This window comes from Leptodactylus fuscus, chromosome 8 (assembly GCF_031893055.1).
Source record: "Leptodactylus fuscus isolate aLepFus1 chromosome 8, aLepFus1.hap2, whole genome shotgun sequence".
NCBI classification, from domain to species: Eukaryota; Metazoa; Chordata; class Amphibia; order Anura; family Leptodactylidae; genus Leptodactylus; species Leptodactylus fuscus.
The window spans coordinates 74,519,106-74,661,862 of record NC_134272.1 but is presented as its reverse complement, the minus strand read 5'-3'; the positions used below and the strand labels follow the sequence as shown (position 1 = coordinate 74,661,862).

The 142,757-nt window shown below is 44.1% G+C and overlaps 2 protein-coding genes and 1 pseudogene across 2 annotated transcripts; all 3 read right to left on the bottom strand.

Annotated features, from left to right (window-relative positions):
* Positions 1 to 22,851: 22,851 nt before the first annotated feature.
* On the bottom strand, positions 22,852 to 51,594 carry LOC142217275 (polypeptide N-acetylgalactosaminyltransferase 3-like). Its single transcript, XM_075285468.1, has 9 exons — positions 51,155 to 51,594; positions 50,218 to 50,390; positions 49,984 to 50,133; positions 48,236 to 48,461; positions 45,334 to 45,451; positions 40,304 to 40,504; positions 34,391 to 34,522; positions 23,389 to 23,541; positions 22,852 to 22,968 (listed from the first exon to the last, which is right to left on the bottom strand). The coding sequence occupies exons 1-9, from the start codon at positions 51,592 to 51,594 to the stop codon at positions 22,852 to 22,854; spliced, it is 1,710 nt and encodes a 569-aa protein (XP_075141569.1).
* An 11,605-nt stretch (positions 51,595 to 63,199) lies between these two features.
* On the bottom strand, positions 63,200 to 109,203 carry LOC142217274 (polypeptide N-acetylgalactosaminyltransferase 3-like; annotated as a pseudogene).
* A 13,362-nt stretch (positions 109,204 to 122,565) lies between these two features.
* On the bottom strand, positions 122,566 to 140,824 carry LOC142217273 (polypeptide N-acetylgalactosaminyltransferase 3-like). The gene is made up of 9 exons (XM_075285466.1): positions 140,376 to 140,824; positions 137,880 to 138,052; positions 137,649 to 137,798; positions 134,782 to 135,007; positions 130,167 to 130,284; positions 128,590 to 128,790; positions 127,338 to 127,469; positions 123,121 to 123,273; positions 122,566 to 122,688 (listed from the first exon to the last, which is right to left on the bottom strand). The coding sequence occupies exons 1-9, from the start codon at positions 140,822 to 140,824 to the stop codon at positions 122,566 to 122,568; spliced, it is 1,725 nt and encodes a 574-aa protein (XP_075141567.1).
* Between the last annotated feature and the right edge of the window lie 1,933 nt (positions 140,825 to 142,757).

The window sequence follows — 142,757 nt, the reverse complement described above, 5'->3', positions numbered from 1 at the left end:
ATACACGGGGCCCAATTTAATTTCAAAAGTAGTTGCCTGGAATTTTTAGAATTTTTATTTTAGATCTATACCACATCCAGCCTGTTCCCAGTTTTCTTAAAGGAATTGTCCTATGACAGATATTTATGTCATATCCACAGCACCACCCCTAGGCCCCCACCTATCTCTGACGTTACCTGATATCTTTTCCATCGTAAAGTAAAGACATCACTACAAAATGATTAAATCCAAATGCTTTTTTTTTTTATTCATCCGATCTACAGCGATGTTTCAATACAATACAATATTGCAGCATCCTAGCAAAACCCTTCAAGAGGCTGCAGTTTGCAAGTCAGCCACTGGGTGGCCCCAAAGACAAATATGGTGTATGTATCTTGTGACAGAGTATATCGAAATTGTGTTTTATTTAAAGCTGGTCATCATAGGTATGTACAGAAAATGGTCAACTGGTTGGGAGCAGTTTTAGACATAAAATGGCCATAGGCAACCAGTAAAATATATCGGGATAGCCTAACCTTACATGAGTGCAATGCTGCGACTGTACAACATTCCAAGAGTGTATACAAATGATATCCCCCTCCTCCTACTTACTAGTGTGTTGAGCAGGTTTGTGCTATGATCTCGCACACATGATCATATCTACAGTGCATGCAATATGCCCCATATATCACTAGGGGGGGACACTCCGACTCACCTAATGCTATATGCCCATCAGTAATAAAGTAAACTGCAGCACATCTGTCCAGGCAGTACTTTTACCAAATAGGGTCTGAGGCAGCTACAGACTATTCCCTGTCATTGTGTGGAAACTGTGATGTCATCTGGATGCCATCCAGAACCAGACTGATTTCCGCAGCTTTAGTAGTGACCACAGGTTATCCTTGTTGTTATCACAAGCCAATGAGTGATGTGGCAGAATAGATCATCGCAGATACTGCACTTACAGAAACTCTGCATGTTCACACTGGAAAAACTCAGAGCAGATTAACTCTTGCCTGTCTTGGAATCGATTTTCCTTATTTATAATGCTTTTCTGCAAATTTGCAGACATATATATATATATGGTAGGTCAGTCATTATAAGGCGCTCACCATGCAGCCCTGGAAATATAAGGGAAAAGCCAACATGAATGTCTAGCGCCGTGATCAGAAGGTTACATTAGATGAACCCCAATGATAAGACATTGCTGATTTATCCGAGCAAACAACTTATACAGGGGTTTTTTGGTCCGGAACCTGAGGCAGAGGCCGCCTTATGTTCCGGACCAAAAAACGAGTAGCCGCGACTGCACCGGCATCCAGTCGGGCACTCCACTCCAGATTAGGCCCAATGAATGAGCCTAGTCGGGAGGAGAGAGTGTCTTCAGGCGAATTCACCTGAAGAATGAGCATGTCACTTCCTGGAATAAAGAACTGACTGGCTCCCATTGATTTCAATGGAAGCCGTCTTTTTGGTCAGGATTTTGAGGCGGATACAGCTTCAAAATCCTGACCAAAAAACCCCGTGTGAACTTACCCTAAGGCTCTATTCACACGGAGGAAAATGGTGAGGAATTTGGTGTGGCATTTCAGCGCTGAAAAAAAAGCTTCCCATTGACTTCAATGGGTTCCTTTTTGTGCTAGCAGAAATTCCACACCAAATTCCTCAACATTTTCCTCTGTGTGCATGGACCCTAAAAAGTACCTGAGTGTTCATTAGAGTCTACAACCAAATAATCCCATATATGTGGGCCATTGATAGCAAACAAGAGTTATTAATTTGCTCACACAAAGAAATTATTTTCCTAATAAATTTATTTAAAGCCATGTTGCAAAAATGAACACAGCCCAATGAAAGTCTAAGGAGCAAAGCTAAAGTTTAGACTACAACATTCTAATGACCAAGTTGTGTTTAATTGGTTATTAAAGGGGTTGTCCGGGATAGCTGGAAATCCCAACACTAATCTTAAACACCCTCCGACATTCTAAATAACATTAGTAATCAAAAATGTATATTTATTTTCTGATTATCTGATGACGATCCGTTTCCCCATTTCTGGAAAGGGATCGTCACTACTACTATTCTTCCCCTCTCCCATCCACTCCATTATACTTAAAATCCAGGTTTCTTTCCTCTGTATTGAATCAGCAGAGTGCGCGTTCTTCTCCAAGCACTGTGCGCACTGCTGTCGATAATTCACTTCTACTATGCATCCACGCATGCGCAGTAGAAGTGGATGATTGTTGGAAGAGAAGACTGAATCAGTACAGGAAGAGGAGGGTCTGTCTCACAGGAAGAAGCGTGGAGGGTAAGTATATTGGGGTTAAGCTGACTATTTAGAGAGGGACAGCATAGCTAGAGAGACAGGGAAAAGGTTATGGGAGGGAGGGGGGGAGTAAGGTGTGGGGTTAGAGAAGAAGTTACATAGCAGGAAGCAGAAGCCTGTAAACAAAAGCAAGAGATCCCAGGGCCCCCCAGAGACACCCAGAAATCACTCAAAACATAACTAAATGTATATGGGTGCATTTATTAACCTATTAATAGCGCTATCAGACATTTTTCAAAACACATTTTTTGCCCTGAAAACCCCTTTAAGGCCGGGGCCCCATGGGACAGAAACACTGACAGAATTGTGTTGTTTCACAGTAACTGCAAAGTGGATGGGATTCCAGTGAATCCCATGCCCACTTTGTGTTTAAAACCGCAGCGCAGACATGCTGCCATACCCTGAGCACATGATGTCACCAGGGAGGCAGAGAAGGAGTACCGAACACCATGAGGAGGTCCAAAAGAGGTGACGGAAGGTGAATATGAATATTTTTTATATTTTTGTCACCTCCTCTGGGCCTCCCCCTATTATACTGTGGGGTCTGAAGAGATTAGGGGGGTATAGATTATAAGTCCTTGCGGGCAGGGCCCTCTACCCCACTGTGCCAGTCGGTCACTGTTAATATTATATTTGTTTTGTATATTTTGTGTACTGTATGTAAACCCAAAAAATGTAAAGCACCATGGAATTAATATAATAATGTACAGCACCATGGAGGCCGCATCAGAATTGGACCAAAATGCATCTGCCACGACTCTCACAGCTTCCGACAGTCGCAGCTTCCCGCTCCAGAGTAGGCTCAAATGAATGGACCTAGCCCGGAGGGTGCTGTCATGAGCCGGACGCCGGGGCTGACTCAGCCGCGGAATCTGCCTGAAGAAAGGACAGCTTGTTTCTTTTTTCCGTGTGCCAGAAAAAAGAAAGCTAGCGGTCTGCATAGACCTCTATTGTGAGGGGACGGATTCTGAGGTGGATTCGGTGTCAGAATCCGCCCCCTCTTGCCCCGTGTGAACAAGCCCTTATTACATTTTTAATTGATTTTAAATGTTTGTCTTTTCTTTTATAATTAAATAAAACTTTTTGGATTTTTTTGTAAAATTGTGTGTATGTATTCATTGGTTATTTATACGTGGATACCAGGTAGGTTATGGATATAATCCTAGGCGTGATCTACAGTGGGTGCAGCCATTTGCTAAAATCAAAAAAGTTCATTTTATTTCTCATTGATGTACACTGTGTCACTATAGATATCAGTGGGATTGTGTCATGACTATGGTCAGAGGGTTCTGGCTCATCCCGTCACTGAGTAGGATGACTCCCAAGAATGAGTCAACTCCGAGCAGTCCTGAAATACCGCACAAACCTCCAGCACAAAACAGCCGGCAACGCTGAGCGGGCGAATAATTATAATCTCTTCTGTTCTCTGCCTCTTACTCATGTTTCCCAGCATCTGTGTGCTAGTCAGTGTTTTTACACAGTTACACACACGTCTCTCTCACTCTCTCTCCCGGTACACAAATATATATTGTATATATAAAGTTCTGAGGTTAATTAAAATCACAGCAAAATTAATATCCACCTATAACTCACAAGTCATAGGAGGCCTATATACCATATCTGACTTATACTAGGGTAACAGAACACCATGTATCATTGGCAATGAAGTAGTGCCCAAAATGGGGTGACTAGGAGTTAAGTGTAGGGCTATGGAGTTGGTAGGCCAAACCGCTGTTTCTGACTCCTCTATTATTTCACCGCCCTACTCCGAATCCATCATAAGTGGCCAAAAGTCATGGTCACACAGATGCAGTAAAACTCCCCTAATTCATGAAACAGCTAGTGACTGACTCCTATGACAGTAAATATGTAAAAAACTATACATTACTACTATAATTACTATACTATAATATCTTTAATAATCCAATGTAACAAATTATACATCTAATTATATAATAATAATTCTATAATATCATTAAAGGGGTATTACCAACTGGCTTGTTCAGCAGCCTGCATGCTGTGTGCTCTGTTCACTTCCTGGTTTTCTCAGTACATTGGTGGGCGGGGTTTCACTTGCTCTGCTATCTCTCTTCATAGCAGTAAATTTGCAGTCAGTAATGAGGGGTTGGCTGTACATAAATTAGCACAGTATCACTGGAATATGCACAATATGAAGCTGATGTAGCAAAGTTGGATTTGATTGCAATAAACTCGTTTTAGGTCTGTGTTTACATACAGAGGTAACGGACTCCCTATCTCAGCCCTTAACAGCCAAATTCAATTAAACCGACCGATGACTGGAAGAGGGAGATAAACAGCTCAGAAATACAAGCACGTAACACTCACCTCCCCCTCCCCTATCTTAGAGCAGGAGCTCCGTTACTTGTCTGTGGCAGGGAGATAAACAGCTCAGAAATACAAGCTCCCAAGCACTCAGCTACCCCGAGAGCAGGGAGCTATGTCACTTGTCTGCCGAGGAGATAAGTTCATCACCAGGCCCGTGGTTATGGAAACGCAGTGTAAACAATGAAGTGAATAAATTAAGATAGCGGCCAAACAAGGCAGTTTTGATAAAGCATTGTATTTAGGAAAAGTCTTAAATCCACATAAGTTAGCAGGATAGATAGGATCCATGAGATGGGACAACCCCTTTAAAGGGATTTTATCTTTAGAATCCCTTTTTCAGGTAATATCACGTCTGAATAGGTTTAAGAAAGGTTATTCGTCCCACCTACCTTTATATTTCTGCTCTGCGCCACCGTTCCGTTGATATACTGGCACCGCTTACAAGCACAGTACGCTCGTGTGAGCGGCCACAGTAAAATGGCCGAACAGACATGCACATTTGACTTTGCACGATTGCAGAGCCGACTGCACATGCATGGAATTTAGATTTCAAACGCAAGCTCAATGGAAAAAGGACGCGGTGTAGAGGTGTGGCTGTAGAAAATGGAGAGTCTTCAGGCAGCACAAGGGGCATCCCCTGTACTGTCTGGAGACTCATTTGCATACCGAGAAAAAACAGTATATCAACGGAACGGCAGCACGGAGCAGAAATATAAAGGTAGGGAATGAATAGCTTTTCTTAAGGATATTCCAACATGATATTACCTGAAAAAGGGATTCTAATGATAGAAACTCTTTCATAATCCAGTGATTGATTCCTTTGACAGTAAATATGTAACAAATTATACATCTAATTAATTATACTATATCAATAACTACAAGTGATGCAAGATCAATCAAACAATCTTATTTTGACACCCAAGTCAGAGTCAGGCTGGGTTCACATCTCTGTTCTCCGTAACAGAAACTGCTAAGAATCGACAGACATAAAAGTCCTGCACGGAGGCCGCTTTCAGTTTTGGAACGGATAACCTCTTGTGTAACAATTGTTGTAGTGGCCTGGAAATAGTGGGAGCCTAGTCAGTAACTTTTTCTCAACTGTTTTTAACTACTGGCTTTAGACCCCCCAATTAGTTTACCTTAATGTGGTAGCGCCAAGTTTACAACTAATCTTATCTACTGGGCCTCTACCACTGGGACCTTCACTAGTCTATTGTATTGCCCATGGCATACAAGGGTTATATGATCAGGAATAAAATATCTCAATTTTCTCCATAGAGCGAGATGTTACATGTATGACACCGGGTGGGAACTGGCTCCTGCATGTATGGGAAGGGGTTAACAATCACACTAATTTTGGTGAAATTTGTCCGCCTTTTTGCAACATTTCAGAGCAACATAGTGATGTTTTACTAGCAGGAGCTGAATTAACATGAAGGTTGTGCATTGTAGTCTTCCTGCAGAAATTTTGCGCTTGTCTCATTAGGATGCAGTCCATCATCGGAGTTTGCTGTAAAAACCTTTGAGCCTTAATTGGTTTGTGCATCTCGGCATGTATCAGGGCTTCTTGGATGGCATATAAATCAGTTTCCTGAGAGTCAAGACTAAACAAAAAAAAAACAAAAAAACATGAAGGCTTCAGAGAAGAGAAATCCTACATGGAGTTTTAATCCAAACTATTGGGCTAGCGGCATGAAAAAGGTGATAATATACCATGAAATATTTCCCAATATACAGAACATTTTTAGAGGGTGTGGGATTTTTCTATTTAAAGGGGTTATCTAGCTTTTAAAATTGATCCTATCCATAAACTGATGTCCACGATATGCTGAGTTCTGGTGACTGTAACCTACATATATGGGGCTGGGATAATATGATGTGTTCTGATGACCCCCAATGTATCTATCTGCAGGGCTGGGGTGATATGCTGGTTCTGGTGACACTAACCTATCTATCTGCAGGGCTGGGGTGATATACTGGTTCTGGTGACACTAACCTATCTATCTGCAGGGCTGGGGTGATATACTGGTTCTGATGACCCCCAATGTATCTATCTGCAGGGCTGGGGTGATATGCTGGTTCTGGTGACACTAACCTATCTATCTGCAGGGCTGGGGTGATATGCTGGCTCTGGTGACACTAACCTATCTATCTGCAGGGCTGGGGTGATATGCTGGTTCTGGTGACACTAACCTATCTATCTGCAGGGCTGGGGTGATATACTGGTTCTGGTGACAGTAACCTATATCTGCAGGGCTGGGGTGATATGCTGGTTCTGGTGACACCGACCTATCTATCTGCAGGGCTGGGGTGATATGCTGGTTCTGGTGACACCGACCTATCTATCTGCAGGGCTGGGGTGATATGCTGGTTCTGGTGACACTAATCTATCTATCTGTGGGGTTGAAGAGATATCCTGAGTTCTGGTGACCCTATCCTACCTATCTGTACGTATGGGATGATATCCTGGGTTCTACTTTCCCTAATCTATCTATCTGTAGGGCTGGGGTGATGTGTTGGGTTTTGGTGACCCTAACCTATCTATCTGTAGAGCTGGAGCAATATGCTTAGTGCTGGTGACCCTAACTTACCTATCTATGTGTATGGGATTCTGGTTATGCTAGTATATCTTTAGGGCTGGGGTGATATGATGGATTCTGGTGAACTTAATCTGTCTATCTAAAGGCATAGGATGATATACTGGGTTCTAATGAAACCACTTTTAATGCATTGTGTGTGCCATTAGTTGACACATACAGGTTGATATTTGCTCTCTTACTTATCTCCTACTATATATATACATCAAGTACAAAGGCTTGGTGGAGCTGAAACATGTTTACATGGAATAAATTTTACTATATTTTTTAAAAATTTATTTTGACGTTCTGCCCCTTTCTTTGCATATATAGAATATAGATATATAAATACTGTATAAATCAGTGATGGCGAACCTTTTAGAGACAGAGTGCCCAAACTGCAACCCAAAGTGCCAACACAGCAATTTAATCTTACCGTATATACTCGAGTATAAGCCCAATTTTTCAGCCCAGTTTTTGTGCTGGAAAAACATCCCTTGACTTATACTTGAGTAAGCAAAAAAAAATAAATAATTTTTTTTTTTAGGAGGGGTGGGGGAAGTCCGGCCACAATATCAATGTATAGAATCTCCCATAAAATAGTGCAAAAAAAATTAAAAATAAAAAAATAAAAAAATAAAAAAATAAAAGTTATAGTGACTAGAGATGAGCGAACAGTGTTCTATCGAACTCATGTTCGATCGGATATTAGGCTGTTCGGCATGTTCGAATCGAATCGAACACCGCGTGGTAAAGTGCGCCATTACTCGATTCCCCTCCCACCTTCCCTGGCGCCTTTTTTGCTCCAATAACAGCGCTGGGTAGGTGGGACAGGAACTACGACACCGGTGACGTTGAAAAAAGTAGGCAAAACCCATTGGCTGCCGAAAACATGTGACCTCTAATTTAAAAGAACAGCGACGCCCAGCTTCGCGTCATTCTGAGCTTGCAATTCACCGAGGACAGAGGTTTCCGTCCAGCTAGCTAGGGCTTAGATTCTGGGTAGGCAGGGACAGGCTAGGATAGGAAGGAGAAGACAACCAACAGCTCTTGTAAGAGCTAAATTCCAGGGAGAAGCTTGTCAGTGTAACGTGGCACTGACGGGCTCAATCGCCGCAACCCAGCTTTCCCAGGATCCTGAATGGAATACACTGTCAGTGTATTCCCGTATACCCGATATATACCCCGATACCCGTTCCAACGGTGTGCCCCCCCACCTTCACCCCAGAAATACCCTGCAAGTCCCCTAGCAATAGAATTGGGGCTATATACACCCACAATTTTTACTACTGGTATACAGTGCCATTGTCTGACTGGGAATTCAAAGAATATATTGGGAATACAAATACCCTCATTTCTTGCTACTGCCATATAGTGCCAGTTTCTGACTGGTAATTCAAAGAATATATTGGGGTTACGTGCACCCACAATTTTTACTACTGGTATACAGTGCCATTGTCTGACTGGGAATTCAAAGAATATATTGGGAATACAAATACCCTCATTTCTTGCTACTGCCATATAGTGCCAGTGTCTGACTGGGAATTCAAAGAATATATTGGGGTTACGTGCACCCACAATTTTTACTACTGGTATACAGTGCCATTGTCTGACTGGGAATTCAAAGAGTATATTGGGAATACAAATACCCTCATTTCTTGCTACTGCCATATAGTGCCAGTTTCTGACTGGGAATTCAAAGAATATATTGGGGTTACGTGCACCCACAATTTTTACTACTGGTATACAGTGCCATTGTCTGACTGGGAATTCAAAGAATATATTGGGGTTATAAATACCCTCATTTCTTGCTACTGCCATATAGTGCCAGTTTCTGACTGGTAATTCAAAGAATATATTGGGGTTACGTGCACCCACAATTTTTACTACTGGTATACAGTGCCATTGTCTGACTGGGAATTCAAAGAGTATATTGGGAATACAAATACCCTCATTTCTTGCTACTGCCATATAGTGCCAGTGTCTGACTGGGAATTCAAAGAATATATTGGGGTTACGTGCACCCACAATTTTTACTACTGGTATACAGTGCCATTGTCTGACTGGGAATTCAAAGAGTATATTGGGAATACAAATACCCTCATTTCTTGCTACTGCCATATAGTGCCAGTTTCTGACTGGGAATTCAAAGAATATATTGGGGTTACGTGCACCCACAATTTTTACTACTGGTATACAGTGCCATTGTCTGACTGGGAATTCAAAGAGTATATTGGGAATACAAATACCCTCATTTCTTGCTACTGCCATATAGTGCCAGTTTCTGACTGGGAATTCAAAGAATATATTGGGGTTACGTGCACCCACAATTTTTACTACTGGTATACAGTGCCATTGTCTGACTGGGAATTCAAAGAATATATTGGGGTTATAAATACCCTCATTTCTTGCTACTGCCATATAGTGCCAGTTTCTGACTGGGAATTCAAAGAATATATTGGGGTTACGTGCACCCACAATTTTTACTACTGGTATACAGTGCCATTGTCTGACTGGGAATTCAAAGAATATATTGGGGTTATAAATACCCTCATTTCTTGCTACTGCCATATAGTGCCAGTTTCTGACTGGTAATTCAAAGAATATATTGGGGTTACGTGCACCCACAATTTTTACTACTGGTATACAGTGCCATTGTCTGACTGGGAATTCAAAGAATATATTGGGAATACAAATACCCTCATTTCTTGCTACTGCCATATAGTGCCAGTTTCTGACTGGTAATTCAAAGAATATATTGGGGTTACGTGCACCCACAATTTTTACTACTGGTATACAGTGCCATTGTCTGACTGGGAATTCAAAGAATATATTGGGAATACAAATACCCTCATTTCTTGCTACTGCCATATAGTGCCAGTGTCTGACTGGGAATTCAAAGAATATATTGGGGTTACGTGCACCCACAATTTTTACTACTGGTATACAGTGCCATTGTCTGACTGGGAATTCAAAGAGTATATTGGGAATACAAATACCCTCATTTCTTGCTACTGCCATATAGTGCCAGTTTCTGACTGGGAATTCAAAGAATATATTGGGGTTACGTGCACCCACAATTTTTACTACTGGTATACAGTGCCATTGTCTGACTGGGAATTCAAAGAATATATTGGGGTTATAAATACCCTCATTTCTTGCTACTGCCATATAGTGCCAGTTTCTGACTGGTAATTCAAAGAATATATTGGGGTTACGTGCACCCACAATTTTTACTACTGGTATACAGTGCCATTGTCTGACTGGGAATTCAAAGAGTATATTGGGAATACAAATACCCTCATTTCTTGCTACTGCCATATAGTGCCAGTGTCTGACTGGGAATTCAAAGAATATATTGGGGTTACGTGCACCCACAATTTTTACTACTGGTATACAGTGCCATTGTCTGACTGGGAATTCAAAGAGTATATTGGGAATACAAATACCCTCATTTCTTGCTACTGCCATATAGTGCCAGTTTCTGACTGGGAATTCAAAGAATATATTGGGGTTACGTGCACCCACAATTTTTACTACTGGTATACAGTGCCATTGTCTGACTGGGAATTCAAAGAGTATATTGGGAATACAAATACCCTCATTTCTTGCTACTGCCATATAGTGCCAGTTTCTGACTGGGAATTCAAAGAATATATTGGGGTTACGTGCACCCACAATTTTTACTACTGGTATACAGTGCCATTGTCTGACTGGGAATTCAAAGAATATATTGGGGTTATAAATACCCTCATTTCTTGCTACTGCCATATAGTGCCAGTTTCTGACTGGGAATTCAAAGAATATATTGGGGTTACGTGCACCCACAATTTTTACTACTGGTATACAGTGCCATTGTCTGACTGGGAATTCAAAGAATATATTGGGGTTATAAATACCCTCATTTCTTGCTACTGCCATATAGTGCCAGTTTCTGACTGGTAATTCAAAGAATATATTGGGGTTACGTGCACCCACAATTTTTACTACTGGTATACAGTGCCATTGTCTGACTGGGAATTCAAAGAGTATATTGGGAATACAAATACCCTCATTTCTTGCTACTGCCATATAGTGCCAGTTTCTGACTGGGAATTCAAAGAATATATTGGGGTTACGTGCACCCACAATTTTTACTACTGGTATACAGTGCCATTGTCTGACTGGGAATTCAAAGAATATATTGGGGTTATAAATACCCTCATTTCTTGCTACTGCCATATAGTGCCAGTTTCTGACTGGTAATTCAAAGAATATATTGGGGTTACGTGCACCCACAATTTTTACTACTGGTATACAGTGCCATTGTCTGACTGGGAATTCAAAGAGTATATTGGGAATACAAATACCCTCATTTCTTGCTACTGCCATATAGTGCCAGTGTCTGACTGGGAATTCAAAGAATATATTGGGGTTACGTGCACCCACAATTTTTACTACTGGTATACAGTGCCATTGTCTGACTGGGAATTCAAAGAGTATATTGGGAATACAAATACCCTCATTTCTTGCTACTGCCATATAGTGCCAGTTTCTGACTGGGAATTCAAAGAATATATTGGGGTTACGTGCACCCACAATTTTTACTACTGGTATACAGTGCCATTGTCTGACTGGGAATTCAAAGAGTATATTGGGAATACAAATACCCTCATTTCTTGCTACTGCCATATAGTGCCAGTTTCTGACTGGGAATTCAAAGAATATATTGGGGTTACGTGCACCCACAATTTTTACTACTGGTATACAGTGCCATTGTCTGACTGGGAATTCAAAGAATATATTGGGGTTATAAATACCCTCATTTCTTGCTACTGCCATATAGTGCCAGTTTCTGACTGGGAATTCAAAGAATATATTGGGGTTACGTGCACCCACAATTTTTACTACTGGTATACAGTGCCATTGTCTGACTGGGAATTCAAAGAATATATTGGGGTTATAAATACCCTCATTTCTTGCTACTGCCATATAGTGCCAGTTTCTGACTGGTAATTCAAAGAATATATTGGGGTTACGTGCACCCACAATTTTTACTACTGGTATACAGTGCCATTGTCTGACTGGGAATTCAAAGAATATATTGGGAATACAAATACCCTCATTTCTTGCTACTGCCATATAGTGCCAGTGTCTGACTGGGAATTCAAAGAATATATTGGGGTTACGTGCACCTACAATTTTTACTACTGGTATACAGTGCCATTGTCTGACTGGGAATTCAAAGAGTATATTGGGAATACAAATACCCTCATTTCTTGCTACTGCCATATAGTGCCAGTTTCTGACTGGGAATTCAAAGAATATATTGGGGTTACGTGCACCCACAATTTTTACTACTGGTATACAGTGCCATTGTCTGACTGGGAATTCAAAGAATATATTGGGGTTATAAATACCCTCATTTCTTGCTACTGCCATATAGTGCCAGTTTCTGACTGGTAATTCAAAGAATATATTGGGGTTACGTGCACCCACAATTTTTACTACTGGTATACAGTGCCATTGTCTGACTGGGAATTCAAAGAGTATATTGGGAATACAAATACCCTCATTTCTTGCTACTGCCATATAGTGCCAGTTTCTGACTGGGAATTCAAAGAATATATTGGGGTTACGTGCACCCACAATTTTTACTACTGGTATACAGTGCCAATTTCTAACTAGGAATTCAAAATGCGCAAGGCTCCCGGAAAGGGACGTGGACGAGGCCGTGGGCGAGGTCGGGGGAATGGTTCTGGGGAGCAAGGTAGCAGTGAAGCCACAGGGCGTCCCGTGCCTACTCCTGTGGGGCAGCAAGCATTGCGCCACTCCACAGTGCCAGGGTTGCTTGCCACATTAACTAAACTGCAGGGTACAAACCTTAGTAGGCCCGAGAACCAGGAACAGGTCTTGCAATGGCTGTCAGAGAACGCTTACAGCACATTGTCCAGCAGCCAGTCAGACTCTGCCTCCTCTCCTCCTATTACCCAACAGTCTTGTCTTCCTTCCTCCCAAAATTCCGAAGCTTTACAGAACAATAACCCAAACTGTCCCTGCTCCCCAGAGCTGTTCTCCGCTCCTTTCATTGTCCCTCAACCTGCCTCTCCACGTCACGATTCCACGAACCTAACAGAGGAGCATCTGTATCCAGATGCTCAAACACTAGAGTCTCCTCCATCTCCGTTCGATTTGGTGGTGGATGACCAGCAACCCACCCTCATCGACGATGATGTGACGCAGTTGCCGTCAGGGCATCCAGTTGACCGGCGCATTGTGCGGGAGGAGGAGATGAGACAGGAGTTGGAAGAGGAAGTGGTGGATGAGGACACTGACCCGACCTGGACAGGGGGGATGTCAAGCGGGGAAAGTAGTGTGGATGTTGAGGCAGGTGCAGCACCAAAAAGGGTAGCTAGAGGCAGAGGCAGAGGTCAGCAGCTTAGGCGAAGCCAGGCCACACCCGGAATCTCCCAAGATGTTCCAGTTCGTACCCAGCCCCGAAAAACTCCCACCTCGAGGGCACGTTTCTCGAAGGTGTGGAGTTTTTTCAAGGAATGCGCCGAGGACAGATATAGTGTTGTCTGCACAATTTGCCTCTCGAAATTGATTAGGGGCTCTGAGAAGAGCAACCTGTCCACCACTTCAATGCGCCGTCATTTGGAATCCAAGCACTGGAATCAGTGGCAGGCAGCAACGGCAGGACAAAGGCCGACTGCCGTTCACGCCACTGCCACTGCCTCTGCCTCTGCCTCTGCCACTGCCACTGCTGACTGTGCTGGCGATGCACTCCAGAGGACGAGCCAGGACACCACTTCATCTGCCTCCGCCACTTTGTTGACTTCTACCTCATCCTCCCCTGGTCCTGTCTTATCTCCTTCTCCTGCACCATCAAAGGCACCATCAGGCGTTTCTTTACAACAACCCACCATCTCTCAGACATTGGAGCGGCGGCAGAAATACACTGCTAACCACCCACACGCGCAAGCCTTGAACGCCAACATCGCTAAACTGCTGGCCCAGGAGATGTTGGCGTTCCGGCTTGTTGAAACTCCCGCCTTCCTGGACCTGATGGCAACTGCGGCACCTCGCTATGCCGTCCCTAGCCGTCACTACTTCTCCCGGTGTGCCGTCCCCGCCTTGCACCAGCACGTGTCACTCAACATCAGGCGGGCCCTTAGTTCCGCGCTTTGCACAAAGGTCCACTTGACCACCGACGCGTGGACAAGTGCATGCGGACAGGGACGCTACATTTCACTGACGGCACACTGGGTGAATGTAGTTGAGGCTGGGACTGCTTCCCAAACTGGCCCGGTGTACCTCGTCTCCCCGCCTAACATTCCTGGCAGGGACACGAGAAGAACACCCCCCTCCTCCTCCTCTTCTACCGCCTCCTCCTCCGCCACCGCCTCCTCCTCCGCCACCGCCTCCTCCTCCGCTGTTAGATTGACCCCAGCTACGAGTTGGAAACGTTGCAGCACTGGCGTTGGTAGACGTCAGCAGGCTGTGCTGAAGCTGATCAGCTTGGGGGACAGACAGCACACTGCCTCCGAGGTGAGGGATGCCCTCCTCGATGAGACGGCAATATGGTTTGAGCCGCTGCACCTGGGCCCAGGCATGGTCGTTTGTGATAACGGCCGGAACCTGGTAGCAGCTCTGGAGCTTGCCGGACTCCAACATGTTCCATGCCTGGCCCACGTCTTCAACCTAGTGGTGCAACGTTTCCTAAAGAGCTACCCCAATGTTCCAGAGCTACTGGTGAAAGTGCGGCGCATGTGCGCCCACTTTCGCAAGTCGACAGTAGCCGCTGCTAGCTTAAAATCTCTCCAGCAACGCCTGCATGTGCCACAACACCGGCTTTTGTGCGACGTCCCCACACGCTGGAACTCAACGTTTCAGATGTTGAATAGAGTGGTTGAGCAGCAGAGACCTTTGATGGAATACCAGCTACAAAACCCTAGGGTGCCACAAAGTCAGCTGCCTCAGTTTCACATCCATGAGTGGCCATGGATGAGAGACCTTTGTGACATCCTACGGGTCTTTGAGGAGTCCACAAGGAGGGTGAGCTCTGAGGATGCGATGGTGAGCCTTACAATCCCGCTCTTGTGTGTTCTGAGAGAATCCCTGATTGACATCAGGGATAACTCAGATCACACAGAGGAGTTAGGGATAGCATCCGATCCGTCACAGCTGGAGAGTAGGTCCACACATCTGTCCGCTTCACTGCGTTTAATGGAGGAGGAGGAGGAGGAAGAAGAGTTGTCCGATGATGTGATGGTGATACAGGAGGCTTCCGGGCAACTTCGAATCGTCCCATTGTTGCAGCGCGGATGGGTAGACATGGAGGATGAGGAGGAAATGGAGATTGAACTTTCCGGTGGGGCCAGAGGAGTCATGCCAACTAACACTGTGGCAGACATGGCTGAGTTCATGTTGGGGTGCTTTACAACCGACAAGCGTATTGTCAAAATCATGGAGGACAACCAGTACTGGATCTTTGCTATCCTTGACCCCCGGTATAAAAACAACATCTCGTCTTTTATTCCGGTAGAGGGGAGGGCCAATCGCATCAATGCTTGCCACAGGCAATTGGTGCAGAATATGATGGAGATGTTTCCAGCATGTGACGTTGGCGGCAGGGAGGGCAGTTCCTCCAGTAGGCAACCAAGTTCTCACCGGTCCACACAAACGAGGGGCACACTGTCTAAGGTCTGGGACACCTTGATGGCACCCCCTCGCCAAAGTGCCGCCACGGAGGGTCCTAGTGTCACCAGGCGTGAGAAGTATAGGCGCATGTTGCGGGAATACCTTTCCGACCACAGCCCTGTCCTCTCCGACCCCTCTGCGCCCTACACGTATTGGGTGTCGAAGTTGGACCTGTGGCTTGAACTTGCCCTATATGCCTTGGAGGTGCTGTCCTGTCCTGCCGCCAGCGTCCTATCTGAGAGGGTGTTCAGTGCAGCCGGTGGCATCATCACTGACAAGCGCACCCGTCTGTCAGCTGAGAGTGCCGACCGGCTCACTTTGATAAAAATGAACCACCACTGGGTAGAGCCGTCATTTTTGTGCCCACCTGTGTAAAGCACCCCAACATGAAACTCCATGTCTGTACTCAACCTCTCCAATTCCTCCGCATCCTCATACTCATCCACCATAAGCGTTGCACAATTCTGCTAATACTAGGCTCCCTCCACCCTGATTTCCCCCAACTCTGCTGGTTAGAGGCTCCCTCCACCATGAATTTGCCCAAACTGGGCTGTTTAGAGGCTCCCTCCACCATGAATTGGTCCAAACTGGGGTGGTTAGAGGCTCCCTCCACCATGAATTGGTCCAAACTGGGGTGGTTAGAGGCTCCCTCCACCATTAATTGGTCCAAACTGGGCTGGTTAGAGGCTCCCTCCACAATTAATTGGTCCAAACTGGGCTAATTAGAGGCTCCCTCCACCATGAATTGGTCCAAACTGGGTTTTTTAGAGGCTCCCTCCACCATTAATTGGTCCAAACTGGGCTGGTTAGAGGCTCCCTCCACAATTAATTGGTCCAAACTGGGCTAATTAGAGGCTCCCTCCACCATGAATTGGTCCAAACTGGGTTTTTTAGAGGCTCCCTCCACCATGAATTTGCCCAAACTGGGCTGTTTAGAGGCTCCCTCCACCATGAATTGGTCCAAACTGGGCTGGTTAGAGGCTCCCTCCACCATGAATTTCCCAAAACTTGGCTGTTTAGAGGCTCCCTCCACCATTAATTGGTCCAAACTGGGCTGGTTAGAGGCTCCCTCCACCATTAATTGGTCCAAACTGGGCTGGTTAGAGGCTCCCTCCACCATTAATTGGTCCAAACTGGGCTGGTTAGAGGCTCCCTCCACCATGAATTTCCCAAAACTTGGCTGTTTAGAGGCTCCCTCCACCATTAATTGGTCCAAACTGGGCTGGTTAGAGGCTCCCTCCACCATGAATTTGCCCAAACTGGGCTGTTTAGAGGCTCCCTCCACCATGAATTTGCCCAAACTGGGCTGTTTAGAGGCTCCCTCCACCATGAATTGGTCCAAACTGGGCTGGTTAGAGGCTCCCTCCACCATGAATTTCCCAAAACTTGGCTGTTTAGAGGCTCCCTCCACCATTAATTGGTCCAAACTGGGCTGGTTAGAGGCTCCCTCCACCATGAATTTGCCCAAACTGGGGTGGTTAGAGGCTCCCTCCACCATTAATTGGTCCAAACTGGGCTGGTTAGAGGCTCCCTCCACAATTAATTGGTCCAAACTGGGCTAATTAGAGGCTCCCTCCACCATGAATTGGTCCAAACTGGGTTTTTTAGAGGCTCCCTCCACCATGAATTTCCCAAAACTTGGCTGTTTAGAGGCTCCCTCCACCATGAATTGGTCCAAACTGGGCTGGTTAGAGGCTCCCTCCACCATGAATTTCCCAAAACTTGGCTGTTTAGAGGCTCCCTCCACCATTAATTGGTCCAAACTGGGCTGGTTAGAGGCTCCCTCCACCATGAATTTGCCCAAACTGGGCTGTTTAGAGGCTCCCTCCACCATGAATTGGTCCAAACTGGGCTGGTTAGAGGCTCCCTCCACCATGAATTTCCCAAAACTTGGCTGTTTAGAGGCTCCCTCCACCATTAATTGGTCCAAACTGGGCTGGTTAGAGGCTCCCTCCACCATGAATTGGTCCAAACTGGGGTGGTTAGAGGCTCCCTCCACCATTAATTGGTCCAAACTGGGCTGGTTAGAGGCTCCCTCCACCATTAATTGGTCCAAACTGGGCTGGTTAGAGGCTCCCTCCACCATTAATTGGTCCAAACTGGGCTGGTTAGAGGCTCCCTCCACCATGAATTTCCCAAAACTTGGCTGTTTAGAGGCTCCCTCCACCATTAATTGGTCCAAACTGGGCTGGTTAGAGGCTCCCTCCACCATGAATTTGCCCAAACTGGGCTGTTTAGAGGCTCCCTCCACCATGAATTTGCCCAAACTGGGCTGTTTAGAGGCTCCCTCCACCATGAATTGGTCCAAACTGGGCTGGTTAGAGGCTCCCTCCACCATGAATTTCCCAAAACTTGGCTGTTTAGAGGCTCCCTCCACCATTAATTGGTCCAAACTGGGCTGGTTAGAGGCTCCCTCCACCATGAATTTGCCCAAACTGGGGTGGTTAGAGGCTCCCTCCACCATTAATTGGTCCAAACTGGGCTGGTTAGAGGCTCCCTCCACAATTAATTGGTCCAAACTGGGCTAATTAGAGGCTCCCTCCACCATGAATTGGTCCAAACTGGGTTTTTTAGAGGCTCCCTCCACCATGAATTTCCCAAAACTTGGCTGTTTAGAGGCTCCCTCCACCATGAATTGGTCCAAACTGGGCTGGTTAGAGGCTCCCTCCACCATGAATTTCCCAAAACTTGGCTGTTTAGAGGCTCCCTCCACCATTAATTGGTCCAAACTGGGCTGGTTAGAGGCTCCCTCCACCATGAATTTGCCCAAACTGGGCTGTTTAGAGGCTCCCTCCACCATGAATTGGTCCAAACTGGGCTGGTTAGAGGCTCCCTCCACCATGAATTTCCCAAAACTTGGCTGTTTAGAGGCTCCCTCCACCATGAATTGGTCCAAACTGGGCTGGTTAGAGGCTCCCTCCACCATGAATTGGTCCAAACTGGGGTGGTTAGAGGCTCCCTCCACCATTAATTGGTCCAAACTGGGCTGGTTAGAGGCTCCCTCCACCATTAATTGGTCCAAACTGGGCTGGTTAGAGGCTCCCTCCACCATGAATTTGCCCAAACTGGGGTGGTTAGAGGCTCCCTCCACCATTAATTGGTCCAAACTGGGCTGGTTAGAGGCTCCCTCCACAATTAATTGGTCCAAACTGGGCTAATTAGAGGCTCCCTCCACCATGAATTGGTCCAAACTGGGTTTTTTAGAGGCTCCCTCCACCATGAATTTGCCCAAACTGGGCTGTTTAGAGGCTCCCTCCACCATGAATTGGTCCAAACTGGGCTGGTTAGAGGCTCCCTCCACCATGAATTTCCCAAAACTTGGCCGTTTAGAGGCTCCCTCCACCATTAATTGGTCCAAACTGGGCTGGTTAGAGGCTCCCTCCACCATTAATTGGTCCAAACTGGGCTGGTTAGAGGCTCCCTCCACCATTAATTGGTCCAAACTGGGCTGGTTAGAGGCTCCCTCCACCATTAATTGGTCCAAACTGGGCTGTTTAGAGGCTCCCTCCACCATTAATTGGTCCAAACTGGGCTGGTTAGAGGCTCCCTCCACCATGAATTTGCCCAAACTGGGCTGTTTAGAGGCTCCCTCCACCATGAATTGGTCCAAACTGGGCTGGTTAGAGGCTCCCTCCACCATGAATTTCCCAAAACTTGGCTGTTTAGAGGCTCCCTCCACCATTAATTGGTCCAAACTGGGCTGGTTAGAGGCTCCCTCCACCATGAATTGGTCCAAACTGGGGTTTTTAGAGGCTCCCTCCACCATGAATTGGTCCAAACTGGGGTTTTTAGAGTCTCCCTCCACCATGAATTGGTCCAAACTGGGGTTTTTAGAGTCTCCCTCCACCATGAATTGGTCCAAACTGGGGTTTTTAGAGGCTCCCTCCACCATGAATTTGCCCAAACTCTGCTGGTTAGAGGCTCAATCCACCCTGATTTTCAAAACAAATGTTGGTGCCAACCTCAACTTACTACAAGGGCCAAATTCACTGCTGGTGACAAGCTCTCCTCACTGCAAGTGCCAAATACACATGTTTCAAGGTGTTTTCCTACTGTCAGAGAGGTGGTATTGAGTGTGTAAAGTGTGTAGTTGTTAGGCTGTGATGTTGGGGTAATAGAGGGTCTTTGGTGTGTTAGATGCCCCCAGACATGCTTCCCCTGCTGTCCCAGTGTCATTCCAGAGGTGTTGGCATCATTTCCTGGGGTGTCATAGTGGACTTGGTGACCCTCCAGACACGGATTTGGGTTTCCCCCTTAACGAGTATCTGTTCCCCATAGACTATAATGGGGTTCGAAACCCGTTCGAACACACGAACATTGAGCGGCTGTTCGAATCGAATTTCGAACCTCGAACATTTTAGTGTTCGCTCATCTCTAATAGTGACTCCAGATTAATAGAGAGCTTACTGATCAAAAGCCCTACATTTCTAACAATGGAAAATATTGCAGCCCAGTCACAGGTGGGAGATTAAAGGACATAAGTTGGGGTGAGGGGTCCATAAAAAGTCGTGAGGCACAGGACATCCTTGTCAGTTATTTTGGAACTACATGTAGTGTGTCATCTGTCCTTCCTTTGGTGGCAAGGCTTCCAGCTCAACCTAAAAACGGGTATGGACAATATTCTGTTTTGCTTTACATTGTTTGTATGTATGTGTCTTTTTGTTGTTCTATCTTTTCCTAGAAGCACTGTACCTTTTCATGTATATTAGATCTAAAATTTTGTAAGATTGTCCCTTGGCTCTAAACGTCCCCACAAGTCTAAAGAGAGTAAACTTTACTTAGCCATGTTACCCTTTTGTGTGCTAGTTGTGCTTGGTTTGGGTGTATTGATGTATCGTCTACCAATAAGTGGCGAGTGGTGGCAGCTCTATGTATAGATGTGCGATTGTAGAAAGTCAGTTCACTCCTGTGTAGCCTAATGTGACAAGTGATCTAAAAGGGAGCAAAGTACCCCCTTTATGATTGCATGTGTGTGTGGTGACTAAGGTGTATGGATACCCCAGCATATTGGTATACATATTAAGTGTGAGCCGTGATCCATGACCTACATCTAAATATTTCTCCTGAGAAGTATCATTACATTATCTGCTTCCCTAAGAATGAAAATATTTTCTCATCAGGCATGAGACTAGTTATTCTAATATTAAATGGATGGCAGAGTCTAGCTGCTGTAATATGAAATGGCCAGCAGAGGCTGCTCTAATGTTAAATCAATGGCAGATTTAACCCTAATAAAGAGAGAAGCTACTTTAGGCAATGGCAGGCGGCAGGGTAGACTGTATATTGTATGAGCAACACAAGAGAAAAATGCGGAAATAACAGAGATTGCTCTTTTAGATTAACGGTAGTTGCACTACTATGTACAGTTGCACATTAAAAAAAATTGCTTGAGCAGTGACTATTTCATCGGATTAACAAAGCTCCATCACACTGCGTATATGGTTAATAGAGCAGAAAAATAAATCCATTAAATTGAAAGATTTTTTTTCAGGTTATATATTGGACCAACAATAGAATTGTAAGGGAATTGCTTACAATTACCCAGTAGCTTCTGGTGAATCCTGGGGGAGGAGGGGCACGACAAGACAGTGAGCCCTAAACGGAACCCCCCCTCCCCCGACCTCTGCCTACTGCCTAGGTTGCAGAGGACAACCGGTCCACAAAGCCCTTCCTAGATATAGGTGATGACAAGGGTTTGGTAACAGTTGAGCAACGTAGTACAGAAACAAGATCAAGGGAATAGTCAAAGGTAGGTCAGAGGTCAGTAATACAATAGGATCAGAAAGAGGCGCTAAGCAAAGACAAAGTCACAGGACACAGTCACAATAACCAGCAACCCTATGTGGGCTGAGAACCGGTATATAGGAATTTCAGGACATGCCCCAGACTTGATTGGTAGAAAGGCTGTCAATCACACAGACAAGGCTAAGATGAACAAACTATTTGATGGGCACAGGGAAACAAGGACAGGAGATGGGTGTGGTGGAAATTCAGTTACAGCGGATAGGTAATAGAGCAGTGTTCACACAGAGCAACAAAAAACTCTAAGCAAAGAATGAAATTGAACACACCTCCTGTACCGCAGTGTGCGAGGAGAGGTTAGCGCAGAGACCCTAACGGGCAGAGAAGTTACAAAAGTTTTATATATAGCATAGTTAATAGAGATGAGCGAGTAGTATTCGATCAAGTAGGTATTCGATAGAATACTACGGTATTCGAAATATTCGTACTCGTTCGAATACTACTAACTATTCGCAGTAAATATTCGATTCAGAACCAGCGTTGATTGGCCAAATGCAATACAGTGTATAGCATTTGGTGAATCAATGCTGGTTCTGCAGCAGGCTCGTCCTTGCTCGTCGGGAGAGCTGGCAGCTTGCTGTTATGAGGGAGCTGAATTTTTCTCATAGGAATGAGTTGACCAGCTTTTTGAAAAGCTTTTATAGTCAAGCTGACCTCAGCACTTTAAGGTCAACCTACCGCTGACTATTGGCTGAGAGGCTACAATGTCATAGACAGTATCTGAGTCATATACATGTGTCTCCTCTGTTTTTCCTGGTCATTCATGTAGCGGCAGCCATTTTCTCGTGGTTGCGGCTGTTTTTATCCGTCTGAGGTGAATCACCATTTTTTTTGTTTTGTTAAAACCTAACTATTTGGATAATTTGGGATGAACTTGGCTCGTTACGAAGTAATTCGCCCTTTCTTTTAATGTATCCATTTCTCAGAGCTCCTCACAGGTTCATTTTAGGTTCAACTTTTATAAAAACCACCGGAAAAACATAAACTGCACAAGTATTCTGATTCATTTATTATTTACACATTATTATTTATAGTTTTTCATATTGGTGTTAGTAGTTTCTTTTTTATTCCAGTACAGTCATTTACACGTGAATAATCTGTTACATTATATTTATTAGAAGATTTTTTTATCTCTTACATTTATTGTCGAAATGTCCATTTCTGGAAAGGATCGGTTCGGTTGCAGGGTGCGAGGTGGAGATGCAATTTATTCTCTGCCATACACATATTATATGCCGCACTGAACACAACTCCATCCTACAAAAATGCATAAAGATAAAGGAACGTGACATATATATACTGATATACAGTACTGGGCAAACATTTTACAAAGGAGTAGAAAAAATGCTGCATAGTAAATAGGAATTGAAGTGTTAAAAGTTTATTTTTGTCAGTTTACAAAATTAAGTAAATGAATTAAAGAGAAATGTAAATGCTGTTAATATTTGGTGTGACCTTTTCCCTTTGCAGGAGGAGCCCTGGAAATGATGATCTGGTCCCTATGATATAGCCCTGATATCAATATCATTCAGTCTGTCTAGGATGACGTGAAGGATTGGAGCAAGCCTACATCCACAGCAGGACCCCACAGACCCCATTGTATAATGCACCTTCAATTGTAAAGCTTCTGACACATTTCTTGAACTCATAAGTTGAGACTGTGAATAACATACATACCTTCTGAAAGTCCCACTTCTCCTCAGGTAGTACATGTGAGCCTTCCAATCTCTTATTGCATACTGACAATTTTAGTGGTCCAGAGCTCGCCCGCAGACACAGTTCTTTATATAGATGATGTACAATTTCTTGCTGTTTGGAAAGCTCAAAATACTATAATTGTAAAGAAGACATGGACTATTACTAGACAGTGACTGATAAAAAATAACTAGTAAGGAATTACATTATATGGTCAAAAGTTTGTACCCCCTCTCATTATTAGATTATGTTTTTCATTTCAGCTACACCCAGTGTTAACAGGTGCATACTCAAGATCTGCAAACCTCTAAAGACTCATTTTGTTTTGGGTTTGGGTGGATCAGTCCTAAGATTGGTTTTAGATCCCTGACAGTGCCATGTTTCATAGATATAGAGTCCAAGGTGTCCTGACGGTGTCATACACTATGTTTTATAGATATATAGTCCTAGGAGCCCTGACAGTGTCATACACTATGTTTTATAGATATATAGTCCTAGGATCCCTGACAGTGTCATACACTATGTTTTATAGATATATAGTCCTAGGAGCCCTGACAGTGTCATACACTATGTCTCATAGATATATAGTCCTAGGAGCCCTGACAGTGTCATACATTATGTTTTAAGCCATTTAAGGTGTGATTAATACTAAACTTGTCCGACCCAAAATGAATCTTGGAGCCGAGCCGCTAAACCTGAAGCAAAACAAATCTTGAGCGGTTTGCCCATCTCTAGTCATGATAAATGAGTCCCTCAGTGTATGTGTCCAGAGCCCTGTTTTCATAAGAGGAATGTTTCGCTCATCTCTCTCAACTGTTCTTAGCTGTGATGTCACATAGGGGAAGAATAGCCTTTCTTAAGGTTATTCCGACATGGGCTTAGTTAAAGACAGGATTCTGTTCTCCCTGATGTCCCTGCGCTCCTCCATGGTATCTATAGTGTATAGAGCCTTGCACCAGCAGTGTTTTTGGCCCTTGGAGTGAGTAGAGCCTAGCAACATCAGTGTTTTTGGCCTTTGAAGTGAGTAGAGCCTTTAAACAGCAGTGGTTTTGGCCCTTGGAGTGAGTAGAGCCTTTAAAAAGCAGTGCTTTTGGCCCTTGGAGTGAGTAGATCCTTTAAAAGCAGTGCTTTTGGCACTTGGAGCGAGTAGAGCCTTGCACCAGCAGTGTTTTTGGCCCTTGGAGTGAGTAGAGCCTTGCACTAGCAGTGCTTTTGGCCCTTGGCGTGAGTAGAGCCTTTAAAAAGCAGTGTTTATGGCCCTTAGCGTGAGCAGACCCTTGCACCAGCAGTGCTTTTGGCCCTTGGTGTGAGTAGAGCCTTTAAAAAGCAGTGTTTTTGGCCCTTGGAGTGAGTAGAGTCTTTAAAAAGAAGTGCTTTTAGCCCTTGGAGTGAGTAGATCCTTTAAAAGCAGTGCTTTTGGCCCTTGGAGCGAGTAGAGCCTTGCACCAGCAGTGTTTTTGGCCCTTGGAGTGAGTAGAGCCTTGCACCGGCAGTGTTTTTGGCCCTTGGAGTGAGTACAGCCTTTAAAAAGCAGTGTTTTTGGCCCTTGGAGTGAGTAAAGCCTTGCACCAGCAGTGTTTTTGGCCCTTGGAGTGAGTAGAGCCTTGCACCGGCAGTGTTTTTGGCCCTTGGAGTGAGTAGAGCTTTGCACCAGCAGTGTTTTTGGTCCTTGGAGTGAGTAGAGCCTTGCACCAGCAGTGTTTTTGGCCCTTGGAGTGAGTAGAGCCTTGCAACATCAGTGTTTTTGGCCCTTGGAGTGAGTAGAGCCTTTAAAAAGCAGTGGTTTTTGCCCTTGGAGTGAGTAGAGCCTTGCACCAGCAGTGTTTTTGGCCCTTGGAGTGAGTAGAGCCTTGCACTAGCAATGTTTTTGGCCCTTGGAGTGAGTAGAGCCTTGCAACATCAGTGTTTTTGGCCCTTGGAGTGAGTAGAGCTAAAAGCAGTGTTTTTGGCCCTTGGAGTGAGTAGAGCCTTTAAAAGGCAGTGGTTTAGGCCCTTGGATTGAGTAGAGCCTTGCACCAGCAGTGTTTTTGGCCCTTGGAATGAGTAGAGCCTTTAAAAAGTAATGTTTTTGGCCCTTGGAGTGAGTAGAGCCTTTAAAAAGCAGTGCTTTTGACCCTTGGAGTGAGTAGAGCCTTGTGTCATGACCTGATTGCGTGTGTGTGTTGGTGTATGTTTCTGTCGGGGGTTCGATCCGGGCTGCTGTGATCTGCTGGTGGGTTCCCTACCATTGAGCCATCAGTGTGTACATAGTGTTCTGGCCTTCTGAACACACTTGAGGTTATAAGAGTAAACCTCAGGTGTTATGTATTGCCATCATCCTATGGAAGGAGTCTGGGGCCTTTATTAGGAAGAGGGCTGTCTCCACCAGTTGCCGGTTTTTGTGGTCCCAACCTAGAATTCTTGGCCTTAGGAGGAGTGGTTTGCTTGTGCTTACTGACTAGAAAGGAGTTTGAGTGTTGTTTGTGTGTGAGTTTGGTTTTTCCCTCCACACTTCTACTCTGCCCTGCCCTTCACGTCTGTTTGTTTGGCACTATCTGGTTGTTTGAGGTGGGTTCCAGTTTATTTTACCCCAGTCTCATGTTTACCCTTTCCTCACCTCTCCACTGTCCCTCTCCTCATTTCTCTGGTTTTGTTTTGTGTTGTGCTGCGTGTCCGTTGTCCAGCACACCCCGTCCAGTTTGTTTGTCTGCAGCTGCACCTTTATTTCTGTAGGGGTCACCACCTTAGAAACCCCAGTCCCTAGCTCTCTTGCAGCTCTTGTCCTATCTATCTGTAAGGTCTTCGTGCTAGAGAGCCAGGAGTTGTCGGGGCCAAGGCTAGCTTGGGGACAGCTGACCACTACCCGTAGGCAGGGCCTAGCTAGCCACCGTAGTGCCAGGGATAGTCTCCTTCCCCTGTTTCCTTAGCGGTGCAATCTGCAGCCCGGAATCTGTGTCTGGACTCTGACACGAACGTGACACCTTGCACCAGCAGTGTTTTTGGCCCTTGGAGTGAGTAGAGCCTCTAACCAGCAGAGTTTGGGGGAATCAGGATGGATTGAGACTCTAACCAGCAGAGTTTGGGGGAATCAGGATGGATTGAGCCTAGGAGGAGCACAATTGTGCAATGCTGACGGTGGAGGAGTATGAGGAGGAATTGTAGAGGGTGAGCACACACATGAAACTTCATGTCGGGGTGCTTGACACCAGTGGACATGAAAATGTTGGGTCTATCCAGTGGCTGTTCATTTTTATCAGCATCAGCCGGTCAGCACTGTCAGCTGACAGCCGGCTGCACTTACCAATAATTATGCCACCGTCAGTGCTCAAGACCATTTCCAAAAGCACGCTGATGGCAGGGCAGGAAAGGACCTCCAATGTGTACAGCGCCAGTTCCAGTCACAAATCCAACTTGGAGACCCAATAAGTATAGGCTGCAGAGGGATTGGAGAGGACAGGGCTGGTGTCAGCCAGGTACTCCCACAACATGCGCCTATACTTATCCTTACTGGTGACACTAGGCCCCTCAGTGGCGGCAGTTTGGCCAGGGGGTGCCATTAACGTGTCCCAGACCTTGGAGAGTGTGCCCCTGCTGGGTGTGGATCGGATGACAGTTTGTTGCCTGTTGGAGGAATTAGTCTGGCAACATGGGCAAGTTTTGCATGTGCGGCTAGTACACGGAAAATCTTTGGCTTTGCTGCTTCTGGACATGTCTTTGCCTGTAGCCACCTTTTTTCCTGCTTAGCTTGCCTCCACATCTACACTGCTTTCCCCGCTATACATCACCCCTGTCCATGTCGGGTCGGTGGCCTCGTAGTCCACCAACTCCTCTTCCAATTGCTCACTTTTCTCTTACTGCAAACCGCACATGACAACAGCATGCCCTGATGGCAACTGTGTCTCCTCATCATCATCACTGAGGACGGAAAATGCTGGTTGCGGGTCCACAACCACAAAATTGCCAGGTGATGGCGGATGCTCCAGTGTTTGGGCATCAGTACACACAAAGTTGTCTCGTAGCTCCTGGGATTCGGGAAGTGGTTCAACAGCGGGAGAGACAGTAAAAGGACCCGAAAAGAGATCCTGGGAGGGGGCAAGGGTAGGATGACTCTGTTGGGAAGATTGGGCATGTTGGGAGGAAGGAGGGGCAGACTCTTGGGTATGAACACGACTGCAGGTAGTGGCTGACCGGCTGCTGGAAAAGCAGCTGGAAGCATTATCCGCTAGCCATTGTAAGACCTGTTCCTGGTGCTCGGGCCTCGTCTGCGTTGTACCCTGCTTAACGCAGCTGTCATATCAGCAATAGTAATTAGTGCATGCTAATGTTTCTTGTCCAGTGGAAAGGATGGGATAGGATTTCACATAAGTCTGCCACCCATGGAAACTCATGGTGCAGAAACTGAGGGAGCTGACTTTGATGAACTCTTGGGTTCTGTAGATGGAACTCCATCAAAGGTCTCTGCTGCTCACACACCCTGCTCAACATACGGTATCTAGGGTTTCAGCGTGTGGTGACCTCACACAACAGCCGGTGCTTCAGGCAGATGTAGGCGTTGCTGGAGTGTATTGAGGCTAGCACCAGGTACTGTAGACTTGCCAAAGTGGGAGCAAGAGTGTCGCACTTTAACCAGTAGCTTGGGTAAATTGGGGTAAGTTGTTAGAAACCGTTGCAAAAATAATTTGAAAACGTGGGCCATGTGTGGACTGTGTTTGGGTCTGGCAAGCTCCAGATCTGCTACCAGGTTCCGGCCATTATCACATACGCCAACCTGCACCTGGGCCAAGGTGCAGTGGGGCAAAACACATTGCCATCTCATCCAAGATGGCATCCCTGAACTCAGAGGCACTGTGCTGTCTGTCCCCCAACTTGATGAGCTTCAGCACGGCCCGCTGATGTCTCCCCACGCCAGTAGCTGGGGTCGATTCAACAGCGGAGGAGGAGGAGGAGGGTGGTGTTTCAGCACTCTTGCCTGGAATATTGGGCGGGGAGACAAGGCAGACCGCCACAGTTTGCGACCCGGTCCCAGCCTCAACTACATTCAGCCAGTGTGCCGCTATTGAGATGCAGCGTCCCTGGCCGCATGCACTGTCCACGCGTCGGTGGTCAAGTGAAACTTTGTGCAACTTAGTGCAGAACTTACGGCCCGCCTGATGTTACGGGACACGTGCTGGTGCAAGGCTCAACTCACCCAAAGGGCCAAAAACACTGCTGGTGAATTCTGTTGAGTTCCAAAGGACTCTGTGTTTAGATTTGGCTCAGTCGCAGCTCCAGAACATGCCTTTGAAGGCAAGGTTTCCTTTAGTGGCTCCATCTCAGCAGGATGATGATGGTGAAGCTTGGTTAAATCTGGTGTCGGAAGGGAAAGGGGTTTCTGATCTACATCTAAAGTACTGGAGCATGTTGTTTGGACTATTAACATCTGATCAGAACCCTGTAGAGGTAATTTAGAGACCGATATTAGAGGACCATTACCAGGACACAGCAACTCATCTGTTACCTCTGGTGATTCAGGACGTGGTGGGGCAGAGAGAGGGACAGTGAATGGAGCCGAAAACAGCTCCTGGGAGGTGGGAAAGGTGGGATTAGGTTGCTGGGAAGATTGGGCATGTTGTGAGGAAGGAGGACCAGACTGTTGGGTAGGGGGAGGAGTTGAGGTAGAGGCTGACTGGCTGGTGGAGAATGTGCTGGAAGCATTGTCCGCCAGCCATTGTAACACCTCTTCCTGGTGCTCGGGCCTAGTTAGGTTTGTACCCTGCACCCCATTTAATGTGGCCATCAAGCTGGGGACTGTGGGGAAGCGCAATGCTTTTTGCCGCAGAGCTGTAGGCCGTAGACGCTGTTGGTTGAGCACAACCTTGCTCCACATCTGCATTTCCACGTCCCCGTCCTCGTCCCCTTGCACTAGCCTTGCGCATTTTAAATGTATACTAGTGCCCTTTTTATGGTCTATACACCCCTAATAAAAGCTGTTTGACAGGTATACAGCAAGAAGTCAATGCTTTGTATTCCTGCTAATTTGTGGGTGAGGGACACCCAAAATAAAAGCTATTTGACAGGTGTATAGCAAGAAGTAACTGCTTTGTATTCCTGCTAATTTGTGGGTGGGGGACACTCCAAAAAATAGATGTTTGACAGGTATATAGCAAGAAGTCAATGATTTGTGTTCCTGCTAATTTGTGGGTGGGGGACACCCAAAATAAAAGCTGTTTGACAGGTGTATAGCAAGAAGTAACTGCTGTGGATTCCTGCTATTTTGTGTGCGGACACCACTAATAAAAGCTGGTTTGCACGTATATAGCAACAAGTAACTGCTCTGGATTCCTGTTTTCCACCGTCCGTGGAAAGCTGGACTCCTGTCCCTGCAGTGTATAGCTCTGAGAAGAGCTGTTGTTGTTCTTCGGTTTTTCCCTGCCTACTACAAGCTAATGCCTATCTAGCCCTCAGCAGATGTCTTTCTCTCCCTATCTCTCACCGCGAAATGACACGAATATGGCGGCGGCCGTTCTTATGAATGGGAGGTCACATGCTTTGGGCAGTCAATGGGTTTTTTCAATTTTTTTTCACTGCCTCCGTTGTCGTAGTTCCTGTCCCACCTCCCCTGCGCAGATATTGGTGCAAAGAACGTGCCAGGGAAGGTAGGAGGGGATACGAATTTTTACTGTGTTTGCCTCGTGGTATTCAATCGGAATTGAATACCTCGAATGGCCTGATATTCGATCGAACGGTGTTCGCTCATCTCTAATCTTCAATAAAAATTACAGTTAAAAAAAAATAAATCTAATAATAGAATCCCTTTAATAGCTCCTTATTACCCAGCTTTCCTCATACGATGTTGTCCTTACATAGGGCACCATGTTATAGTCTGAGAGCAGATCCTCTTTAAACACATGAATTCACAAAGATGAGAAGATGATATATTGGTCATAGTGCTTACTTACCTGTTCTGCATTGTATTTATTACAATCAGCCAGTTCCAATGCTCGGCCCCCTAATCTATAGCGACGGTCATCGACCAAACACTTTTTGACACCCGAATTATATATCTGTAGAAAGGTCATGAAACATCATAACATTACAAAACAGATTCACAGTAGTCAGCATTATTTACAATCTGAAACCTTAGAAGTCTTAGAAGTGAACTTGTATTGACAAAATACATTACACCTATAGAAGCTTTTCTGATCTCCCATTCTACATCCACAGACATTACTATGGAGTTGTTCCCCATTTCAAATATTCTTCTGAGGCCAAAAGATATTTTTTATTCTTCTAGATGAGCCTTTGTGAAGTCAGGCTAGCAAAAAAGGAACCCATTGAAGTCAATGGGAGGCTTTTTTTTCAGCGCTGAAATTCCACACCATTTTCCTCCGTGTGAATGGACCCTAAGAGTATTCTACACTATGTTTTATATGCTAAGGCTCCCCATTGTGGAAAAGCTTTTTTTGTTACAGATTGTGCTGTAATTTTTTGAGTCAAAGCCAAGAGTGTATTTAACAGAAGGCGAATGTATAAGAGCTTCCTTTATATTTCCCATTCTTTTATAAGCCAATCCTGATATTGGCTCTAGAAAAAGCAGTAACATCTGCACAAAAAAAAGTGTTTCCACAATGTGGGGCCTCAGCCATTGATAGGTTCCTAAGGGCCCTGACAGTGTCATACACTATGTATTATAGATATACAGTCCTAGGAGCCCTGACAGTGTCATACACTATGTATTATAGATATACAGTCCTAGGAGCCCTGACAGTGTCATACACTATGTTTTATATATATATATATATATATATAGTCCTAAGGGCCCTGACAGTGTCATACACTATGTTTTATAGATATATAGTCCTAGGAGACCTGACAGTGTCATACACTATGTTTTACAGATATACAGTCCTAGGAGCCCTGACAGTGTCATACACTATGTTTTATAGATAGGTTCCTAGGAGCCCTGGCAGTGTCATACACTATGTTTTATAGATATATAGTCCTAGGAGCCCTGACAGTGTCATATACTATGTTTTATAGATAGGTTTTGAGCCCTAACTGTGTTCTACACTGTTTTTTAAAAAAATTTTTATTAATTCTTTATTTATATAAAAAATAGAAATAAACACAACAAACCATACAAAACGTCCTCCATACAAATAAGAGCTATTAAACAAAACTGTATCAAATACAGGGACAATCAGCTTAACAAGATGTAAGACAAAACAAGTGCCGGCTCATGGGGAAGTATATACATGAACAGAGGGAGCGGATGGACAAGGGGGAAAAGACTGGAAAAGAGAGAGGAGAGAGGGAAAAAAAGAGTGGTTAAGGGAAAGGAAAGACCAGCAGACCCACCACAGGAAGTGGCTGTCACTATTTCTAATTATTATTATCATTCTTCTTCTTCTTCTTCTTCTTCTTCTTATTGTTTATTTATATAGCACCATTAATTCCATGCTTCTTTACATTTAAGGGTTTACATATGGTACACAAAATAAATATAATACTAACAGTGACCGACTGGCACAGTGGGATAGAGGGCCCTGCCCGCGAGGGCTTACAATCTATGAGGGAAGAGGGATAGAGACAGAAGGAGAGGGGGAGGCTGTACAGATGGCAGTGCGGTGATAGTGTTATTGGAGGTTGTAGGCCTTCCTGAATAGCTGAGTCTTCAGGGCCTTCTTGATGCTTGTGATTGTGGGGGTCAGTCTTATGTGTCTTGATAAGGCGTTCCAGAGTATGGGGGATGCACGGGAGAAATCTTGGAGGTGGTTGTGTGAAGAGCGGATAAGAGCAGAGCGGAGTAGAAAGTCTTTGGAGAATCGGAGGTTATGTGTGGGCAGGTAGCGGGAGATTAGGACAGAGATGTATGGAGGAACCAGGTTATGTGTAGCTATGTATGTCAGCATTAGTAACCTGAACTCTATTCTCTGGGCAATGGGTAGCCAATAAAGGGATTGACAGAGGGGAGCCGCCAATGAAGAACAGGGGAAGAGGTGTATTAAGTGATCAGCACAGTTTAAGGTGGACTGGAGAGGGGGGGGGTGAGAGTTTTTGCAGGAAGGCCATGGAGAAGGGTGTTACAGTAATCTAAGCAGGAGATAATGAGGGCCTGGACGAGCTTCTTTGTGGTTTCAGGGGTGAGGAAGGAGCAGATTCAATGGATATTCTTGAGTTGAAAGCGGCAGGAGGTGTTGAGGGTTTTTATGTGCGATTTGAAGGATAGGTCAGAGTCCAGGGTTATCTCAAGGCAGCCGCCATGTGGGACAGGTGTAAGCTTGGTTCCATTAACTTTGACAGATGGCTCAGGGAAAAGGGTCGTATGAGGTGGGGTGAAGATCATGAACTCTGTTTTCTCCATGTTGAGTTTGAGAAAGCAGGAGGAGAGAAAGGAGGCTATGGCTGTTAGACACTTCTGAACTCTGGCCAACAGAGAGGTAATGTCTGGTCCAGATAGATATATTTCAGTGTCCTCAGCATAGCAATGGTATTGAAAAAGAGATTCTATGAGTTGGCCCAGGCCAAGGGTGTAGATGGAGAACAGGAGGGATCCTACGACGGAGCCTTGGGGGACACCTACAGAGAGAGGGTGTGGTGAGGAGGTGGTGTGTGAGAGGGAGACGCTTAATCTGTGGTCGGTGAGGTATGAGGAGACCAGGAAGGTGCCAGGTCTGAGATGCCAAGGGATGAGAGCGTTTTTAACAAGAGGGAGTGGTTGACTGTGTCAAAGGCAGAGGAGAGGTCAAGGAGGAAGAGGATAGAGTAGTGATGTTAGGCTTTGCAGTTAGAAGGTTATTAGTGACTTTGGTTAGGGCAGTTTCAGTGGAGTGATGGGGTCTGAAGCCTGACTGTAGTCTGTCAAAGAGTAAGTTGGAAGAGAGATAGGAGGAGAGTTCTGAGTGGAGGTAATGCTCAAGCAGTTTTGAGGCATATGGGAGCAGTGAGATGGGACAATAGTTGGCCAGAGAGGACTGGTCAAGGGACGGTTTCTCAATTATAGGTGTGATGGTAGAATGCTTGAAGGCCGAGGAAAAGGATCCATTTGTTAGGGATAGGTTGAAGAGATGGGTTAGGGCCGGAGGAATGACAGTGAGTTTGGGGATGAGATGTGACTGCCCAAAAGACTTGCAGTAGTGTCCGCTCCTCCATGCAGCAATGACCTCGGGGAACATGGTACCACCTGATATCTACAATTGAACTCTTGTAGGCAAATTCAAAAATTCTGGAGCACTGTGAGTCTGTGAATTCCATGTACAGGTTACCTTCCCACTTCATCAGAAAGTCAGGCTTCTGACCTGGAGGAGGGGAGACCAGTGCTACACTATGTTTTAAGACATTTTCTTGAGAGATTTGCCCACCTCTAGTCAATATCTTTTCAAATAAGGTAGTTTCATCTAATAGATTGTGTGATTCTGCATCAAAATGTAACAAGATGTTTTTTGTTTTGTTTTTTAAACTGCTGTTTTTTGCCTCTCTAAATTTCCTGCCACAAGGGGTCTCCCTTATAGCTAATTTGCTGTTTACTCCTTGGTACTAGGGAGGTCCCATCTAAATATATCATTTAAATGCAAGACAGATTGGTAGTGAGTGAAGAGAGGAGGGACACAGTGACTGCAGAGGGGGAAGGGCTGGTATCTCCTCACAGCCTGGATGATGATGGATCTGTCCCCATCAGGATTTCAGTTTTTCTGTTCCAATTATGGAAGCATTAATCCAAGGGAGATGTGAACATAGCCTGCAGATGACATTAGCTAGATATATGACCATAACTAGATGCATGATATAGGGTGTTTTCACATACAGCATTTTTGGAAAAAAAAAAAATGATTGTAGTTTTTTTTTAAGTCAAGCCAAAAGTAAATTCAATGGAAAGTAGAAAGAAAAAAGCTGGATCTATTTCTGGATCTGCCTACAAAAACTGGATAAAAATTGCATTTTTTTAAATTTAATGCCCAGTGTGTGAAGCCACTCATGATGAAAATTTTAGCAACCTTTAAGTAAATACATGTGAAATTCCACTTACGTTTCCATATAAAGCTGGCTGTGTATCTGGTACATGTGCTTCAGGAAATACATTTTTAAGATACCAGGAAAAGTTCTGGCACTGAAGGCTTTGACGGACATTGAATCTCTTAGATAAATCTCCGTAAGACTTCTGCAAAAATTTGAAAATATCATTATGATAATGTTAATGAAAATGAAAACATAAAACTATATATTAGTACTAGCTGGTACCCGCGACTTCGTCTGCGGTGATTGTAGAAGTGGGTATATACAGGTGCGGGTAAGGTTTTCGTACTGTGTATAAGGGATGGGATATGAAATGTAACTTTGTATCTTGTTGATGCTGTAATTCTGAGAGCACATGAGACTTTTGTATTGAATGTAATTTGTATTTCAGCCGCTATACGGTGTTGTTATAAACTGTACATAGTGTCTTTGGGACAGAGGTATTTCAAGTGAATATACTTCGATATACGACATTGTATGATTTGTTATTTTCCGCCAGAGCATGTAAGTTTTGGGCACAGGATACTCTTGAGCAAGCCACATAAAGTTGTCCATATGAGAAGCCTGGTGTGCTTTCAGCGTTTGTCCTTGGGATTTATTAATGGTCATTGTAAAAGCCAACTTAAGGGGAAATTGTGGTCGTTTGAATTGAATGGGAAATGATTTGGTATAATTGGAATGCGTGGGGTTAACACACTGTCACCTGTAGCTGCTCCTGTAAGAATAGTGGCTTCAATGATATTTGTTCCTAGTTGTTTGACACGTAGCCTTGTGCCATTACACAATCGGGGTGCATCCAGATTACGCATGAGTAGAACAGGGACGCCAATCTTGAGTTCTAGTTTATGTGAAGGGACGTCGGGTAATTCTAAGGTGGGCAGTAAGGCAGATTGGTGACTTTATTATTGACCGTTACGTGTTCGTGGTGTGTTGAAACGGTACATCGGTGACTTTGGCTCATAAAACCGCAGCAAAATTTGCAACCAAAATGCTGTGTTAACGCAACGTGGTGCTTCAGCCTTAGGCCTCCTGCACACAAATGGCACGGGTATGGTTTTCACTGACCTATAGATTAAAAATAAATTGACAGGAATGCAAATACGGACAGGTGTAGGAAAGGTATAGGACAAATATAGGACAGGTGTAGGAAAGGTATAGGACATATATAGGACCTGCTCTATATTTTACAGCTCAATTTGTCCCAGACACACAGCCGCAAAAACAGGATCTATGTGTATGGGCCCATTGAAATGTACAGGACCAATTGTAGATAAAAGTCTGGCCCTGTGCATGACAGTTCAGTAACTCCATGTGCCTATTATTAATAGTAATTAACCCCATCATGTCCCTCACATTAACCCTTGTGTAAGAGTTACTGATATGGGAGAAACTTGGAGGTAATAATTAAGTATCTTCATTATTGAGGTCTTTTATTAGTACCCCCATATGTCTCACATATTAGTAACCTTTATATGAGGCACACAGGGGTTAATATGAGGGACATGATGGGGTTTATTCCTATTAATGTGAGGCACATGGAGTTACTAACACTAAACTAATAACCCCAAATGCCTGACATTAATGAGAATAGGAATCCTATGTACCTGTGTGCTTGTTACTTTCACTTTGCTAGCAGCTTCCTCTCCTCCTCGGGCAGCCTTTGCAGGATGCAGACGGCAGGAGCTATCACTATAGCAGGCAGAGACCTGAGCGATTAAGCTCCACCCCCTGGGTTTCCTGCACCCCTCTCATTGGAGAGCAGTGAGAGAAGGGGAGTGTCCTTATGCCTCAGCTCTAGCAGAGCACTGAAGAGACGCTCGGACTTCATTTAACTCTTGCAGGTCCTGTGCTGCTGGCATGCCAGTGAAATATGGCAGGAGTGCCACTCTTGGCATGTGTTCCAGGGGTTGCTGACCTCTGCTGTAGAGGGTAATATGAATTTTGTGGCTTGCTATGGTCCAAAGTGTGTGAGATTGCAGAGATAGTGATGTGAGTTTGGGTTTTGTGGGGGTCCTGGGAAAAAACGTATGTGTGCTATTGTGACGAAAAGTAGCCTATTGCACAATCGAGTGTAGTGACTATGTTTGTGAAAAATTTCAGCCAAATCGGTGGCGCGGGTTTTGCGTGATTGAGGTACAAACATCCAAACACACAAACCCTCAAACATCCAAACTCACAAACAGGATTGTGGATAAAACTATGGTCCTGTACATTTCAATGGGCCCATACACATAGATCCTGTTTTTGCGGCTGTGTATCCGGGACAAATTGAGCTGTAAAATATACAGCAGGTCCTATATATGTCCTATACCTTTCCTACACCTCTCCGTATTTGCAGCCCTGTCAATTTATTTTTAATCTATAGGTCAGTGAAAACCATACCCGTGCCATTTGTGTGCAGGAGGCCTAAGGCTGAAGCACCACGTTGCTTTAACACAGCGTTTTGGTTGCAAATTTTGCTGCGGTTTTATGAGCCAAAGTCACCGATGTACCGTTTCAACACACCACGAACATGTAACGGTCAATAATAAAGTCACCAATCTGCCTTACTGCCCACCTTAGAATTACCCGGCGTCCCTTCACATAAACTAGAACTTAAGATTGGCGTCCCTGTTCTACTCATACGCAATCTCAATGCACCCCGATTGTGTAATGGCACGAGGCTACGTGTCACACAACTAGGAACAAATATCATTGAAGCCACTATTCTTACAGGAGCAGCTACAGGTGACAGTGTGTTAACCCCACGCATTCCAATTATACCAAATCATTTCCCATTTCAATTCAAACGACTACAATTTCCCCTTAAGTTGGCTTTTACAATGACCATTAATAAATCCCGAGGACAAACGCTGACAGTAGCAGGAATACATTTGGCCACACCAGGCTTCTCACGTGGACAACTTTATGTGGCTTGCTCAAGAGTATCCTGTGCCCAAAACTTACATGTACTGGTGGAAAATAACAAATCATACAATGTCGTATATCGAAGTATATTCACTTGAAATACCTCTGTCCCAAAGACAGTATGTACAGTTTATAACAACACCGTATAGCAGCTGAAATACAAATTACATTCAACACAAAAGTCTCATGTATTCTCTGAATTATAGCAAAAACAAGATACACAGTTACATTTCATATCCCATACCTTATACACAGTACGAAAACCTTACCCGCGCCTGTATATACCCACTTCTACAATCACCACAGACGAAGTCGCGGGTACCAGCTAGTATTAATATATACAGTTAGGGGGATATTGTCACTCCTTAGGGAGAGACCACCATATAGGTGTGTGGAGACTTGTTAAGCCTTTAGCACTCCACTTTGCAAGGAACTATGGGAAGAATATGCAAATCCACCTTCCATGATGTAATTAGGAAGACAGTTGCTGCCTCATTGTTGCAAACCAATAGAGGGCACTCACTGGAATGTGCAAGCCTGTCTTAAGACAGGATTCCAGTGAAATAACCCAATAATGGCTGCTCCCTTTAGCCTCATGCCCGACCTTCCAAGAGGCCTTTGTTTAGCAATGACGCTGGGATTATTACCAGGTTATAGTCTCTCAATCGAGGACAGCTGTTTCGATCTGGTTGGATCTCATCAGCCCGATGTAGAGAGGACTATAACCTGGTAGAGGTGAGAGGCTTAGACAGGGTTCGGGGGATATTGTCACTCCTTAGGGAGAGACCACCATATAGGTGTGTGGAGACTTGTTAAGCCTTTAGCACTCCACTTTGCAAGGAACTATGGGAAGAATATGCAAATCCACCTTCCATGATGTAATTAGGAAGACAGTTGCTGCCTCATTGTTGCAAACCAATAGAGAGGCAGCAACTGTCTTCCTAATTACATCATGGAAGGTGGATTTGCATATTCTTCCCATATATACAGTTAGAGCAGAGCTGGTTATACGTCTCTATATTAGTATACTAGCTGGTACCCGCGACTTCATCTGCGGTGATTGTAGAAGTGGGTATATACAGGCGCGGGTAAGGTTTTCGTACTGTGTATAAGGTATGGGATATGAAATGTAACTTTGTATCTTGTTTTTGCTATAATTCTGAGAGCACATGAGACTTTTGTGTTGAATGTAATTTGTATTTCAGCTGCTATACGGTGTTGTTATAAACTGTACATAGTGTCTTTGGGACAGAGGTATTTCAAGTTAATATACCTCGATATACGACATTGTATGATTTGTTATTTTCTGCCAGTAGTGTGTTGACATTTTTTTGTTTTTAAAAGTTGCCATATTCTGAGAGCAGTCACTTTTTTATTTGTCTGTGTCGGGGGATGTCTTTTTTTGCGGGGCCGGGTGTAGTTTTTAGTTGTTGCATTTTCGAGAAATGCTATTGGTTTGATCACTTTTGATTGATATTTGTATGATAATGAAAATAGTGAAAAAACGGCGTTTTTGGACTTTTCAGTATGTTTGCCGCTACGGCGTTAAGTGTCCAGGCAAAATATTTTTCTAGCTTTGTAGAGCGGACGATTTCGGACACAGGGATACCTAACATGTATGTGTTTCACAGTATTTAACTACTTTTATATGTGTTCTAGGGAAAGGGGGGTGATTTGAATTTGTAATAGTTTTTATTTTGTATTTTATTTTTTTTTCCCTTTTTTTGTTTTTGTCTTTGCATTTATTAGACCGCCTAGGGGTATTGACATGGGTGGGCGGTGTCGCGGATTGTCAGAGCAGTGGGGGTTGGCAAACATGGCTGCTCCGGAGCGTTAAAGAGAGCCTCCTGGAGTATCGTTAAGGTGAGGGGCAAAGTGGTAAAGTATATGTATATGTGATTGTGTGGGGTTAGGGGCTAAGCTGTAGAGGGCAATATGAATTTTGTGGCTTGCTATGGTCCAAAGTGTGTGAGATTGCAGAGATGGCGATGTGAGTTTGGGTTTTGTGGGGGTCCTGGGAAAAACGTATGTGCGCTATTGTGACGAAAAGTAGCCTATTGCGCAATCGAGTGTAGTGACTATGTTTGTGGAAACTTTCAGCCAAATCGGTGGAGCGGGTTTTGCGTGATTGAGGAACAAACATCCGAACATCCAAACATCCAAACACACAAACTCACAAACCCAATAATATTAATAGGATACAGTTAGATCAGAGCTGGTTATACTTCCATATATTAGTATATACAGTTAGAGCAGAGCTGGTTATACTTCCATATATTAGTATATACAGTTAGAGCAGAGCTGGTTATACTTCCATATATTAGTATATACAGTTAGAGCAGAGCTGGTTAAACTTCCATATATTAGTATATACAGTTAGAGCAGAGCTGGTTATACTTCTATGTATCTTGCTTGAGATTTTCCTCTACTCTGATAATATTATTTACTGATATGATTTACAACATTCTCGCAAGTATAGGCAGCAATAGACAAGAGGTGACTAATTGAGGTCTATGGGAGAGTTTTTTAGGCTATTTCTGTGCAGGGAGGAGATGAGATAATCTGTGACATCATCTGTTTCCAGTAATGGATGAAATGATGGCTTAGGCTGGGTTCACACTAGCGCTAGCGCACACTAGAGCCCCTTTAAGTGTCTGTTTACAAAGATGTCCGATTTTTCAAGCGGAAAGCTAAATCCTACATGTATCGGACAATAGCTGTCGGGCACTGACGCTAGTGTGACCCCAGCTTTAGTGTTATATACAGCGGTGTTATCTTATATTGTAATCATGTCTGTGCTGTTTGGGATATAAATTAGGTGACTGCTGAAATGTAAACACTCCGCTGTCCATCTAGTATTAGGCTAATCATGAAACTGTATGTTTTAGATAAAAACACTTGGTTTTAATACTTGGCCATTTTTAGTGACACATTACCTTTAAAGTGATAACAAGCTGTGGACCCTTTGCCCCCTTTCCCCCATCTCCTTCCCATGGGAATTGCTTCTTTTATATGGTACCTGTCTAGCAAGAGCTGCTGCCTCCGGGCTCCTCCTGTAAAATAGCTCTTTATAGTCATCCATCCACACTTCAGCTAGGCGGACCAGGTTATGGATGATTTCCAGTTTTGATTTAGGAAATGTATGTGGACTCCTGTCACGAAATATATGACCAACAACAGAACAGGGCAAGATCTCCAGTTGCCCACCGCACTGCCACACCTATCGATTAAAATATTGTTTAGAATGAAATATATAGAAGAAATAATATTGAGAAAAAATTCCATAAAAGGATTCAAACAAAGTTTGAAGGATCTGCAGCTCAGAGGAGGTTAAAACTCAAAAAAACTTTATTTCATACTTTTAAAAGGACTCACCCCAAATGGGTGAATACATTCAGAGGTTTAACAACAAGACATAGTGAGAAAAAGATAGAAAAATGTGAAAATAAAACCAAAAACCGCTGACGCGTTTCGGGACAGATTTTTGAGGCTGTATTCCGCTATGATTAAGGGACACTAAAAAATCTGTCCCGAAACGCGTCAGCGGTTTTTGGTTTTATTTTCACATTTTTCTATCTTTTTCTCACTATGTCTTGTTGTTAAACCTCTGAATGTATTCACCCATTTGGGGTGAGTCCTTTTAAAAGTATGAAATAAAGTTTTTTTGAGTTTTAACCTCCTCTGAGCTGCAGATCCTTCAAACTTTGTTTGAATCCTTTTATGGAATTTTTTCTCATCGTTTTGCTCCAAGAGGTCAAGGAGAACAGGGTCGTGCACCACAGGAGGACAAGTGAACGGAAGATAGGTGAGCTACTTCTCTATTTTTTCTAAAAGTGTTGTTTTAAGAAATAATATTATTAATATTAATAATAATTCATCAGTGACTATATAGAGTGTCTTTCTCCACATGATTAGGCACATACAGTTAGGGCCAGAAATATTTGGACAGTGACACAATTTTCGCAAGTTGGGCTCTGCATGCCACCACATTGGATTTGAAATGAAACCTCTACAACAGAATTCAAGTGCAGATTGTAACGTTTAATTTGAAGGGTTGAACAAAAATATCTGATAGAAAATGTAGGAATTGTACACATTTCTTTACAAACACTCCACATTTTAGGAGCTCAAAAGTAATTGGACAAATAAACATAACCCAAACAAAATATTTTTATTTTCAATATTTTGTTGCGAATCCTTTGGAGGCAATCACTGCCTTAAGTCTGGAACCCATGGACATCACCAAACGCTGGTTTCCTCCTTCTTAATGCTTTGCCAGGCCTTTACAGCCGCAGCCTTCAGGTCTTGCTTGTTTGTGGGTCTTTCCGTCTTAAGTCTGGATTTGAGCAAGTGAAATGCATGCTCAATTGGGTTAAGATCTGGTGATTGACTTGGCCATTGCAGAATGTTCCACTTTTTTGCACTCATGAACTCCTGGGTAGCTTTGGCTGTATGCTTGGGGTCATTGTCCATCTGTACTATGAAGCGCCGTCCGATCAACTTGGCAGCATTTGGCTGAATCTGGGCTGAAAGTGTATCTCGGTACACTTCAGAATTCATCCGGCTACTCTTGTCTGCTGTTATGTCATCAATAAACACAAGTGACCCAGTGCCATTGAAAGCCATGCATGCCCATGCCATCACATTGCCTCCACCATGTTTTACAGAGGATGTGGTGTGCCTTGGATCATGTGCCGTTCCCTTTCTTCTCCAAACTTTTTTCTTCCCATCATTCTGGTACAGGTTGATCTTTGTCTCATCTGTCCATAGAATACTTTTCCAGAACTGAGCTGGCTTCTTGAGGTGTTTTTCAGCAAATTTAACTCTGGCCTGTCTATTTTTGGAATTGATGAATGGTTTGCATCTAGATGTGAACCCTTTGTATTTACTTTCATGGAGTCTTCTCTTTACTGTTGACTTAGAGACAGATACACCTACTTCACTGAGAGTGTTCTGGACTTCAGTTGATGTTGTGAACGGGTTCTTCTTGACCAAAGAAAGTATGCGGCGATCATCCACCACTGTTGTCATCCGTGGACGCCCAGGCCTTTTTGAGTTCCCAAGCTCACCAGTCAATTCCTTTTTTCTTAGAATGTACCCGACTGTTGATTTTGCTACTCCAAGCATGTCTGCTATCTCTCTGATGGATTTTTTCTTTTTTTTCAGCCTCAGGATTTTCTGCTTCACCTCAATTGAGAGTTCCTTTGACCGCATGTTGTCTGGTCACAGCAACAGCTTCCAAATGCAAAACCACACACCTGGAATCAACCCCAGACCTTTTAACTACTTCATTGATTACAGGTTTACGAGGGAGACGCCTTCAGAGTTAATTGCAGCCCTTAGAGTCCATTGTCCAATTACTTTTCGTCCCTTGAAAAAGAGGAGGCTATGAATTGCAGAGCTATGATTCCTAAACCCTTTCTCAGATTTGGATGTGGAAACTCTCATATTGCAGCTGGGAGTGTTCACTTTCAGCCCATATTATATATATAATTGTATTTCTGAACATGTTTTCGTAAACAGCTAAAATAACAAAACTTGTGTCACTTTCCAAATATTTCTGGCCCTAACTGTATATATGTATAGAGACGCCCTGCTTAAAGGGGCTGCACATGCTTAGAAATTAGCTTCTTCCAAAAACAGTGCTACACTTAATTCCATTGGAGACAAACCTCAATATCAGACACAACCAATAGACAGACGTGACACTCTCTAGAATTATACGGCCATGTTTTTCTAATCCCTGACAATTCCATTAATTTCTCCTGTAGTGGGGCAGCAGGAGAAGTGACTACTTGTTGCCAGACTGACCTCACATTTATCAGGATATTGTTCTACCAGGCAGAGAAGGGATTGCACAAAGTGGGCAATGGTTTAACCTCTTCTCGCCGAAGGAATTTTTTCGCTGTTTGCTTTTCATTTTCCACCATCCAAAAGCCATAACTTTTTTATTTTTCTGTTCACTGATCTGTATGAGGACTTCATTTTTGTAGGTTCACTATTTGGGAAAAATATTTTCATAAGTTTGTAGACTGGGCATTTTCATACACAGGGATAGATAATGTGTTATGCTGGGTTCACATGGAGTTCTTTGATCCGGAATTTGACGCGGGCAGCCTCAGATTAGGGACCAAAAAACGGGTAGCACTCCTCTCCAGATTAGGCCCAAATGAATGGGCCTAGTCGGGAGGGAGTGTCTTCAGGCAGACGTCTGGCCACGGAATCTGCCTGAAGAAGAGCATGTCGCTTCTCTGTTCCACGAGCAGGAATAAACCGCTCGCGGAAAAAAGAAATGACCGGCTCCCATTTATTTCAATGGGAGGTGTTTTTTTTGGTCAGGATTCCAGGTCAAAATCCTGACCAAAAAACCCCATCTGAACTCAGCCTAAGTGTTTCACGTCCTTTGTGTTCTTTTATATGTATTCTAGAGAAAGGGGGATGAGTTTGTAATTTTTTTTAAAGTCATTCTTAGGACCCCCCCCCCCCACACACACACACACACACTTAGAGGTATTGATCCCTGGGAGTCTGGTCAATAAAACAATGCTTTGCCAAACTAGGGCAATTCTATTACAGGCTGCATGGAACAAACAGTAATAGATATGTATTCCAGACAATTCTGTCAACGGCAATGAGTCGCTGGTCCTGAATTTCATTTCAGGGGCTAGCAATCCACCCCAAAATTGCAGCACACATGCACCTCTGGGAAAATGGGGCCACAATCAGCAATGACCAATACGCTATAGCGGTTACTGCCTGCAATCAGTGTGGGTACTGATTATGGGCATTGCGACGGATGTTGCAAATGGTTAAGCAATACGCAGGTCTATTCCTTGCTGACAACTAGTGCTGATCCAGAATTCAAACACCCCCTCCCCCCATACACATTAGAATGATGACATCCAAAATCACTACAAAATTTTGGCAGGGCAGCAAAACTATCTAATGTACAATGCTGTGCAAAGACTTCAAGCATTTGTGAAAGAAATGCTGCGCAGTAAGAATTATATCAGAAATACAAGGGTTAATAGTTTATTTTTGTCAATCAAGAAAAGTTATATGTCAATGTCATCAATATTTGGTGTGACCTTTGCCCTTTGGAGAAGTCCTGGAAGTGATGATATGGTCCCCACATATATAGCCCTGATCTCAGCATCATCCAGTCTGTCTGGGATGACATGAAGAGAAAGAAGGATTGGAGCAAGCCTACAACCACAGAAGATCTGTGCTTAGTTCTCCAAGATGGCGGCAGGAACAACCTCCCTGCCGAGTTCTGCCAAAAAGTGTTTGCACCGAAAAGAAGTCAAAGGTCATATCAAATATTGAGGGCATTTACATTTCTCTTGCTTCATTCGCAAAAATAACCTATTAACTCTTCTATTTCTGAAACCATTCTTACTGGGCAGTGTTTTTTTTCAGCCTGCCTAAAACTTGTACAAAATACTGTACTGTTTTAGGCCGAGGCCACATGTTGCAGTAACGCAGTTTTTGTTGTTGCAGATTTTGCAGCAGTTTTTTGATCCAAAGCCTGAAGTGGATTGAACAGAAGGGAGAAGTATAGGAACTTCCTTATAGATTTCTTATTCCTTTTGTAGCCATTCTTGGCTTCGGCTCAAAAATAAAGCACAGCAAAATCTTCAACAAAAAAGAAGCCTAAGAGACACAAACTGGACCAAAATATAAAGGCCCCATACACAGCAGAATAATATTCTTCAAAATAGTAATTTTGGCAAGGAAGACCAACTACCTGATGTATGTCCCAAGTATATCCCACATCTAGGAGGAAAAAAGGATCAGTCATGTTGAATTTTGGCATGTCCAATCCTTTTATTCTCAGCACATGCTCGGCTGAACTGAGTGTGCATGTGTATGAGGGAATGTGATGTTGTATAGCCATTATATATGATCTTCTCACATGTATTGATGACATTGTAGATCAGATTATGTGACTGGATTTTCCCCATTCTAAGGACACTGCTCTACTCTTTTTATACTGTAGATACACAATTCACCATCACCAGCATTATAACACTATATGTATTTACTTACCCTAAAGGACATTTCTAGATTCTCACCTCCCCATATTTCCATTTCATCATCATAACTTCCAATATACTCAAAGAACTGCTTGGAAACTGAGAAGAGACCTCCAGCTATGGTCGGTGTCCTGTTTGAGAGAGAAGAGTCTTATGATCCCTGATGTAGATGATAGTAGAAAAAAATGCAGAAGCAGCACAGCATACAAACCAGAAGATGGCTAATCTTCAACTTTACATAAGAAGTGGAAAAAATGGCAGCACTCCAACATTTAGAAAAAGTGTGGGTTGGAATAAACCCCCACTTTTTCTAAATGTTGGAGTGCTGCCATTTTTTCCACTCATGATGTAGATGATATCTATATAATGCTATATACTATTGTAATCTACACCATGTATAGTGCTGGGAATAGCAAGGTATCGTATTATACAGAGGGAACTTGATGGAGTATATGTGGGAATGTGGCAGTGCCAGGTTTACTTCTCAGGAGCCTGTAGGTACAAATCCATTTTTTTCAATGAAGTGAAATCTTAAGACTTCAGCAGACCAAAACATTTTAGACAACTGTAACTTCCAACTGTGTGGTAGAAATTTGGGGAAGCCTTCTTTTCTGTTCCAGCATGACTGTGCCCCAGTGTACGAAGCAAGGTCTATAGAGACATGGTTGGGGGGAGGGGGTTGGTGTGGAAGAACTTTACTGGCTGCACAAAAGCCTCACCTCAGCCCTATCATTTTTGGGATAAAGCAGAGCATAGATTGTGAGTAGAGATGATCGAGTAGGTGTTCGATCAAATACTACGGTATTCGAAATACTCGTACTTGATCAAACACTACTAGCTGTTCGAAGTTTAAGGTTCGATGCAGAACCAGCTTTGATTGGCAGAATGCTATACATTCTGCCAATCAACGCTGGTTCTTCTCTTACCTTTAGAAGTCTTCTCCGTGCAGCGTCCCCGTGGCGTCTTTCGGCTGGAAAGCTCTGCCTAGGCCCCGATGCCCAGGCAGAGTGAATTTCAGCCGGAAGACGCCGCGGGGGCGCTGCACCGGAAGAAGACTTCAAGGGGAATCCAGCCCGACCGTCACTTGTGGACTTGGTAAGTATAATTTTATCGAATGTTGCATACCCCTGAAATGAGCATTTCCCCCCATAGACTATAATGGGGTTCGAAATCCGTTCGAACAGCCGAACAGTGTGCGGCTGTTCGAATCGGATTTTGAACCTCGGACATTTTAGTGTTCGCTCATCTCTAATTGTGAGCCCTCCTGTTCAACATCAATGTCAGACCTCTCAAAGGCTCTGCTGGCCAAAAATTTCCACAATCAAATCTCCAAAATCTTGTAGAAAACCTCATATTTAATGCTACATCTCCTGGTGATGGTAACAGAGCTTGTGCCACTCAAACTGGGGGTGTCATGATGAAAGAACAAACAAACTACTGGGAGGCCAAAGGCAGCACTAATCATAGAGGAGGTGTGATGACCCTTAATTCATTCCTGGAGCAGCACGGTGATCCTCTACATCTTATACATGGTCCAATTTAGAATAAAAAGTATTTTCTTTCAAAACCAGCTAGTTCTTTTTGATGAAAAAAACCTGATATGTTGGTCATCTAATGCGATTATAATACGCAAATAAAAACGGATAGAAACATCCTTTTCGAAGGGTCAACCAGGATTACAAAATCATGGCCGCCTTCTTTCAGAAAGAGCGCCACTTCTTCTTCTCAGGAAGTGACATCACATCTGTTGATCACATTCAAATGAAAGAGATTGAGCTGCAGCGTGGTCATGTGACCAGAGGATGTGATGTCACATCCTGTAAAACGGAAGGAAGTTTTTCTGAAAGAAGTCAGCCATGATTTCTAATTTTGGATACCCTCTCCAAGGAATCTGGAAAAATATATCCATTAAAAAGGATACTGATCTCAATGGACCTTTAACGCTGCATGATTGACACTGGCACTCCAGCTCATCTCTGGTGGCATTGCCCTGTATTTGCAGACTATAGGGCAGAGATACAGGCTATAATATCAGAAGTCATGAGTCAACAGATACAGTTGTCACCTGCCTTGATTTGTCTCTCAGCTCCATCTGCGGAACTAAAACCATCGAAATCGAATTTAACGACACATCTCGTAGAGATAGCCAAATCCCTAGTACCCCTTTATTGGCTGCAGACTTCATCACCCCCAATATCACAGTTCCTGGAGAAAGTAGATCTAGAGACAAGGTACGAGGAACTCTCTGGGCCAATTTCTCTCACCACAAATTTTTGAAGACATGGTCACCATGGCTGAAGTACAGGAAGACGAAAATCTCCACAGATCGATCCAGCTTGTAATTGGATTCACCTGACGGGTCTAGTACCTCTACTGCTCCCCCCCTCGTGAAATACACAGATCTGCCTGATATCCTTGTAAAAGTCACCCATCGACACATGATCGAATGCCACAGTACCAGATACCCCATCTGACCGTTTTTACCTTCCCACCTATTTCACTTGCTCTCCCATTTCTTCCCCCCCCCTTCCTATTTTCTTCTTAGCTCTTTTATTTTACGTTGGTAATCGTTCAGGATATGTTACCACAACACACTATACGTATTTGTAATGCTCGCTTTGAAGTCACCAGTGGTGTGACCTGAGACAATTCAATAGAGACGTACTCAACATGGTTACCAGTCTCTGTAAATGTAAACCAAGTTACTTGTGGATATATTTGATTATATACTTTATGTCTCGTATTGTTTCAAGAAATTGTAAAATAATAAAGATTTTGATTTACAAAAAAAAAAAAAAATGGACACCAGGGAAAGTTTCTGTATTTTTGCTTTTTACATTGATGTCTATCCAAGGCAGATACGTATGGAAAGTCTTATATTGTATCCTATGAAGGTAATTTATCCGATTTCTTACCGTATCGGGGAGGTCCCATATGGCCTTTCCTTTGCTGATTTAGGAACATTGTCCCACATAAATGCTAGGGTCCAATCAAACACCCCACGTAACTTATCAAGCCCAGATAGCTCTTTTAATGCAAAAGTGTTTCGATCAATGACACTAATGGCGGGGCAAACGATTACATTGGGCTTCTCAGCGACTCTTGCAAGCAGTGGTTCCAGCCATCCATTGTAACATTCACCTACAAACAAACAGAACAATTTATACATCATGTATGGCCTAATAAGAGCCTGCACCATCTCCCTGTAGCCCTACCCTAGAAACCTTAGGGTAATGTAACACAACCTGTTTCCTAATATGCTATTATCTACCTCCAACTGGGCTGTCTTAGGAGCATACTGTCTAGTAATGTCTACTAAGTACTTATGAGGCCTCTTGTTTCAGGGCACCTGTGAAGCATGGGATTTTCCCAAAAAAATTAAAAATTAAACCTTGATTGATGAAAAGAAATCCAAAGGAGATTATTTTTAGAAGTCCAAAAAAAATAATTCATCAGAAAATATCCATACTGTGTACAACAAAATCCTTGCACTTCAGGCTGCTGTAGTCCCACAGATTTTCCACTAAGTCAACCTCACCAACAACCCAGCTTGATGTCTAATGGATTCCTTTTATACCATACACATTTCCCATAATCCTTTGCAGTTTTCTCTATAAAACACTGGAGTTGCTGCAGACTTGCTTCTTATAAGACCAACACATTGACCATCAGGGTGTCCCTAAATGATAGGGGTAGGCCCAAAGTAGACACTGCGCTAGAGCCAACTGGTGTAAGTTCAGAATCTTTATTGAAGACTACCTACCCCTATCACTTAGGGACGCCCTGTTGGTCAATTTGTTGACCATAAACCCTACTAAACATAAGGCCAGTCTTCCCAATCAGAGACTCCCCTAAGGAATTGGACTAATACTACATTGATCTGCTCGGTGCAGATCATTTTCCTTCACTATTGCCTCTTAGGGCTTGTTCACACGGTGCTAACGCGACCGCAAACAGGCACCATCAAAATCGCGGCGCAAACGTCCCGTACACGCGGCACATTGCGTGCCACGTTTACTCCGTATGAACAAGCCCTTAGGGTGAGTTCACACGGAGTAACGTGCCACGTGATGTGGCACGTATACGCCGCGTGAGATTTTGTGGGCCGTACACGCTCCCATTGATTTCAATAGGAGCCGGGATCGTATACGCGACGCTATTTTGCTATGGGAGCTGGTCAGGTCTTTTTTCCGGGAGCGGGATGCTCATCTTGAGGCCGATTCACCTCGCAATTCCGCCTGAAGATACTCCCGACTAGGCCTAATCCGGAGTGGAGTGTGTGACTGGATGCTTGTGCAGTGCACCGGCATTCAGTCGTGGCTACCTGTTTTTTTTGGTCCGGAACCTGAGGCGGCCTATTGGAGTTCTATTGGAAGGCTTTGTTTGGAGGCTGATTTTTTTTAATTTTTTTCTATGTAGATTGTGAGCAAACATGGGGAGAACATACAAACTCCTTGCAGATGTTTTTTTTGCCCTTGGAGGGATTTGAACACCAGGACTCCAGCGCCGCAGGGCTGCAGTGCTAACCACTGAGCCACTGTGTGGCCCTCCCCTTCCCCCCTGGAGACTGATTTTGAGACGGATTCCTGAACAAATTCCTGACCAAAAAAATCTGTGTGAGCTCAGCCTTAGTTATTGTGGGCCATGTTAGTCGTATACTCACAATGTGCGTCCAGGAAGGTCAGGATTTCTCCTTTTGCTACAGAAACTCCTAATAATCGAGCAGATACGAGACCTTTCCTTTCTTTCTGCCTGACCAATTTTACAATAGGAAACTGGCCCATGTATTTATCCAGCTCACCCTTCAAATTCTCTGCAAGTGAAAAAAATAAAGAAAATACTTTTGAGTAAAACCTTGTGCAATCTTTGTCACATGATGTTAGTGTTAGCTTCTTACCTTCTGTACTGGCATCGTCCACCAAAATAATCTCTGTCAGTAGAATGGCTGGAGAAGTGTGCATGACGCTGTATACCGTGCGGAGCAACGTGGACCAGGCTTCATTGTGGAATATGATTATGACGCTGGTTGTGGGCAGTGGTGGACAACGCTTGAACTTTTGTTCCATACACCTATAGCAACAAATGAGAAACTAGAGAATCACAAGGCAGACCGCCATATAATTCTTACAGAATAGGGTGACTGAACTTGTTCTCAATCAGATAGTTCCACAGATTTCCCCCCGAAAATTGCGGAGAGGAAAGTCCAACTTTCAGAACTTTTATCTCCGCATTTTTGAAGCAGACTCAGGGACGGAAACCCCAAACGGAGAGCAAGGCGCATGATTGAACCTAGCCTACAACTGCAACATAATAAATCACAACAGTGGAAGAAAATGCATCGAAAACACATTATATGTATTAAGGCTGAGGCCACACGTTGCTGCTTTCTTTTATTGCAGATTTTGCTACTTTTTTTTGTTTTTGAGCCAAACCTAGTAGTGACTTCAAAGGATAAATGAAGCTTCTTATACTTGTCCCTTCTACTCTACCCACTCCTGGCTTTGGATAAAAAAAACACAGCAAAATCTGCAACAAACTGCTTTTCCACAACGTGTGGCCTCAGCCTTGATCATTTTTTATTGAGTTTTTGCCTTGTTTTTTTTTCTGTTTTTTAACTTCCCTTATTAAATCTATAGGAAAAGAGCTTACGATTCTGCAGCTAAAATTGACATGTTACGTTTTTCAAAAAGGGGTCCATGAAAATGGGCGCCCCTCGAATGCATAACAGCCATTAAAAATGTACATTTTGCACAGGGTTTGCGTGACTGTAACCTTAACCTTTGGGCACCAGTGATATCTTAGAGGCAGGAAATGATAAGGAGATGAATACATACTCACGAGCCCTCCTATCAGGCCCCACTTCTCTGTGTAGTGAGATTCTGTCACTGGCAAATAGGTTGAACCCATGTTTCTTCTGTCCTTCCTCTTTTTCCCTTTTCTCTTCCGGGCTGAGTTTGCCCTCTATATAAGGTTTACCAAATGCTCCTGGATCATTAGGGTCCTCCGCAGGCCGGACAAGGTAGGGCTTGAGTTCTTCTTTGGTGTAATAACCACACTGGACATCTTCTCCTTTGTCCATCTGGTCAGTGAGTTGCACATTTTGAGTTGCAGCTTTAAAAGAAATTACATCTTCCTTTTTGATGGCCAACTTTCTCTGTGACTCCCCAGTATATAGGTGTCTATTAGGTTTTATTCCATGATACAATACAAATCCTATGAGTATTGCTATGAAATATTTCCAGTATCTGACTATTAGCTTTTGAAGACGAGGCATGATGGTTTTCTCACTTTGTAGATAGAACCACTTGTCTATGGTGTAAAGTCATCTAAACATCTGCTGTTATAGCTGAAGATCTGTAAAAAGGGATAAAATATTCCTGAATTACATTCATTGACATTACAAGTAGAGCTGTCATTGCATGTGGCTAATATCTGGTTATTTTAGGCTCTGTTCACATATGTCTCACAGTCTCTGTATATCACAGAAGTCACAACACAGTGACCAATCCATCATTCTTCTGTAAGCACCAGAGCTTGATAGACCACATTGACTATTGTCCAAACAGAGGTTAAGCTGGAGACCTTTAAAACAACATTGAGCAAGTATATAGAAAAATGTATACCCATAGGAAAAAAGAATACATGTCTTTAATTATACATAGTGTACCCATTACTCCCAACTTTCAAAGAATAGAAAGAGGGACAATATGTGCAATTTTAGTGACACCCTCTTCTATGTTGACTCTGCCCATTCTCATCCATTTTTCTTTGTGCCCCCACACAGTATAATGGTCCTTACATTATATGCCCCCATATTATAATGCTCCTCTTCAATTGCCCCACAGTATGAAGTCCCTCTTCTGGTGCCCCAGTTTAAACTGAGGGAGACTGGAGGAGGACATTAAACTAAGGGCAACTAGAGGCAGACGCGCCCTCCTTCAACTACCCCCATGGTTTAATGTCCCCTTTCAACTTGTGTTCAGTTTAATGTCCCCATCCAGCAACCCTCACTGTGTAATGCCCCCAGCTGTCCCCAGTTTAATTTCCCTCTTCAGCTGCCCCAGTTTAATGTCAGCATCCATATGCCCCCTCAGTTCAATGCTTCTCTTCATCTCCCTCCAGTTTAATGTCCTCCATCTGTCTAGTTTAATGCCCCCCTCCATCTTCTGGCAGTTTAATGTCCTCCTTCATCTTGCCACAGTTAAATGTCCGCCCTTCATCTTCCCCAGTTTAATGCACCCTCTCTCTGCCCCCCAGATTAATGCCCCCCTTCATCTTCCTTCAGTTTAATTTCACCCCTTTACAGTGTTGGCCAAAAGTATTGGCACCCCTGCAATTCTGTCAGATAATACTCATTTTCTTCCAGAAAATGATTGCAATCACAAATTCTTTGGTATTATTATCTTCATTTAATTTGTCTTCAATGGAAAACCACAAAAAGAATTGTCAAAAAAACAAATTGGATATAATTCAACACCAAACATAAAAAGGGGGTAGACAAAAGTATTGGCACTGTTTGAAAGATCATGTGATGCTTCTCTAATTTGTGTAATTAACAGCACCTGTTACTTACCTGAGGCACCTAACAGGTGGTGGCAATAACTAAATCACACTTGCAGCCAGTTGAAATGGATTAAAGTTGACTCAACCTCTGTCCTGTGTCCTTGTGTGTACCACGTTGAGCATGGAGAAAAGAAAGAAGACCAAAGGACTGTCTGAGGACTTGAGAAGAAAAATTATGAGGAAACATGAGCAATCTCAAGGCTACAAGTCCATCTCCAAAGACCTGAATGTTCCTGTGTCTACCGTGCGCAGTGTCATCAAGAAGTTTAAAGCCCATGGCACTGTGGCTAACCTCCCTAGATGTGGACGGAAAAGAAAAATTGACGAGAGATTTCAACGCAAGATTGTGCAGATGGTGGATAAAGAACCTCGGCTAACATCCAAACAAGTTCAAGCTGCCCTGCAGTCCGAGGGTACAACAGTGTCAACCCATACTATCCGTCGGCGTCTATATGAAAAGGGACTGTATGGTAGGATACCCAGGAAGACCCCACTTCTTACCCAGAGACATAAAAAAGCCAGGCTGGAGTTTGCCAAAACTTACCTGAGAAAGCCAAAAACAATTTGGAAGAATGTTCTCTGGTCAGATGAGACAAAAGTAGGAAAAGGTCTCAACATAGCGTTTACAGGGAAAAAAAAGATGTCTTCAAAGAAAAGAACACGGTTCCTACAGTCAAACATGGTGGAGGTTCCCTGATGTTTTGGGGTTGCTTTACTGCCTCTGGCACTGGACTGCTTGACCGTGTGCATTGTATTATGAAGTCTGAACCAACAAATTTTGCAGCATAATGTAGGTCCCAGTGTGAGGAAGCTGGGTCTCCCTCAGAGGTCATGGGTCTTCCAGCAGGACAATGACCCAAAACACACTTCAAAAAGCACTAGAAAATGGTTTGAGAGAAAGCACTGGAGACTTCTAAAGTGGCAGCAATGAGTCCAGACCTGAATCCCATAGAACACCTGGGAAGAATATGCAAATCTGTCTCCCAAAATGTAAACAGGGAGACAGTGCCTCTGATATGCCGCCCTCTATGGGAAGCACCCTGAACATCATGCCCGACTTTCCCAGAAGTCTTTACTGCATAATGCAGGGTTATAACCAAATCAATTTCTCAGCTATGGACGGCACCGTTTCTGTCTGGTTGGACTTCATGAGTATTATCTGACAGAATTGCAGGGGTGCCAATACTTTTGGCCAACACTGTATCTGCCCTCAGTTTAATGTTCCCCTTCCATTTGTTCCCAAAGTTTAACATAATAGAAACACTGATACTCTCCTCTCCTCGCTCCCCTGCTGCTCTATCTACCTGTACAGTCTCTTCTCTCAGAGTGTTCAGGGAGCTGCAGGTGCGATGTGAGTGACATCATCACATCATACTTACAGCTCCTGGGGCTGGAGCACACATTGATGTGCGTCATACAGAGTGGCGAAGCAGGAGCTGTCCGCAGACTAAGGGTGCATTCACACTACGGAACGCCAGCGTGTATCACAGCCGTACACGCCGGCGTTACAGCAGGGCTGCCGGACACTTCCCATTCATTTCTATGGGAGCCGGCATGCGAGCGCTCCCCATAGAAATGAATGGAAAAAAGCAGTCCATTCATTTCTATGGGGAGCGCTCGCATGCAGGCTCCCCTAGAAATGAATGGGAAGTGTCCGGCAGCCCTGCTGTAACGCCGGCGTGTACGGCTGTGATACACGCTTGCGTTCCGTAGTGTGAATGCACCCTAAGAACGTGGCCCCATGTCTCAGGTAACAGCATGCGTCATGCTCAAAGTAAGCAGATATTGGATCACTGAGCAATAGAAAATCCTTGGCCGTCTGGGGAATTTAATTAAAAAGAATTCTATCATTTGCACTTGTAATTAAAAAAAAATTCCCAATGTAAAGAATCTCAGTAAATAAACCGCACCTTATAATAAATGAGGTATTAAACCAGAAAGACAAAAAAATTGTGTCCTGTTCTCTAACTACAGAGTCCAAGAAGACGTTTGTTTGTTATTAATCTTCCATTCACAGAGACATCACTTCTGGGCCCCAGTGCAAATCGGTTGCGGGGGCCCCCAACTACCATGTGTCGTTTAACCTCTGTCTGACATTTCACGTACATGTTGTCATAATTTTAGGCAGTGGGGTAAGGAGTGGTCTCAGTTGCACTTAAGTGAAAGCAAAGGATCTAGCCCAGGGGTAGGGAACGTACGGCTCTCCAGCTGTTGCAAAACTACGACTCCCAGCATGCATACTTGCTCTGCTGTTCTTGGAACTGACATGGAAGTGAGCGTAGCATGTTGGGAGTTGTAGTTTCACAGCAGCTGGAGAGCCAAAGGTTCCCTACCCCTGATCTAGCCAGACTCCCCAGTAATGAGGCTATCAAGAAGAAGCGAGAAAGCCCTCCAGTAGTTTGGTAAACAGATCCAAGGATACAAAGCTGCTCAATATATACTGTATACTTATATATTCAGCCTTCACTGTCTGATATAGCACAACTGTTCAGGCAACAAACATATAGCCAGTCAATTTCTGGTATTCACCAAAGATCCAGCCCCTTGTTTCTTCCATTATACAACTATTGCACACCTCTTATGCCTGAAGAAGGGCTTCCGATCTGAAAGATTGCACTATATTAAACAATGAAGGCTGACTATGTAGGTATATAGTGAGTGGCTTTGTATCCTTGGATCTGTGTATTTATACATTTATTCAATAAAGTAAAAGCAAGTTCAAGTCACAGCTACCCCCAATAAGCAGTATCACTGATCCTCACATAAATATCCACTTGAGAACCACTAGCTAATAAGAAGATAAAAATCATCAAACAAAGCAATTTTTCCATTGGAATCTAAAAACTGTTTCTGTGCCTAAGTTTTAAAAAGCAAGTAAAATATCCATAAGGGTCGAGTCCTTGCTGGGTGACATGTGAAGAGGAGGCATAGCCACATGTAAAACACAACCTGGATATGGTACACAAAGAGTTAATAACTGGTTTACAAATATGTAGGTGCAAAATTTAAACAAAGACGTGTCAGGGACTTGTCTCCAGATGGAGATGTTGTGAGGTATAAGGACAGAAGCCCAAGACCAGGTTATTGCAGTGGTCAGCAACGTCTGGATCTCCAGTGGTCGGGAAATCTTAGAATGTTGGGAGCTGTAATTTATATTTAAATTACAACTTCTTCTAAGACAAAGTGTTTCAATTACTATATACTATATAAATGGTACAGTCTATGTGAGCAGAAGTCACAAACATTATAGGAAAACGTGTACTTACAGTGATGGAGGAGCAGCCAGGTGGCCCCACCAATGGACTGGTTCTGTAGTTACAACAGTCAGCTGCACCTACTGTAATAATCCAAGTGAGGAAAGGATGGAGGAGGATCTGGGTGTATAAGGAGGTTGGTACTGAGGTTGAACTTTGGCAGGAGATTCACCTGCTCCTCTGGATCCAGGTCACATAGGAGGAGGTGGCTACTGAATCTGCACTTGCTTATATGGACATCCGGCATCAACAACACAATCTCCATTTATAAGGGTGTTTTCTAAGTTCAGGGGGCTACTAAGTGAGTGTCACTGCACCCACTGAAAGGGTTGTCCACCCTGGACTATTGTCTATACTTGTTAGATGGGTACCTTGATAAGCGAATCAGAAAGTGTCCCCTCCCCCTAGTACCTCCCATGATCAACTCTGATCACTGGAGAAACCTGCCAATAAGTGGTAAATTAAATTAAAGGGGTCTTCCATAAATTTACACAGAGGAGATACTGATCCTTTAACTCACACTGCAATGAGAAGCAGCAGCAGCATGGAGGACATTATACAGTAGTAGTAACTAGTGTAGCTGTATATGGTCCAGTACAGCACTCTGTCTCTGCTTCTGCCTCCCTCCAGCAGCTTCTCCCTCCTGCTCCCCTCTCCATAGACTTCTATATAACATGTCCCGCACTTAAAGTGCATCTTGTCAGTGGATTTATAGGGAGCAACCAGTTTAAGAAACTTGGAAGGGGGTGAGTGCAAAGAAGCCAGTTTCTTTTCACTTTGCTATTTATTTTTGCAAAAGTTGTTGAAAGTACAAGTGACCATTTACGTAATAGGAGTCCATGATGAAAAACATATGTACACTGTGTGTAAATTGTCTGCTATTGCACCTCTGCTTACCTATTGCTCTGCAATACCACACACAACCTGTAGGCAGGTATGGGAAGGTGCGGCATTGTTTGTCAGTGTACATGCTCCAATCCTCTGGCCGTGAAGACACCCCCGGAGCCATCGGCAAAGGGGGACATGACTTTGGGATGGGGGAACCAATAACTCCTGCAGTTTCTTCTTTGTGCGGTAGTTGTGTAGATTTATACAGAATGGTTCAGCTTTAAGGGTATATCTGTGTATATTCAGCTTTAGGAGTATGTAGTGCTTAGTGTGTTACTGTAGGGAGGGAGGAGTTTAGGAATAGATGTCACTTCCTGTCTCATCCACCTTCATCCTCTTTCTCATCACAAGACCTGGATGAAGCATTTCCCTCCCGCCCACCCTCTATTAATCACTATTTTACAATTGCTTTTTTTTTTCTTTTTTTTTTTTTACATTTTCCTGTATAATGTATTATTGTATCATTTCTTTGTTACTGTCATTGTGTATCTGGCTCTATATATACAATTCTGAGATGAGTTTTGCGAATTATTGTTGGCATTATCCTTCTAAGCCCAAGGGAAGGGCAGTCCTCCAGCCATGGTTCCCTAGAGGTTTCCTCCACAGGGGTTTTTTCCTCTCCTGAGTGCTGTAGGATGACTCTTCGTGAGTCGGGGGATTGTCGTGTTTGGTCCATATTTTTGTCATTTGCCTGAACGTTTAGCTTTGGAGTTAATTGTTCATGGCATTGGCAATGAGTGTGGAAGTAAATTAATTCAATAAGTATAAAAAATAAATAAATAAATAAAAATAAAAAATGAAATAAAGATAGTCAAGTAGAATGTGATAAAGTGTTACATGTCACATGGTCTACTGGTAAACTGTCACAGCTTTACTTTTGCGGTTGAGGAGTCAGGTGGAAGTTGCAGGCAAGTTATTGTGGACTTATTTTAACTAATAGAGGAGGTTAAACCTCATGGTGGTGAACAGGCTGAGCTTTGGAAATGGCCAGCCTGAAGGATGTCGGAATAGGAACGTCATCCAGGGGCGGGCACAGTGGTTAAGCACAGGGTCGTTGGTGCCCTTAAAGTGTACTGGCTCTGCTAGAATTGCAAGCCGGAGCGTGCCGCCCCCTTTATTTATTTATTGCTGTCTGGCCGGGTGCTGTATGTCAGACAGCTGGGGATCTCACAGTATTCGTGAATCCCAATGGTATAGCACTTCACCTGACTCCTTCTGTCATTATTTTACTTCTGTGAGTTTAATAAAGCTGTGGCCATTTTGACACCCAAAAGCTCAACTTCTTTTCTCTATCATATAACCTATATATCACAGAGTTCAGCTTCTCTCCTCTATCCTATAAACCTATATATCACAGAGCTCAGCTTCTTTCCCTCTATTATATAACCCTATATATCACAGAGCTCAGCTTCTTTCCCTCTATTATATAACCCTATATATCACAGAGCTCAGCTTCTCTCCTCTATCATATAACCTATATATTACAGAGCTCAGCTTCTCTCCTCTATTATATAATCCTATATATAACAGAGCTCAGACTCTCTCCTCTATCATATATCCCTATATATCACAGAGCTCAGCTTCTCTCCTCTATCATATACAGTCCTATGAAAAAGTTTGGGCACCCCTATTAATCTTAATCATTTTTAGTTCTAAATATTTTGGTGTTTGCAGCAGCCATTTCAGTTTGATATATCTAATAACTGATGGACACAGTAATATTTCAGGATTGAAATGAGGTTTATTGTACTAACAGAAAATGTGCAATATGCATTAAACCAAAATTTGACCGGTGCAAAAGTATGGGCACCTCAACAGAAAAGTGACATTAATATTTAGTAGATCCTCCTTTTGCAGAGATAACAGCCTCTAGTCGCTTCCTGTAGCTTTTAATCAGTTCCTGGATCCTGGATGAAGGTATTTTGGACCATTTCTTTCTACAAAACAATTCAAGTTCAGTTAAGTTTAATGGTCGCCGAACATGGACAGCCCGCTCTCAAATGATCTGAAAACAAAGATTGTTCAACATAGTTGTTCAGGGGAAGGATACAAAACGTTGTCTCAGAGATTTAACCTGTCAGTTTCCACTGTGAGGAACATAGTAAGGAAATGGAAGACCACAGGGACAGTTCTTGTTAAGCCCAGAAGTGGCAGGCCAAGAAAAATATCAGAAAGGCAGAGAAGAAGAATGGTGAGAAGAGTCAAGGACAATCCACAGACCACCTCCAAAGAGCTGCAGCATCATCTTGCTGCAGATGGTGTCACTGAGCATCGGTCAGTGACACCATCTGCAGCAAGGATGTACTAAATATTAATGTCACTTTTCTGTTGAGGTGCCCATACTTTTGCACCGGTCAAATTTTGGTTTAATGCATATTGCGCATTTTCTGTTAGTACAATAAACCTCATTTCAATCCTGAAATATTACTGTGTCCATCAGTTATTAGATATATCAAACTGAAATGGCTGTTGCAAACACCAAAATATTTAGAACTAAAAATGATTAAGATTAATAGGGGTGCCCAAACTTTTTCATAGGACTGTAACCCTGTATATTACAGATCTCAGCTTTGCTCCTCTATCATATAACCCCAGGGCCGCCGATAGGCCAGTATTACCACTACTGGCGTCAGGGGCCCGGCCAAATTGAAAAATGGGGGGAGCCCGGTTTTGGCCGGCCCCCTGGCACCCGCAGCAGCAATTGTGCCCTGGGCCGGCGTCACTGTAGCATAGTCGGGCACAGAGCCTCTTGGGGCCCCCCGGCACTTGCCTGTCCTGATTTCAGCTCATCGGCGTCCGTCAGGCGACTAAAGCAGGAGCTCAGCTCAGCTCCTGCTTTAATGCTGCGCCCGGCTTCGGCGTGTGTAGACGCGATGTGATGTGACGTCACATCGCGCTTACACCTGTCAGTGGAGTGAGAGGAGCGTCAGAGAGAGGAGCGGCGAGGGAGCGATGGAAGAAAAGGTGAGTGTAAATAAGTGTTTGTTTTGTGTTTAACATAATGAAGGGGGCCCATGAAACTGGGGGGCAAATGAAGGGGAGGGAGGGGAACGGCATGACACTGTGGAAGATGAAGGGGGTGGGGAGAGAATGGCATGACACTGGGGCAGATGAAGGGGGGAGAATGGCATTACACTGGGGCAGATGAAGTGGGAGAATGACATGACACTGGGGCAGATGAAGGGGGAATGACATGACACTGGGGCAGATGAGGGGGGGAACGGCATGACACTGGGGCAGAGATGGGGGGACATGAAACTATGGGCAGTTGAAAGGGGGAGAACAGCATGAAACTGGGGACAGAGATGGAGGGGGGGCATGAAACTGGGAGCAGAGGAAGGGTGTATATGAAACTGGGGGAGAGATGGAGGGGAGGCATATAATTTACAGGTGACTGTAGGAGGATTATACTGTGTGGGAGCACATGAAAATGAATGAGAATGGGTGGAGTCAACAGAAAAGTGGGCGGATCTAAATCTCTGTGCGCTGCACATTTTCTACCTCTTTCTACTCTTCAAAAGTTGGAAGGTAATACATAATTGGTATGTCACAAAATAAAGTAGTGTTAAAATGGCGGAAGGGGGGGGGAGGGGGAGGCGGGCAGACACTTAGGGTGTATGGAGCCCCAAAATTCCTGGTGGCGGCCCTGTATAACCCTATATATCACAGAGCTCAGCTTCTTTCCCTCTATTATATAACACTACTAGTAGAATACCTGCGGCATCGCAGAAAATATGTTAAATTATTGGTTATGCTAAAGTAAAATTTTCAGTGTCACAGTGACTGTCACAGGGGGGCGCTAATAAGATAGTTAAAAAAAAAGCTTTAAAAATATATAATAAAAAAATGAAATAAATAAAAGTTCTAAATAACCTCCTTTCCCTAGAATACATATAAAAGTAGAAAATCATATATCAAACACATACACATTAGGTACCCTGTGTCCGAAAATGCCCGGTCTACTAATAGTTTTCCTGTACGGTGAACGTCAAATCAAAAGTGCCAAACCACCGGGTTTTTTTCACCGTTTTGCCTCTGATTTAAATAAAAGGTGATCTAAGCAATAGACATTCCCCAAAATGGTATAACTAAAAAGTACATCTGGCCCCGCAAAAACAGCTGCAGGGTCACCTGTCAATGTGGCCTTGCAGCTGTTGCAAAACTACAACTCCCGTATATTAAATATTTTACCATTTTTTGCTTCAAATTTTTTTCCCACTATTTTCCTCCTCTAAAACCTAGGTGCGTCTTATAGTCCAGTGAAAATACGGTAATTTTGGAATTTTACTAATTTGTCCTAACATTGATGTGAACAACTTTTTTTTTTTAAATTTCAACATTTTTATTTTACATATTCAATGCATATTATGTAGTATAAACTATTATAACTATTTTGTGAACAATTTTTTTTATCAAAAATTAAAATTTAGACACCTTACACAAACCCATAAAACATTTCAAGCTGCGAGTCACGTTGTTCGCTTGTCTCAGCTCTTTGACACAATTTTATGTTTTTAGCTTTTGGATGAACTTGCCCAATAGATGGTCGTTTTTTGGACGCCATTTTAAAAACAGGCCGTAGTATTGTGACCCTTTAGTATTCACGTGACACTGATAGGAGATGTAGTAGGATGAATCGTAATGGTTTACTAAATGGCACCTCAATGCTTCTGCTGCTTTCATTCCATGTTATCCTGGAGACCGGTCAGGGATTGTTGCACACTACAGGTTTTTTCACGAGCCGTTGATTCTACAGCTCCATAGACTTCAATGGAGCCTGCAAAATTTACAGCTTTGTACACAAAGAAGTCTATAGAACCGCCAAATACATGACCCGAAAGCCCGTGAACAATACTGTATTGTGCAAACAGCCACTAAGTATACCAGACGCGTTTTGTCAGTGCGTGCATGTATGTGTGCACGCGTGTGATCGATGTGTATGTATGCGTGTGTGCATGCACATGTGTGGTCCATGTATATGTATGCATGTGTATGTGTGCACGCGTGTGATCCATGTGTATGTATGCGTGTGTGTGCACGCGTGTGATCCATGTGTATGTATGTGTGTCCATGCGTATGGTAAATGTGTGTGAGTACGCATGTGCTCTGTTCGTCCGTGTGCGTAGTGTTCATGTGGCATTTGTAGGGTGGTGTTTGTGTTGTGTGTGTCTAGTGTGGTCTGGCATTTGTGTGGTGTTGTACTTGTGGGTTGGTGTATGTGTGTTGTCTGTGTGATGTTTATATGGTGTTTGTGAAATGGTTGTGTGTGGTGGTGCGGCCCCTTTAGCAGCGACTCTTTGGCGCTGTTGCTATAATCCATCTCTGTCAGTCACAACTGTTGTTTTCCCCTCAGCACTTTCACCTTCACCTTTCCTCATTATATGTATAGGGCCTAACTTCGGGGGCCCCAATCTCATGACAGGAGGACGCTGGCGAGATGTAACGTACGCAGTATTCTCCACATGTTTTGTGTAGAAAACACACAGATTCCATTTCAGTCTCATGGCAACTCCTTTAGACGAAGGCCCCACAATTCTCTAAGCTCTCCTGGTCCTCTATTACTGAAATTCCTATTTCTCTTTCTGAACTTTGCTAGGAGACGGATCATAGATCTATCTGCATGTCCATCATTGTAACAACTAAAGGCTGATAGTGAGAGCATAAGCTTTTATAGTCAATATGACCTCAGCACTGTAAGGTCAACCTACCACTGAGTATTGGCTGAGAGGCTACAATGTCACAGAGAGTGTCTGAGTCATACACACGTGTCTCTTCTGTACTTCCTGGTCAATTATGGGGCAGCGGCCATTTTCTCGTACCGGCGGCTGTTTTTGCTCGTCTGAGATGCATTTTTGGGGGGGTTTGTTAAAAGCTGAACGGTTTAGAATCTTCGAGATGAACTTGGCTCGTTACGAAGCAGTTCGCCCTTTCTTTTATCATATCCATTTCTCAGAGCACCTGACAGGTTTGTTTTAGGTTCAAGTTTTATATAAACCACCGGAAAAACATAAACTGCACAAGTATTCTGATTCATTTATTATTTACACGTATAATGATTATAGTTTGCAGAATTTTCACATTGCTCTTTGTAGTTTTTTTTTATTTTATTACAGTCATTTACACGTGAATAATCTGTTACATTATATTCATGAGAAGATTTTTTATCTCTTACATTTATTGTCGAAATGTCCATTTCTGGAAAGGATCGGTTCGGTTGCAGGGTGCAAGGTGGAGATGCAATTTATTCACTGTCATACACATATTATATGCCGCACTGAACACAACTCCATCCTACAAAAATGCATAAAGATAAAGGAACGTGACATATATATACTAGCTGGTACCCGCGACTTCGTCTGCGGTGATTGTAGAAGTGGGTATATACAGGCGCGGGTAAGGTTTTCGTACTGTGTATAAGGTATGGGATATAAAATGTAACTTTGTATCTTGTTTTTGCTATAATTCTGAGAATACGTGAGACTTTTGTGTTGAATGTAATTTGTATTTCAGCCGCTATACGGTGTTCTGAGAAACTGTACATAGTGTCTTTGGGACAGAGGTATTTCAGGTTAATATACTTTGATATACGACATTGTAGGATTTGTTATTTTGCGCCAGTACATGTAAGTTTTGGGCACAGAATACTCTTGAGCAAGCAACATAAAGTCTGGCCCTGTGCATGGCAGTTTAGTAACTCCATGCGCCTCTTATTAATAGCAATTAACCCCATCATGTCCCTCACATTAACCCCTGTGTAAGAGTTACTGATAGAGATGAGCAAGTACTGTTCGGATCAGCCGATCCGAACAGCACGCTCGCATAGAAATGAATGGACGTAGCCGGCATGTGGGGGGGTTAAGCGCGCCGGCTACATCCAAGCAGAAGTACCAGGTGCATCCATTCATTTCTATGGAGCGTGCTGTTCGGATCGGCTGATCCGAACAGTACTCGCTCATCTCTAGTTACTGATATGTGAGAGACTTGGAGGTAATAATTAAGTATCTTCATTATTGAGCTCTTTTATTATCACCTCCATATGTCTCACATATTAGTAACCTTTATATGGGGCACACAGGGGTTAATATGAGGGACATGATGGTGTTTATTCCTATTAATATGAGGCACATGGAGTTACTAACACTAAACTAATAACTCCAAATGCCTGACATTAATGAGAATAGGAAGTAAAGGAAGTTAGCTGTGTGTTTCTTACTTTCAGTTTGCTAGCAGCTTCCTGTCCTCCTCGGGGAACGTTTGCAGGGTGCAGATGGCAGGAGCTATCACTATAGCAGGCAGGCAGAGACTTGAGCGATTAAGCTCCACCCCGTGGGTTTCCTGCACCCCTCTCAAAGGGGAGTGTCCTTATGCCTCAGCTCTAGCAGAGCACTGAAGAGACTTGGACTTCATTTAACTCTTGCAGGTCCTGTGCTGCTGGCAGCCAGTGAAATATGGCAGGAGGGCCACTCTTGGCACGTGTGCCAGGGATTGCTGACCTCTGCTGTAGAGGGTAATATGAATTTTGTGGCTTGCTATGGTCCAAAGTGTGTGAGATTGCAGAGATAGTGATGTGAGTTTGGGTTTTGTGGGGGTCGTGGGAAAAACGTATGTGCGCTATTGTGACGAAAAGTAGCCTATTGCGCAATCGACTGTAGTGACTATGCTTGTGGAAAATTTCAGCCAAATCGGTGGAGCGGTTTTTGCGTGATTGACCGCCAAACATCCGAACATCCAAAGTCACAAACTCACAAACATTTCACATTTATAATATTAATAGGATATATATATATACTGATATACAATACTGGGCAAACTTTTTATGCAGGTGCTGCACAGTAAGGGCTCGTTCACATCTGCACCCGGCACTCCGTACTTCAGGTTTCCGTTTCCTGCATAAAACGGAGACGGAAACCTGCAGGAGTCTTTCTCACCCATTCATTTGAATGGGTGAGAAAGATGTCCGGCCGTGAGCGGCGGTGAGCGCTTTATGCTCTCCGCCGCAAAACTGGGTTTTATAATCCGGACACAGAGTCGGACATGCAGTACTCTGTGTCCGGATTAAAAAAAACGGTTTTGCAGCGGAGCGCATAAAACGTGCACCGCCGCTCACGGCCGGACCCGGTCTGTGGTTTCCGTCTTCTGGCATGCAGAAGACGGAAACCACAGAACGGACAGCTGAACGCAGGTGTGAACCTAGCATAAGTAGAAATTGAAGTGTTAATAGTTATTTTTTGTCAATTACATAAATTAAGTGAATGAAATAAAGAGAAATTCCATTAATATTTGGAGTGACCCTTGCCCTTTGGAGAATGAGTCCTGGAAGTGATGATCTGGTCCCTATGATATAGCCCTGATATCAATATCATTCAGTCTGTCTAGGATGACGTGAAGGATTGGAGCAAGCCTACATCCACAGCAGGACCCCACAGACCCCATTGTATAATGCACCTTCAATTGTAAAGCTTCTGACACATTTCTTGAACTCATAAGTTGAGACTGTGAATAACATACATACCTTCTGAAAGTCCCACTTCTCCTCAGGTAGTACATGTGAGCCTTCCAATCTCTTATTGCATAGTAACAATTTTAGTGGTCCAGAGCTCGCCCGCAGACACAGTTCTTTATATAGATGATGTACAATTTCTTGCCTTTTGGAAAACTCAAAATACTATAATTGTAAAGAAGACATGAACTATTATTAGACAGTGACTGATAAATATGACTAGTAATGAATTACATTATATGGTCAAAAGTTTGTACCCCCTCTCATTATTAGATTATGTTTTTCATTTCAGCTACACCCAGAGTTAACAGGTGGATACTCGAGATGGGTGGGTTTGGGTGGCTAAGTCTTAAGATTGTTTGATCTGAAACCAATCTGTTTCGAACAAAAGCTTAAATTGGCTTGAAATATAGGACTCCTAGGACTATATATCTATAAAACAATGTCTGACATTGTCAGGGCACCAATGACTATCTCTATAGAACTGGAAATAGGATAGAAAGGTTCCTAGGATCCCTAAGAATGTTCCAAACTATGTTTTATAGATATATAGTCCTAGGAGCCCTGACAGTGTCATACACTATGTTTTATAGATATATAGTCCTAGGAGCTCTGACAGTGTCATACATTATGTTTTATAGATATATAGTCCTAGGAGTCCTGACAGTGTCATACACTATGATATATATATATATATATATATATATATATATATATATATATATATATATATATAGTCCTAGGAGCCCTGGCAGTGTCATACACTATGTTTTATAGATATATAGTCCTAGGAGCCCTGACAGTGTCATACATTATGTTTTAAGCCATTTAAGATGTGATTAGTACTGAATTTGTCCGATGTGAAATGAATCTTGGACCCGAGCCACCAAACCTGAAACCTTACAAATCTTGAGAGTTTTGTCCATCTCTAGTCACGATAAATGAGTTCCTCAGTGTATGTGTCCTGTGTCCTGGAGGAATGTTTCCTCCACCTCTCTCGACTTTTCCTAGCTGTGATGTCTACACAACCCCTCAACCACTCTGAGAAGATCAATGGACAGTAGGAAGAGACAGGTGAATTGCTCATGAATGCACCAGACGCATAACTATTAGAGATGAGCGAACGGCGTTTGATTGAATTGGTATTCGATCGAATATCAGGCTGTTAGAGGTATTCGATTCCATTCGAATACCACGCGGCAAACGCACTATAAATTCGTATCCCTTCCCACCTTCCCTGGCGCTTTTTTTGCACCAATAACTGCAGGGGAGGTGGGATAGGAAGTAGGAAAACGTAGGCATCTAAAAAAATAATCGGAAAAAGTAATTGACTGCTGAATTCAGGTGACTTCCACTTTATATGAATAGTGTTTTTCAGATTCAGTTTATATGAGACTGTGCACTAGACAGGGATAGATGTACTGGCAGGGTTAGCTAGGAATTAGCTTTATTTAGGTACGAATCTTACTGAAACAGCTCTTTGGGGCTCTATATACCTTCCTTCTCAGCCCAAGATACATGCAAGAGTACGGTCAATGCATTCCTATGGGAAAAAGTCAGCTCCCGCATACTGCAAGCTGCCAGCGATCCCGACTAGCATAAGGTACGCTGCCACGATGTGTTTGCATTGAACTTACTCTCACATTTAGCTTGGGCTGGCAAGGTCTCATCACTTTCAAACTTCACCTGCAAGCACATCTCGTGGCAGCCCATTATATGCTAGTCGGGATCCCTGGCAGCTTGCATTATGTGGGAGCTGCCTTTTTCTCATAGGAATGCATTGACCAGCGTTGATTGGCCGAATGCCATACAGTGTACAGCGTTGGCCAATAAACACTTGATGCCAGAGGCTCGTCTGTGAGGAGGCAGAGTCTAAGATCGGTCCACAGCAGTCTCCATTGTGGTCCGATCTCAGATGTAGCAGAGTTCAGCGCACAGCTCTGCTACATCTCAGATGTAGGAGGGTTCAGCGCACAGCCAGCTCTGCTACATCTCAGATGTAGCAGGGTTCAGCGCACAGCCAGCTCTGCTATATCTCAGATGTAGCAGGGTTCAGCGCACAGCCAGCTCTGCTACATCTCAGATGTAGCAGGGTTCAGCGCACAGCCAGCTCTGCTACATCTCAGATGTAGCAGGGTTCAGCGCACAGCCAGCTCTGCTACATCTCAGATGTAGCAGGGTTCAGCGCACAGCCAGCTCTGCTACATCTCAGATGTGGCAGGGTTCAGCACACAGCCAGCTCTGCTACATCTCAGATGTGGCAGGGTTCAGCGTACAGCCAGCTCTGCTACATCTCAGATATAGCAGGGTTCAGCGCACAGCCAGCTCTGCTACATCTCAGATGTAGCAGAGTTCAGTGCTGAACTCTGCTGCATCTGAGATCGGACCACAATGGAGACTGCTGTGGACCAATCTTAGACTCCGCCTCCTCCGGCAGAACCAGCGTTGATTGGCCGAATGCTGTACACTGTATGGCATTCGGCCAATCAACGCTGGTCAATGCATTCCTATGGGAAAAAGTCAGCTCCCACATTATTAGTGGCGTAATACAGTGACTTGGGCGTGTTAGATGCCCCCAGACATGCTTCCCCTGCTGTCCCAGTTGCATCCCAGAGGTGTTGTCATCATTTGCTGAGGTGTCATAGTGGACTTGGTTACTCTCCTGAGTCGAATAGTGGTTTCCCCTGAAACAAAGCTTTTTTCCCCATAGACTATAATGGGGTTCGATATTCATTCGAATAGTCGAATATTGAGGGGCTATTTGAAACGAATATCGAATATTTCACTGTTCGCTCATCTCTAATAACTATGTATTCAGTCTTTTCTTTAATAGCTCCTTATTACCCAGCTTTCCTCATACGATGTTGTCCTTACATAGGGCACCATGTTATAGTCTGATAGCAGATCCTCTTTAAACAGATGAATTCACAAAAGCAGATGAGAAGATGATATATTGGTCATAGTGCTTACTTACCTGCTCTGATTTGTATTTATTACAATCAGCCAGTTCCAATGCTCGGCCCCCTAATCTATAGCGACTGTCTTCGATCAAACACTTTTTAACACCCGAATTATATATCTGTAGAAAGGTCATGAAACATCATAACATTACAAAATAGATTCACAGTAGTCAGCATCATTTACAATCTGAAATTGTAAGTCCTAGAAGTGAACTTTTATTGACAAAACTAATGAGGCGCATATATATTACACCTACAGAAGCTTTTCTGACCTCCCATTCTAAATCTACAGACATTACTATGGAGTTGTTCCCCATTTCAACCACTATTCTGAGACCGAAAGATATGGTTTACTAGCAGTACCCGCGACTTCGTCCGCGGAACCCTGACCCCCTGTGCGACCCACCTGAAGTGACATGCAGGCTTCTTCCTTTGCCTTGTGTCCACAGCGGCTCCCTTTTCCTCATCTCCCCCCTGGCGCCCGCCAACCCCCTTTTTTCCTACCCACTCCCTCATGTGCTCACTTCTTTCTCCTACCCCATGCCCCCTTCCCCCGTGTTACCTACACCGTGCCCCCTTTTTCCCACCACCCGATGCCCCCTTCACTGTCTTACCTACCCAGTGACCCCTTCCACCCCCCCCCCAGACCCTGTGTCACTTTTCCCCCCACCAACCTGTGCCCACGGCCTCACCAAACCCCGGGCTCCCCGTGCACCGATGTTATAGGGGTGCCTATGAGGGCCCCCCTCCCGAGGCAAGCTATGTGCCCCCATTCCATCTGTGGGTGCTGTGGCGGCCCTGTCCCCGTCCCCCTTCCAGGGGCCCCCTGGGTTTACCTGCCCAGGTTCCCCATTCCCGCGTCCCCCACTGGAGCGACAACCTCCTCACTCCCAACACCCCACCCCCCTCCCTTCGCAAAGTCCCCTAACTCACCTGTCGTCACAACCCTTCTCCTGCGGCCGAATGACACTGTAGATAGCCCTGAACAGACATCGGCGACATCCCTGACGGACATGCAGAGTCCAGACGCCGCAGCCGCCATGGGACAGCAGGCCGAATCGGCGTTCCAGACTGCGGCGCAGGCGACCCCCTGTCCGGCCGCGGCAGAGCACTGCGGTCCTGTGGTAAGCCCACACAGGTGGGGCAGTGTACGCACTTCTCACTGCCCCAGAGTACGGGCGCTGGTTCAGGACGCTCTGGACCTGCCATGTTCTTGTGGACGCCGGCCGATAGCTCCGCCCACATAGAAAAGCGGCACCCATTCAGGTAAGCTGCTGATGGGGCTGGGATGACTTCATCCCAGGTCCTATAGCATCCCAGGTCCTGCAGCAAATTCAAAAGTGAAAAGCACCGGTCACGGGAGTGAATTTCAGTGGTGTACAGGAATTCCATGTAGCCTATCGTTCAATCCGGGATCCAAGGTATGTATGTGCGAAATTTCAGCCAAATCCGTTTGCCTGTCTAGGTGTCATTGCGTCCACTTTCCAACCCCCCTTCCCCTCCCCCCCGACCCCTTTGCACCCACCCCCGCAGGAGCTAGACCCAAGAGGGCAATAAGGAGTGTGTGGCTTCTGCTATGCTAAAAAGTGTGTGGGATTGCAGAGCTGGTGGTATGACTTGTGGTTTTGTGGGGGTCCTGGCAAAAACGTATGTCTGCGATTGTGACGAAAAGTAGCCTATCGTTCAATCCTGCCTAGGAACTATGTTTGTTGAAAATTTGAGCCAAATCGGTTGAGCGTTTTTTTCGTGATTGAGGAACAAACATCCAAACATCTAAACATCCAAACACACATATATTAGTAGGATTAGTAGGATTCTTCTAGTGCTGTGCTTCGCAGAGGCTCACAGCCCGCTCTGTGTCCTGAACCGGAATGGCGCAGCTGGTCCCGACGCAGGGTAGGCCGGCGGCCTCCGCTCGAGTTTGCGGAGGTTCCGGTTTCCCTCTAGTGCCTGGACCAGCATTTCCGGGGTCAGCTGGTTATTCGTTTTACCGCAGCATCAGCTCCTTGCCTGTCCCTGCTATTCCTGAACACTCTGCCTGTGTATGACCCAGCTTGCTTTACAGACCTCTCCTTCATGATCTCCTGACTTGGAATCTTCCTAACCTCCTGTGCATGACCTTTGGCTTTCTCCTGACCTCCCTTATCTGGATCCTGATTTGGTTACTCCACAAACCTCCTGTGTATGACCAGGCGCTCCTGACTACGCTTCTGCCTCTTCCTTCTGCTACCACGTGACCTCCTCTGAACTTGGCTTGATTGACTACGCTTTGGTTTCCTCTGGAAACTGCTTTGACCCCTCTGGATTGCAAACCTGCCCTGTTCCTCTGCTTCTCTATGCTGACCTGCTTTCCTGAACTTCATCCACTGAGGTTAGTGTCTGGGTTTTTCTGGGTCCTCCTTACTTGGGGTTCGCTGGGTGTGCGGCACTCTCTGGGTGGCTGCGGTTCTGGGCCCCGGATTTTACCAAGTTCAACTCCACCATCAGGAGCTCTTACGAAGAACTCCAGGGCCTGCTTCCACTCTGGTTAGGAGAGCGTAGTACACTCAGGACTGTTTTTGCCTCAGTGCCCGGGGATTCTAGTTGCCCTAGACTTACAGTTATTATTGTTTTGTCAGTTTTCTAACATGTAGATAAGTGATCTCAGACTCTGATGTTGGATGAGTTGATCTAGAATTTTAACTAGTGATTTCTCCATTTATATTATAGTTAGAGCTGTAATCTCAGCTTTCATGTGACTCCAGAAGCTATACTGGTGCTAAACCAGAGATATAGCTATTTAAAGGGACACCTCCCTTTGGATGATACCGTTATACATTTTAGACTTGGTCCATAGTCACTGCTTTGAAATTAGATGAGATTTGAACTCAACTGTACCCTTTAGTAAATATATGCGCAAGCTCAGACTGGCACCGTGCCTTTAGGCGAGGGCCAAAGGTACCTCCAAAATCCAAAGCCTGATAAGCCCAGAGGAGGTCTGTGAAAATAAATTTTTTTACTCACCTCTCCTGGGCGTCTGGTAATCCGGCATCATCTTCTGGCTATTTCTAGCCTGTAGCTGACAAATGCAATCCGGACATCACACAATGTGACTGCTGAGGCCTCAATCACAGGCCTCAGAATATATTAATAGCCCTGAACTGCACAGGTGAGTCCCTCAAATGTTCATAAAAATTAATTTCGAGGTGAACGCCTTGAGCGGCTTGAGGCTGTAGGGCACTGTGGAGCATTATACTGGGGAACTCTCTGGAGAGCATATTATGTGTGGGATCACTGTATAGCGTTATACTGAGAGAAACTCTCGGGAGCATAGTTTATGGTGTGGGGCCATTGTGGAGCATATTATACTGAGGGGCCTCTTGGTAGCATATTATATTGTTTGGGGCCACTGTGGAACAGTATACTGAGGGGTGCCTCTGGGGAGCAAATTATATTGTGTGAGGTCTCTGTTGTGCATTATACTGAGGGGGCACTGTGGGACATTATACTGTGTAGAGCGACTGTGGATATCATATTATATTAAGTGGGGCTACTGTGGAGTATTATACTGGGGGGCCTCTGGGGAGTATATTATATTGTGTGAGGTCACTTTTGAGCTTTATACTGGCAGGTGGCAGTGTGAGTAGCCTATTATATTGTGTCAGGCCACTGTGGAGCATTATATCGGGGTGTGCTGTGGGGAGCCTTTACATACTGTGTGAGCATATTATATTGTGTGTGGCTGCTGGGGAGCATATTATACCCCACTAAGGGTATTATACTGTGTGGGAGCTGTAGGGAGCGTATAATACTGGGTGGGGCCACTAAGGGATATTATACTGTTTTGGGACTCTGAGGAGCATTTTATACTGTGGATGGCACTGTGGAGCATTATAGAACATGTGGAACATTATGCTGTATGGGGAGGAGGGCTCATAATTCCTGCTGGCAGCCCTATGTCCTCTGCCTGTATCACAGCTCTCTCACTATAATCTTGCACATACGTGTAGCGCTCCATGGCAGTATCACTCCCCATACAGTACAGTCATGGCCAAAAGTTTTGAGAATGATACAAATATTTTTACAAAGTCAACTGCTTCAGTTGTTCTAATGGCAGTTTGCATATACTCCAGAATGTTATGAAGAGTGATCAGCTTAACAGCAATTACTTGCAAAGTCAATATTTGCCTAGAAAATGAACTTTATACCCCCAAACACATTTCAACATCATTGCAGCCCTGCCTTAAAAGGACCAGCTAACATCGTTTCAGTGATTGCTCCATTAACACAGGTGTGGGTGTTGATGAGGACAGGGCTGGAGATCAATCTGTCATGATTAAGTAAGAATGACACCACTGGACACGTTAAAAGGAGGCTGGTGCTTGGCATCATTGTTTCTCTTCTGTTAACCATGGTTATCTCTAAAGAAACATGTGCAGTCATCATTGCACTGCACAAAAATGGCCTAACAGGGAAGAGTATCGCAGCTAGAAAGATTGCACCTCAGTCAACAATCTATCGCATCATCAAGAACTTCAAGGAGAGAGGTTCCATTGTTGGCAAAACTTTTGACCATGACTGTACTGTGCATGAACAGGCCATGAAGCTATTGGGGTATGCACAATACTATTGGGGATGTCTATACTGGGAATACTCTGTAATGCTGAATAGTTAGCACATATGTAAGATTTCAGTGAAGGAAAGCTGTTGGATGGGCCCTCGGACCTTCAGTGTGACACTGGGTCCTGGTGGTGAGCCACCAGAAGCAATTCCACTGGTGGGCCCTAGACATCCCAGTCTGACCCTGTTTAAGGGTCAGTGCACCTGAGTGGGCTAGATTTTGTGCTGCTTTTGGAGTAAGCAGATCATTGGCTGCTTGGTGATCCTGCTGTATATTTTTACATGGTCTGCCACTTTGTAGCCGTATTTCAGAGATGCCATATATGGTATTTAAGCTGTAAACAGTAATTTATGCTGTAAGAGTCATCACAAGCTAGTTGCAGTAATGGTGGAGATCAGTGGTGTAACTAGGAATGGCGGGTCCCCGAGGCGAACTTTCAACATGGGCCCCCTCAACTGACACCGAAGACCTCAACCGACCTCCTCCTACGCATTCCTGCGTGCTCTATCATAATAGAGCCCCCATAGTAGCCCCTGCACACAGTATTATCCCCCATAGTGGCCCCTCCACACAGTATTATCCCCCATAGTGGTCCCTGCACACAGTATTATGCCCCATAGTGGCCCCTCCACACAGTATTATCCCCCATAGTGGTCCCTGCACACAGTATTATGCCCCATAGTGGCCCCTGCACACAGTATTATGTCCCTTAGTGGCCCCTGCACACAGTATTATGTCCCACTGTCGACACCCATAAACAATTATTATACTCTGGGGCAGGGGTGCCCAATACGTCGATCGCAATCTACCGGTCGATCGCGATGGACGTATGGGTCGATCGCGGGATGCGGCCAGGCATCCCCGCTGTCTGCTTCTTCACAGCGCAGGCTGAGAGTTATCTCTGGACACTGGCAGGCTGGGGCTGCGGCAGCCCCGCCTGCCAGTGTCCGTAGATGACTCTCAGCCTGCGGTGTGAACAAGCACTTGCAGGCCGCTCTTAGGGATGGAGGGGGCCGGGGTGCTGCTTGTTCACAGCGCAGGCTGAGAGTCATCTACGGACACTGGCAGGCGGGGCTGCCGCAGCCCCAGCCTGCCAGCATCCAGAGATAACTGTCTGTGCTGTGAAGAAGCGGACAGCGGGGATGCCTGGGCGGCCGCCTCTCGCGATCTACCCAGCCACGCCCACATGCCCAGCCCAGCCCACATACACGCCCCACCATGGACCAGCCCCGCCCACAGGCCCGCCTCGGCCCTGTCCACAAGAAGTGGGTAGTAGATCTTAGGGTTTGGTTATTCTAAGAAGTAGCTCACATGCTGACAAAGTGTGAGCACCTCTGCTCTGGGGTCTTTTCAGACCCCAGAGTATAATAATCGGAGACCCAGGGGGAGAAAAACATAAAAAAACTCTGTTACTATCGCCTGTCTCCTACGCTGTCGGCCTCCGAAGTAGTCGATCTTCAATGACATCAGACGTCACATGACCCGGGACGCAGGCCGGGGTCATGAGACATCAGATGACTAGGCCGAAGTCTGCATGGATCGTGGAGAGGTAAGTAACAGTGTTTTTTATGTTTCTTACCTCTCCCGGTCCACCAATCATTATACTCGGGGGTCCGAAAAGACTCCAAAAATGATAGAAGCGGTAGCGGCTGTCGCTGGGCCCCTAATGTCCCGGGCCCTGTGGCTGCTGCCTCTGCTGCTATGGCGGTAGTTATGCCACTGGTGGAGATAGTGAAGGATCTGTGATTCATCTCACTGCATCATACAGAGCACAGTTCTGAGAATCTTGCAAGCTATAGTTGAAATAAGAAAATTTAGTCAGAGTCAAGCACTTGCATAGGCAGATTTGTGATAGAAATCAATAGATAGGAATGAGGACATAGCTGTGCTGCTGTTTGAGCTTGAGACTGCTGCATTTCTGCTCTAATACTAAATTACATACACTATGTTTTATAGATATATAGTCCTAGGAGTCCTGACAGTATCACACACTATGTTTTATTGATATACAGTCCTAGGAGCCCTGACAGTGTCATACACTATGTTTTATAGATATATAGTCCTAGGAGTCCTGACAGTATCACACACTATGTTTTGTCAATATATAGTCCTAGGAGTCCTGACAGTGTCATACACTATGTTTTATAGAAATACAGTCCTGGGAGTCCTGACAGTGCCATACACTGTTTTATAGATATATAGTCCTAAGAGTCCTGACAGTGTCATACACTATGTTTTATAGAAATACAGTCCTGGGAGTCCTGACAGTATCATACACTGTTTTATAGATATATAGTCCTAGGAGTCCTGACAGTGTCATACACTGTTTTATAGATATATAGTCCTAGGAGTCCTGACAGTGTCATACACTATGTTTTATAGATATATAGTCCTAAGAGCCCTGACAGTGTCATACACTATGTATTATAGATTTATAGTCCTAGGAGTCCTGACAGTGTCATATGCTATGTTTTATAGATAAGTTCCTAAGAGCCGTATGAGTATTCTACACTGTTTTTTTTTTTTATTTATTTATGTCAAAAATAGAAATATACACAACAAACCATACAAAACGTCCTCCATACAAATATGAGTTATTAAAAAAAACTGTATCAAATACAGGGCCAATCAGCTTAACAAGGTGGAAGACAACACAAGCGAGTGCTCATGGGGAAGTATATACATGAACAGAGGGAGGGGATGGACAAGGGGGAAAAGACTGGAAAAGAGAGAGGAGAGAGGGAAAAAAAGAGGGGTTAAGGGAAAGGAAAGATCAGAGGTTCCAGCAGATCCATCACTGGAAGTGGCTGTCACGAATTCTAATTAAACTCACAAGGTCTCTGTCATCATGCGAACCCTGAAATAGGCTTTATGGCGCACCCCATCCCAGAAGTGCCACAGCCCAGTACATGTCTAAAAGCCTTGCGGTAGTATCCGCTCCTCCATACAGCACAGTCACCTCGAGGAAGGAAATGGGAAAATCTTGTGCAATTTAGATGGAACATGGTACCACCTGGTCAAGAGTTTGTAGCCTGCTTCTTGATATCTACTCACATTGGAACTCTTATGAGCAAATTCAAGAACCTGTCAGTCTGAGAATACCATGTGCAGGTCAACTTCCCACTTCATCAGAAAGGCAGGCTTGTGATCCGGAGGGGAGACCAGTGGTACACTATGTTTTAAACCATTTTCATGAGAGGTTTGTCCACCTCTAGTCAGTAACTTTTCGGATAACTTAGTCTCATCTAATAGACTGTGCAATTCCGTGCCAAAATGTAGCAAAGTCAAGCCAAAAGTAAATTCAATGGAAAGTAGAAAAAAGCTGGATCTACTTCTGGATCCGCCTACAAAAACTGGATAAAAATTGCATTTTTTTTTTTTAAATTTAAAGCCCAATATGTGAAGCCACTCATGATGAAAATTTTAGCAACCTTTAAGTAAATACATGTGAAATTCCACTTACGTTTCCATATAAAGCTGGCTGTGTATCTGGTACATGTGCTTCAGGAAATACATTTTTAAGATACCAGGAAAAGTTCTGGCACTGAAGGCTTTGACGGACATTGAATCTCTTAGACAAATCTCCGTAAGACTTCTGCAAAAATGTGAAAATATCATTATGATAATGTTAATGAAAATGAAAACATAAAACTATATATTAGTATATACAGTTAGAGCAGAGCTGGTTATACTTCTATATATTAGTATATACAGTTAGAGCAGAGCTGGTTATACTTTTATATATTAGTATATACAGTTAGAGCAGAGCTGGTTATACTTCTATATATTAGTATATACAATTACAGCAGAGCTGGTTATATTTCCATATATTAGTACATACAGTTAGAGCAGAGCTGGTTATACTTCTACATATCAGTATATGCAGTTACAGCAGAGCTGGTTATACTTCTATATATTAGTATATACAGTTAGAGCAGAGCTGGTTATACTTCTATATATTAGTATATACAGTTAGAGCAGAGCTGGTTATACTTCTATATATTAGTATATACAGTTAGAGCAGAGCCGGTTATACTTCTATATATTAGTATATACAGTTAGAGCAGAGCTGGTTATACTTCTATATATTAGTATATATACAGTTACAGCAGAGCTGGTTATACTTCTATATATTAGTATATACAGTTAGAGCAGTGCTGGTTATACTTCTATATATTAGTATATACAGTTACAGCAGAGCTGGTTATACTTCTATATATTAGTATATATACAGTTACAGCAGAGCTGGTTATACTTCTATATATTAGTATATATACAGTTACAGCAGAGCCGGTTATACTTCTATATATTAGTATATACAGTTAGAGCAGAGCTGGTTATACTTCTATATATTAGTATATATACAGTTACAGCAGAGCTGGTTATACTTCTATATATTAGTATATACAGTTAGAGCAGTGCTGGTTATACTTCTATATATTAGTATATATACAGTTACAGCAGAGCTGGTTATACTTCTATATATTAGTATATAAGGTTAGAGCAGTGCTGGTTATACTTCTATATATTAGTATATACAGTTACAGCAGAGCTGGTTATACTTCTATATATTAGTATATGCAGTTACAGCAGAGCTGGTTATACTTCTATATATTAGTATATACAATTACAGCAGAGCTGGTTATACTTCTATATATTAGTATATACAGTTAGAGCAGAGCTGGTTATACTTCTATATATTAGTATATATACAGTTACAGCAGAGCTGGTTATACTTCTATATATTAGTATATAAGGTTAGAGCAGTGCTGGTTATACTTCTATATATTAGTATATACAGTTAGAGCAGAGCTGGTTATACTTCTATATATTAGTATATGCAGTTACAGCAGAGCTGGTTATACTTCTATATATTAGTATATACAGTTACAGCAGAGCTGGTTATACTTCTATATATTAGTATATACAATTACAGCAGAGCTGGTTATACTTCTATATATTAGTATATACAGTTAGAGCAGTGCTGGTTATACTTCTATATATTAGTATATACCAGTGATGGCGAACCTTTTAGAGACCGAGTGCCCAAACTGCAACCCAAAACCCACAAAATTTTCGCGGAGTGCCAACACGACAATATAGACTTAATACTATGCGGATCCACAATTGCGGACAGTTACTGACCAAAAATTACAGTCATGTGGGGCTTTACAGAGCTTTCAATAATACAAACAACGTTGTACTGAAATGTAAAGGTCTCGGCATTTGGTACTTTGAACAATTAATTTTCACTATTTACATCGCACAGGATCTGTTTTATAGTTACCGTGTAATATTCTTACATCCTGTACTAATATCACGTCTGCTATAAAACAGATACTGTGTGATATAAATAGTGAGGGGACCCCAGACAGTATTATATGCTCTGCAGTGGGCCCACCACACAATATTATATTCTCCACAGTACCACAGTAGCCCCCCAGTGTTATATGCTCCGCAGTAGGTGTCCCCCCCCCCCCACAGGATTATATGCTCCACAGTGGCATCCACACACAGTATTGTGTGCTTATAAATAGCCCCCCCCCCAGTATTATATGCTCTTTAGTACACCCCCCAGTATTATAAGCCACCCCAGTATTATAAGCCCCCCCAGTATTATACACTCCCCCCAGTATTATAAGCCCCCTCATTATTATACACTCCCCCCAGTATTATACACTCCCCCCAGTATTATACACCCCACCCAGTATTATAAGCCCCCCCAGTATTATACACTCCCCCCAGTATTATAAGCCCCCTCAGTATTATACACTCCCCCCAGTATTATACACTCCCCCCAGTATTATACACCCCACCCAGTATTATAAGCCCCCCCAGTATTATACAGTCCCCCCCAGTATCATACACCCCACCAATTATTATAAGCGCTCCCCCCAACATCATATACACAGTGAGCCACTCTCATACTCACCCCTGAAGAGCCGCCGGCATCCACCTTCTTGTCACTGGCGGCGCTGATGACATCATCGCGCCCGCGTCGGGGCAGAGGTCAAACTCTGCAGCCAGTGTAGGCCGCGGTCGCGCGATCCGCGGCCTACCCTGACAGCTTTCAGCTGTATGTGCATTTGCACATACAACTGAAGGCAGTGATCGCTCATCAACGGGGAATCCTGTACCGGATTCCCTGTTGGTGAGCGATCCGGGCGACCGCACGCATGCCAGCATGGAGGGCTCTGCGTGCCCTCTCTGGCACGCGTGCCATAGGTTCGCCATCACTGGTATATACAGTTAGAGCAGACTTGGTTATACTTCTATATATTAGTATATACAGTTAGAGCAGAGCTGGTTATACTTCTGTATATTAGTATATACAGTATACAGTTACAGCAGAGTCGGTTATACTTCTATATATTAGTATATATACAGTTACAGCAGAGCTGGTTATACATCTATATATTAGTATATACAGTTAGAGCAGAGCTGGTTATACTTCTATATATTAGTATATACAGTTACAGCAGAGCTGGTTATACTTCTATATATTAGTATATATACAGTTACAGCAGAGCTGGTTATACTTCTATATATTTGTATATACAGTTAGAGCAGAGCTGGTTATACTTCTATATATTAGTATATACAGTTACAGCAGAGCTGGTTATACTTCTATATATTAGTATATACAGTTAGAGCAGAGCTGGTTATACTTCTATATATTTGTATATACAGTTACAGCAGAGCTGGTTATACTTCTATATATTAGTATATACAGTTAGAGCAGAGCTGGTTATACTTCTATATATTAGTATATACAGTTAGAGCAGAGCTGGTTATACTTCTATATATCAGTATATATACAGTTACAGCAGAGCCGGTTATACTTCTATATATTAGTATATACCGTTAGAGCAGAGCTGGTTATACTTCTATATATTAGTATATACAGTTAGAGCAGAGCTGGTTATACTTCTATATATTAGTATATATACAGTTACAGCAGAGCTGGTTATACTTCTATATATTAGTATATACAGTTACAGCAGAGCTGGTTATACTTCTATATATTAGTATATATACAGTTAGAGCAGTGCTGGTTATATTTCTATATATTAGTATATACAGTTACAGCAGAGCTGGTTATACTTCTATATATTAGTATATATACAGTTATAGCAGAGCCAGTTATACTTCGATATATTAGTATATACAGTCCTATGAAAAAGTTTGGGCACCCCTATTAATCTTAATCATTTTTTGTTCTAAATATTTTGGTGTTTGCAACAGCCATTTCAGTTTGATATATCTAATTACTGATGGACACAGTAATATTTCAGGATTGAAATGAGGTTTATTGTACTAACAGAAAATGTGCAATATGCATTAAACCAAAATTTGACCGGTGCAAAAGTATGGGCACCCTTATCATTTTATTGATTTGAATTCCCCTAACTACTTTTTACTGACTTACTGAAGCACAAAATTGGTTTTGTAACCTCAGTGAGCTTTGAACTTCATAGCTAGATGTATCCAATCATAAGAAAAGGTATTTAAGGTGGCCAATTGCAAGTTGATCTCCTATTTGAATCTCCTCTGAAGAGTGGCATCATGGGCTACTCAAAACAACTCTCAAATGATCTGAAAACAAAGATTGTTCAACATAGTTGTTCAGGGGAAGGATACAAAAAGTTGTCTCAGAGATTTAACCTGTCAGTTTCCACTGTGAGGAACATAGTAAGGAAATGGAAGACCACAGGGACAGTTATTGTTAAGCCCAGAAGTGGCAGGCCAAGAAAAATATCAGAAAGGCAGAGAAGAAGAATGGTGAGAACAGTCAAGGACAATCCACAGACCACCTCCAAAGAGCTGCAGCATCATCTTGCTGCAGATGGTGTCACTGTGCATCGGTCAACTATACAGCGCACTTTGCACAAATAGAAGCTGTATGGGAGAGTGATGAGAAAGAAGCCGTTTCTGCACGTACGCCACAAATAGAGTTGCCTGAGGTATGAAAAAGCACATTTGGACAAGGCAGCTTCATTTTGGAAACAAAAATTGAGTTGTTTGGTTATAAAAAAAGGCGTTATGCATGGCGTCCAAAAAGAAACAGCATTCCAAGAAAAACACATGCTACCCACTGTAAAATTTGGTGGAGGTTCCATCATGCTTTGGGGCTGTGTGGCCAATGCCGGCATCGGGAATCTTGTTAAAGTTGAGAGTCGCATGGATTCCACTCAGTATCAGCAGATTCTTGAGAATAATGTTCAAGAATCAGTGACGAAGTTGAAGTTACGCCGGGGATGGATATTTCAGCAAGACAATGATCCAAAACACCGCTCCAAATCCTCAGGCATTCATGCAGAGGAACAATTACAATGTTCTGGAATGGCCATCCCAGTCCCCAGACATGAATATCATTGAACATCTGTGGGATGATTTGAAGCAGGCTGTCCATGCTCGGCGACCATCTAACTTAACTGAACTTGAATTGTTTGTCCAAAATACCTTTATCCAGGATCCAGGAACTGATTAAAAGCTACAGGAAGCGACTAGAGGCTGTTATCTTTGCAAAAGGAGGATCTACTAAATATTAATGTCACTTTTCTGTTGAGGTGCCCATACTTTTGCATCGGTCAAATTTTGGTTTAATGCATATTGCACATTTTCTGTTAGTACAATAAACCTCATTTCAATCCTGAAATATTACTGTGTCCATCAGTTATTAGATATATCAAACTGAAATGGCTGTTATAAACACCAAAATATTTAGAACTAAAAATGATTAAGATTAATAGGGGTGCCCAAACTTTTTCATAGGACTGTACAGTTAGAGCAGGGAAAGAGATAAACTATGATATCATCTTTTGCAAGTAATGGATGAAATGATGGCCCAGAGTCATATACAGAGGTGTTATCTTATATTGTAATCCTGTCTGTGTTGTTTGGGATATAAATTAGGTATACATTATAATGCAAAGTCCACAGCCCAAAAATATATACAGTGAATCAGTGGAGCTTCCCAGTTAAAGGAAAACACCTCTTGGTTTAGGCAAAACACAATAACATTTGTAGAAAAACCCAGCACAATTGAGACTGCTTCAAAATCTTTAAGGGCTCGTTCACACGTGGGCAAAGGGGCGGATTTTGACAGCGGATTTTGCTTCAAAATCCACCCCTTTACAATGGTGGTCTATGCAGACTGCTGGGCTTCTTTTTTCCGCTAGCGGAGAAAAGAAGTGACATGTCCTTTCTTCAGGCGGAAACCGCGGCGCGCTGGGCCGCGGCTTCCGCCTAGCGGTAGCACCCTCCTATGTCGGCTCATTCATTTGAGCCGACATAGGAGGGGAAAGCCGCGACCGGACGGCCAACGTGTGAACTAACCCTAAAACTTAGCTTTTAATCTTAAATAGTGAATACATAAAAACACTAGATACCAGAAAATAATGAAATAGAAAAAAAGACTTAAAAAACATGTTCACAAGACGTACATCGCACGACATTGTGAAAAAGAATTGCCTTCGCATTTTGGAGCTTGTGCTAAGTTTTAATGACTTTGGAGTGGTCTCAAGTGTGCTGGATTTTTCTACAAATGTTATTGTATTATTTAGGTGACTGCTGAAATGTAAACACCCTGCTGTCCATCTAATATTAGGCTAAACATAAAATAGTATGCTGTACATAAAAACACTTGGTTTAAAAATAGGCCATTTTTAGTGACACATTACCTTTAGAGATGAGCGAGTACTATTCGAAATGGCCGTTTTGAATAGCACGCACCCATAGGAATGAATGGAAGCGACCGGCACGAATAGTACTCACTCATCTCTAAGAAAGGCTATTCGTCTTCTACCTTTCATTGTCTTCTCCGCGCTGCCGCTTGCCTAAAATCCGTTTTTTTGTCTGTGTGTAAATGAGTTCTCTCACAGCACTGGGGGCAGGCCCAAGCGCTCAAACAGCACTGGGCGCTTCCCCAATGCTGCCAGAGAACTCTCCAGCGCCGCCTCCATCTTTTTGTGGAACAAAGTCTTCACTGAGTCTTCTTCCGACGGTGTCTTCTAACTTCTAGGCCTCGGGCCTAGGGCAAGCCGAATGCACATGCCCGCCGGCCACGAGAAAATGGCCACTTACAATACTGGGCCCGCCTCCAGTGCTGCGAGAGAACTCATTTACATACCGACAAAAAACGGGATTTTAGGCGAACGGCGGCGCGGAGAAGACAACGAAAGGTAAAAGACGAATAGCCTTTCTTAAGGCTATTCCGACGTGTTGGTTAGAAAAGAAAGGGTTTGAAAGATAGGATCCCTTTAATATCATACTGTAACAAACAGTAGACCAAAGCTCCTCTATAATTATCTTTGACCCTCCTCCCCTCCCCTCCCCTCCTTTCTATGGGAATTGTTTCTTTTATATGGTACCTGTCTAGCAAAATCTGCTGCTTCTGGCATTCTCCTGTAAACTAGCTCTTTATAGTCGTCCATCCACACTTCAACTACGCGGACCAGGTTCCGGATGATTTCCAGCTTTGATTTAGGAAATGTGTGTGGAATTTTGCGAAATACATGACCAACAACAGAACATGGCAAGATCTCCAGTTGCCCACCGCACTGCCACACCTATCGATTAAATTATTTAGAATGAAGTAGAAGAAATAATAGTATTAATATTGATAACAAACCATCAGAGTGACTATATAGAGTGTCTTTCTTCGGAGGATAAGGCACATTTATATACAGTGGATATGTAAAGTATTCAGACCCCTTTAAATTTTTCACTCTTTGTTTTATTGCAGCCATTTGCTAAAAGCAAAAAAAAAGCTCATTTTATTTCTCATTATTGTACACTCAGCACCCCACCTTTACAGAAAAATCCAGAAATGTAGATATGTTTGCAAATTTATTAAAAAGAAAAACTGAAATATCACATGGTCATAAGTATTCAGACCCTTTGCTCAGTATTGAGTATTTGCACCCTTTCGAGCTAGTACAGCCATGAGTCTTCTTGGAAATGATTCAACAAGCTTTTCATATCTGGATTTGGGGATCCTCTGCCATTCTTCCTTGCAGATCCTCTCTAGTTCCGTCAGGTTGGATGGTGAATGTTGGTGCAGCCATTTTCAGGCCTTTCCAGAGATGCTCAATTGGGTTGAGGTCCGGGCTCTGGCTGGGACAGTCAAGAATAGAGTTCTTCCACTCCTTTGTTATTTTAGTTGTGTGTTTAGGGTCATTGTCTTGTTGGAAGGTGAATCTTCAGCCCAGTCTGAGGTCCAGAGCACCCTGGAAGAGGTTTTCTTCCAGGATATCTCTGTACTTGGCCGCAATCATCTTTCCTTCAATTGCAACCAGTCTTCATGTCCCTGCAGCTGAAAATCACCCCATATCATGATGCTGCCACCACCGTGTTTCAGTGTTGGGATTGTATTGGGCAGGTGATGAGCAATGCCTGGTTTTCTCCACACATACTGCTTAGAATCAATGCCAAAAAGTTCAATTTTCATCTTATCAGACCAGAGAATCTTATTTCTCATAGTCTGGGACTCCTTCATGTGATTTTTGGAAAGCTCTGTGCCGGCTTTCATATGTCTTGCACTGAGGAGAGGCTTCCTTCGGGCAACTTTGCCATAAAGCCCCAACTGGTAGAGGGCTGCAGTGATAGTTGACTTTGTGGAACTTTCTCCCTTCTCCCTACTGTATCGCATAGCCATAGTGTTCTTTGGGTTCTTATTTACCTCTCTCACCAAGGCTCTTCTCCCACGATTGCTCAGATTGGCTGGGCGGCCCGGTCTAGGAAGAGTTCTGGTAATCCCAAACTTCTTCCATTCAAAGATTATGGAGAGACAAACACAAAAAATAGCAGCACTCCAGGATGCTGCATTCCCAACATCCAAAAGCCATAATTATTTTTTATTTTTCTGTTCACTGATCTTTACGAGATCTTTACGTACGAGGTACGAGAGATCTTTTGTAGTTTCATCAGGTGTGAAAAATATTTTCATAAGTTTGTAGGCCAAGCATTTTCGTACACAGGGATAGATAATGTGTAAGTGTTTCACTTTCTTTCTGTACTTTTATATGTATTCTAGAGGAAGGGGGATGATTTTGAATATTTTTTTAAGTCATTTTAGGACTCCCCTCCTCTCCTCTCCCTTATAGGTATTGAACCCTGGGAATCTGATCGGTAATACAATGCTTTGCAAACCTAGGGCAATACTATTACAGGCTGCATAGAACAGCTTGTAACAGAAGTGTATCTCAGACAATTCTGTCGATGGCAATAAGTCGCTGGTCCCGGATTTCATTCCAGGGGCTAGCAATCCAACCCAAAATGGCAGCACCCATGATTCTCTGGGAAAATGGCGCCCTGATCAGCTATGACCGATACACCATGGAGGTAAATGCCTGCAATCAGTGCAGGCACTGATTATCAGCATTGCCGCCGATTCTCCCCTATAACAAGCTGCCTTGTTTAAAAACAACGGATGTTGCAAATGGTTAAGCAATATGCAGGTCTTTTTATTGTTGAAAATTAGAGCTGGTCCAAAATTCAATCGTACCCCACACAATAGAGTGATGTCATCCAAAATAACTTCAAAATTTTGGTGGGGCAGCAAAACTTCAAGCATGTGTGGAAAAAATGCTGCACAATAAGAATTATTTTAAAAACACAAAGGCTTTTTTAGTTTATTTTTGTCAATGAAGAAAAGTTATATGTAAATGCCAACAATATTTGGTGTGACCTTTGCCATTTGGAGGAGGAGTCTTGGAAGTGATGATATGGCCCCCACAGATATAGCCCTGATCTCATCATCTTCAAGTCTGTCTGGGATGACATGAAGAGACAGAAGGATTGTACAAGTCTACATCCACAGAAGCTCTGGGCTCAGTTTTCCAAGATGGCAGTGGGAACAACCTCCCTGTCCAGCTCTGCCAAAAACCATCTTTACCGAAAAGAAGGCAAAGAGCAAAGGTCACACAAAATATTGATGGGATTTGCATTTCTCTTTTCTTCATTCACAAAAATAAATTATTTACTCTTCTTTTATCTAAAACCATTGTTACTGAGCAGCATTTTGTTTCAGCCTGCCTAAAACTTCTACAAAATACTGTTTTAGGCCAAGGCCCCACGTTGCAGTAACGCAATTTTTTTGTTGCATATTTTACTGCGTTTTTTTGAGTCAAAGCCAGAAGTGGATTGAACAGAAGGGAGAAGTATAAAAATTCCCTACATTCCCTTTTTCCTTAGCTATTCTTGGTTTTGACTCAAAAATAAAACACAGCAAAATCTTCAACAAAAAAGAAGCCGAAGAGAAAGCCTAGAACTGGACCAAAATATAAAGGCCCCATACACAGCAGAATAATGTTGTTCAAAACAACTAATTTTGGCAAGGAAGACCAACTACCTGATGTATGTCTCAAGTATATCCCACATGTACATGGATGACCCAAATCTTCCCTAAGACGATCTAGAAGGAAAAAAGGATCAGTCATGTTGAGTTTAGGCATGTCCAATCCTTTTATTCTCAGCACATGCTCAGCTGAACTGGAATATGAGGGAATGTGATGTTGTATGGCCATTATATATGATCTTCTCACATGTATTGATGACATTGTAGATCCGATTATGTGACTGGATTTTCCCCATGTTAAGGATTCAGCTCTACTCTTTTTATACTGTGGATACACAATTCACCACCACCATTATAACACTATATGTATTTACTTACCCTAAAGGACATTTCTAGATTCTCACCTCCCCATATTTCCATTTCATCATCATAAGTTCCAATATACTCAAAGTACTGCTTGGAAACTGAGAAGAGACCTCCAGCTATGGTCGGTGTCCTGTTTGAGAGAGCAGAGTCTTATGATCTTGAAAGAAAAAGGTAGTTTAAATACATTACAGACAAAGAGCTGGCTTGGCTATTCTAATCAGTATATAACATGATTGGTTATAGAGATATAAGACAAGCCTGGCACATGGCTATTGGCTGAGGCTCATTATAATCTGCATCTCATTATAACTTTCCACACTGGGATGGACTTTCCCATGAAACAAAGAAGGATTCAAAATACTTATGTGTGAGCTAACATCCCAGACTGTCTATATGTATATATCATGGCAAAAGAGATAAGATGACATGTTCCAACTTAATTAACAATGAACTACATAGATTCTGTGTCTGTTCACACTCTAAGTGACCTTCATATACCATAAAATATGACAAAGTGCCCAGATACCATAAGATTAATACTTTTGTTGGTTATGTGTCCATACATCATGTAAAGGAGATAAGAGATATACAAAGTCAGCTGCATCTTCTCAAAATGAGGCCCTTGAGAGATAATGATTAGCAACCTCTGCATTAACACGTTCATTATCACATTCCTTAAAGTCTAACAAAGGGCCTCCTTGACTTAAGCAGAAAAATCAGTTTATATGTGAAAGAGTACAAGATGGCTGCCAAAATACAAAGATGGAGGACTTAACTCTAACAATTTCTGATGTACATGATATCTATATAATGCTATATACTATTGTAATCTACACCATGTATAGTGCTGGGAATAGCAAGGTATTGTATTATACAGAGGGAACTTGATGGAGTATACAGTCCTATGAAAAAGTTTGGGCACCCCTATTAATCTTAATCATTTTTAGTTCTAAATATTTTGGTGTTTATTAGAGATGAGCGAACACTAAAATGTTCGAGGTTCGAAATTCGATTCGAACAGCCGCTCTCTGTTCGAGTGTTCGAATGGGTTTCGAACCCCATTATAGTCTATGGGGAACATAAACTCGTTAAGGGGGAAACCCAAATTCGTGTCTGGAGGGTCACCAAGTCCACTATGACACCCCAGGAAATGATACCAACACCCTGGAATGACACTGGGACAGCAGGGGAAGCATGTCTGGGGGCATAAAAGTCACTTTATTTCATGGAAATCCCTGTCAGTTTGCGATTTTCGCAAGCTAACTTTTCCCCATAGAAATGCATTGGCCAGTGCTGATTGGCCAGAGTACGGAACTCGACCAATCAGCGCTGGCTCTGCTGGAGGAGGCGGAGTCTAAGATAGCTCCACACCAGTCTCCATTCAGGTCCGACCTTAGACTCCGCCTCCTCCGGCAGAGCCAGCGCTGATTGGCCGAAGGCTGGCCAATGCATTCCTATGCGAATGCAGACTTAGCAGTGCTGAGTCAGTTTTGCTCAACTACACATCTGATGCACACTCGGCACTGCTACATCAGATGTAGCAATCTGATGTAGCAAAGCCGAGGGTGCACTAGAACCCCTGTGCAAACTCAGTTCACGCTAATAGAATGCATTGGCCAGCGCTGATTGGCCAATGCATTCTATTAGCCCGATGAAGTAGAGCTGAATGTGTGTGCTAAGCACACACATTCAGCACTGCTTCATCACGCCAATACAATGCATTAGCCAGTGCTGATTGGCCAGAGTACGGAATTCGGCCAATCAGCGCTGGCCAATGCATTCTATTAGCCCGATGAAGTAGAGCTGAATGTGTGTGCTAAGCACACACATTCAGCACTGCTTCATCACGCCAATACAATGCATTAGCCAGTGCTGATTGGCCAGAGTACGGAATTCGGCCAATCAGCGCTGGCTCTGCTGGAGGAGGCGGAGTCTAAGATCGCTCCACACCAGTCTCCATTCAGGTCCGACCTTAGACTCCGCCTCCTCCGGCAGAGCCAGCGCTGATTGGCCGAAGGCTGGCCAATGCATTCCTATGCGAATGCAGACTTAGCAGTGCTGAGTCAGTTTTGCTCAACTACACATCTGATGCACACTCGGCACTGCTACATCAGATGTAGCAATCTGATGTAGCAGAGCCGAGGGTGCACTAGAACCCCTGTACAAACTTAGTTCACGCTAATAGAATGCATTGGCCAGCGCTGATTGGCCAATGCATTCTATTAGCCCGATGAAGTAGAGCTGAATGTGTGTGCTAAGCACACACATTCAGCACTGCTTCATCACGCCAATACAATGCATTAGCCAGTGCTGATTGGCCAGAGTACGGAATTCGGCCAATCAGCGCTGGCTCTGCTGGAGGAGGCGGAGTCTAAGGTCGGACCTGAATGGAGACTGGTGTGGAGCGATCTTAGACTCCGCCTCCTCCAGCAGAGCCAGCGCTGATTGGCCGAATTCCGTACTCTGGCCAATCAGCGCTGGCCAATGCATTCTATTAGCTTGATGAAGCAGAGTGTGCACAAGGGTTCAAGCGCACCCTCGGCTCTGATGTAGCAGAGCTGAGGCTGCACAAGGGTTCAAGCGCACCCTCGGCTCTGATGTAGGAGAGCCGAGGGTGCACTTGAACCCTTGTGCACCCTCAGCTCTGCTACATCAGAGCCGAGGGTGCGCTTGAACCCTTGTGCACACTCTGCTTCATCAAGCTAATAGAATGCATTGGCCAGCGCTGATTGGCCAATGTATTCTATTAGCCTGATGAAGTAGAGCTGAATGTGTGTGCTAAGCACACACATTCAGCTCTACTTCATCGGGCTAATAGAATGCATTGGCCAGCGCTGATTGGCCAGAGTACGGAACTCGACCAATCAGCGCTGGCTCTGCTGGAGGAGGCGGAGTCTAAGATCGCTCCACACCAGTCTCCATTCAGGTCCGACCTTAGACTCCGCCTCCTCCGGCAGAGCCAGCGCTGATTGGCCGAATTCCGTACTCTGGCCAATCAGCACTGGCTAATGCATTGTATTGGCGTGATGAAGCAGTGCTGAATGTGTGTGCTTAGCACACACATTCAGCTCTACTTCATCGGGCTAATAGAATGCATTGGCCAATCAGCGCTGGCCAATGCATTCTATTAGCGTGAACTGAGTTTGCACAGGGGTTCTAGTGCACCCTCGGCTCTGCTACATCAGATTGCTACATCTGATGTAGCAGTGCCGAGTGTGCATCAGATGTGTAGTTGAGCAAAACTGACTCAGCACTGCTAAGTCTCTGCATTCGCATAGGAATGCATTGGCCAGCCTTCGGCCAATCAGCGCTGGCTCTGCCGGAGGAGGCGGAGTCTAAGGTCGGACCTGAATGGAGACTGGTGTGGAGCGATCTTAGACTCCGCCTCCTCCAGCAGAGCCAGCGCTGATTGGTCGAGTTCCGTACTCTGGCCAATCAGCGCTGGCCAATGCATTCTATTAGCCCGATGAAGTAGAGCTGAATGTGTGTGCTTAGCACACACATTCAGCTCTACTTCATCAGGCTAATAGAATACATTGGCCAATCAGCGCTGGCCAATGCATTCTATTAGCTTGATGAAGCAGAGTGTGCACAAGGGTTCAAGCGCACCCTCGGCTCTGATGTAGCAGAGCTGAGGGTGCACAAGGGTTCAAGTGCACCCTCGGCTCTCCTACATCAGAGCCGAGGGTGCGCTTGAACCCTTGTGCAGCCTCAGCTCTGCTACATCAGAGCCGAGGGTGCGCTTGAACCCTTGTGCACACTCTGCTTCATCAAGCTAATAGAATGCATTGGCCAGCGCTGATTGGCCAGAGTACGGAATTCGGCCAATCAGCGCTGGCTCTGCTGGAGGAGGCGGAGTCTAAGATCGCTCCACACCAGTCTCCATTCAGGTCCGACCTTAGACCCCGCCTCCTCCAGCAGAGCCAGCGCTGATTGGTCGAGTTCCGTACTCTGGCCAATCAGCGCTGGCCAATGCATTCTATTAGCCCGATGAAGTAGAGCTGAATGTGTGTGCTTAGCACACACATTCAGCTCTACTTCATCAGGCTAATAGAATACATTGGCCAATCAGCGCTGGCCAATGCATTCTATTAGCTTGATGAAGCAGAGTGTGCACAAGGGTTCAAGCGCACTCTCGGCTCTGATGTAGCAGAGCTGAGGGTGCACAAGGGTTCAAGTGCACCCTCGGCTCTCCTACATCAGAGCCGAGGGTGCAGCCTCGGCTCTGCTACATCAGAGCCGAGGGTGCGCTTGAACCCTTGTGCACACTCTGCTTCATCAAGCTAATAGAATGCATTGGCCAGCACTGATTGGCCAGAGTACGGAATTCGGCCAATCAGCGCTGGCCAATGCATCCCTATGGGAAAAAGTTTATCTCACAAAAATCACAATTACACACCCGATAGAGCCCCAAAAAGTTATTTTTAATAACATTCCCCCCTAAATAAAGGTTATCCCTAGCTATCCCTGCCTGTACAGCTATCCCTGTCTCATAGTCACAAAGTTCACATTCTCATATGACCCGGATTTGAAATCCACTATTCGTCTAAAATGGAGGTCACCTGATTTCGGCAGCCAATGACTTTTTCCAATTTTTTTCAATGCCCCCGGTGTCGTAGTTCCTGTCCCACCTCCCCTGCGCTGTTATTGGTGCAAAAAAGGCGCCAGGGAAGGTGGGAGGGGAATCGAATTTTGGCGCACTTTACCACGTGGTGTTCGATTCGATTCGAACATGGCGAACACCCTGATATCCGATCGAACATGTGTTCGATAGAACACTGTTCGCTCATCTCTAGTGTTTATAACAGCCATTTCAGTTTGATATATCTAATAACTGATGGACACAGTAATATTTCAGGATTGAAATGAGGTTTATTGTACTAACAGAAAATGTGCAATATGCATTAAACCAAAATTTGACCGGTGCAAAAGTATGGGCACCTCAACAGAAAAGTGACATTAATATTTAGTAGATCCTCCTTTTGCAAAGATAACAGCCTCTAGTCGCTTCCTGTAGCTTTTAATCAGTTCCTGGATCCTGGATAAAGGTATTTTGGACAAACAATTCAAGTTCAGTTAAGTTAGATGGTCGCCGAGCATGGACAGCCCGCTTCAAATCATCCCACAGATGTTCAATGATATTCAGGTCTGGGGACTGGGATGGCCATTCCAGAACATTGTAATTGTTCCTCTGCATGAATGCCTGAGGATTTGGAGCCGTGTTTTGGATCATTGTCTTGCTGAAATATCCATCCCTGGCGTAACTTCAACTTCGTCACTGATTCTTGAACATTATTCTCAAGAATCTGCTGATACTGAGTGGAATCCATGCGACTCTCAACTTTAACAAGATTCCTGATGCTGGCATTGGCCACACAGCCCCAAAGCATGATGGAACCTCCACCAAATTTTACAGTGGGTAGCATGTGTTTTTCTTGGAATGCTGTTTCTTTTTGGACGCCATGCATAACGCCTTTTTTTTTATAACCAAACAACTCAATTTTTGTTTCCAAAATGAAGCTGCCTTGTCCAAATGTGCTTTTTCATACCTCAGGCAACTCTATTTGTGGCGTACGTGCAGAAACGGCTTCTTTCTCATCACTCTCCCATACAGCTTCTATTTGTGCAAAGTGCGCTGTATAGTTGACCGATGCACAGTGACACCATCTGCAGCAAGATGATGCTGCAGCTCTTTGGAGGTGGTCTGTGGATTGTCCTTGACTGTTCTCACCATTCTTCTTCTCTGTCTTTCTGATATTTTTCTTGGCCTGCCACTTCTGAGCTTAACAATAACTGTCCCTGTGGTCTTCCATTTCCTTACTATGTTCCTCACAGTGGAAACTGACAGGTTAAATCTCTGAGACAACTTTTTGTATCCTTCACCTGAACAACTATGTTGAACAATCTTTGTTTTCAGATCATTTGAGAGTTGTTTTGAGTAGCCCATGATGCCACTCTTCAGAGGAGATTCAAATAGGAGATCAACTTGCAATTGGCCACCTTAAATACCTTTTCTTATGATTGGATACATCTAGCTATGAAGTTCAAAGCTCACTGAGGTTACAAAACCAATTTTGTGCTTCAGTAAGTCAGTAAAAAGTAGTTAGGGGAATTCAAATCAATAAAATGATAAGGGTGCCCATACTTTTGCACCGGTCAAATTTTGGTTTAATGCATATTGCACATTTTCTGTTAGTACAATAAACCTCATTTCAATCCTGAAATATTACTGTGTCCATCAGTTATTAGATATATCAAACTGAAATGGCTGTTGCAAACACCAAAATATTTAGAACAAAAAATGATTAAGATTAATAGGGGTGCCCAAACTTTTTCATAGGACTGTATGTGGGAATGACTTTGTGTGGCAGTGCCAGGTTTACATCTCAGGAGCCTGTAGGTACAAATCCAGTGTCCTAGACTCCAGCCATGAAGTAGGCCAGTAGCTTAGCTGCAGTGAAGGGAGATCTTAAAGGGGGTTTCCAGGCATAAAACTTTAAATAAAAATGGTCTGTTGGTACTATTAATGGGTTGAGCTGTGTTTTGCGTGATCTCTGGGTTTCTCTGGGAGCTCCTGGCAGTCTCTGTGTTTACATGGGTACAGTGTTGGCCAAAAGTATTGCCCCCCCCTGCAATTCTGTCAGATAATATTCATTTTCTTCCAGAAAATGATTGCAATCACAAATTCTTTGGTATTATTATCTTCATTTAATTTGTCTTCAATGGAGAACCACAAAAAGAATTGTCAAAAAGCCAAATCCTAATAATATTATAAATGTGAAAGTTTGTGTGTTTGGATGTTTGTGAGTTTGGATGTTTGTGAGTTTGGATGTTTGTTCCGCAATCACGCCGCAATGGGCGCACGGATTTCCCTGAAATTTTGCACATACCTAGAGTGGCACCAGGAATAGTGCATAGGTGCCTCACCATCCACGTGAAGTCTCCGGTTGGGCCACCGTGACCACCAAATTCCCAGTCGGTGTTGGCTGAAGGACCTGCGCTGACGTCACATCGTCAGGCGCGGCGCTCCTACTGGACCAGGCAACAGAGGGGGCAGAGCTACACAACCACAAGCCGGCCGCACAGCCCCAGGGAAAAAATGGCGTCATGTGTACCGGCGCACGAACCTCCGGAGCATCCTGACGAAGTCGCCGTGGTGTGGAGCCGCGAAGAGTTCATCGGATGTCAGTGGTGTGTGCATGCTAGGACACTGAACGCTGACACTCAACCATGTCCACAGGTTTGGTGACTATGCCGGCCGCGGGAGGGAGGTGGGGGGTGCACGGGTTGCGGAAGCGAACGCAAGGGGACTGGTGGGTGCCTTGAGAGGGGGGAAGCCGGGAAGGGAGGGCCAGGGGCCCGTGGGAGGGGAGGATGGTGCGGGGGCCGCAAGAGGGGAGGTTGGGGGTTGGCACGTGGGCAGGGGGGCCGCGAGATACGAGTGGGGGGCCGCTGAGGGAAATGGCGCCTGTGAAGGGGGGTCCCAGGATGGGAGGTTGGGGGCCAAAGGGGAGCTAGTGTGTTTTAAGGAAACAAAATAAAGTGCGTGTGATGTTAACTTCAGTGGAGTAGTGCAGTGTTCTTCCTATCCATCGGTCTTCTTCTAAAAGGGGAGCTGGGGGAACAGAAGCAGGGCCATAGGTGCGGGGATGGGAGGGGGCAGGTGCGCGGGTGACAGGGGGGAAGGCAGGAGCAGGCGGTAGGTAGAAAGGCCACGCGGCCCGGCGAGGGCCAAGGGAGGTGGGGGTGCACGGTGGATCATAACCAACACGACTTGGCCAAATAGAAGCGGCTCAGCGCCATCGCCAACCCGCAGATGAAGTCGCGGGCAGATGCTACTTGGATATAATTCCACAGCAAACATAAAAGAAAAGGCCTCAACATAGAGTTTACAGGAAAAAAAAAAGAGGCCCTCAAAGAAAAGAACACGGTCCCTACAGTCAAACATGGCGGAGGTTCCCTGATGTTTTGGGGTTGCTTTGCTGCCTCTGGCACTGGACTGCTTGACCGTGTGCATGGCATTATGAAGTCTGAAGACTACCAACAAATTTTGCAGCATAATGTAGTGCCCAGTGTGAGAAAGCTGGGTCTCCCTCAGAGGTCATGGGTCTTCCAGCAGGACAATGACCCAAAACACACTTCAAAAAGCACTAGAAAATGGTTTGAGAGAAAGCACTGGAGACTTGTAAAGTGGCCAGCAATGAGTCCAGACCTGAAATCCCATAGAACACCTGTGGAGAGATCTCAAAATGGCAGTTTGGAGAAGGCCCCCTTCACATCTCAGGGACCTGGAGCAGTTTGCCAAAGAAGAATGGTCTAAGGTCTAAGGGGGGCAATATTTTTGTCCGGCCCATTTTTGGAGTTTTGTGTAAAATGATCAATGTTTTGACTTTTTTTCATTCTCTTTTGTGTTTTGTTCATTGCAAGCAAAATAAATGAAGATTTTAATACCAAAGAGTTTGTGCTTGTAATTATTTTCTGGAAGAAATGAGTATTATCTGACAGAATTGCAGGGGTGCCAATTCTTTTGGCCAACACTGTAGCCTCCTTTTCTTTTATCCTTCAACTACCATGATGCATGATCTGGTCAAAGCTGAGGTCCGATCAGAGGTTTTAATCTCTTTGCTGCCGCGGTCAAACATGAGAAGCAGAGTATTTCACATTTTGAAAATTGTGATTTTCTCCAAATTTCCAGCAAATTTCCTATTTTTTAAATAAATATAAAAATATTGACCAATATTTATTTACCACTAACATGAAGTACAATGTGTCATGAAGAAAAACAATCTCAAAATCACTTGTGTAAGTTATTTCCACATAAATTGACACATGACAGATTTTAAAAATGAGACCTGGTCATGAAGGTACTTTTAGGCTCGGTCTTGAAGGGGTTAATGCTACATTTCCAGGTGATGGTGACAGAACTTGTTCCACAAAATATCTTTGTGACTGATCAGAGTGAATCCAGGGACAGTCCTTTCCACTAGAGGTTTCTATGATGATAGCGAAGTGGGGGTGTCATGATGAAAGAACAAACACATTCTGGGAGGGCAAAGGGGGGCACTAGACATAGTGGAGGTGTGGTGCCCCTTCCTAGGGTAACTCATTCCTGGGGTCACACTGCTGATTGTCCAAAAATGTTTAGGTGATCCTCTCCGTCATGTTATAAATGGTCTGATTTTGAATAAAAAAATATTTTCTTTCAAAACCAGCTAGTTACTTTTGGAGAAAAAAACAAACAAAAACAAAATATATTGGTCATATAATGTGATTATACTATAAAAAAAACTGACAAAAATGCCCCTTTTGAGGGATTATCCAAGATTACAAAATCATGGCCGCCTTCTTTCAGAGAGAGCTCCACTTCCTCTTCTCAGGAAGTGACATCAGTTGGTCACATTCAAATGAAAGAGACTGAGCTGCAGCATGGTCATGTGACCAGTGGTCGTGATGTCACTTCCTGTGAAGAGGAAGGCAGCCATGATTTCTAATTTTGGATACCCTCGAAATGGAGTATGGAAAAATATATCCATTAAAAAGCACACTGATCTCAATAGACCTTCAATGCCATTAGTTCACTGGGCTGTTTACTGGCAGATCTCTGTATTTTGATAGAGAAGATGGTTTAGACTGTGTTGCTATTTTTTATGTCATAAATGGACACCAGACAGAAGGGAAGGTTTCTGTGTTTTTGCTTTTTTACATTAAAGTCTATACAAGCCAGATACAAATGGAAAGTCTTATATTGTACATTATATTATGAAGGTAATGTATATGATTTCTTACTGTATCGGGGCGGTCCCATTTGGCCCTTTTTTTGCTGATTTAGGAACTTTGTCCCAATCAAAACGTAGGTGCCAAGTAAATACCCCACGGAACTGATCATGTCCAGATGGATCCTTTACTCTGAAAGTGTTTTTTTCAATTTCAGTAATGATGGGGCAGATGATTACATTGGGCTTCTCAGCGATCCTTGCAAGCAGTGGTTCCAGCCATCCATTGTAACATTCACCTACAAGCAAACAGAACAAATTATACATCATGTATGGCCTAATAAGAGCCTGCAGCATCTCCCCGTAGCCCGACTCTAGAAACCTTACACATGAATGTAAGAGGAGCTTTTCCCCTATTGTTTCTATAGGATAATGTAACACAACCTATTTACTAATACGCTATTATCTGCCTCCATCTGGTTTGTCACCATTTACCCTGAAACCCTTAGCTTTTTTATTTTTCTGAACTCATTGCATTCTGTTTTTGGGAGAAGATGAGCAGAGATGGCATTGGGGAGTAAGGAAAATTGGGCAATTACCCAGGAACTGCAAAGAGGTGCCTTGGATGATGACTGATGGTCCCAGTGGTCAGACCCCAGCAATCATACATGTATCATCTATCCTAAGCATAGAAGTTACCATTGTTCATGGGAAAACTCTTTATGGCTAAGGCACCACACGAAAAGCAGCAGCAAAAAGAAAGCTGCAGAAAAAAACGCAGCGGAAACACATTGCAATATTATTCTGCAGCATTTTTCATTGCGTTTTCACAGAGTTTACCTCTGAAGACTTTCTGCCATTATCCTACTAATATAAATGTGAAAGTTTGTATGTTTGTGTGTTTGGATGTTTCTTCCTCAATCACGTGCATGGCTGCATGCAATTACCTGACATTTGGCACATACATAGCTTGAACCCTGGAATGAAACATAGACTACGTATAAAGCTGGCAAGTAGCCGCACCACACGACTGCTAACGCTGAAATGCTGTTCACGGTAGGCTGAAGGACCTGAGATGACGTCATTACAGGCCCTTCAACCGTTCGCCATTTGGATCGCGGCACTGTGTGGGCAGAGTTAAGGAGACTGTACGAGCTGGAGAACATGGCGTCTATATGACCCGGCGGCGAGAAGGCCACATGCAGCCGTGCTTAGCAGGACCCGACACGTGCGTCGGCTATGCCAGTCGGTGACTCTGGCGGCTGACTGTACTGTTCGGCCTCTGCTGGGTGTGCGGCGGGGGAAAGTCGAGACTGTTGGAAACATACTGCATGTGTGAATGCCGCGCACGGTATCGGGTGCGCACATTCGGTAAGTACGCCGGGTGAATCTGTGCTGTTACCTTTGCCATGGGAGGGGGCCTGTGTGGTGGTGGGAGGTGCGGAGGAGGAGAGTGGGGGGGCGCATAAAGGTGGGGGGGCCGGTTGAGGGTAGGGGCTGCGGAGCTGGGAGAGGGGGGCAGCACAAGGGTGGGGGGCAAGGGGAGGGGGAAGCAGGAGTGTTGGAGGGAGGGAGCGAGAGAGGGAGGGGGGCGCGCACGTTAGGTGGGTTGGGGACCTGGGGCATGCCTGTGTACACTGCGCATATATTGATATGCAGGCGCATCATAGGCAACAGAAATTGCATAAGCATACGCAGGTCAGCGCAAGCGCCAACACGCGGACACAGTCGCAGGCAAATACTAGTTATACATATATACGGAAAAAATCAGGGTTTCCACAGGTATAGTTGACATGCTGCAATTTACAAAAAAAAAATTCTGCAATGTGAGATTGTAAATGTGAGATTACCCAGATTCTCATCCACTTTGAAGGTACTGTAAAATACAGCATATTTTTTTGTGAAATATGATGGAATCTCTTATACTTCTCCCTTCTGATAAATCTGCAACAAAAAATACAACTTTTCTGCAATGTGTGGCCTCAGCCTTAGTCATGGTGGGCCATGTTAGTCGTATACTCACAATGTGCGTCCAAGAAGGTCAGGATTTCTCCTTTTGCTACAGAAGCTCCTAATAATCGAGCAGATACGAGACCTTTCCTTTCTTTCTGTCTGACCAATTTTACAATAGGAAACTGGCCCATGAATTTATCCAGGTCACTCTTCAAATTCTCTGCAAGTGAAAAAAAAAAAAGAAGATACTTTCTGTGTAAATCCTTACGCAATCTTTGTCATGTGATGTTAGGGCTCGTTCACACGGTGTAATGTCCCGCGAGATTTGGCACGTGTACGCCGCGTGACCCTTTGCGTGCCGTACACGCTCCCATTCATTTCAATGGGAGCGGGGATCGTATGCGCCGCGCTAGTTTGTGGTCGTGCATTTATTCATGGCCGCAAACTAGCGCGGCGCATACGATCCCCGTTCCCATTGAAGTGAATGGGAGCGTGTACGGCACGCAAAAGGTCACGCGGCGTACACGTGCCAAATCTCGCGGGACGTTACACCGTGTGAACGAGCCCTTAGTGTTAGGGCTGGTTCACATCTGCATTCAGTATTCTACTCACGGAGCCCACATGGGGATCCCCAAACATAATACTAAACACATATGAAAGCCCACTGATCCCATAGACTATAATGGGATCTGTGTGTTTTCTGCGCGGTGTCCGCATGGAACATGCAGACAGAAAAGTACTTCATGAACTACTTTCCTGTCCGCATAACTCATGCAGACTCTGAGCAGAAAGCACACGGACCCCATTATAGTCTATGTGGTCCATGTGCTTTCACTGCTCACCACTTGCCAATATTCCATTTGGGGGGTCACCATGTGGACTTCCCGAAAGGAATACCGAATGCAGATGTAAACCAGGCCTTAGCTGCTTACCTTCTGTACTGGCATCGTCCACCAAAACAATCTCCGTCAGTAGAATGGCTGGAGACGTGTACATGACGCTGTATACCGTGCGGAGCAATGTGGACCAGGCTTCGTTGTGGAATATGATTATGACGCTGGTTGTGGGCAGTAGTGGACAACGCTTGAACTTTTGCTCAATACACCTATAGCAACAAATCAGAAACTAAGGGCTAGTTCACACGTGAACTGCCCGCGCGGGTTTTGACACAGAGAGAGACGCGGCGAGCCGCGTCTCTCTCTTGTCAAAACCCGCCCGCCGCGACAATCGCTGTCGCGGCTTAACCCTCTGCTGTCGGCTCAAATGAATGAGCCGACATAGGAGGGAGCTGCGGGGGGCGGAAGCCGCGCGACTGAGACAGCGCGGCTTCCGCCTGAAGAAAGGACATGTCCTTTCTTTTCTCCGCTAGCAGCAGCTCGCCGCTAGCGGAGAACAGAAGCCCGGCGGTCTCCATAGACCACCATTATAAGGGGAGGTTTTGGACGCGAATTCCGCTGTCAAAAACCTCCCCTTATACTCACGTGTGAACTAGCCCTAAAGAATCACAAGGCAGACCGCCATATAATTATTACAGAATAGGGTGATTGTGAACTTGTTCTCTATTAGTTCCTGCCCAGGGGCGTAGCTATAGGCGGCACAGCAGAAGTAGTCTATACCAGATCCTGAACACAAAAGGGTTGCCAAAGGTCTCTGCATAAAATATACTACTATTATAAATGACACAAGACATGTTGGGGCCACATTGCAGGTTATGCATTGGGGTCCAGAAGCTTCAAGTTGCACCTTCATGTACCTGCCACCCTTTACCTATTCTCTCAGTTATTGAGATTGCAGCATTTCTGCTGCAGATATTTTTCTGCAGTGCGTGGACGGGATTAGCCAGAATCCCATCACTTTGCAGGTACTGTAAAACAGTGGTTTCACAGCGTTTTTACAATGTGAGACCCCAGTCTAAAGGGTTTTTAAATACAAAAAATAAATGCTCAAAAACACAAATAACACCTCCTAGATCTGAATGAATGAAATATTCTCATTGAACACTTTGCTCTGTACAAGGTTGAATGTGATGACAACAAAATCACACAAAAATCATCAATGGAAATCTAATTTATTAACCAATGGAGGCCTGGATTTTGAGTCACCCCCAAAATTAAAGTGGGAAAACACACTACAGGCTGATCCAACTTTGATGTAATGTCCTTAAAACATGTCAGAATAAGGCTCCACCTCCACATGCCTGCATGTCCTCCCTACAACGCCTGAGCATGCTCCTGATGAGGTTGCGGGTGGTCTCCAGAGGGATCTCCTCCTAGACCTGGACTCTTATCATCCAAATAGAGATCGCTTAGTCACTCATCTTTTATCAGCGACTAAGTTACTAATACCGTGGTTTTGGCTCTAGAATCTAGATGGTAGCACTTCTGGTATCATTGTGGGAGTTTAAGGTTCAAGAAATTGCTCGCTTTGAAGAACTCCTAAGTTGGTCGACTAGATCCCATGGCAAGTTCTTGCCGCTATAGTGCCTTTCACAAACAGCGCTCTACCATCTGCATCTGAGTATTGCTGGGTATAATGGAAGATCATTTTATTGCTGAAAAGTATAGATAATCCTGTTGAGGCTGACTGTGGGTGACTACTGTAGTACTATTAAGAAAATTCTTTACTGGGGACCAGGAGATTTATTAAGCAGGTGAGGCCTCTTCATAAATCCGTTGAAAGTCCCGCTGCCAGAATGGAAATCTATGCTAGGGAGGAATAGGCGTAGATTTCCATTCTAACTCATGAGGGGAAACTAAATAAGTTTTAATAAGTCAGTTGGGCCAAGGAGTCCCCGTCTCGGTCTCCCCAATCCCCAGTCGTACTGACTAGAGATGAGCGAACACCGTTCGATCGAATAGGTATTCGATCGAATATAAGGCTGTTCGATGTATTCGATTCCAATTGAATACCAGGCCGCAAACGCAGTAAAAATTCATATCCCCTCCCACCTTCACTGGCGCTTTTTTGGCACCAATAACTGCACAGGGGAGGTGGGACAGGAACTACGACAACGTAGAAATTGAAAAAAAATGGGAAAAACCCATTGGCTGCCGAAAACATGTGACCTCTGATTCATAAGAATAGTGTCGGCCATCTTCGTCTCATTTTCGTTTTGGAGTGATAGGGAGAGCTTGGTCTCAGGGCAATACAATGCTTTTAGCTTTGACTAGGCAGGAAAAAACAGCTCTTTTCAGAGCTAAATATAAAGTGAAACTGCAAATCATGCAGCAGGGTAGCAGCAGGGGACATGGGCGAGGACATGGACGTGGATATCCAGCTGGGTATCCAGTCCACAGTCCAGGTACTGGAGAGGGGCTGCCAGTAGTGACCATCGGCAGTATGAGCAGGGGACATGGGCTAGGACGTGGAAGTGAATATCCAGCTGTGTATCCAGTCCACAGTCCAGGTACTGGAGAGGGTCTGCCAGTAGTGACCCTCGACAGTAGCAGCAGGGGACGTGGGCTAGGATGTTGAAGTGGATATCCAGCTGTGTATCCACTCCACAGTCCAGGTACTGGAGAGGGGCTGCCAGCAGTGACCCTCGGCAGTATGAGCAGGGGACGTGGGCTAGGACGTGGAAGTGAATATCCAGCTGTGTATCCAGTCCACAGTCCAGGTACTGGAGAGGGGCTGCCAGCAGTGCCCCTCGACAGTAGCAGCAGGGGACATGGGCGAGGACGTGGATATCCAGCTGGGTATCCAGTCCACAGTCCAGGTACTGGAGAGGGGCTGCCAGCACCCAATTCACTCATCCCCAGCCCCTTCTCTGTTATGTAATTGTCAAAAAAAACTTAATTTTTTAAAAAATTTCAATTAATTTTTCATGGATACTCCCCAAGGGCGTGCAAATCATTTTTTTAAGGCTCCAGCCCAAGGGCCTGCAAAATAATTTTTTAGGGCTCCCCCCAAGGGCCTGAAAATTAATGTTTTAGGGCTCACACCAAAGGGCCTGAAATCTAATTTTTTAGGGGTCACCCCAAGGGCCCAAAAATAAAACACTGCTGCTACAAGGCTCTAGTCACCCCAAAGGCCAAAAAAATAAAACACTGCTGCTACAAGGCTCTAGTCACCCCAAGGGCCAAAAAATAAAACACTGCTGATGCATAGCTCAACTCACCTGAAGGTCAAAAAAACACTGTTGTTTAAAGGCTTAACTCACCTCAAGGGCCAAAAACACTGCTGGTGCAAGGCTCTACTCACTCCAGGGGCCAAAAGCACTGTATTTTAAAGGCTCAACTCACCCAAAGGACCAACAAATCTCTGCTGGTCGTGGAGAGGATCGTGGAGAGGTAAGTAACAGTGTTTTTTATGTTTCTTACCTCTCCCGGTCCGCCAATCATTATACTCGGGGGTCTGAAAAAAACCCCGAGTATAATGATAGCAGCGGTAGCGGCTGTCACGGGCCCCGAATGTTCCGGGCCCTGTGGCAGCTGCCTGTGCTGCTATGGCGGTAGTTACGCCACTGCCTCTATGTGAGTTTTCTGGTGTGGAGGGTTTGATGAATTGGCCGCACTGTGTTGTGCCTGCCGCTAGTTACTGCATCTCCAGTCAATAGAAACTAAGTTGCGTTATCCGCAATCAGCCTCGACACAATGAATGGAGCTTTGTGTGCCGTGTTATTTTCAGTGGCCTCAACTTCTGTTATTAGCTGATCAGTGGGGTATTGGGTGATGTACCACCACTGATCTAAAATGAAATGACCTATCCTAACTATAGGTCATCCATATCTAAGTCTCAGAAAACCCCTTAACACTAGGTTCACACCTGCTTTCGAGTTTCCATTCTTCAGGTCCGCATGGGGAATCAAAAATGGAAACCCACTCTTCTTAAAAAGTGGTTACCTGCGGTAACCCATGGATCCCATAGACTATAATGGGGTTCACTGGTTTTCGGCTCGGATTCCACCTGAAAAAGGCAGAGAGAATAGTCCTTCTTGCAGAATGGAAACCCAGAATGGAAAGGTTTGAAGCTAGCCTAAAAGGCTAAAACCCCAATGTACTAAATCACAGCTAAAAAAACCCAAACACTTACATTTATTTAGGCTAAAGCTGCACGTTGCTGCTTTCTTTTGTCTGTCTGCAATCTCTTTTGCAGGCTGGTCTACGCAGCCTGCAAAAGAAAGGATGATTTTTTGCAATGCATTGCAATGCATTAGCATGGTAATGCATTGCAATAGTGATCAGACCTCCTTTTTTAAAAAGTAAAAAAAAATATAAAAAAATATAACAAGTATTAAAAATTCAAATCACCTCCCTTTCCCTAGAACACATATAAAAGTAGTTAAAATCTGTGAAACACATACATGTTAGGTATCCCCGTGTCTGAAATCGTCCGCTCTACAAATCTATAAAAATATTTTTCCTGTTCGGTAAACGCCGTAGCGGGAAAAATAGTCAAAAGTGCCAAACCTCCGTTTTTTCACTGTTTTGATTCTGATAAAAATTTGAATGAGAGGCGTGGCCTAGGACATGGCGCTGTGAAGACGCGGTCTCTCTGAGCTCCCGGACCCCGTTGGCAACTCACCTCTTCTCTCCGGTCCCAACGTTCTCCTGTCTCCAGCCACGCGATGGTCCGACGGGTGGGCCGAAAATCCTCCACTCCGGCCCGCATGGATCCCCCGATAGCGAGGTTTCTCCTCGCTGCAGCCTCTTCCAGCTCTCCGGCGGGGACTTCCAAAATGGCGCCGGCGCGCGCCCCCTGCCTGCAGCCTGAAGCTCCGGCTCCCTCCTCGCTCCGTCCGTCTGGGTCGGCTCCAGCTACGGACCTGTCCGGCTCCTCTCCTGCCTCCGCTCTGCTCTCCCCTGGCATGGGGACTCCTGGGGCTGCTACTGACAAGGTATGCCTTGCATCTGGGACTGTCTCCTCTGACCGCATGGCCCCCCTCCCCCACTCACTCTCCACTGTGCCTGGCCCTGGCTGTCCCTGGACGCTCCCTGCTGCCCCTGTGCCCCAGTGTGGTGGAATGCCCCAGGAACATGGCTCCCCTCTCCCCCTGGACACTGTTGGTCTGCCTCCTCTCCTGGCCCCCTCCACAGCTCTGGTCCCTGGCCCTGATGATCCCCTGGCTCCGGTGGCCCAGGTTCTGACCCTCCAGGCCTCCTCCACTCTGCCTGCGGTTCTCCCCCCTGGGACCCCCCCTGGGTCAGTTTCTCTAACTCTGCATTCCTCCCTATCCACCTGGGATGACCCCCAAAGGCCTCAGCGACCCCCGGATTGTGATTTGGATTTTTCTTCTACTCCGGCGGCCCCTCCGGCCCCGTGGACTCTGATTCCTCTGGTTCTTCCTCACATGCCTCCCTGTCTCAGGGGAGACCTAAACGCCCTAAGTTATCGGATATCTTGGAATTGCTCCGTGCTATGCCCACTAAACAAGACATAGAGGCTATGGTGCGCAGAGTGGAGGAGAAACAAGACAAGATTTTGACAGGGTTCAAGGCGGACCTTCACTCCCTTTCGTCTTCTGTTACGTCTCAACAGCAACGCACGGATTCTATCGATCAACGACTCCTTGCAGTGGAGGACTCTTTATCTACTCAACGCACGTTTAATCGCCATCTCATCCTACAAGTAGACGATCAGGAGAATCGGGGTCGCCGGAACAATATTAAACTGAGGGGCATCCCTGATGCTGTTGCCACCAAAGAGCTCCGCTCTATTGCAGTTTCGGTTTTCAACACCGTTCTGTCCCGACCGATGGATACAGAGATCAATATCGATAGGATCCACCGTGTGCTCGGACCTAAAAGAACCTCCTCCTCTGATCCTAGGGATGTCCTATGCCGGGTGCATTTTTACAAAGAGAAAGAGGACATTCTTCAGGCGGCCTGGCGCCATGGACCGGTTCCGTTCCTAGATGGCTCTATTACCCTTCTCCCTGATGTTTCCCGCCGCACTCTGGCGATGCGGCGTCTTCTGAAGCCTACTCTCCGCAAAATCCTGGACTCTGGAGCTACTTATCGCTGGGGTCACCCCTTTCATCTCCTGATCCGCCGAAATGGCGCCAACTTCGCTTTACATTCCCCTGACCAGGTGGAGGATCTCGCCCATTTTCTTGACATCTCTGACTTAACTTTGCCGGACTGGCTGGAGTTCCCACTCCCGTCCCCTCTATCTGCTGCTGGCCCTTCCTCACCCCCACTGCCTCGACAGGGACGCCGTGGGATGGACCCCTTGGGGGCCCCTCTGGAGAACGTTTCATCTGGGCCGATAGTCTAGACTGTGCTGGGCCCTCCGAGGCCACTTGACTTTCGTTGTTTTATGCTCTTTTGTATTTCATCGTTATTGTATCTTTGTCTCCCCCGTGATTTGTTCCTCATGCTAAGTTTTGTGCCCTGGGGGTGCATGGGGTGGATTCTTGTCCCCCCCCTCCCCCCTGTGTGTTCGCGGCGTTGCCCGCCCTCTTTCCTGCCCCCCGGCCTGCCAGGGTTGCTCCGTGTATGCTCTCCCTGCGTCGTTGTCTCTACATTTTGAGGCTTCGCCGTACGGTGGCCTGCTTGGGAGTGCTCCTTTTGTTTGCCTCTTCCACGGGGCGCCCGGGTTGGCCGGGGTATGGGCTGTTTGCTTCTCTATAATTGTGGCTGGCCCCCTCAGCTGGCTTTCAATTGCGACCCCCTTTTCTTTTTTCATTATTGCTGTGTTGCCGGTGTGGGAATGGGTAGCTCTGAGTTCTGAACTACCTCTCCCCACTTAGTTAGTTCTAGCGGCTCTCTGGGCGCATTCTGCGGCGTGCCCCTGAGACCTGCTCTAGTGGGTTTTCTCCCACTGATTGGTGTTTGCCCGAGCTTGGGCTAGCTAAGCTCGGTTCTAGCAGGTGTTTGCTTTTTGTCCTCTTGTTTTTGTTTGTTTGTCTACTTTTTTCCCTCTCGTCTCTTTTCGCTGCCCCTCCCTTTTCCCCCTCCCCCCGCCCATTCCTTCCACTTCTCTTCCCTGATCCCCTCCCTCCCCCTCCCTCATCTGTTTCCCCCCTCGCCTTCCCTCCTCTCCCTTCCCCCTGGGGGTGGTCCCGGGCCCCCTGCCATGGATTCTTTGACCTTTTCCTCCATTAATGTGAATGGGCTTAATACTCCTGAAAAGAGGTCCTCCCTCTTGCGATTGCTCTGGAGTAAGAGAACGGCTGTGGCTTTCGTGCAGGAGACACACTTTAGGGAGGGCTCTGTCCCCTCTCTTTCCTCTCTAAGATACCCTGACGTATATCATAGCTGTTTTTCTGAATCCAAGTCTAGGGGAGTTAGCATTTTAATTGGGCGTTCGGTGGCTTGGAAGTATCGAGCAGCTCTTTCGGACAACTCGGGTAGGTTCCTGTTTGTTAAGGGGGAATTGGCGGGCACCTTATTCACCTTCGCTAATCTTTACCTTCCCAATTCGGATCAGATTGGTTCCCTAGAGTGCATCTTAGATAAATTATCCGATTTTGCTGAAGGGACCCTTTTGGTTGGAGGGGATTTCAATCTGGCTTTAGACCCCTCCTTGGATGTCTCTCGAGGTATCTCGCACATGTCTTGATAGATCTCTTACGAGCTTTGAGAAAGCCTGTGTTGGCACTGGCCTTCAACGCCACTCCCTGTCAGAGTTTTATGCCCTTTTGGTCTCCCCTCCTCCGGACCACAGACCCTCTTTCCTCTCCAAGTGGGAGGCTGACCTTAACCTCTCCTTTTCGGACGCGGACTGCTCTAGAATTTTGGAGCTTGCTCACAAGAGCTCATTGGCCTGTAAATACCAAGAGGCGGGCTACAAGATCCTTACTAGGTGGTACCATGTCCCTTCCCTTCTACATAAATTTTTCTCGTCTGCCTCTCCTCTTTGCTGGCGATGTGGTTCGGAGGAGGGGACACTTCTCCATGTTTTTTGGAGCTGCCCAGTTCTGAGAGAGTTCTGGGATGGTGTCCATCGTTTAACGTCCCAAATTTTTCAGACTGATCTGCCGAATTCCCCGGCCTGCTTCCTCCTTCATCTGTCTGGGGTCTCCCGCAAGGCCTACCGGAAGTCTGCAGTTCGACACCTGATTAACGCAGCTAGGGCCTGTGTCCCGGCCTTGTGGAAATCCCCTAATCCCCCGTCTCTTTGCCACTGGGTTCGCAAGGTGGAGGACCTCCAAGCTATGGAGGATCTCACGGCGTCCTTACGAGATGCCTATGATGTCTTCCTTGGGGCCTGGACCCCTTGGATCCTCTTCCAGGGCTCTGACCAATACAGGTCCATTGTGGGCTGTGGGTGAGGTCTTGGAGTGGGTGTGTCCCGGGACTCCCCCCCCCCTCCCCCCTTTTCTCCTTTTTCCCTATTCCTTTCTCCTCCCTGTTGGCTTCCCCCCGTTTCTCTTTCCCTTCCCCCCCCTCCCTAGCTTACCTCTTGTCCCCCCCCCCCCAGATGGTTTTCTCCTGTTTCATTCTGTTCCCCCTTCGTCCTCTTTCATTTTATGTAGTGACACAGTGTCGGCCACTCCTCCCCCGTATTGTTGGTTGTGGTGAGGTTCGGCCTTTGAATTCGTCGGGCGACCCTCGTTATGGTTGGGTCCCCCGTGTTTTGTTATGTGATTGTTTTTGATTCATATATCTTTTATTTTCTCTCCTCTGTGACCTTGTTTTCATAAATAAAGAATTTATAAAAAAAAAAAAAAAAAAAAAATTGAATGAAAAGTGATCAAAGGAATAGCATTTCCTGAAAATGGTAGAACTAAAAAGTACACTCGGCCCCGCCAAAAAAAGACGCCCTATGCATCCCCTTACACGGACATATAAAAAGTTACGTCTGTCAGAATATGGCGACTTTTAGAAAAAAAAAATTTTTTAACACAGTTTTGGATTTTTTTTTAAGGTGTCAACATGTAAATAAAACCATATAAATTTGGTATCCCTGGAACCATACCGAAACACAGAATACAGGGGACATGTCATTTTGGCTGCACAGTGAACTCCGTTAAACCAAACCCTGTAAGAAAGTCGCAGAAATGCATTTTTTCTTCAAATTCACCCCATTCTGAATTTTTTTCCAGCTTCCCAGTACATTCTACAGAATAATTAATGGTGGCATCATGAATAAAAATTTGTCCTGCAAAGATTAAGACCTCATATGGCTCTGGGAGCAGAGAAATAAAAACGAAAATCAAAAAATGCCATCGGCGGGAAGGGGTTAATAAATCTATAGGGAAATGGCTTGTGATTCTGCAGCTAACATTCACATGCTGTGTTTCTCAAAAAAGGATCCATGACAATTTGCGCCCCCTCGGGTGTATAACACTCATTAAAAATGTACATTTTGCACAGGGTTTGCGTGACTGTAACCCTTTGGGCACCAGTGATATCTTAGAGGCAGGAAATGATAAGGAGATGAATACATACTCACGAGCCCTCTTATCAGGCCCCACTTCTCTGTGTAGTGAGATTCTGTCACTGGCAAATAGGTTGAATTGATGTTTCTTCTGTCCTTCCTCTTTTTACCTTTTCTCTTCCGGGCTGAGTTTGCCCTCTATATAAGGTTTACCAAATGCTCCTGGATCATTAGGGTCCTCCGCAGGCCGGACAAGGTAGGGCTTGAGTTCTTCTTTGGTGTAATAACCACACTGGATATCTTCTCTATTGTCCATCTGGTCAGTGATTTGCACATTTGGCGTTGCCACTTTAAAAGATATTACATCTTCCTTTTCGATGACCAACGTTCTCACGATCTGTGACTCCCCAGGATATAGGTCTCTATTAGGTTTTATTCCATGATACAATACAAATCCTATAAGTATGAGTATTGCTATGAAATATTTCCAGTATCTGACTATTAGCCTTTGAAGACGGGGCATGATGGTTTTCTCACTTTGTAGATAGAACCACTTGTCTATGGTGTAAAGTCATCTAAACGTCTGCTGTTATAGCTGAAGATCTGTAAAAAGAGATAAAATATTCCTGAATTACACTCATTGACATTACAAGTAGAGCTGTCATTGCATGTGGCTAATATCTGGTTATTTTAGGCTCTGTCCACATATGTCTCACAGTCTCTGTACATCACAGAAGACACAACACAGTGACCAATCCATCATTCTTCTATTACCACCAAAGTTTGAGAGACCACATTGACTCAAAATGGGGTTGGTTTGGGTAATGCTTTTCAGTTACTAAAATCTAAGGCATTTTGCCACTAAGGCACCCAACTCTTGTTAGATAACAACGACAGCAATGTACAAGTACAATGGAAAGGAAGACGGCTCGGAGGATGGATGCCATTGTATACATCAATAAGGCACAGATTCCATAGTGAGCATACCTGAAACCCTTCATCTATTGGTTTAAGGCTGTCATTCTCCACCATGTTGTGACAGAAGGGTTTTATTGCTCACTAGCTGGTACCCGCGACTTCATCTGCGGTGATTGTAGCAGTGGGTATATACAGGCGCGGGTAAGGTTTTCGTACTGTGTATAAGGTATGGGATCTAAAATGTAACTGTGTATCTTGTTGTTGCTGTAATTCTGAGAGCACATGAGACTTTTGTGTTGAATGTAATTTGTATTTCAGCCGCTATACGGTGTTGGTATAAACTGTACATAGTGACTTTGGGACAGAGGTATTTCAGGTTAATATACTTCAATATACGACATTGTATGATTTGTTAGTTTCCGCCAGTACATGTAAGTTTTGGGCACAGGATACTCTTGAGTAAGCAACATAAAGTCTGGCCCTGTGCATGACAGTTTAGTAACTCCATGTGCCTCTTATTAATAGCAATTAACCCCATCATGTCCCTCACATTAACCCCAGTGTAAGAGTTACTGATAGAGATGAGCGAGTACTGTTGGGATCAGCCGATCCGAACAGCACGCTCGCATAGAAATGAATGGACGTAGCCGGCAAGCGGAAGTACCAGGTGCATCCATTCATTTCTATGGAGCGTGCTGTTCAGATCGGCTGATCCCAACAGTACTCGCTCATCTCCAGTTACTGATATGTGAGAGACTTGGAGGTAATAATTAAGTATCTTCATTACTGAGGTCTTTTATTAGTACCTCCATATGTCTCACATAGTAGTAACCTTTATATGGGGCACACAGGGGTTAATATGAGGGACATGATGGGGTTTATTCCTATTAATGTGAGGTACATGGAGTTACTAACACTAAACTAATAACCCCATGCCTGACATTAATGACAATAGGAAGGGAGCTGTGTGTTTCTTACTTTCAGTTTGCTAGCAGCTTCGGCAGGAGCTATCACTATAGCAGGCAGAGACTTGAGCGACTAAGCTCCACCCCCTGGGTTTCCTGCACCCCTCTCAAAGGGGAGTGTCCTTATGCCTCAGCTCTAGCACAGACTTTATTTAACTCTTGCAGGTCCTGTGCTGCTGGCATGCCAGTGAAATATGGCAGGAGTGCCACTCTTGGCATGTGTGCCAGGGGTTGCTGACCTCTGCTGTAGGGGGTAATATGAATTTTGTGGCTTGCTATGGTCCAAAGTGTGTGAGATTGCAGAGATAGTGATGTGAGTTTGGGTTTTGTGGGGGTCCTGGGAAAAACGTATGTGCGCTATTGTGACGAAAAGTAGCCCATTGCGCAATCGAGTGTAGGGACTATATTTGTGGAAAGTTTCAGCCAAATCGGTGGAGCGGTTTTTGCGTGATTGACCGCCAAAGATCCGAACATCCAAAGGGTCCTGGGAAAAACGTATGTGCGCTATTGTGACGAAAAGTAGCCTATTGCGCAATCGAGTGTAGGGACTATGTTTGTGGAAAATTTCAGCCAAATCGGTGGAGCGGTTTTTGCGTGATTGACCGCCAAACATCCGAACATCCAAAGGGTCCTGGGAAAAACGTATGTGCGCTATTGTGACGAAAAGTAGCCTATTGCGCAATCGAGTGTAGGGACTATGTTTGTGGAAAATTTCAGCCAAATTGGGGTCCAAAGTGTGTGAGATTGCAGAGATAGTGATGTGAGTTTGGGGTTTGTGGGGGTCCTGGGAAAAACGTATGTGCGCTATTGTGACGAAAAGTAGCCTATTGCGCAATGGGGTGTATTAACTATGTTTGTGGAAAATTTCAGCCAAATCGGTCAAGCGGGTTTTGCGTGATTGACTAACAAACATCCGAACACACAAAGCCACAAACATCCAAACTCACAAACTTTCACATTTATAATATTAATAGGATTGTTGTCTTCCACCAACTTCCTTTCTTTTGTAGGACAGTGGGGCAGTGGTACCCATTGGATATTTTTTTAAATCAAGTTTCTACAGTTATGAAGGGATAACTGGAGATAAGTGAATAGTATCCGAGCTACAGTAACCCGGAATGGCCACAGTGCAGTATATGTGTAAGGAATCTCAGTGTGCAGCATTGCTTATTAATGTCACTTTAAGGAATATTTAAGGTCTGTTCTCAATACCCCAGGTGCCTGCTATGTTTTGTTGTTGCAGTGAGATTGGCTTATTTTCTAGATATTCCCTTGTCTTGTGATGTTGGCATTGACTTTGAAGCCTTGGATTGATCATGGAAAAATTTGAAATGGGACAATTTTCCCACATTAAGAGCTACACTTTAGGATATAGCCTGGGAGCAGCTACTGTCAAAAAGTGATACAGAAGTTTAGTGGGAGACCTTTAAATCTACACTGAGCAAGTATATAGCAAAATGTATAGGAATAAAAGTAATAAGGAAAGAAAGAATATAGGGCTTTAATTAACTCCCCCCCCCCTCAACTTAACTCAGGTTAAAAGGGGTGATATAGAGGTTATAAGGAGGTGAGTAGAAATCTGGACAAAGGGAAGGCTGTGGATATAATGGACAGAGAAGAGGCTGTGGATATAATGGACAGAGGGGAGGCTGTGGATATAATGGACAGAGGGGAGGCTGTGGATATAATGGACAGAGGGGAGGCTGTGGATATAATGGACAGAGGGAAGGCTGTGGATATAATGGACAGAGGGTAAGCTGTGTATATAATGGACAGAGGGTAAGCTGTGTATATAATGGACAGAGGGGAGCCTGTGGATATAATGGACAGAGGGGAGGCTGTGGATATAATGGACAGAGGGGAGGCTGCGTATATAATGGACAGAGGGGAGGCTGCGTATATAATGGACAGAGGGGAGGCTGTGGATATAATGGACAGAGGGGAGGCTGTGGATATAATGGACAGAGGGGAGGCTGTGGATATAATGGACAGAGGGGAGGCTGTGGATATAATGGACAGAGGGGAGGCTGTGGATATAATGGACAGAGGGGAGGCTGTGGATATAATGGACAGAGGGGAGGCTGTGGATATAATGGACAGAGGGAAGGCTGTGGATATAATGGACAGAGGGAAGGCTGTGGATATAATGGACAGAGGGAAGGCTGTGGATATAATGGACAGAGGGAAGGCTGTGTATATAATGAACAGGGGGGAGGCTGTGTATATAATGGACAGAGAAGAGGCTGTGGATATAATGGACAGAGGGAAGGCTGTGTATATAATGGACAGAGGGAAGGCTGTGGATATAATGGACAGAGGGAAGGCTGTGGATATAATGGACAGAGGGAAGGCTGTGGATATAATGGACAGAGGGGAGGCTGTGGATATAATGGACAGAGGGAAGGCTGTGTATATAATGGACAGAGGGGAGACTGTGGATATAATGAACAGGGGGGAGGCTGTGGATATAATGGACAGAGGGAAGGCTGTGGATATAATGGACAGAGAAGAGGCTGTGGATATAATGGACAGAGGGAAGGCTGTGTATATAATGGACAGAGGGAAGGCTGTGGATATAATGGACAGAGGGAAGGCTGTGGATATAATGGACAGAGGGGAGGCTGTGGATATAATGGACAGGGGGGAGGCTGTGGATATAATGGATAGAGGGAAGGCTGTGGATATAATGGACAGAGGGAAGGCTGTGGATATAATGGACAGAGGGGAGGCTGTGGATATAATGGACAGAGGGGTGGCTGTGGATATAATGGACAGAGGGGAGGCTGTGGATATAATGGACAGAGGGGAGGCTGTGGATATAATGGACAGAGGGGAGGCTGTGGATATAATGGACAGAGGGGAGGCTGTGGATATAATGGACAGAGGGGAGGCTGTGGATATAATGGACAGAGGGGAGGCTGTGCATATAATGGACAGAGGGAAGGCTGTGGATATAATGGACAGAGGGAAGGCTGTGTATATAATGGACAGAGGGGAGGCTGTGTATATAATGGACAGAGGGGAGGCTGTGGATATAATGGACAGAGGGGAGGCTGTGGATATAATGGACAGAGGGGAGGCTGTGGATATAATAGACAGAGGGAAGGCTGTGGATATAATGGACAGAGGGGAGGCTGTGGATATAATGGACAGAGGGGAGGCTGTGGATATAATGGACAGAGGGGAGGCTGTGGATATAATGGACAGAGGGAAGGCTGTGGATATAATGGACAGAGGGGAGGCTGTGGATATAATGGACAGAGGGGAGGCTGTGGATATCATGTTCCTGGACTTCGAAAAGGCGTTTGACATTGTTCCTCATATACTGTATGTTTAATGGGTAAAATCAGGTCCACCACCTTGGAAAATATGTTTAGAATTAGATTGATGACTGGTTAAATGGAATCTGTCATTGACAAAAATGATGCATACTGTAGATTTCAAATAAACTCACTTTATCTTGAGCCTCCTCAGAGAGCAGAGGGGGAATATATTTTTACCGCAGAGCACAATTGGGTCATCCTTTTGATTCCGCCTATGCACCATTATGTGCTGTCCTCTTCTCTTTTCTTAGTCTCCCCCCAATCTTCATGATAGAGTCATCACTAGAATCTCAGTATGCTCTTGTAGTTCTATGAGCTACAGGGAATACTCAGAAGCTCATACAACTAGATGAGCATATCGGGCATGCTCAGTACCCTCCTTCATTTGGAAAATCCAAGATGGTACACGAGCAAACGCATAACTATGAGAAGAGGACGGTGCATAGGTGGGATCAGAAGGATGACGCAATAGAACTCTGTAGCAAAAGTATTCACCCCCTGTGCTCTCTGAGGAGGCTGAAAATAAAGAAGAAAAATGAGTTTAAAAGAATTTAAAATCTACTGGATACATCTGAAGAACAAAAGTACTGCTGGAAAAGCCTTTATATAGGTAATAATACATGGTGTTTAGTTGAAAAACTTTTTTGGCAATGATAGATTCCCTTTAAAGGATTATATCCAGCGAGTGGTCAATGACTGCTTCTGAGTCCTCTGTTATATATAGTGTACCTCAGGGTTCAGTGTTGGGTCCTCTGTTATATGTAGTGTACCCCAGGGGTCAGTGCTGGGTGCTTTGTTATAAGTGGTGTACCCCAGGGGTCAGTGCTGGGTCCTCTGTTATATGTGGTGTACCCCAGGGGTCAGTGCTGGGTGCTTTGTTATATATGGTGTATCCCAGGGTTCAGTGTTGGGTCCTCTGTTATATGTAGTGTACCCCAGGGGTCAGTGCTGGGTGCTTTGTTATAAGTGGTGTACCCCAGGGGTCAGTGCTGGGTCCTCTGTTATATGTGGTGTACCCCAGGGGTCAGTGCTGGGTGCTTTGTTATATATGGTGTATCCCAGGGTTCAGTGTTGGGTCCTCTGTTATATGTAGTGTACCCCAGGGTTCAGTGTTGGCTCCTCTGTTATATATAGTGTATCCCAGGGTTCAGTGTTGGGTCCTCTGTTACATGTAGTGTACCCCAGGGTTCAGTGTTGGGTCCTCTGTTACATGTAGTGTACCCCAGGGTTCAGTGTTGGGTCCTCTGTTATATGTAGTGTATCCCAGGGTTCAGTGTTGGGTCCTCTGTTATATGTGGTGTACCCCAGGGATCAGTGCTGGGTCCTCTGTTATATATAGTGTACCTCAGGGTTCAGTGTTGGGTCCTCTGTTATATGTGGTGAATCCCAGTGTTTTACAGTTCCTGCAAATGGATTAGCGAATCCTACCCACACCTTGTGGAAAAAATACAAGCAGCGGACATACTGCAATTTCTGAAACTGCGAACGAGTGCAAGGCCCCGACCTGCCAGTGTCCAGAGATGATTCTCAGCCTGCGCTGTAAACAAGCAGACACCGGAGAGCTGTCTACTGCTCTCACGCACCGCCCCGCCCACAAGAAGTGGCTAGTAGATCTTATCCCTTGGTCAGTTTATAAAGTAGCTCACATGCTGAAATAGTAGCACCCCTGCTGTATAGTGTCCAGGCTGGCGTTACTAATAAGAGGCCTGGAGCAGGCAAAGGAGCCCTGGACATAGGATTATCCCCTCTGGTTCTGAGATACCTGTGAGAAGATGCTCTTCTGGTATGGACTGGGTGACAGGACAGTAGCTTGCCCAAGTCTTACAAGGAACTACAAAGGACTCTTGTACACAGCAGCAACCTGGCAACCTCAGGATCAGTGGTTAGCAGATTTGGCTAGGCTTAACCTTTGGATACAACCTCTTTATAAAACACCTCAGCCGGCACTACTGGAGAAGACTTGGCAGCTGAACAATGCAGTAGATGAGCAGAGTAGAAGTCTGATGGGCTCATCTCCTGTAGGGAGAGATGATGAGGCGATGCTGTTCTGTCTTAGGACAAGCCCCAACTCACTACTGAAGGAACCACACACTCTCCTAGGAGGGAGGGGTGCAGATCTAGCAGATTCTACAACCTTCAGAGGCATCAGTAGATGCCATTGGCTGGCAGGATCATGTGATACAGGCAAGGAATAAACCAATATTTATGCAGACAGATCAATGTACCAATTTGGTCATTAGAAGGCAGCAACCTGATGTGGTATAATGTAATGCCCATAGGAAGCCATTGCACACTATTATTTAAGGTGACAGTACTAACTAATATCCCTATGCAGAGCATTGGCCAGTTCCACACAAAGGCCCAATGTATACAGAAGTAATGGCCATTCTGGGACATTACAGAATCCTCTTATAGATCATAGGAACAAGAGTTGGTGTATTCGGACAAACTCTCTAATCATAACAAACCCTCAACTCTGTAGCCATGTCCTACTATAGATATTCTATCCTGGGTATACATGGCTATTTGTGATGGACAGAACCACAATACATTGTCACCTGTTCAGTTAGTCCAGGGTCTCTTTAATCATAGGGCCAATGGTGCACTTGCACTGGACCCTATGATAGTGGGGGCCCCTTTGGAAAGTGGGACAGTCCTATATTTGCTGTCCTGCAGTCCAGGGCAGTGGTACCCCAACTCATTGGCGTCCTCTGTCTGCTCCCATCTTTACCCCTCGGTCACTGTCTTTGCTCTCGGTGTCCTGGCAGCAGGTGGTGTGATGTAGTGATGTCACTAAAATCACGCCTGACACTCCTTAAAGATTCTGGGACCAGATGGGAGAGAATGGGAAAATGGGGAAAGTTGAGTATTAAGGATTGTTTTTCTTTGATATATACAGTGGGGGACACAAAACTATGGAAGCAACCTGGGGGGAAGATGACCACATGAAACTGTGAAGGCAATGTGAAAGGGGGACGGCATGAAACTGTGGGGGCAACAGCAGGGTATAACACTATGGGGGCAACCTGGGGGGTGGTCGGACATGATACTGTGGGGGCAACCTGAGGGGGCATGTAAGTGTGGGAGGGACATGATATTGTGGGGGCAACCTGGAGGGGAACATTTTAAGGGGACTATTGCATGGGGCCACAAGGGAGCCATTGTAATATGTGAGAACCACTAAGGGGCGTTAGACTATGTGGGGGCCATTGAGGAAGCATTATAATATTTGTAGATCAGGGTTTTCTAGGTGATATTGATGGGGAGATCTGTTATGAATACTTTGCACAATGTCCATCAATGTGTTAAAACAGCCCTGAGTGCGTCCATAATCCTAATCTACAGGTGTCAACAAACACACAAAAAATACAGAAGGGAAATATTCAGCACTTAAAAACTCACCCTGGTAAATATTTAGAAAGGATTTGTTTTATTATAGGGGGTTCCCCACTACCAAAACTTATCCCTAATCCATAGAATATGGGGATAAGTGAAGTGTCTGGTCCCTGGCCACCCCCCAGTGGATAGGAGAACAGCAGTTCCTGTGTGAATACATACGTAGTGTCATGTGTGAGCTCCACAACAACCACACCCCAGTATAGTCCAAACCCCATTGTAATGTCCCAGCCAGAGCCAGGTCCTGGACATGACCAAATTAGTCATATATTGAATCACTGGGCAATAGAGAATCCTTGGCCGTCTGTTGAATTTAATTAAAGAGAATTGTATTATTTGCGCTTGTAATTAAAAAAAGTCCTAATGTAAAGAATCTCAGTAAATAAACCGCACCTTATAATAAATGAGGTACTGAACCAGAAAGAAAATGAATGGCGGCAGAATTCTCCGTCCTGTTCTCTACTTACAGATTCCAGGAAGACTTTTGCTATTATTCTTTCATTCTTCAAGCTTCTTGGTCACAGTGCGAATCTGTAACAGGGTCCCCAACTATCATGTGTTGTTTAGTAAGACAGAAAACTGCATCTCTGTCCTGTTCTCTCCCTACAGATTCCTAGAAGACATTTGCTATTATCCTTTCATTCACAGAGACATTATTTCAAGCTTCTAGCCCTAGTGCAAATTTGCAGGGGGTAAGGAGGGGGCTCAGTTGCACTTATGTTCTGACTGGACTCCCCAGTATTGAGGGTATGAAGAAGAAGCGAGAAAGCCCTCCAGTAGTTTGATAATCAAATCCAAGAATACAAAGCCGCTCACTATATACTGTATACTTATATATCCAGCCTTCACTGTCTGATGTAACACACCAACAACACAATCTCCATTTATAATGGTGTATTCTAAGTTCAGGGGGCTACTAAGTTAATGTCACTGCACCGACTCAAAGGGTTGTCCATTCTGGACTATTGTCTATACTTGTTAGATGGGTATCTTGCTAAGGGAATCATAAAGTGTCCCCTCCCCCCAGTACCTCTTGTGATAAACTCTGATCTTTGGAGAAACCTGGCAATAAGTGGTAAATTAATTACAGGGAGAGTTAAAGGGGTTTTCTGGCACCAACAGCATTTGTATACTGGTGATGATCTATCCACAGAATGGGCCAAGTGTATTTAAGGGAAGAACAGTGTTCAGGAAAATACTTTGGGAAAGTACTTTAAATACAAAATACTTATGACTGAAGTATTTTAAATACAAATACTAAATACCTCTTTAAAAGTATTTTAAAAATACTAAAATACTTGAAAAATTTAAACAAAAAATTTAATAAAAACAAAAAATGGAACAATTGAACATAGGCTAAATGTCCAGCCTTTGTAAGTCGTCATCCTCGACATGGCCACTATCTTCATCTTCCGAATCGACGTCTTCAGAGGCACAGAAATCAGACCATGGATTTTCTTCACCAAATTTGTTGGACTCCTAAACGAAATTGCTGCCGCTGTCAGTGACGGTGTACGAAATTTTGTCAACGCTTAAACCAAACTTCTCATGCATGTGTTATAAAGCTGCAGCAACTTCTTTGTAAGAATGTTCCCTGACGAGCCTTTTGCAGAAAAATAGCAATTGATTTTCGTTCCAAATCGTTGTAGATCCAATGAGCAGTGACGCCGAAGTAGCTTTTCCGGTTACTCGATCATAAATCGGCTGTTGTGCAAACGCTGTCAGCACTTTTCAACATGCTCTGCATCGCGCTTACCAGCTTGGTGTATTTTCTTTTGATCTGGTCTTTCAATGTTTTGGTAAACTAGCACTATGAATTAGCAACTAAAAATCAAATGGAAGATCCTGTGGAGTATTTTGTTCCTTTTGTTTCTATTGTTAAGCATGGACAAGTCTCAAGACCTGGAGTTTCCTGTGCACATGTGCCTGTTACCATCCCCCCAGAGAGCTAAGGACAGCATGGACACCATGTGGCATGGAGGAGAAACCTACATGGAAGTGTGGACTTCTTCTTTTCAAGAAGATGATTTTTGGAGTCTATTGCTGATGTGTGAAGATGCTACAGCTGACTGGTATTTCTTTCTTTTACTGTGGACACGTGGGACTCTGTTACAACCTGGGAACCTACCATCACCCACCTACCCATGTGTTTATGGAAGCTTGGCAAGAGAGCAGCACCCTGTCTACCTGGATGGCTTCAGACCTCTCTGGGCAGTAGAACACAGTGGTAAGAAGAAAGGAAGAGGAGGGCTTGTGATGAAGGATATTTGGGGCATTTTTTTGTGGTTAATGGACAATAGCGCTGATGCAAGATACCGAACTATCAGCTGTGAGCATGAGATCTCACTACCTACCAAAGGAACTGCCACATGTTATCATGATAGCTGCATATGTCCCCCACCTCTGCAAAAAAACAAAGCTGGGGGCAGAGATAGGGGGGGAAGATACTGGGGGCAGAGATGGGGGGGGACAACATACTGGGGGCAGAGATGGGGGGGACAACATACTGGGGGCAGAGATGGGGGGGACAACATACTGGGGGCCGAGATGTGGGGGGACAAGATACTGGGGGCAGAGATGGGGGGGAACAAGATACTGGGGGTAGGCCCGCTCTGGCCACAAGTAGAGGGGCGTTGGGCCCACGGCCCGCGCTGCAGGTGGTTTGCGCAGACATCAGGGGGCCGCCAACGAAGTCGCGGGTTATAGCTTGTGTCTCATATATCAGTAACCTTTACGTAAAGCACATGGGTTAATGTTAGGGGTATGATAGGGTTAACTGCTATTAATATGAGGCACATGGGGTTGCTAAAGTGTAATGTACGTGATGATACCTTTGATCCACAACTGTGCATAAAAGTACGGACCAAAACTTTTCAATGGGTCCATACACACAGCCATTCTTTTTGTTTCTGGGCCAAATTGAAGAGCTGCAAATTATGGAGCAAGTCCTTTATCTGTCCTATCTCTGCCTGCATTAGTGGCCCTGTCAATTCATTTTTAATGTATAAGTCAGTGAAAACCACATCCGTGCCATTCGTGTGCAGGAGGCCTAAGGTTGAGGCCCCCCATTGCAAAAACACAGCATTTGTGTTGAAGATTTTGCTACATTTTTTTTTTTAAAGCTAAAGTTAAAAATTACCTCAAAAGAAATGGAAAATATAGAAGAAGTTCATATACTTCTACCTTCTGCTCAATCCACTTCTGGTTTAGGCTCAGAAAAACACAGCAAAATATGCAACAAAAAAAGGTGCGTTTCCACAACGTGGGGCCTCAGCATTAAGCTAAAGCCCCACATTATGGAATCACAGCTTATTTTTCGTTGCAGATTCTGTTGCAGGTTTTTGAGCTAATGCCAGGAGTGGATTAAGTAGAAATATTAATATTGGCATTTTTTTTTTAACAAGACATATTAAAAAAAAAAAAAAATGCACTAACCACTAAAAGGTCTCCTAGTCAGTGAGTATTAAAATGCCATGAGGAAGGAACAATGTTCCGAAACGCGTAGCTCTGTTATACTCTGTATCCACTTCTATTCCCTATGGACGTGACATTTGTTTTTATGGATTGAAAATAAAGGTTAAGTTTTATTGATTCATCACCTGGTGAATGCTGGATCTACACTTTTTTCGTCTGAGTATTAAAATAGATCCGTGTCAGCCAGTTTATGTTAAATAAAAGATTTTTTTTTTTTAGATTAGAGCAATGTAGACTGTTTTTGTTAGGTGAACAACACAACAAAATAACAGTTAAATAACAGAGATTTTTTTTAGATTAATGGAGACTACTCAATAGAGATGAGCGAGTAGTACTTGATCGAGTAGGTGTTCGATCGAATACTACGGTATTCGAAATACTCGTACTTGATCAAGTACCACTCGCTGTTCGAATGTAAAAGTTCTATGCAGAACCAGCGTTGATTGGCCAAATCCTATACAGTCGGCCAATCAACGCTGGTTCTTCTCCTACCTTTAGAAGTCTTCTCCGTGCAGCTTCCCCGCGGCGTCTTTCGGCTCTTCAGTCACTCTGCCAGGCATCGGGCCTTGGCAGAGCCGACTGCGCATGTCCGCTTGTGTGCATTTTCCCCCCATAGACTATAATAGGGTTCGAAATTCGATTCGAGTAGTCGAATATTGAGGGGCTACTCGAAACGAATATCAAACCTAGAACATTTTACTGTTCGCTCATCTCTACTACTCAACTGTGAACAGTTGCACATAAAAAGCTGTTTATTCAGTGACCTTTTTAGCAGATTAACAAAGTTCCATCACACTGTATAGTATATATGGTTACCAGAACAGAAGAAAACATGAAATTGAATTTTTTTTTTTTGCAGATTTGCACAGGCATGATCAGTGCTTTGTTGATAGAACAGCAGTCTGTATTTAATGAAATAATCTAATCTTTTGACCAAAAACTCCTTAACAAAACATTTTTAATAAACAGCATTGTCTTCTCAGCAAAAAGTATGTTTAAAGATTGTGTTTATAGATGAAACAGCTCTATTGAACAACATACAGACAAAAAGAAATTATTGGCAATGAAAGGGTTCTCTGTCCTGTCTGTGTAAGCAACAGCACAGATTTCCTCTCACTCCTTTGATCTTATCCTACCTCTACTGATTTCTAACACTAATCTGCCAGTTTGTGTAATTGCTGATTCTCTAACTAAGTTATCCTGTCCTCTATTACTGGAATTCATATTGCGTTTTCTGAACTTTGCTAGGAGACGGATCATAGATCTATTTGCATGTCCATCATTGTAACAACTAAAGGCTGATAGTGAGAGCAGAAGCTTTTATAGTCAATATGACCTCAGCCCTGTAAGGTCAACCTACCACTGAGTATTGGCTGAGAGGCTACAATGCCACAGAGAGTGTCTGAGTCATACACATGCGTCTCTTCTGTATTTCCTGCACAATCACGTGGCGGCGGCCATTTTCTCATACCGGTAGTTGTTCTTGATCGTCTGAGATGAAGCGCCATCTTTTTGGTTTTGTTAAAAACTGAACAGTTTGGAATAGTCGGGATGACTAGTCGCCCATCTGTTATCATATCCATTTCTCAGAGCACCTGACAGATTCATTTTAGGTTCAAGTTTTATATAAAAACCTCTGGAAAAATATAATCTTAACATTATGGGTTCATTTATTATTTACATGTATAATAATAATAGTTTGTAGAATTTTCACATTACTCTTAGTAGTTTATTTTTTTTTTGCCATTACAGTCATTTACACATGAATAATCTGTTACATTATTTTCATGAGAAGATTTTTTTTATCTCTTACATTTCTTGTCGAAATATCCATTTTTGAAAAGGATCGGTTCGGTTGCAGGGTGCAAGGTGGAGATGCAATTTATTCTCTGCCATACACATATTATATGCAGCACTGAACACAACTCCATCCTACAAAAAATATATTAAGATATAAGAACATGACATATATATATATATATATATATATATATATATATACTGTGCAAATATTTTACAGTGTAAAAAAAAATTCTGCGCAGTAAGTAGAAATTGAAGTGTTAATAGTTTATTATTATCAATTAACAAAATTAAGTGAATGAAGAAAAGAGAAATGTAAATGTCTTTAATAGTTGGGGTGACCTTGGTCCTTTGGAGAAGAAGCCCTGGAAGTGATGATATGGTCCCTATGATATAGCCCTGATATCAATATCATTCAGTCTGTCTAGGATGACGTGAAGGAATGGAGCAAGCCTACATCCACAGCAGGACCCCACGGACCCCATTGTATAATGCACCTTCAATTGTAAAGCTTCTGACACATTTCTTGAACTCATAAGTTGAGACTGTGAATAACATACATACCTTTTGAAAGTCCCACTTTTCCTCAGGTAGTACATGTGAGCCTTCCAATCTCTTATTGCATACTGACAATTTTAGTGGTCCAGAGCTCGCCCGCAGACACAGTTCTTTATATAGATGATGTACAATTTCTTGCCTTTTGGAAAACTCAAAATACTATAATTGTAAAGAAGACATGAACTATTATTAGACAGTGACTGATAAAAATAACTAGTAATGAATTACATTATATGGCCAAAAGTTTGTACCCCCTCTCATTATTAGATTATGTTTTTAATTTCAGCTACACCCAGTGTTAACAGGTGGATACTCGAAATGGATAAACTCCTCAAGATTCATTTTGTTTCGGGTTTGGGTGACTCAGTCCTAAGATTGGTTTCAGATCAAACAAGTCCGGTTGGAACCACGGTTTAAATTGGCTTAAAATATAGTTATAACACTGTCAGCATTCCTAAGCTTATATATCTAAAAACATAGTTTATGACACTGTCAGGGCTCCTAGGCCTATAGATGTATAAAACACTAGCTTCTGCCCACGACTTTGTCTGCAAGTTGTTGACATCGATGATCCACCTATATTCAACAAATTTCTTCTGTCAATGGTTCGCCTGCTCCAGCGTTTCGATAGCTCTCAAGTTGGCCTGCCGCTGAACTTGTTCCTTGATCCATGCCTGTGATTGTTCCGGCATCTCAGCAGCTCGCTGGGACGCCATATAATGAGCATGTTGTTGGCGTCGATGATCCACCTGCTCCGGTGTTTCGGCTGCTCTAAGAGCCGCTAGCTCAATCCTCCTCAGCTCCACTTGAGGAGAAGTCTGTTGACTTCTGGCTACCATCATAGCTCTCGTTTTTTGAGAATTCTGTGACAGATTAGATTTTCTTTTTCCCAGCATGTTTAAAATTAGGAAACTGCCAATTTGGATTAAAGGGGTTTTCCCATCTCAGTCTTTCATCAGTCTGCCTGCAGTGTCTGCTTCTCACTTTATCTTCGCCCTGTTCCCTCTGGCCGAACAGGACACAGAATACTTATGCAGATCAGATAATATGCAGATGCTTGTACACAATGGACTCAGTGTTAGCAGTGTGTTTACACAGAGAGATAACCGACCGGGATTTATCAGCAAAGTGCTCAGCAGACAAAGTTATCCACTGAGAACAAACTCTTCTGGATTTTTCTCATCTCACCTATCTGAGCAGTCTGGGTGAGATGTACACCTCATCCAGCACTTTACCAGCCATTGGCTTACAGTATGTTTAGAATGTTTTTAGATGTTTTTTTGGGGATGGGATGGGTTCAACTACCTTGGACTAATTATAAAAAAGATAAAAAATTATACTGGACAACATCTTTAAAGTGTCAGGCATTGGGGGGGGGGGGGGTTTAAATTAAAGGGGTCATCCAGGCATAATTTGTTATGGTTTATCCTCATGATAAGCCAGAGATACCTAATCTGTACAGGGCCGATACCCAGCCCTTGGATCACTTCTGGCATCAGTCCTGTACACAAAACAGGGCCAGAAGCAGAAAGCTCCGTTCACTGTCTATCAGCAGGCACCTTCACTGCATCTGGAAACTTATTGAAGTCAGTGGAAGCTGAGCTGCAGTGAAGGTGCTGGGCGACTAAACAGCGTATGGAGCTTTCTGCTTCTAGGCCTGCATTGTGGGGGTCAGAAGTGGGTCTGTATAGCTGATGGGGCCATGTGTCAGCTCCTACTGATAAGGCATGTATGGCCTATCCTGAGCATAGACTGTAAAAAAGATTAACCCTGGACAAACCCTTTACTATGTATTGAACAGTTTAATGTCCCCTCCACAGAATGTCAGCTCCCATCACTGCTCCCACACAATGTAATGGTCCCATCACTGTTCTCCTTACAAGTATGAGGGACCAGTGAAAAGAACACTGTATGAGGAGGACCAGTGAATTGGCCATAAAAAAAATTGGCCCAGACATCCCCTTAAAAGAGGTAAACTGGAGTGATAACTGTGGTGGCCACCAGGGAGGCGTAAAAAAAAAAGTATACTCACCTGTCCCCAGCACCCCGTTGTCCCCCAACTGTTTCTATTCGGTTTCATGGCAGAGCCTCATTTCTGGAAATCTTGTACCTAATCGGTCTTTATGGTCACATGAGTCGTAGGATTCCTAGAAAGAATGCGTCGGCACAAGACTGAATGGAAACTGACAGTGGACAGCAGTGTGCGAGGGACAGATGAGTAGGCTATTTTTATTTATTTATTTATTTATTTTACACCTCATCACTGGAGATCAATGGACAGCAAGAAGCGATGGAGGAATTGCTCATGAATGCTCCAGACCCATAACTATGTGTCCGGTCTTTTCTTTAATAGTTCCGAATCCTTATTACCCAACTTTCCTCATACTATGTTGTCCTTACATAGGACACCATATTATAGTCTGATAGCAGATCCTCTTTAAACAGATGAATTCACAAAGGCAGATGAGAAGATGATATATTGGTCATAGTGCTTACTTACCTGATTTGCTTCGTATTCATTACAATCTACCAGTGTCAATGCTACACCCCCAAAATTAGAGTGACTGTCATCGATCAAACACTTTTTAGCCCCCGAATTATATATCTGAAAAAGGTCATGAAACATCATAACATTACAAAACAGATTTACAGTAGTCAGCATCATTTACTATCTGAAATTGTAAGTCTTAGAAATGGACTTTTATTTAAAAAAAAAAAAGAAAAAAATGTTGCTGTTTTCTGCCTTTTTAAATTTCCTTCCACTAGGTGTCTCCTTTCTAACTAATTTGCTGTTTACTACTTGGTACTAGGGGGGTTCCATCCATAGATTTCATTTAAATGCAAGACTATGTATCTCAGTGAGTGAAGAGAGTGAGTGAAGGGAGGAGGGACAGAGTGAATGCGAAGGGGAAGGGCTGGTATCTGTTCACAGCCTCAATGATGATGGATCCATCCCCGTTAGGACTGCAGTTTTTATGTTCCTATTGTGGAAGCACTAATCCAAGGGAGACGTGAAGACAGCCTAAAGATGACATTAGCTAGAAATCAGTGGCGTAACAAGGAATGGCGGGGGCCCATGGTGAACTTTTTACATGTAACCCCCCCGCCGACCAACGCCAAAGACTTCGACCGACAACCCCCTACACACATTTCTGCGTGCACTTTTATGCACCATAGTGGCTCCTGCACACAGTATTATGCCCCATAGTGGCCCCTGAACACCGTATTATGCCCCATAGTGTCCCCTGCACACAGTATTATGCCCCATAGTGTCCCCTGCACACAGTATTATGCCCCATAGTGTCCCCTGCACACAGTATTATGCCCCATAGTGGCCCCTGCACACAGTATTATGCCCTATAGTGGCCTCTTCACCCAGTATTATGCTCCATTGTAGACACCCATGAACTATTATTATACTCTGGTGTCTTTTCAGACCCCAGAGTATAATAATCGGAGGCCCAACAGGGGGATACAAACAGAAAACACTGTAACTTACCTATCCCTGGCTCCGCAGCACTCCCCGCTGATGGCAGCCATCTTCAATGACGTCCAGGATGTCATGTGATTCGGGGGCCTGCGTCGTGACATACAAGGATGCAGGCTCCGGTCATGTGATGTCAGGGACGTCACTGAAGTAGGCCTGACCTTCCGGAGCCAGGAGAGGTAAGTAACACTGTTTTTTATGTTCCTTTACTTCTCCTGGGCCTCTGATCATCTTTTCAGACCCCTGAGTATAATAATAGTGCTTGTGGGGCCCACGGCGTGACTTACCGATCTTGGCTCCTGCCAGGATCAGCAAGTAAATAGGGTCTGTTACCGGCTGGAGTGACTCCAGCCAGTAACGGCTTGTTAAAAAAATTCAGCGGTGGCGGCTGTTGCCAGGCCCCCTAATGTCCTGGGCCCTGTGGCAGCCGCTACTGCAGCTACCCTGGTAGTTACTCCCCTGCTAGAAATATAACACTAACTAGATGTATGATATAGGGTGTTTTCACATACAACATTTTTGAAAAAAAAATAACTACAGTTATTTTAAGTCAAGTCACAAGTTAATTCAAGGGAAAGTAGAAGGGAAAAAGCTGGATCTACTTCTGCATTTGCCTACAAAGACTGGATAAAAATTGCAGTGTTTTTTTATTTTTTATTTAAAGCCCAGTGTGTGAAGCCACTTATAATGAAAATTTTAGCAACCTTTAAGTATATACATGTGGAATTCCACTTACGTTTCCATATAAAGCTGGCTGTGTATCTGGTACATGTGCTTCAGGATATATATGTTTAAGATACCAGGAAAAGTTCTGGCACTGAAGGCTTTGACGGACATTGAATCTCTTAGATAAATCTCCGTAAGACTTCTGCAAAAATTTTAAAATGTAATTATGATAATGTTAATGCAATTGAAAACATAAAACTATATATTTGTGTAATATACAGTTAGAGCAGAGCTGGACATACTTCTATATATTCGTATACAAACAGAGCAGAGTTATACTTTTATATATTATTGTGATATATAGTGTGGTGGAGTTAGCTCGGTAGATACAGTGGTGCAGTCAAAACAGGGACACAAAATGTGCAGTAAACTGGTTTATTTAGAAAAAAAATGGAAAATAAATAAAGCTTGTCTTCAGGCACAAAATGAGCAAAACAAAATACAGCCTTAACATCAGGCAAAAACAAAATAAAAGAACCCTCCTCGTCTGAGCAACTAACTAAATAGAACAGATAACCTAACTATACATGTGGCTCACTACCAGCCTCCTGAACAAAACACTGCAATATTGTCTCACGGGACTCAAGGTTACAGGACAGAACCATACACCTCCTTTCACCCCATGGAATTGCCCGGGAATGCAGGATCTGCAGCCATTTTCCGGCCCACTAATGAACCAAGGATCTACACCTGGGCTGAGGCCTACTCCAGATCCGTCCTGGACCACACATATGTCAGAAACCTGGGGCTGATATATCTGGACTCCAGCGCTCTGTCTGCCACCTTATCGCAACAGTTAGAGCAGAGCTGGTTATACTTCTATATATTAGTATATACAGTTAGAACAGAGCTGGTTATACTTCTATATATTAGTATATACAGTTAGAGCAGAGCTGGTTATACTTCTATATATTAGTATATACAGTTACAGCAGAGCTGGTTATACTTCTATATATTAGTATATACAGTTAGAGCAGAGCTGGTTATACTTCTATATATTAGTATATACAGTTAGAGCAGAGCTGGTTATACTTCTATATATTAGTATATACAGTTAGAGCAGAGCTGGTTATACTTCTATATATTAGTATATATTAGTTATGTGTTGTTTGGGATATTAATTAGGTGTAAAATATATACATAATATAATATATAACATAAAATACTTGGCCATTTTTAGTCACACATCACCTTTAAAGTCATAACAAGCAGTGGACTTTTTGACTTCCCTTCCCATGGGAATTGCTTCTTTTATATGGTACCTTTTTAGCAAGATATGCTGCCTCTGGTCTTCTCCTGTAAAACAGCTCTTTATAGTCGTCCATCCACACTTCAGCTAGGCGGACCAGGTTCCAGGTGACTTCCCGATATGATTTAGGAAATATATATGGACTCTTCTTGCGAAATACATGACCAACAACAGAACATGGTAAGATCTCCAGTTGCCCACCGCACTGCCACACCTATCGATTAAAATATTATTTAGAATGAAATATATAGAAGAAATAATAGTATTAATATTAACAATAATTAATCAGAGTAACTATGTGTAGAGTGTCTTTCTCCACAAGATAAGGCACATATATATTTATAGAGTCACCTTATGCCATGCATAAAGGGGCTGCACATGCTTAGAAATTAGCTTCACACAAAAACAGTGCTACACGTAGTCCTCCGCGGACTTTCTGTTACAATTATATCTATGGGAAAGTTTCTGTAGATATAATTGACATCAGTGGCGTAACTAGGAATGGTGGGGTCCCGTGGCGAACCTTTGACATGGGGCCCCCTCCCCCAATCGACGCTGAAGACCCCGACCAAACCCCTCCCCCCCCCCCCCCGCACTAACTCCAGCCGGTAATGGCCTATTAAAAAAAAACAAAAGAAACGCAGCGGTAGCGGCTGTCGCCGGGCCCCCTAATGTCCCGGGGCCTGTGGCAGCTGCATGCTTTTCAAAGTGGGTGTGGGTTTCGCATGAATCCCAGCCATTTTGCAAGTACTGTAAAACGCCCCTATTTTTACCAAAAATCATGGCGTTTCTGGCCCATGGGGCCCCGGCCTTAGGCTGGGGCCCCACTTTGTGGAAACGCTGCTTTTTTTGTTGCAGTTTTTTGAGCTAAAGCCAAGAATAGATTGAGCAGAAGTTAGAAATATAAGAGATTTCTATATACTATATAAATCGTATTTCCGATTCCATTTGTAGCCACTCCTGGCTTTGGCTTAAAAAACCATAACAAAATATGCAACAAAAAAAGCTGCGTTTCTGCATTGTGGGGCCTTAGCCTTAGGCTGAAGCCTCACGTTGCGTTAACGCAGCTTTTTTGTTGTAGATTTTGTGGCAGCTTTTTGAACCAAAGCCAGGAGTGGATTGAGTGGAAGGTAGAAGTACAGTATAAGAACTTCCTATATACTGTATTTCCTATTACTTTTGTAGCTATTCTTGGCTTTGGCTGAAAAATAAAACACAGCAAAATCTGCAACAAAAAAGCAGCCTAAGGGCCCGTTCACACGTAGTAAACACGTGTATTTTGGCAACATACATGTGTAAAAAATATATGTGTAAAAAATAAGACTCCCATTGACTTCAATGACATTTTACATGTGTATTTTGACACGTTTTTTTACATGTATAAAAAAATGTAATTGAAGTCAATGGGAGTCCCACATGCCCCGCCCATAGACACGCCCTTCCCCGGCCCCACCCACAAGAAGTGGGTAGTAGATCTTTCGACTTGGGCATGTTATAAAGTAGCTCACATGATGACAAATTGTGAGCACCCCTGCTGTAGATACACAATTCACCATCACCAGCATTATAACACTATATGTATTTACTTACCCTAAAGGACATTTCTAGATTCTCACCTCCCCATATTTCCATTTCATCATCATAACTTCCAATATACTCAAAGTACTGCTTGGAAACTGAGAAGAGACCTCCAGCTATGGTCGGTGTCCTGTTTGAGAGAGCAGAGTCTTATGATCTCTGATGTCGATGATAGTAGAAGAAAATGCAGAAGCAGCACAGCATACAAACCAGGTGCAAAGCCAAACCAGAAGATGGCTAATCTTCAACTTTACATAAGAAGTGGAAAAAATGGCAGCACTCCAACATTTAGAAAAAGTGTGGGTTAGAATAAACCCACACTTTTTCTAAATGTTAGAGTGCTGCCATTTTTTCCACTCATGATGTAGATGATATCTACAGTGGGGCAAAAAAGTATTTAGTCAGTCACCAATAGTGCAAGTTCCACCACTTAAAAAGATGAGAGGCGTCTGTAATTTACATCATAGGTCGACCTCAACTATGAGAGACAAAATGAGAAAACAAATCCAGAAAATCACATTGTCTGATTTTGTAAGAATTTATTTGCAAATTATGGTGGAAAATTAGTATTTGGTCAGTAACAAAATTTCATCTCAATACTTTGTTATATATCCTTTGTTGGCAATGACAGAGGTCAAACGTTTTCTGTAAGTCTTCACAAGGTTGGCACACACTGTTGTTGGTATGTTGGCCCATTCCTCCATGCAGATCTCCTCTAGAGCAGTGATGTTTTGGGGCTGTCGCTTGGCAACATGGACTTTCAACTCCCTCCAAAGGTTTTCTATAGGGTTGAGATCTGGAGACTGGCTAGGCTACTCCAGGACCTTGAAATGCTTCTTACAAAGCCACTCCTTCGTTGCCCTGGCGGTGTGCTTTGGACCATTGTCATGTTGAAAGACCCAGCCACGTTTCATCATCAATGCCCTTGCTGATGGCCCCTTTGCAGAGAAACAGCCCCAAAGCATGATGTTTCCACCCCCATGCTTTACAGTAGGTATGGTGTTTGATGGATGCAACTCCGTATTCTTTTTCCTCCAAACACGAAAAGTTGTGTTTCTACCAAACAGTTCCAGTTTGGTTTCATCAGACCATAGGACATTCTCCCAATACTCTTCTGGATCATCCAAATGCTCTCTAGCAAACTTCAGACGGGCCTGGACATGTACTGGCTTAAGCAGTGGGACACGTCTGGCACTACAGGATCTGAGTCCCTGGCGGCGTAGTGTGTTACTGATGGTAGGCTTTGTTACATTGCTCCCAGCTCTCTGCAGTTCATTTACTAGGTCCCCCCGCGTGGTTCTGGGATTTTTGCTCACCGTTCTTGTGATCATTTTGACCCAACGGGGTGAGATTTTGCGTGGAGCCCCAGATCGAGGGATATTATCAGTGGTCTTGTATGTTTTCCATTTTCTAATTATTGCTCCCACAGTTGATTTCTTCAATCCAAGCTGGTTGCCTATTGCAGATTCAGTCTTCCCAGCCTGGTGCAGGGCTACCATTTTGTTTCTGGTGTCCTTTGACAGCTCTTTGGTCTTCACCATAGTGGAGTTTGGAGTCTGACTGTTTGAGGGTGTGCACAGGTGTCTTTTTATACTGATAACAAGTTTAAACAGGTGCTATTACTACAGGTAATGAGTGGAGGAAAGAGGAGACTCTTAAAGAAGAAGTTACAGGTCTGTGAGAGCCAGAAATCTGGATTGTTTGTAGGTGACCAAATACTTATTTTCCACCATAATTTGCAAATAAATTCTTACAAAATCAGACAATGTGATTTTCTGGATTTGTTTTCTCATTTTGTCTCTCATAGTTGAGGTCTACCTATGATGTAAATTACAGACGCCTCTCATCTTTTTAAGTGGTGGAACTTGCACTATTGGTGACTGACTAAATACTTTTTTGCCCCACTGTATATAATGCTATATACTATTGTAATCTATACCATGTATAGTGCTGGGAATAGCAAGGTATTGTATTATACATAGGGAACTTGATGGAGTATATGTGGGAATAACTTTGTGTGGTAGTGCCAGGTTTACATCTCAGGAGCCTGTAGGTACAAATCCAGTGTCTTAGACTCCAGCCATTAAGTAGGCCAGTAGCTTAGCTGCAGTGAAGGGAGATCTTAAAGGGGTTTTCCAGGCATAAAAACTTAAAAAAAAAATAATAATAAAAAAGGTCTGTTGGTGCTATTAATTGGTTGAGCTGTGTTTTGAGCGATCTGTGAGTTTCTCTATGAGCTCCTGGCAGTCTCTGTACTTGCTTACATGTGTGGCTTCCTGTTCTTATATTCTACAACTAGAGATGAGCGAGTAGTATTCGATCAAGTAGGTATTCGATCGAATACTACGGTATTTGAAATATTCGTACTCGATCAAATACTACTAGCTATTCGCAGTAAATATTCGATTCTACAACAGGCTCGTCCTTGCTAGTCAGGAGAGCTGGCAGCTTGCTGTTACGAGGGAGCTTACTTTTTCTCATAGGAATGCATTGACCAGCGTTGATTGGCCAGTTTACAGCATTCGGCCAATCAACACTGGTTCTGCCAGAGGCTCGTCTGTGAGGAGGCGGAGTCTAAGATCAGACCACAGCAGTCTCCATTGTGGTCCGATCTTAGACCCCGCCTCCTCACAGACGAGCCTCCAGCAGACCCAGCGTTGATTGGCCCAAATGCTGTACACTGGCCAATCAACACTGGTCAATGCATTCTTATGAGAAAAAGTCAGCTCCCTCGTAACAGCAAGCTGCCAGCTCTCCCGACTAGCAAGGACAAGCCTGCTGCAGACCCAGCGTTGATTTGCCATAGGCTCGTCTTTGCTAGTCAGGAGAGCTGGCAGCTTGTGGTTACGAGGGATCTTACTTTTTATCAGCGCAACTGCAAGTGCTGTGCAGTTAAAGCGCATGGACCCCATAGACTATAATGAGGTCTGTGCGCTTTAACTACACAGCGCTCCTCCTAAACATTCTCCTCCTGCTATTCATGGACTTGGTGACTCTCCTTTAGTCGAATAGTAGTTTCCCCTGAAATGAGCATTTTTTCCCATAGACTATAATGGGATTCGATATTCGATCGAGTAGTCGAATATTGAGGATCTACTTGAAACGAATCTCGAATATTTCACTGTTTGCTCATCTCTACCTACAACTACCATGATGCATTGCTCTTTACTCAGCTCCCCCTCTCACTTTCTCCCTCTCCCTCACACCCCATCCCTGGTTCTCTAGGTAGCCAATGGACTACCAGCCCTATCTACCTAATTAACTTAGCACCCACCCCCCACCCCATCATACTTACCTGATTTTGTGGGCATGAGAGATCACTTGCTGTAGACCTTCTCCGCTTTACGACGTTCTACGCAATAGAGCCCGAGTGCCGGTACTCTGGATTTTTTGCGCAGGTGCTGGTAGAAGGAAGTGACAGAAGTGATGTTTTGTGCACAGAAGATCAGGACATGAAGACAGGTAAGCATGATGGACTGGTGGTAGTGTTGGTGACGTTCCATTTCTGGAACCACGGAAGTGTAAATTGGAAAATCAGAAAATGTGCCTGGTTTGGACCCCCTCCATTCCCCCTTCCTTCCCGGTTAATCTGGGTAAATATACATTTTTGATAAACTAAGTAGGCGGGGGCAGAGTGTTTAGTTCATTGTTAAAGTATCATTTTATCCCAGATAATCCCTTTAAGACTTCAGCAGACCAAAGCATTTTAGCAAGCAACTGTTGCTTCCAACAGTGTAGTGTAAATTTGGGGAATCCTTCTTTCCTGTTCCAGCATGACTGTGCCCCAGTGCACAACGCAAGGTGTATATAGTCATAGTTGGGGAAGATTGGTGTGGAGGAACTTTACTGGCTGCACCAAAATCTCACCTCAACCCCGTCTTTTCTGATGAGGGAGAGCATAGATTGTGAGTCCACCTGTCTAATATCAATGTTCGACTTTACAAACGCTCTTCTGAACAAATGACCGAAAATTTCCACAGTCACATCTCTAAAATTTTCTAGAAAGTGACATGTTTAATGCTACATTTCCTGATAATGGTAACAGAGCTTGCGCCACACAATGTCTTTGTCACAAGTCAGTGTGACACCAGGGACAGTCCTTTTCACTAGAGGTTTCTGTGATAATAGCCAGGTGGGGGTCTTTACAAAAACCTGGCTGCCTTCTTTCAGAAAGAGCTCCACTTCCTCTGCTCAGGAAGTGACATCATATCTGTTAGTCACATTCAAATCAAAGAGACTGAGTTGCAGCATGGCCATGTGACCAGAGGACATGATGTCACTTCCTGCAAAGAGGAAGTGGAGGTCTTTTTGAAAGAAGGCAGCCATGGTTTCTAATTTTGGACTCCCCCTTCAAGGAATATGGAAAATGATATCCATTAAAAAGCACACCGATCTCAATGGACCTTCAATGCCATTAGTTCACTGGGCTCTTTACTGGCAGATTTCTGTATTTTGATAGAGAAGACGGTTTAGACTGTGTTGCTATTTTTTCTGTCATAAATGAACCCCAGACAGAAGGGAAGGTTTCCCTATTTTTACTTTTTTTTACATTAAAGTCTATACAAGACGGATACAAATGGAAAGTCTTATATTGTATCCTATGAAGGTAATGTATCTGATTTCTTACTGTATCGGGGAGGTCCCATTTGGCCTTTCCTTTGCTGATTTAGGAACTTTGTCCCATGTAAATACTAAGGTCCAATCAAACACCCCACGGAACTGATCAAGCCCAGATGGATCCTTTATTCTGAAAGTGTTTTGGTCAATTTGAGTAATGATGGGGCAGACGATTACGTCAGGCTTCTCAGCGATCCTTGCAAGCAGTGGTTCCAGCCATCCATTGTAACATTCACCTATAAACAAACAGCAAAATTATACATCATGTATGGCCTAATAAGAGCCTGCAGCATCTCCCCATAGCCCGACTCTAGACACCTTACACATGCAGACCTCCCAACAGTCCCGATTTTGGCGGAACAGTCACACTTTTGTAGTCCTGTCCCGCCGTTCCGGACAGCTTAGAGCTTGTCCCGCTCTGCCCCTGAGTGTTTTCACTTTTCCCTGATCCCTTGGCTCTCTGATGCGTCTCCTCCCCCCCACTGCATTACAAAGTGAGTAATGCTGGATTCGTTTTTATCCCAAAAAATGCAGCTATTGGCGCTCCAAACCGAAGGAGCTGAATATCTGGGCATAACCACGGGACATTGAAAGTGGAGAAGTTCGGTGGAATTAATGCATCACCTGGAAGTGGCTGAGTATTTCCTTTCCCTATTTTTTCCTATATGTTGATACTTAGGTTCCAGTAACATGGAGGAAAAATGTCGTCTTTTTTGGCGCTGAATTTTCCACGTTGAAAAAAACACCTTCCATTGAATTCAATGGGTTCCGGTAGCTTTTTTTTCCGCTAGCAGAAAATTCTGCTAGTGGCAAAAAAGCTAGCGGCACCCATTGAAGTCAATGGGAGGCGCTTTTTTTTCAGCGCTGAAAATAGCAGTCAGCGGCTGACGTGACAGTATTTAGTCCCAATAGTTTTTTTTTTTATTAGAATGCATGAGACTGCATAAATTGTTGGGCTGCTTTATTCATGGGACTGCCTGAAGGATGGAGCTGAAGCAGGCAGAGAGGATAGTGCTGTCTGCATGCAGTCCCATGTTGTAGGTGGGGGAGGGGAGAGGGGTAAAGATTTTTACACGAGACTGCATATTGGGAGGTGGCTAAAGTGAAAAAGTGAAGCTGTACATGTGTAGTGTGCGGGAATGTGGAAATTAGGGGTATTCACATGGAGTAAAGTGGTGCTGATTCTGCCATGATAACTCGCGGCACAATCAGCGCTGATAAAAAGAATCCCATTAATTTCAATGTGTTCAGCGTGGGAAACGGAACCTATTGAAGTCAATGGGAGTCTTTATTCATTCATTTATGCATGATAACTCGCGGCAGAATCAGCGTCACTTTACTCCGTGTGAATGCCCCCTTGTATTGGACTATGTGTATAGGCAGGTGAAAGGTAGGGGACTTAGATGTATCGATGTGGTGTACAAGGGACACTAGCTTCACACCTGTGATCGGGTTTCCATTCTTTGGGTCCACTTGCGGACTTGAAAAACAGAACCCCAATCCACTTAAAAAACGGAAACCCTTTTGTCTCACTGTTTTTTTTAAGCAGAATGAAGAGAGATGGAGGGGGGACATGAAAAAGGGGAAGATGAAGGGGGCACTTAAACTGGAGGGACATTAAATTGGGGACCACTGGAGAGAGCATTAAACCATGAAGGTAGCTGGACCTGTCTGCCTCTACTTGCCCCCAGTTTAATGTCCCACTTCATCTGCCATTAATTTATTATCCTCCTCCAACTACCCCCACTGCTAATGTCCCCCTCCAGCTGCCCAGTTTCATGTCCCCTCTAGTTTCCGCCAGTTTAAACAGGGGCACCAGGAGAGGGACCTAATACCGTGGGGCAGTAGGAGGGGAACATTATAATGTGGGGACATATAATGTACAGGTGACTGTAGGAGGATTATACTGTGTAGGGGCACATGAAAAATTACTGAAAATGGGGGGAGTCAACATAAAAGTGGGTGGAGTTAAATTTGCCACGGTGCGCTGCCCGCGCCACACATTTTGTCCCTCTTTCTGTTCTTCAAAAGTTGGGAGGTATGCACATGAATGTAACAAGGGCGTGCAAAAGTATTCATACCCCTTGAACCTTTTCACATTTTGTCACCTTAAAGTCACAAACTTGGATGTATTTTACTGAGATTTTAAGTGATAGACCAGCACAAAGTAACAGATAATTGTGAAGTAAAATTTGAAAATGATACATGGATTTCAAAATTATAATCTAATAAAATCTGAACAGTGTGATATGCAAAAGTATTCATCCCCCTGTATTCTGATACCCCTAAATAAAATCCAGTACAATCAACTGCCTTCAGAAGTCACTTAATGAGTTAATAGAGTCTACCTGTGTGTCATTTAGTCTCAGTATAAGTACACCTGTTCAGTGTAAGCCTCAGTGGTTTATTATAGAACACTAGTGAACAAACAGCATCAAGAAGACCAAGGAACTCACCAGACAGGTCAGAGATAAAGTTGTGGAGAAGTTTAATGCAGGGTTAGGCTATATAAACAAATCCCAAGCTTTGAGCATCCCAAGGAGCACTGTTCAATGCATCATCCAGAAATGGAAAAAACGTATTCTACAACTGCAAACCCACCAAGACATGGTTATCCATCTAAACTAATAGATCGTGGGGTTTCAACCTCATTCTCAAAACTTTTGCACCACGACATATGTTGCAGAAAAGCTTCATTTCTTGTTGAAAATTTTGCAGTAGTTTTTCAGTCAAAATGGCTTATAAATAATTGGGAAATACGAATGAATCTCTTCTACTTCTCCATTCTGATAAATCTTCAACAAAAAACAAAACAACTTTTCTGCAATGTGTGGCCTCAGCCTTAGTTATTGTGGGCCATGTTAGCCGTATACTCACAATGTGCATCCAAGAAGGTCAGGATTTCTCCTTTTGCTACAGAAACTCCTAATAATCGAGCAGATACGAGACCTTTCCTTTCTTTCTGCCTGACCAGTTTCACAATAGGAAACTGGCCCATGTATTTATCCAGGTCACCCTTCAAATTCTCTGCAAGTGAAAAAAAACAACAACTTTTTGAGTAAAACCTTGTGCAATCTTTGTCACGTGATGTTAGTCTTAGCTGCTTACCTTCTGTACTGGCATCGTCCACCAAAATAATCTCCGTTAGTAGAATGGCTGGAGACGTGTGCATGACGCTGTATACCGTGCGGACCAATGTGGACCAGGCTTCATTGTGGAACACGATTATGACGCTGGTTGTGGGCAGTGCTGGACAACGCTTGAACTTTTGCTCATTGCACCTATAGCAACAAATCAGAAACTAGAGTATCATGGGACAGACCTCTGTATAATTCTTATATAATAGGGTGATTGTGAATTTCTTGTCTATCAGATAGTTCCTGCCCAGGGGTGTAGCTATAGGCGGCACAGCAGTAGCAGTCTCTACCAGGCCTTGAACACTGAAGGGGCCCCAAAGGTCTCTCTGCAACAAAATATACCACTATTCTATATGACGCAAGCCCAGGTTGGGGCCTCATTGCAGGTTATTCATTGGGGCCCAGAAACTTCAAGTTACGCCTCCATGTTCCTGCCCACTGTCGCCCTTTATCTCTTCTCCCAGGCTGTTTCAAAGAAGAACTGAATACAAGTCTGCAGCTGTATCCTGAACTCCCCACTTCACTGTCTACTATATACTGATTAAGGGTGCATTCACACGGAATTTGGTGTGGAATTAAAGTGCTGAAAACCCCCCAAAAAACATTGACTTCAAATGGAGTATTCTTTGACGAGAGCAAAGTTTGAAGGAGAAAATTATTTCAAATGAAAAACATTATTTATAATCTTGTCAAAGTCTTGACTATATTTCTATTCATTTTGCAACTCATTTGATAAATAAAGGTGTGAGTTTTCATGGAAAACACAAAATTATCTGGGTGACCCCAAACTTTTAAATGGTAGTGTATAAATACATATATATATTATATCTCACAGCGGCACCTGCAGCCTATATTATGCCCCACAGTAGTAGCCTGTGCTAGCAGTAACAGCCTGTTACTGCTAGCACAGGCTTCGGGCCTGTATGGTACTGCTAACACAGACTTCGTGCCTGCATGGTAATATCCCAAACCATGTGACATCTCTGACATTACCACACAGGCCTGAAGCCTGCTAGGATTAACATCGGATGCCGGAGAGGTAAGTAACTCTGTTTATTATGTTCCCTCACCTCCCCTGGGGCTCTGATTATTATACTCGAGGGTCTCAAAAGACCCCCAAGTATAATAGCTGTAGTTGGGGTTCACTGCTTGGGCCCCGGCCTGCTTACGGCCACCCTCCGCATCCTTTAGCAGAAGGGGAAGCCGGGGGCGGACATGAGTAGGCCCGGGGAGGTAGTTATAGGCCGATACCTGCTGGGGATACTCCAGCAGATAGCGACTTATTAAGTATGTTACCTACTTAGCTTGCCACTACTACTGTTGCCACCACCTCTTCACTTCACCCGGAAATAAGACGTCTGCATCTCAGTCCAGGCAGCGTGATGACGCCTCCTGCGCTCAGATGCAAAAGTCTAAACCAGCGCAGGATAGGGCCGCTTGGTTTGTTTTCAGAGCGGCCTCTCCTGCGCTAGTTTAGAAAAAAAAAGTAAAAAAAATAAAGCTGCTGCCCCCTCCAAAGTGCCGCCTTATTAGAGGTGCGGCCCTGCAAGTGTCCTCCTGGCACATTCCAGTCCTTCTGCTCAACGGGTCTTTTTCAGAGTTCCACTGAAGCCACTAATCAGCGAAGAGCATACAATGTCACTACCTGTGACATCACAGGCCTCATCCTGACCTACGTGACCGCAGAGGACAATCAGACGCTTCAGTGGAGCTCAGGAAGAGACCTGGGAGAAGCCACCAGCAGAGAAGAATCGGGAGGTGCAGGGAGGACACCGGCTGATTTAAAAGTTAAAAGGGTTGTCCAATTTTACCTGGACAACCCCTTCAAACAAGTTTTAATAAGTCAGTCAGACCAAGTAGTCCCCACCTCAGCCTTCCCTGACTCCCATCCCAATCGCAGAATGTGGCAAAATCAGTACTTAAGGTGCATGTTTGGCACAAGAAAGTGTCTTGGACAAATGTCTCAATGTCATCCCTCAGATTCCTCAGCTACAATTTACATGCTGCAATTTTCAAAAAGGGATCCATAAAAATGAGTAAGAGGCATATGCCTCGAAATGCGTAGGTTCGTCCACTCTGGTGCTCTACACAATCGCACACGCCATCATGACGATTATGCGAGTTTTTCTCTTGACTATTTTTTCCACTTTTGTAACTGGTGATTTCTTCTTTTTTGTTTTATGGATATGAATTAAAAGCTATATTTTATTTTTAAAGACTTTATTGTGCTGAATTTTATTATATGTTTCTGGAATGTTTGCCTAAACCGGGAGGCTTTTATCATGCACATTTAGCCTTATTCACTAGTGATATGTAGGAGCTGTGGAGCGCACTTTTTTGTTGTACAGATTCATAAAAATGGGCGTCCCTTGGGTGCCAAACAGCACAAGGTTTGCGTGACTGTAACCTTAACCTTTGGGCACCAGTGATATCTTAGAGGCAGGAAATGAAGGAGATGAATACATACTCACGAGCCCTCTTATCAGGCCCCACTTCTCTGTGTAGTGAGATTCTGTCACTGGCAAATAGGTTGAATTGATGTTTCTTCTGTCCTTCTTCTTTTTCCCTTTTCTCTTCCGGGCTGAGTTTGCCCTCTATATAAGGTTTACCAAATGCTCCTGGATTACTAGGGTCCTCCGCAGGCCGGACAAGGTAGGGCTTGAGTTCTTCTTTGGTGTAATAACCACACTGGATATCTTCTCTATTGTCCATCTGGTCAGTGAGTTGCACATTTGGCGTTTCCACTTGATAAGCAATTACATCTTCCTTTTTGATGACCAACTTTATCTGTGAATCCCCAGTATATAGGTGTCTATCAGGTTTTATTCCTTGATGCAATAGAAATCCTATAAGTATGAATATTGCTATGAAATATTTCCAATGTCTGACTATTAGCCTTTGAAGATGGGGGGGCATGATGGTTTTCTCACTTTGTAGACAGAACCAATTGTCTATGGTATAAAGTCATCTAAATCTCTGCTGTTATAGCTGAAGATCTGTAAAAAGAGATAACATATTCCTGAAGTACATTCATTGACATTACAAGTAGAGCTGTTATTGCATATGGCTAATATCTGGTTATATTAGGCTCTTTCCACATATCTCTCACAGTCTCTGTATATCTCAGAAGACTCAACACAGTGACCCATCCATCATTCTTCTACTACCACCAAAGTTTGATAGACATTGACTCAAAATGGGGTTTGTTTGGGTAATGCTTTTCCTTTAGTCAAATGTAAGGGGTTTTGCCACTAAGGCACCCAACTCTTATTAGATAACAACTATAGCAATGTACAAGTACAATGGAAAGGAAGACGGCTCGGAGGATGAATGTTGTAGCTCTGTTATTAACCATTCAGTAGTTTAGGGGGGATATATAAGATCTCTTCTCAATGTCCCAGGTGCCTGCTATTACTTAATTCACTATAGTTATGCTTGTGTGCTTTGTGTATACCTATTTATTTTGCTGTTACACTTACCTTGTCTTCTGATGTTGGCGTTGATGTTGAAGCCTTGGATTGACCTTGGCTATATTTTAAAAAGGACAATTTTCCCAAGTTAAGGGCTACACTTCAGGATATAGACTAGGGGCAGCTAATATCTAAAAGTGATACAGAGGTTAAGTGGGAGACCTTTAAATCTACACTGAACAAGTATAAACATCTTTACTTATCCTCCCCTCCTTCATGGCTTACAGTCCAGGTTAAAAGGCGTGATAAACAATATGGTATACCCCAGGGTTCAGTGCTGGGTCCTCTGTTATAAAAAATATTTATTAATGATATAGAAGATGGGAGTAGTAGTACTGTGTCAATTTTTGTAAATGACACAAGCTATGTTGTACAATACAGTCTATGGAAGATGGGAGTAGTAGTATTACATATATACAGACGATATGAGCTATGGCCTGGTTCATTTGCACATACGTTTATGTTCGGCGAGTCTGCTTGGGAACCCCTCCGAATGGAAACCTAATCTGCATAAAAAGAGGTTACCCAAGAAAACCCGTAGATCCCATAGACTTTAATGGGATCTGTGTGGTTTCCGCTCGGTTTCCACATGAAAAATGTGGAGAGAAAAGTGCTGCTTACAGGACTCTTCTCTCCACATGTTTCGTGCAGCGAGGGAAACAGAATGGCTCGAACACAGATGTGAAGTGGGCCTATGCAGTCAACACAGGATGGGAGTAATAGTACTGTATATATACAGATGATACAAGCTATGTTGTACAGTACTTCTCCCTTCCTCCATAGTATAGTCTATGGAGGAAGGGAGTAGTAGTAGAGTCTATGGAGGATGGGAGTGAGTTACAAGGAGACTTAACCAGACTGTTTGGGCATCCATATGGCAAATGAGGTTCAATGTGAATAACTGTAAAGTTCTGCATCTGGAAAATAATAATCTGTAGGTGACATATGTCCTATGGGGAGTAAAGCTGGAAGAGTCACTGGTGGAGAAGGACCTGGGTCTACTTGTATAATTGAATTCAAGCTACTAACATTAACATACAAAGCCATCGACAACCTGTCCCCTCCATATATCTCTGAACTAATCTCCCGCTACCTGCCCACATGTAACCTCAGATCCTCCAATGACCTCCTACTCCGCTCTGCTCTCATCCGCTCCTCACACAACCATCTCCAAGATTTCTCCCATGCATCCCCACTATCAAAGGCTTCAAGAAGGCCCTGAAGACTCCCCTATTCAGGAAAGCCTACAACCTCCAATAACACTATCACCGCACTGCCATCTGTACAGCCTCCCCTCTCCTTCTGTCTCTACCCCCCTTCCGTCATAGATTATAAGCCCTCGCGGGCAGAGCCCTCTACCCCACTGTGCCAGACATTGT

Coding starts and splice junctions, on each gene's coding strand:
- LOC142217275 (XM_075285468.1), bottom strand. CDS start 51,594: ATGCCTCGTCTTCAAAAGCTAATAGTCAGATACTGGAAATATTTCATA. Junction 50,391..51,154: donor CCTGATAGGAGGGCTCGTGA/GTATGTATTCAT, acceptor TTGTTGCTATAG/GTGTATGGAACAAAAGTTCA. Junction 22,969..23,388: donor AGAAGTGGGACTTTCAGAAG/GTATGTATGTTA, acceptor GCATTTTTGTAG/GATGGAGTTGTGTTCAGTGC.
- LOC142217273 (XM_075285466.1), bottom strand. CDS start 140,824: ATGCCCCCCCATCTTCAAAGGCTAATAGTCAGACATTGGAAATATTTC. Junction 135,008..137,648: donor GACCTTCTTGGATGCACATT/GTGAGTATACGG, acceptor GTTTGTTTATAG/GTGAATGTTACAATGGATGG. Junction 130,285..134,781: donor AATGGGACCTCCCCGATACA/GTAAGAAATCAG, acceptor TCTCTCAAACAG/GACACCGACCATAGCTGGAG.